This window comes from Spermophilus citellus (genome assembly GCF_964194105.1).
Source record: "Spermophilus citellus genome assembly, chromosome: 14".
NCBI classification, from domain to species: domain Eukaryota; kingdom Metazoa; phylum Chordata; class Mammalia; order Rodentia; family Sciuridae; genus Spermophilus; species Spermophilus citellus.
Genome location: NC_138194.1, coordinates 6,438,411 through 6,567,439, shown reverse-complemented (window position 1 = coordinate 6,567,439; position 129,029 = coordinate 6,438,411). Strand labels below are relative to the sequence as shown.

Here is a 129,029-nt window from a genome sequence, read left to right as displayed (position 1 = left end):
ATTTGTTGACCTGGGTTAGTGTTCAGTGGATATGTTTACTTTGTGATAATTCATTGTGCTATACGTGATTTTCTTTTGTCTGTTATATTTAATAAAAGAGAAGCTCTATTAACAGTAAAAAAAATCAATCTCTACATTCATGTAATAGTTAGTAATCAAATGCCTACTATATGGTTAATATGAGTATAAGGGTTCTGAGGCATTACATTTCAACTTATGTTGGATATCCTTTCATGTGCACATTCACCATATTTGTATCTACTTTGGTGAAGAAAAAAAATCTTCTGCCCATCTTTTCAAATTGGGTGATTTTTCTTATTAATAAGTTGTAAGAATCATTTGTATATCCTAGATATCATTCTCTTGAGAGATATATGTTTTGCCAATACTTTGTCCTAGTCTGTCAGCTTACCTTTCCACTTCCGTAACAATGAATATAGAATAGACAAAGTTTGTTGTTGTTGTTTTTGGTACTGGGGATTGAACTCAGGGTCATACCACCACTGAGCCACATCCCCAGACCTATTTAGTATTTTATTTAGAGACAGGGTCTCACTGAGTTGCTTAGTGCCTCACTTTTGCTGAGGCTGGCTTTGAACTTGCTATCCCCCTGCCTCAGCCTCTTGAGCCACTGGTATTACAGGTATGCACCACCACGCCCAGCATGAGACAAAGTTTTTAAGTCTGATTTATTTCTGAGATGAGAGAGAGAAAAAAGAGAGCATGAGGCAGAGAGAGCTAGTTAGTTTTAAAAGTCTCTGCCAAGCAGCTTTTTATATTTTCTTCCAGAAGTTGTATAGGTTTAGCTGCTACATTTAGGTCTGTAGTCTATTCCTACCAGTAGTGTGTGAGGGCTCCCATTGATCCACATCCTTGCCAACTGATTATTATCTTTTTTATTATAACCATCTTAATAGATGTGAAGTAGTATCTCACTGAGGTTGTACATTTCCCCAATGGTGCTGGGTATCCTTTCATTTGCTTATTTGCTTTTGCATATTTTTTTTTGAAGAAATGTCTATTCTAATTTCTTGCCATTTGTCTTTTCATATTGAACAATAAGAATTGCTTGTATATTCTAGGTAGTTATATTCTAACTACATGAATTGTAAATATTTTCTTCTATGATTGTGTTTTCACTTTCTTCGATGGTAGCCTTTAAAAGTTTTAAATTTTATGAAGTTCATTACTTTATTATTTTTTTTCTTTTGGTGCTTGGGCCTTTGGTGTCTTAACTACAAAGTCATTGTCTACTCCAAGATTTACCTTTCTTACATTTAGTTTTGGTTCTTACATATATATGTGTTGTCCATTTTGAGTTCTTACATTTATGTCTGTGGTCCATTTTGAGGTGATTTTTATGTGGGGTAGGGTTTAACTTAATTCTTTTGCGTTAAAGAGTACATCATTTTGAAATATATTTTCATTTGGAATGCAATTCTAGGATGTCAGTGTTTTTTTCTTTCAGAACTTGAAAATGTTGATGTACTGTTTTCTGGTTTGCATGGTTCTTGAATGAATTTTGACATTTTACTTTCACTCCTTTGTACATAATGGTATCTCTTTTCTGTAGATGCTTTTCAATGTTTTTCTTAGCACTGATTTTAAGCATTCAGTGTATATTTGTGTCATCTTTATCATTTTTCTTATTCATTGAGATTTTTGAATCTGAGTGTTCATCAGATATAGAACATTTTTATTTATTATTTCTTCAAATGTGTTTTTCCCACCTCTTTTAGGAACTACCATAACATATATTGGACTGGTTGAAGCTGTGCATACTGATGCTTTGTTCAGTTAAGTCTCTTTCTCCGTGTTTGATTTTGGAGTCTTTATCACTGCATATTCAGTTTGCTGATATTGACTTCTTCAATGTCGAATCTGCTGTTAATCTCATTCAGTGTAATTTTCACCTTAGCCATTGTTTTATCTGATTTTATCTAATTTTATCTGTTTTATCTAATTCAGACATTTTTATATCTTCTTTTTTCTCCTTTACATGCTTGTGCTTTTCCATAGCATCTTGAACATATGGTATACAACTGTATTAATGTCCTTGTATAATAACTCTATCACAGTGCAATTAATGATCATTTCTATTAATTTTCTTTTCAACATGGGTTATATTTTCCTACCTCTTTGCATGCCTCATACATTTTTATTGGATTCCAAACATTGTGAATTTACCTTGTTGAATACTGGATATTTTGTATTCTTTTAAATATTCTTGAGCTGTGTACAGCTTTTTTGCTGAACTATCTTGGAAACATATTTTGTATTCTTTTAAATATTCTTGAGCTGTGTACAGCTTTTTCTCTGAACTATCTTGGAAACATTTTTATCTTTTTAAGATTCTGCTAGACAGGGGTTACCTTCAATCTTGGGCTAATTTTTCCCTTTTACTGACTATGTTTCTTGATGCCCTTTTATTATAGATTTTCCATTCTAACTGGTGATTACAAAAATTGATCTCCATGCCAACAATCACCACCACCTTCCATTCTGTTCCTTTCTGAAAGTTCTTTCTCTGGCCTTACATGTGTGCCCATTGTTACATAGCCACAGACTTCAGGGGAACCCTCCATAGATGTCTAGAGAGCTAGTGCATGTACACACTCTCCCTCCCTCTGCAGTTCTCTACTCTCTCCTTTATTCTGCTCTGGGACTTCTAGCTGTGTCGGTCTCTTTAGATTTTAAAATCCATCTCTTCAACTCAGGAGATTTTCTATTTGAGTTTCCCTTCTCTGGATGTGGCCTGAAAAATTCTTTCCAGGGAGTAAATTGGGATAATCCTAGCACTCATCTCTCATGCTTAACTTTATCTTAGAGGTCACTCTTATGCTGCTTATTATCTAATATCTGAGAACTGTTGTTTGTATTTTGTCCACTTTTTTTCCAATGTTTCATATGCGAGGGTAAATCTGTTGCCCCTCTTGGAGAGATTTAGTCTTCCATAAATGTTTAACACTATTCTCTGGCACATCATTTACAATAGATGAGGTTCTTCCTGGTAACAGCAGCATTAGGCCTACTGAATGCTCCTAGGCAAGTGCCTTCACAAATTTCCGATGGTATATGTTGTTATGCTGCCAATTATTTGTTTCAGATATGTTTTTCTTGTCTCATTTAGATTGTACTCTGACATTAGGAACACTTCATATCTTAGAATTTTATGTCCCTGCCACCCAAACTGGTCACATTTACCTTTAACAATTACTCAACCCTTACCCCGTAAGAATTCCCTTTGAGGTATTAAAGAATAATGCACTTGAGATTATTTATCTCCAGGCCAACAATCACCACCACATTCTATCCTGTTCCTTTTCTGAAGGTTTTTAATATAACCTTATATTAAACATCATGTTAAACATCAATGCCACATATTTAAATGCTATGAGTAAAAGTGAATGCCGATTCATCCACTAATTGTATGTATCCTGGTAGAAAGAACTACCACTACCTTATTGTGGCCAGTTGAGAAATTTTCTTCTCATTATCCACCAGACTAGTTAATATGTCTTTAAGGCAATAAGTTTAAAAACTAATACTGATAAATCAAAATATTGAAAACTCTACAAACTAAGCAGCTAGTTCTTCAGTAACTGGAAGCACTGACTATGCATATAAAAGTATATCTGATTATGAGTCAAAGTAAATATCAAGAAGGTAATATGCAATTAGATCATTTTGCTATTCTGATTTTTCCACCAATGAATTATCATTAATTTATTCTACAATAAGAAAAATTCTACAACATACCACATTCTATAATAAGAAAAATAAGAAAAAAATAAAACTAGTTTTAAAAGATCTACTTAAATATTCCAGTATCATGTAACCAAACAACTACTCTCCACACAAGTATGTTTTTATTCAACAACAAACACATTCAGGGGTACATTCCTGGAGTTGAGGATGCATGCTGCTGAGAGGTGGACCTTAAATGCCTTGTTCTCATAGCTTATTTCCTCTCAGTACTATTTATATATGGGGGCTTAATAGTTAATATATGTGTTTAGGTTAATAGTGTAGTATATTTATAATATTATTGGAACCATGAGTTTATCCAACAAATCATTTGTTAACTCTCTCATACATTCTAGGCATTTCCCTAGTCACTGATGTAACAGTAGTGAACAAAACAACTAATTTCCTGCTCGTGTTGGAAATTGTGTTTGAGGTTGGGTCAGAGCAGTCAAGTAGATAAACAAATGTAAGGCAAGTGGTAAGAGAAGTCTGAAGTGGTAAGACAAGTCTGAAGAGAAAGAAAGGCAGGGTAATGGGCTTGATAGTCATGGCAAGAGGCTCTATTTTATGTAGGATGGCCAGGGAAGGCCTTTATCACATGAAATGCCACTGTTACAGAGACATGATAAAGTGAGGGGGCAGTTAGCGAGTCAGATGATTTGGGGAGTTAAGGTTGAGGCAAAGTTTCAAGTGTAAATGCTCTGAAGCAGGGGTGGGCTTGGTGTATTTAAATGGAACTAACAGACAAGAGAAGAATGTTAGGAAATGGGGAGAAAAGGATGAGGGGAGTCACATTGAATGAGAACAGTCCATAATAAGGCAGGGCAGTCCATAATAAAGTCATGGCTTTTTTTCCTGATACCAGAGATTGAACCCCCAGGGGCACTTAAACACTTAGCAACACCCACAGTCCTTTTTAAAATATTTTATTTAGAGATAGGGTCTCACTGAGTTGCTTAGGGACTCACTACATTTCTGAGGCTGGCTTTGAACTCAGGATCCTCCTGACAGCCTCCTGAGCTGCTGGGATTACAGATGAGTACCACCAGGCCTGGCTAAAGTCATTGCCTTTTATTTGGAAATGGGAAGTTATAGGAAGATTTTGAGCAGAGAGACACAATCAAATTTATATTTAAGAATATCACTCTAGTTGCCATCAGGACAATAGATATTGGGGAAAATGAGGGCAGAAGCAAGGACAGAAGAAGGCTATGGGAATCATTCAGGTGACTTATGATGTGGGTTTGGCCTGTATATTGGCTTAGCAGATGCAGAGGAGTGGTCAGATTCTGGGCATGTTTCAAATGCTTATTTGGAAAGAAGGAAGTCAGAAAAATAAATAAATAAAATGCTGTATAATTTATATCAAATTCTAGAAAATGCAAAACAATCTATAATGACAGGAGATGTTTGGAGACAGCCCAGAAAAGGAGAGGGGAGGGATTACAAAGAAGGATGAAATACTCTTGATTTTGGTGATAGTCTCATGGGTATATTCATGTCAAAACTTATCAAATCGTACACCTTAAACGTGCAATTTATTGTAGGTCAACTATATCTCAATAAAATTATAAAAATAAAGACATAATATTGTCTAATGGACTGGAGTTGGAATGTGAGAGAAAAGAGATCAAAGATGGTTTGTAAGTTTTGGGCTTTGAGCACCTGGATAATGGGAATTAAATTGTCATTCTTATTTCTGAGATAGGGAAGACTGAAAGGAGCAGATTTTGAGAGAAAAATGAGTTCAGTTTTCAACATGTTGTTAGAGATGCCTACTAGATACATTTTATAACATAATAAATACATGGTAGAAAAGAAATGAAGAATGACTCAGATAGACAGTTTCTCTGTATGATCCACTGGTTCTCCAGAAAGCGCAGAAGTACACTGGTCCAATGGGGACCTCTCATGACCCCTGTAGACAAATGTTTGTGCACACCTTTTTTCCATCGTTTTCTTTATTTAACATTATGAACATGGTGGATTACATTCTTTTCTCTAAGTTTTAAAGATTCAGTTAATTTGGGGAAACAACTGATGGGTTCATTGTTGGAGGTTGATGAATAACCTTAGCAGAGACTATAGTAACAAGCCCTTGGTCACAGACAAATGAGAATGGCTCCACCCAGGATGGGAGCATTGCAGACACTCTTCCTTGGGTTGGCTAGCTTGTGCCTTCCCCCCCACCCTTAACTGTACATATCAGTAATTCAGCTATATTATGATTTAAATCATATTTTGTTCCTCTTGTCAGAAAGTACAATTGCTTGTTAGTTGATAGGTTGTGATAAAAAGGAGTCTACTCCTTGGGCTTGAAACTTAGCTCCATTACTCACTGGACGTGTGACTGCCTCAATTTACTCTAAAATAAGGATTGGAATAGGACCTACTACTACTGTAAGGTACTATTGTTCTGAAGATTAAATGAATTGATATGTATAAAACCTTCAGAATAACAACTGGACTTAAAGAAAGCGTTCAAGAAATGTTAGCTACTAGCTTTCTTCTCTGACAATAGGTTTTGTCAGTTGGTTCCCACTAAGTTGTGGACTTTTTCGGACCAGAACCAGATATCTTGTCTTTTGATTTTCATCCACTCCCACACCATGCTAGGGCTTTGTCCAGCGTCTGGCATGAATGGTAGCACAAAATGAAAGTTAAAAATATGCTGTTGAATTAAATGATTTCTTCCCTTATGGATAAAGATAAGAATCTCAAGATCTTAGCCCAAAGACTAATGTCCATCTCTCTGCCCCTACCTGTCCCCGCCTTAAAAAATAAAGCAGGCCACTGTCTCCAGTTTACACCCTCACTCACAGTTCCATTCACCTTCCCCTTTCCTATCAGAGGGATCTTGGGGTGGGGCTTCAAGGAACCTTTAGGAGTTTGAAGGGGAGGGAGCCTGGAACCATAGACTAGCTATGACAAGTCAGGGGTGGGATTTGGTAGTTCAGAAAAGGAGGTACCAGATCAGGAATGGGGGATGGGAGTGATGGTGGAGTGGGCTAGTTCAGGATGGACCAGAAATGAGATGTTGAGGAAAGCCAGAAAGGACCGGTTGGCAGAGTGGGGGGGGGGATGGGTGGGTGACATCACGCGGAGGGTCACTTGTGAGGGCACAGAAGCAAAGGCAGTTGATTGGTCGAGAAGGAGAGTCCTAGTTGCCAAGGCAGCGACTAGAGGAGAAGGTCTTCAGTTGAGGAGAAGTCTCCACTAGAGAAGGATGGAGCTCTGACTCCTTGCGTTCTCCAGTAGAGTCTGTGGATCGACCCCCAAATATCCCTGCTGACGTGTCACCCGGGAAAGGCTTAAGCCTTCCTGGGTGCCACCCCTCCGCGCTTCGCTACCCACCCGCCCCCTGAGCCCCGCCTCCGGCGCCGCCTGCCAGCGCCTGCCGCAGCCTACTCCACCGCTTCACTGGCTCCCAAGGTGACCACAACATGGCTGCAGCGCGGGGGCTGCTCTTCTGGCTGTTCGTGCTCTGTCCTACCTGCCGAGTGCTGGGCCAACCGGACCCGAAGCACAAACTCTGTGCAGACGACGAATGCAGCAGTGAGTGCACAGGCGGGCGGGCAGCCCGGGGTCTCTGCGGTGGCTCTTTGGGGCCGCGTGGGGCTCCGATCCCCTTGTCCCCAGCCCCTCGGGCTGGGCTAGGGGGTCGCAGGATGGCGGGTGGGGCACAGGAGTGACAGAGCCTCGGGACCCTGCGTGTGTCCCCTCTGGCTCTGCCGGAGCCCCGGCCAGCCCACTCGGGTTGCGGGGGGGGGGGGGGCTTCGACTCCCACTTGTTGCCAGCATTTTATGTTTCTCTACTGTCTGAGGCGGGGTTGGGAAACACGTTTCCCCAGGGACAGCTCTCAGTTTCTTCCCTTCCAGGATTCGCCTAGGATCTCAGTGGGTGATGGGGTTGTGCACCGGGGCTCCCCACGCTGTAGCAGAGCGCTTTTCTGCCCCCTCCACAGGGACCTGGGCCGGTGTGGTATCAGGGCAGATGCTCTCCAGGGCTCAGTTGCCTTAATCCCAGGGGCAGGTTGATGGTGGGGCTCCTTGGGAAAGGCTCACTGGCCCCTTTATCCTTTTGCTGCACTGGGGATTGGGCTGGTTTTGCCTTTTAACAGGGACTAGAGTTTAGGTTTGGGAAGAGCACCGAGTAAAGGTTTTGGTTTTTTTTTCCCCTTTTGAATATTCTAATGAAAACATAGAATTTGGGCCTGAACAATATATAGAAGATAATTTCGTACTTTATCTTAGTGAATGTTTTCTGTAAAATCTGTTCTAGAATAGAAAACATTTTTTTTTTTTCCTGGAGGTCCCTGTATTGTTTTTTTTTTTTTTTTTTCTTTTAAATTTTACACTGTGAAGTGTAAACCTTTATCTTTAAATTAAATCTCTATGGTGTTCCTTTCCCAAATATTATAAAAGTAGTCTTAAACTTTATGTAGCATACATATTTCCAACATGAAATACTGAGTCTTATTTCCAATTCTAAACAGGACTGTAGTCTTGGTAAGATTGGAAGTCAGGTTATACAGACTAAAGAAAAGCCAGCCTATACATACTTCAAGTCTATAGCTTAAAGTTTAGGACCAGTACTTATTAATCTGCTGTTCTATCAACCCAAGGCAGTTCTTTATTTTACTTAAGTCTCTTCATAAATTGTGATTTACGTATTGGGCAACCCATTTTTTAAAAAAAATATTTTTAATTGTAGATGGACATGATATCTTTATGTTTTAAATGTGGTGCTGAGAATCAAACCCAGTGCCTCACACATGCTAGGCAAACACTCTACAACTGAGCTACAACCCCAACCCCTGGGCAACCCATTTTTAATGTTGCTTTCTAGTTATTGTTGAACCCTGACCTGTCCACCAGTGGTTTATTTCTTCTGAAAAATACATACAAGGGCTCTGATCTTTCTTTCCCAAGGGTCAATGGATGGACCTTTACCTCGTACTGGTCTTCTGAGGCATCTGGGAAACCCGTTGCCTCTGGTAAAGGGACCAAGTAATTTCAAAGAATCTGTAATTGTGGATGGAGGATTTTTATTCTTTTCATGTTAGAATAAGTCTGAATCCATTCTTTGATCTCTAACAGACCCAGGATGTGGTCCAGCTCACATGAACAGCAGTTCCAGTTCTTCTCCAGCTAAGGTGATGAATGAAGGCAAGGTAAGTTCTGTAGTTACTGTGAATCATGTGGTCATGCAGGAACATGTAACTTTCCTACAGTACTTACTCTTTGCTTTATCCTTCTTTGTGTTCTATTTGTACTATCCCATTTGTTTTTTTAAAAAGCAAACTGTTCCCCAAGAACCTGAGACCCCCTCAGTTTAGAACCTGAGACCCCCTCAGTTTCCACCATTACTTCTTTGACTGAGCATCCAGTTGGAGTAAGTACTTAGAGGTTGAGAACTGAATTGGGTTTTATTCTGTGCATTTCTGGGAAGGATGTTCAGAGCACTTGCCTAGCATATGCAAGGTCCTGTGTTCAATCCCTAGTACCATACGAAGAGGAAAAAAAGAAAAAAAAATATTCTAAAGCCACAGTAATCAGGATTGCAGACAAAACATTGGAACAGAGCCAAGAATTCAGAGATAGATACACAATATATATGGCAACAGTCATTGACAAAGATGGAAAGACAAGTAGAGAATGGAAAGTTTTTTCAGCAAATGGTACTGAAATTACTGCATATTTATATGCAAAATATTGATCCATGCCTTGCATTAGACACCTGAATTAACTCACAGACTTAAATATTAAACTCAAAACTACAAAACCTCTAGGAACAAAATAAGAGAAAAATTTTTGTTGAACTTAGATTCGGCAAAGATTTCTTAAATTTGACAACAAAAGCATTAAAAAGGATTTGACAATGTGGGATTCATCAAACTAAAACCTCTGTAATTCAAAATACACTTTGAAGTGAATTAAATAGACAAAACACAAGCTGGGAGGAAATTACTGTAAAGCATTTATCAAGACTTGCATCAAGAATATATGAAGAACTCTTAGAACTCATTAGAAAAAATATAGTCCTGTAAAATAACACTTCATCAAAGAAGATAAACAGATAGTAAATACATTTAAAATGCTTGACATAATTATCAGGGAAATGCAATTTTGAAGCATAAGAGTTACCACTACACACTTATTAAATATCTAATATTAAAGACAATTGTGCTGAGTGGTTGGAGAAGAGATGGAGGAACTGGATGGGTACACAGCTGGTGGGGATATAAAGTGGTAGAATCACCTTCTTAAAAAGGTAAACATACACCAGTCATATCCAACCATTCTTTTCCAAAGAAAAGATAAGTTATATAGCAATAGGAGGAATTTTATATCAGTGTTCTTGGCTATTTTATTTGTAAAAGCCCCAAACTGGAAAAAAATCCAAATGTCTATCAATAGATGATAGACAAATTGTGGTACGTACATATAATGAAATGCTACTCAGCAATAAAAATAGATGATAGATAAACTGATGTAGATGAATCTCAAATTATGCTGAATAAGAGAAGCCATAGAAAATACAATATATTATCCCATACACATAAAACTTGAGGAATACAAAGCAATCTATTAAGATAGACATTTTGCTGGAGGAATGGGAAAGTGGGGGGCAAGAAGGAAGGGTGACAAAGGGCAGAATTACCTAGAGAATGAGAATATTTTTGGACGTAAAGGATGTGTATATTGATTATAATGGTGATTTCATAATTTCATGTTAAAATTTATCAAATTGCACACTTTAAATACATGTAATTTATTGCATGTCAATTTTACCTCAAAGCTATAAGAAATAATATATTCATCTTTTTTCACTTTCTAAGATACAAATAGTATTCTATAAATATTTTTCTCTACTTCATTTTAAAAAAATGTATTCTGGAAACCAGCTTTTAGCAGTATTTAAAATTATTTTCTTTCTTCTTTGGTTTATTCAACAACTTTCATTGATGACGGTTGTTTCAGCCTTTTGTGACCATCTTGTATTATTATAATTAATGGTTGAATAACATAGTTTTGTAAATACAAGTTTTAAACATTTGTTGTTGTATTCCCAGTATCTTTAGAAGTTAGGGCTGGGGGACTATAGCTCAGCAGTAGAGCACTTGCCCTAGATACCCTTCCCCAGCACTGAAAAAGTTAAAAAAAAAAAAAAGTGGGGCTGGGGATGTGGCTCGCCTGGCATGCTTGCGGCCTGGGTTCGATCCTCAGCACCACATACCAACAAAGATGTTGTGTCCGCCGAGAACTAAAAAATAAATATTAAAAATTCTCTCTCTCTCTCCCCTCACTAAAAAAAAAAAAAAAAAAAAAAAAAAAAAAAAAAAAAAAAAGTGGGATTGTTAATAGGTAAATATATAAGCAGTTTTGGGAGATGTTGCCAAATCTCATTCATAAGGGTTGTATCATTTTGTATACTTATCAGCAGTGTCTGAGAATTTGTATTCCCCCACATTCTCTCACCTACTGAGTATGTTGTCAAACGTTTGGATCTTGCTAATGCAAGTGAGAAATGGTATCTTGGTGTGGTTTAATTTGTATTTTGTTCATTATGAGCTAAGCAGAGCATGTTTCCATATGCTATAGCTATTTGCATTTCTTTTCCTGAGATCTGTTTATTTCTTCAGCCCATTTTTGTATAGGTTTGCTGGCCATTTTATTTATAATGTTCTTTATATTTCAGGAACATGATTCTTTGGACAATAATATGTTGCAAATATTTTTTCTCAGGTTGTCATTGTCAAACTGCGTGTGTGTGTGTGTGTGTGTGTGTAGCAGGTTTAGATACATCCAGGAAAGATTTTTTCAATGAGGCAGGTTTTGCCCACTCATAATACATAGAAAATTTCACCCAATATTTTCTAGTACTTGTTTAATTTCTATTTTTACATTCATGTTTCTTATCCATTTGTAGTTTATCTTTTGAATAAGTAGAGAAAAATCCAATTTTATAATTTTTCATGTGGTAACGCTACTTATTAGAAAGTCTATTTTCCCCAAACTAACTTTTATTGTACCCCAAATGTCCAGTTGGTTCTGTTTCTGGATTCTCTAATTCTGTCCCACAATCTCTATGTATTCCTGGGCTTGGACGAGGGTACATGAATTAATTATATAGTCTGCCCTCCCTGTACCCTTCATTGCTCTTCTTTTTCAGTGCTTTCCTGCTTATTCTTGTTCTTTTGAATTGACTATATTCAACTTGACGACAGATTTTTAAAGATCCACAGATGTTCATTCCCTCCCCAAGTTAAACGTCCCCAGTTTCTTCAATTTTTAGCACGTGCTTTTCGGGGGCTATTCATGATTCTGTTCTTTTCCACAAGTCATGCAACCTTAAAATGTGGCATCCAGAAATGAAGCCACCGGCGTGGGGTGATAATGACATGATTCCTTAGGGTAAGGCTTTTTAAAAAGAGTGTCATCCACAATTGGAGAAAGTAACAGGACTGGAGTGAGCAGGGAAGGAAAGCCCAGTCCGAGCAGTAGTCCTTTAGAAGGGAGCAGGAGAAGCTTCTCCTCTTCTGTCTGCACTTTGGGGGCAGGTACCTGGTGTCTCAACACGTTGACAAAAGGGTTTTGCTCTGGGAAGGGCTGGGAGGCCTGACTTTCTCCTTTTTCCTAGTCTCTGCCTATAATCCCCTTCTGCTAGTTCCCTGGCTTCCTCCAGGGCCTTCTAAATCGCTGGTCCTCTCCCAGTTCAGGGGACAGGTGAGCCTCTTTCCTTCTGGAGTCCTTTCATTTGGACTCTTCCGCTCCTCCCGGTGTCCCCCGCCGGGCTCCGCAGTTGGTTCTTTCTGCTCCCGGCCCCGCCCCTCGGCATCCTTCCTCTGCTCACTGCAGTCCGCCCAGGGGCTTCTTCTGATGACCCGTTTTACGTGCGTTGGGCGGAAAGCACTGTGGTGGAGGAAGGCAAAGTTCACTCCCAGTACCCGCCCCCTGCGCTGGGTCCTACCGAAGTAGGAAACGGCGAAAGAGAGGGTCCTGTGCTGTTCTGCAGGGAAGCGTCGATTCCGCTCAGCTGTCACTACACCATGGACTCAGTACCTGCCACTGTGCCTTCTGTCACTGCTTCCCCGGGGGACCCGGAGCTCCTGGGACCCCTGTCGGTGCTCTAGGCAGCCCTCATAGCCAAGCTACTGGAGGTGACGGTCCTATTTCCAGGGAGGGACCCCAGCTCTGGCAGGCGGGTGGCTGAGTTCTGGCAGAGTGGGTGCACTGACTGTCGCGGCGACGGAGAAATGGAGTGTGTCAGGCCCAAGGCAGGCAGGACGTGACTGTATTGTTAAGTGAGGCCGGTGAGAGTGTACTTGAGCTTCCCCCACTTGCACTTTTTTTTTTTTTTTTTGACGGAATAGAGGTGACAACCTCATGGTATGTTCCGAAATGCAGCCAACAATCCAAACAGCTAACGTTACTACAGGTCTTTTCCCTACGGAGACTGCTGGGGAATTGGGCCCAAATGACAGTTATCTCCTATTATGTGTAGAGGGCAGTGAAAACAGGGAAGAGTAGGCAGGTGTTTACTGCACTGCCTTTGAGCAACCATTTAAAATTAGGCTTTGAATTTTATAGAAGGATGTTAAATTCAGAGAAGTTTATCTAAGCCAGTTTTCAAGAGTTGTCTGAAATTACATGTCACTTATCTGTTTATATAAGAGTGGAATGGAAGTAAGATTTAAAATCTTGTACATACATCATCATTGTTTTTATTTGTTGCCATAAAATTAATTAGTTCTTTCATATATTTAAGTATTTGTCTTAAATGAATTTTTTAAATTATAAAAACCAGGTTATCTAAGAGAAAAGAATGATCCAGAGGGATTCTAGCCAGGTGTTAGACAATGTGATGATATAGGGCCTGTTACAAACTGGAAATGTATGCTCAATTTAAAGTATTTAGATTCGGGCTGGGGTTGTGGTTCAGTGGTAGAGCGCTTGCCTAGCATACATGAGGCACTGGGTTCGATCCTCAGCACCATATAAAAACAAAACAATGTGTCCACCCTAAACCTAAAGATACATAAATAAATATTTTTTAAAAAGTATTTAGATTCATTATACTTGAAAACACTGCAAGCAAACAAAAAATATGAGACTGCCAGTATCCTCTCTCTTGAAGAAGCTATTGGAAAATATTGAGGAGGTGGATTTCTGATGAGGAGGTTGGTTTAGAATTGCCATGATTCTTTGTGACTGTTTTGTTATAAATTTAAGGTTTCCCATTTCTTCTAATTTGTCTGTTTCAGCTGTTTACTACATTGCCTGATGATACTCAACCTGGAACTGATTTTTATGGACTACCATGGAAGCCTGTAGTTTTCACTGTTTTCTTTGGGATTGTATCCTTCGTCATTTTCTTTTGGAGAACTGCTCTTGTTGTGAGTAAATTAACTTACTTATACCTTAGCATATAAGCACAAGGATTATTTTATATAGTCACTGCCCCCCCTTTTTTTCTTTTTCAGTTGCTAAAACACAAATTAGTGGTTTAAGTCAAACTAACCTTATAAAATAATTTAGTGTGGGTCCATTTGGTAGAACTGGTAATTCTTACAGCCATCCTGACCAGTAGTTTCATATGTATCAGAAGTCTTAAAAGTGGGATAAAAGGTGGGATAGGTTAGATAAATATCCTTTTATGTAGCATATATGTCTAGTAATCTATCTTAAAGAAATAACTATGCTTTGAAGATTTTGGTAATGTTTTTCAATGGAACAGTGTATTAGATTGAAGACTTAGCACAACATAATTCATTTAGGGGTTATTGTATGTTCGATTAATGGAATAGTAGGCAGATTTATTTATTTCAAAGCTTTGAGGTACAGAAAATGCTCACAATTAAATGTGAAGTGGGAAAAAAAAGCAGAAACTAAGATTTAATTGTTGATGAACTGTATGTTAATATAAACACATATAAACGGGGAAATGCTGCAAAGAAATACAGTAAAATGAGAAAAAGGAGATGAGATAATTTTTCCAGTCTTTTATATAAATTTTTCCCAGATTTTATGATTTGATCATATGTTCAGAAAATACCTTTTTATTTGGAAGTATAGATTATGTGTTGTCCAAAAATCCATTAAATGTTTTGTTCATTAAGTTTTTTTTTTTTCCTGAGCAGAATTAGTCTATCTCTGTGTATGTGTGTACATATATGTATAAGTGTGTGTGTGTGTGTGTGTGTGTGTGTGTGTATGCGCTTATACATACTTATGTTTGTACTGTAGGTCATTCTGTTTCATAGTTATTTAACATAATTGGAAGAAAATTATTTTAGGTAAATGGACTTTGCATATGAAAAGCCTAACAGTTAAAGAGGCCAAAAGCATTGGATACAAATCTTTTCAAATCTGAGTGTTCTTTTTCTGATTTCTTAATTATTTCAGACATATCATTGTTAAGATAAGTTTCCTCTCCTTGTACAATTGAGTGTAAAATCTCTTAAAAAGTATTCCCTTCTTAAATAGAAGAATCGTTTGCCTGGATTCCTGTGAGGAATTTTCTAATCTCATTGAACTTTTTCTCAGCTAAAAGGAAAAAGGAAATAGAAGGATAAAGAGAAGGGAAAAACAGGAAAACGTTTTATATTTCTCTCTCTTGTTTCTTTCATTTCAAGAACCCCAGTATCTGTTTCTCTTTTCACTAGGTTATGTGGGATCTGGTTCCTAGCTTGTTGCTCCTCAGTTTCAGCATTTGACTTTGGAACTTTAGTTCCTACCTTAGATGACTGCTTTTATGCTACTTCCCATTTTCCTCTGTCATTTTGAGTAAAAGGTTAGCAAGGCTATGACATTAAAGAAATGTTCATTTCTTTCTGTGTTGGAGTTTTCTGAATGCAATTTCCTATTACGAAGATCCCATGGATGATCCATGGACACATCTGAGTATCCCATCACCATTTATAACATTTGAAAGTAATATGCTAAGTTACAAAGAAATTTAGTGATGTTTTAAAAAAATTTCTGCTTAGGTTTTATTATCAGGCAGTTTATTGCTGTCTTTTGGAAATGATTGTTTTTGTCCTTTCCAGAATATGTTAATTGTCATTTCTCTTGTTGCTTGTACATTTTCTTCTAGCAGTCTTCCCTTTCAGATTTCTTGCTATATATTTAGTGGTTTGCAGAAATAAGATGATGTAGCCTCTTAGTTTCTAAATTCAGCCAATAGCCAAATTTAAATTGGAGTTCTAAGATGTTTTCCTGGTGAGTGAAAGTGGCATATCTTAGTACAAAGATTATGCCTTTAATATTGTTTCCTCAGATTCCTTTTGAATAGTCATTGTTTCTAGACTTTATCCTGGTTATTTAGAATTGTCAAGTAAATGATTTTGAGTACACACACACACACACACACACATCTTTACTGTGAAATAAGGTACATATCTTAGTGTTTTTATGTCAGAGGCTATTTATGAAATATCACTACCAATTAAATTTAAAAGGCTTGTTAACCTTTACTTATTTTTAATCCTATAAATTATTATCCTGAACCAGAATGTTATTAAATTCTCACTTGGTTATGATTCTGACTGTTGTTTTAGGAATGCTGTTTCTATTGAGCAGATGTTTGACATCAAATTTAATCTTTTTTCTCTCTTCTAGGTAAAAGATAGAGTATATCAAGGTAAATTTTTAGGTTTCTTAAACTTGTAATAACCCTTTGTATTGGTGTTTGATGTGTGTTAGAAGTAGATACAGTGACTTTTAATGTCTATTATCTTTTTTACCTCCTGAAAATTTTACTATTCCTAGGTTGCTAGCATGGATAATAGAGTGGATGATGATGGTTCCAGCTCTGAGATAGGAGATAAAGAGGAGGAACAAATTGTGGATAGGGAGATGATGATACGTTTTAATTTGGGGCAGATTAACTTTTGAATATTGATGTAATGCAGATGTATTACATTTGAAGAGTATTTCTATGCTAATGATTTAATCATGCATTAAGTAATTGAGTAGATAATTTAAAGAACGGTAATGTGAATCAGTATGTTTTCATTTCTGTTTTTCTTTGCAAAGAATTAAATGATTCCATTTTCTGAAAAGAAAGTATTTTGAGAAGGGAGGAATATCAAGCTACAACACTTTACTGTATTTCCCATCTGTGAAATAAGCTTAAATTGAAATATCATTTTGGATGGGAGGGGTACCTGGGATTGAACTCTGGGGCACTCTACTGAGCCACATCCCCAACCCCCTATATTTAGAGACCAAGTCTCACTTAGTTGCTTAGTGTCTCGCTCTTGCTGAGGCTGGCTTTGAACTTGGGATCCTTCTAGCTCAGCCTCCTGAGCCACTGGGATTACAGGTGTGCACCACTGCGCCCAATAGAATATCATTGTTCTTATATTTTTCTTAAATTTTAATAATTTTTATACTCTTATTGCTAATAAGCATAGATTGCTTTTTAAAAGCATAATAGTTATGCTAAGAAGTATTTCCTCATAGTACCATATAACATGTCTTTGCTTTTAGTAGATTGAGTAATTGAATTTCATTTAGTGATTGTAATAATCTTGTGTATTTTCCCCTTTTAGTCAATGAACAGCAAATTTCCAAAAAGGTGAACAATTTCATGAAAGAAAATGAAGAACTAATGCAGAAATTGTCAAATTATGAACAGAAGGTATAATTATTTTTTTGTTTCTTTCTCCCTTGGTTCTAGCTTGAATCATTTCTACCTGTTTTAATTTAAAAATCGTATTTTAAAATTTTTGTTTCATTATTTCCTACAAATCATCCAAATTCTAAGCAGTCATATGTATTAAGTACTGCTTTCTTCTAGAAAGGGTCACTTGTCTGGAAGTAACTTGTATAGTAGCACTATAATTTGTGTATCTTAATTCTGAATGCTTTATTTACATAGATAAAGGAATCAAAGAAACAGGTCCAAGAGATCATGAAACAAAATATGATTCTTTCTGATGAAGCAAATAAATATAAGGTAAAAATCTCTTCTTTGGGGGGAATTACATTCTAAACTCAAAAGTAAATGTAATGAGTGAGTAATCTTGACACCTTTTTTTCCAGGATAAAATGAAGCCTCTTGAAAAAGCTAAAGAACTTCTGGATGAGAGAGCTAAAAATCTTCATGTTATGTTAGAATCTGAGAGAGAACAGAAAGCTAAGAATCAGGACTTGGTAAGAGTTTTGCTGCTAAGTGTTACTGCAATTTGGCTTTTGAAATATTTTGTAAAATTGGTTAAGTTGAAATTAGTCCAGCTGTTAACTAAAGTAAGATTAGGAGTCAAGGAAGTTGAACCCACTTCTGCCCATTTTGTGGAACTTTTAAGTATTGATACAACAAATTATTTTTATGGGCCTAGGAAATATTTTTATTCTCAACCTTGGATAATTTTCTTTTTTTTTTTTTTTTAATTTTTTATTGATTATTTAAAGCATTACATAGCTCATGATATATCATCTTTCATACATTAGACTCAAATTGTGTTTTGAACTCCCATTTTCACCCCAAATATAGATTGCAGAATCACATCTGTTACATATTCACATTTTTACATAATGCCATATTAGTGTCTGTTGTATTCTGCTACCTTTCCTAACCCCTACTATCACCCCTCCCCTCCCCTCCCCTCCCATCTTCCCTCTCTATCTCCCCTGCTGTTGTTCAATTCTCTCCCTTTTTTTCCCTCCCCATTGCCCCTCATAGCCTCTTGTAATTTTATGTATCCTTGAAGGTCTCCTACCATTTCCATATGCTTTCCCTTCTCTCTCCGTTTCTCTCCCCCCATTCGTCTTTGTTATCTGTAGTCTTTTCCACATGCTCTTCCTTCCTGTTCTGTTCTTAGTTGTTCTCTTTATATCAAAGCAGACATTTGGCATTTGTTTTTTAGGGCTTGGCTAGCTTCACTTAGCATAATCTGCTCTAATGCCATCCATTTCCCTGCAAATTCTATGATTTTGTCATTTCTTAGTGCTGCATAATATTCCATTGTGTATAGATGCCACATTTTCTTTATCCATTCATCTATTGAAGGGCATCTAGGTTGGTTCCACAGTCTAGCTATTGTGAATTGTGCCGCTATAATCATTGATGCAGCCGTATCCCTATCCTTGGATAATTTTCATATTGCTTTGCTCTGCCCTTGGAAACATGCAGAACAACTAAAAAACTATTGTCCAGTTGAACAGTATTTGTTTACTTTTTACTTGAAAGAGTAATAAATTAATCAATTTTCTGTACTTAAAAATTTTACTTACATATTTAATTTTCAATTTCTATAAGTTTCTGTAATTACATAAAAGTTGCAAAAGATAGTAGAGAGTGTGTTCTGAAATATCCTACCCCCAAGTAAGTTTGATCACCTAGCTGAGGTAGTATTTATAAGATTTCTCCACTGTAAAAATTCTTTCCAATCCTTTTCATATTGTATTCTTTGGAAGTTACCATGCACAGCCCACAGTTAAAGTATGAAGAGTTACAAGCTCAGGATGCAGCTCATGGTAGAGCACTTGCATAGCATGCATGAGGCCCAGGATTCAATCCCAGGCATTGCAAACAAAGATTGCAGAGTTATGTCCACTTCCTTAAGGAGCAAGTATCTTTATAAATTTTTTGGAATTCTTCTGTATGTGAGATTAGTCTATTCTTCCTTAAATTTTATCATTTTTTACTTCAGATAAGAAAATTTAAAAAATGATCTTGGGAAATTTTTTTCTCTATCAGTAGAAAAAAAATTACTAATTTGAACTGGTTTACTTGAAACAGTAATTAATTAGTTAATTTTCTATGCTTTAAAACATTTTATTTACTTATTGCATTATGATTTTCTATACTTTGACCTTTTTTTCTGGTTATCTCATAAACAGTAAGGTTGTGGATGCCATGAAATATTTATGACTTCATTTCCCTCATCTCTTTCAGTTCTTGATTTTTTGCTTAGTCCAAAGCTGGATCCCCTGCATTTACCTGAAATGTAATGGGATGGCTTGACAAAAATTTTGTTGTGTTTATCTTTTTTAGTATATATATGTGTGTGTGTGTGTACACACACACACACATATATATATATATATATATATATATACATATATATCAGTATTTCTACTGAAATCATAATGCATATTTTGTGTTCTGTTTTCACCTGGCAGATAATGGAAAATAAGAAATCTATAGAGAAGCTTAAAGATGTCATTTCAGTGAATACTTCTGAACTTTCAGAGGTAAAGCTGCCAACTCTTGCTAACGGATATTAATACTACATCTTATTTTTGTTGCAGACCAAAAATTTGAGGTGTGCTAAAATGTGCAAAAAATGAGAACTATATGATGTCTGGTTTGGGAAAGTATAACTTTGTTTTTTCTTTGGAATTAATTCACTAACTGTAGTGTTTTGCATTAGCTTCAAATTGTCCTTAATGAAGCTAAGCTTCGTGAAGAGAAGGTGAAGTTGGAATGCTGTCAGCTTCAGAAAGAAAATACTATGCTTAAGAAGAAGAATGAACAGGTAAAGAAAATTTGATGTCATACATAATGTAAACTAGAGAAGTGAATATCATTATCTTGTATCTTTCTTGGATCTGTTTCTGAGGTAAGGAATATTCATGTAGGACCTTTTCTAGATATGCAATGCTCCCCAAATTGAGTGCATATATATGGTCTCCATCTGTTTTGGATTTTTGGATTATTGCTTTTCTTATCAAATGTCAATCAGTTATTAACTTGCATAGCCTCAAAGAAACTTTTTAAACCAGAAAATTAAGTATTTTATGATCCTCTTTTGAGTAGTTACTGATTCACCGGCCAAGGGAAGATTACATGATAAGGAATCTAAATTTAGGAGACAGTCATATGTGCCCAGCCATTCCTGCTGGAGGTAAATTATTTGAATTGGCAGCAATTTTCTGGGGAATGCAATAAACAGGGTCAACTTCCTGATAGCTCTGATGTTCTTACTGCAGCTGTGAGAGTTGGGGCCACTCTGCCCTCTTCCTTAACCAAGGTCTCAACCCCCTCGATTGAGGCAGGCCACTGAGGAGTATGGCTCTCTATTTCTTTGTCTAAGTCTTGTAGTCCTGATATATCCAGTGCAGAAACCCCTCCCTAACCCATAGGAATTCATGTGTTTTGACTTTTCAGTTGCAGCAGGAAGTCAAAGACTGGAGTACATCACACGCTGAGCTCAGTGAACAAATGAAATCATTTGAGAAGTCCCAGAAAGATTTACAAGTAGCTCTTAGTCACAAAGATGATACTATTAATGTAAGTTTATACTCCAAATACATGTTTCATCTCATGAATTCTCCTGAAATCTTCTGAATTAAAATCGAGAGTCTTCCAACCTTTTGCTTCTTTTCTAGGCTTTGACTAATTGCATCACACAGTTGAATCGGTTACAATGTGAATCTGAATCTGAGGATCAAAGTAGAGATGAGTCAGATGAATTAACCAATGGAGAGGTAGCAGGTAAGATCAGTCTCAGGGAGGTTGAATCCTTTTTTGCTTTCCTGTCTTTAATTAAGTATACAGATGCTACTTTTCAGCTGGCTGAATTTCTTCTTAAGCTTCAGGGTTGTAGACACATATCACTGGATCTATAGATATGTCTGTTGCATTGGCAGAGGTGGGTTGCTGGGGTATAATGTAGCAATAGGCATGTGAAGAACACTGACTTTTTCTATCCCATTGAAAACTAGTAAGTACACTGCAGCTACAATAGTCACATCCTATACCTCTAAGTATTGAACATTGTACAGTAAGAGAAATTTATTTCTTAACTTATGCAGATGATACTTGATTTTGATACTCATCATCTCTATGGCTCTGTGGTTTTAAGGTCCACAGTCAGTCTTAAGAGTCCGGAGGTAGTTGGAACCATAAACTAATGCTGTGAGAACAGAGGCTAGAGACTATCAGAAAGCTAGAGAGGGAGTGTAACAGTGTTTACTGATGAGGAAAATATTTCCAGATGTTTTCTCCCAAGTTGGATATTGCTTACATAGCAAGTATTTCAAACCACACCTGGTAGTAGATTCAGGGAGAAAATAGAGGATTCAATCTTTCTAAACAAGACACTTACTTGCCCAGGTGAAGATAGATCTGAGAGAGAAGAAAAGCTTTTATCTTACAAGAATAGCATAGATAACATTTTAGTTGTGCAAACTAGAAATTCACCTTTTTTTTTTTTTAAGACAGACACAGTACTTTTATTTATTTTTATGCTGAGGATCAAACTCAGTGCCTCACACATGCTAGGTGAGCACTCTACCACTGAGCCACAACCCCAGTCTGAAATTCACCTCTCTCTTTTTTTCTGTTTTAAATCTAAGCTTGCAATTCTCTTAAAAGTCATTAGTCTAATCAGTTTAATTATTTAATTGATTTTTTTTCTTCTGGTGTTTGAACACAATCATTCTTTAGTTTGGGGAAGTTAGGAGAATATAGAGTTAAAAGTAAGGAAAGAAAAAGCTAAAGTCTTTTGTTTTTTAGGTGATCGGAACGAGAAGATCAAAGATCAAATTAAGCAGATGATGGATGTCTCTCAGGTATAGTTCTTTGTAAGAGTCCCATAGTGCCTGTGAATTCTTCCTGTGCCTCACTTTTAAGAATACCTCTCTTTTCTGCAATTTTTAGACACAAACTACAATATCAGTAGTTGAAGAGGATCTAAAACTTGTACAACTTAAGCTAACAGCCTCGATGTCCACAAAATATAATCTAGAAGGTGGGTTCTTCTTGAGAAGAAATTGCCATGTTGGAAAGACTTAAAATTTTATTGGAAAGATAAAGAATGGCTTCTTGCTTTCATGCTTCTTACTTTTCTTGGCACTACTCCCTCAAACAAGTTCTTAAGTCCTTGTACACATATAGAGATAAGCTGTTTTATCCTTTACAGACCAAGAAAAGAAATTAGAAAGTGACTGCAATTCACTACGGTCTTCTAAAGTTGGACTGGAAGAGGAATGCAAAACTCTTAGGCAGTAAGTGGAGATTTTAAATTAACTCTACCAGCAAAATGAGATGGCATTACAAAAGTAAGATTTTCATTGTTATTGTTATCACTGTGTGAACTAACACATAATTTTATCTTTTCTTAAGATTATTTACAATTTCTTCTAGTTGTAATAAGTAGAGATTTGTCTTTTTTCCTTTGTGTTTTGTTTCCTATAAGTTGCATTTTTCTTTCCATCGTCAGTCTTAAGAGTCCTGAGGTAGTTGGAACCATAAACTAAGGCTGTGAGGACATCGTAATCAATTGTCAAATTCATATGAAGGCAGGAAGTGGTAAACTGGTATTAACAGTCACTGATGTGGAGATACCTCTCAAAGATCTAGACCCTTTCTATGATCCCACTATTTATTTTAATTACCTTTCATTGTGATCAGTTATGTAATTCTAATGTTTTGAACTTGTATCTCTAACTCTGGACCTTTAAAAATACTGAGTGATTTGGAATGACATGTTTTAGTAGAATAAAAACTTCAAAAAGGAATAATATTTACTTATTGATGGTACAAGTTTTGGACTTGAATATCTCAGATGTTCACACTAAAAATTGAACTGTGGCAAGGACCTTAGGAGTTATGATTACAGAAGTACTTGTTTGTAGTATATATTTATATATTAATCTTCTCAGTGTGGAGCTAGTTATTTTTTGAAAGTTCATTTGAAGTTTTTAATCCACAAAAATACTTGAATTCTCTAAAAATAGGTTTTTTTGTATCATATTTTATTTGTTTGCACCTGATTTTACTCTTCGGCATATATATATATATAATCTTGTTAAAGCAAAGACAGACCTTCTTACAGACCTAACTATTTTTAGGTATTTTGACTTCTGTTGCCTAATTAATGCATTAAATATTGAAACCTTTCCATTAACTTTTCTAAAATTCTTTGATCTCCAAGCGACCTTTTTAGAATCTCGAATTTTTGTTCAGGCCAGTTCTAAATGCCTGGCCTGTTTCAAAGAAACATTTCTCATTTTATCACTTTTTTTTTTTAAAGAACACTTGTTTTCTCTGTCCCTACTAGTAATATGAATGACCTAAATGGCAATTAATTTTCTTTGTAATGCAGTTAAATTGTAGCACTATTTTCCTCAACTCCTCCAAAATTCATTCAGTCATCATCTGTGGTTTGTACTCTTTTTACTCATCCCCAGGTACTATGTTAGTTCATGCCTGTGTCATCTTTTCTGTTTCTAACCTAGGTGATCTGTCTTCATTCTCCGTTATTTATATTTTTATATAATTTATTTCAAATTCTTAGTAATTTTCTCTATAGCCGCTTGAGTGGACTTTCTAAAATATAAGTCTGTCCATGTCAATATGTGCCTGTGGTTTATGAAGAATTTGCTTTCTATTTGATGACCGTTCTTTTTTTCTTCCTTGTATCTTTTTAATAGTTTAAATATTTTTAATCATTTTCCTCATCCCCTGTATAAGCTTGATGTAATCATAAATTATAATGGAATTATAATTATATAATTATAATTTTATTCATCTTCTCATAATTTAAAGGCCATGGTATATATTCTGGATTTAATAAAAACCTGACATAGATTAATAGGTTTATTATTTTTTTTTATGGGCTTTAAGTAGCTCCTGAATCAGATACCTGTTGTGTCATTGTATGTCAGTACTTCATATACTGTGAACTCCACAAGACATTCATTCAATTTATACACATATTTAAAGTTTCTGTAGTTCTGCATTCTACACTGTTGGTTTCTTATTTGAAATTATTTTCATTCTATTTGAACATTGTCCTTTAATGATAGATTTGATTAGTGTATCAAAGGTAGTACAAGGATAAACAGAGAATAGTATTTTATCCACTAAATATTGCTACCTTTATAATCTGTATTAGGTTGACATGAACTTCATGATTAGAGTTAAAACCAGTTTCCATTTTTGAAGGATCTTTCTTTTGGCTACTGAATTTTGACTGTTACTTAGTTTTAGCAATTTAAAAATATCCAATTAATTACCATCTGTTTTAAATTTTTTCTTTAAGGAGTCCATTATCATTGTTGTTTGGTCTTATCCCTCCCCTAGTTCCTGTAGTCATTTCTCTGTTTTTTTAACAGTTGTATTGGGAAGTGCCTAGGTGTAGTTTTCCCCACCCCACCCACATTTTCCTCTTGCAGTTATGTTGCTTGGGACCATTAAACATTTCTTGAATTTTCGAGTCTTTTTCTAAATGTTGATTTTACCTCATTCTCTCTTCTGATTATAATAATGCATATTAGAATTTGATTTCCCCTGCCTCCTACATTCTGGATTTATTTCTTCTGGATATTTTCTTCTGACCTGTCTTAAAAGTGCTAGGATTTATTTTACTTCCCAAATCTGCTGCTAAAATCATTCATTGAGTTTAGGATTTTAAAAAGTTCAGGGTTTAAAATATTATTTTAGTTGTAGATGGACATAATATTTTATTTTATTTTTTATAGGATTTTTTTAAGAGAGAGAGAAAGAGAGAATCTTAATATTTATTTTTTAGTTTTTGGCGGACACATCTTTGTATGTGGTGCTGAGGATTGAACCCGGGCTGCACACATGCCAGGCGAGCGCGCTACCGCTTGAGCCACATCCCCAGCCCGACACAATATTTTATGTATTTTATGTGGTGTTGAGGACTGATCCCAGTGCCCCGCACGTGCTTCACCACTGAGCCACAACCCCAGTCCTATTTCAGTACTACAGCTCAAACCCAGGACCTTGAGCCATGTGCTCTACTATTGAGCCACCTCCCCAGACTCCTTGCTCTTTCTCATAAGGGACTAGTGTCTTACTGCTTTCCAAGCTATCTTTAAGCTCATCATTATGCCTCTGCCTCCTGAGTATCTTCGACTGTAGGTAGGTCACCACACCCAACTATTTCTTGGTTTTATAGTTTCTAATCCTTTGACAAAATTCATAATCTTTTTTTTTCCTCTTTTGTGTTGCTGGGGTTTGAACTCAGAGCCTTGTGCATGCAAGGCAGCACTCTACCAACTATATAAAGCACAGTGATTTTAAAACATGTGCGGATAACCCCATTAGGTGGTTTCCTTTTCTGTGGGATTTTTTCTCACAGAATTTTGTCTTATGGAGTGCCTGGTCAGTTTTGATTGGCTAACATTGTTGTGATAATTATAGATGAAATTTGAGGACTAAGATGAAGTTATCTTCTTATAGAAAAGTGTTGAGGTTACTTGAGTAAGATTGTCACTTTAAACTTAGCAATTAAGATAATTCAAAAATGACTTGTCTTTTCAATGTTTCAGTATTGTTCCTTTTGGATTTTTTGCCTGTTCATCACTTAAGTGTGCAGTACTTTCTAATCTAAACTCAAAGGCTAGGGCTTTTATTAAGGGTCCCTTTATTTGTAGCCCCAAACACTTCTTTTTTCCTCTAAGCCCAGGAATTTGATGAAGGCTTAGTTCAGACTCATTATATCTTTGTGTTATCTTCAATATGTGGGTAAACCTAGGAGAAAAGTACCTTAAAGTGCCAGCCTTACTTGTAATTCTGAGATTCCTTTTTCTAATGGATCTTGGCCACATACATATATCTTCACTGCCTTTTTAGCTTGGATCCTTTCAAACACAATTTTATATTCTTATAAAGATGTTTTAATTGTTCTTAGTGCTCTCAGACTAACTCTTTGATAATTGGAAACAAAATTCTCTCTGTCCTTCAAGATTCAGTTTTCTCCATATTCCTTCTTAAGCCAGTGGGGAAAAGTATTATATTTCTTTAGGCGTCATTTATACCTGAAACAGTGAGCTCTTTTATTCTTTAGCATCTTACAAGGTAACTAGTATATTATAGCCACTCATAAAATACTTGCTGAAGAATTAAATGAGAAGCTATATAAGAATATATAATCCCCTTTTTCTATTTGGTATCAATAATCCTTTTTACTATAATTCTTCTGATTTATGGAAAATTAAGTTTCAAGTTAATTATCTTTTGAATTGGAACTATGGCTAAAGTAGTACAAGGATAGCAGAAAATAGTATTTTTTAAATCATTAAATGTGGCTACCTTTGTCTCAGTAGATGAACATCTTGAGTTTCATGATCAGAGTTAAAACTTGTCAGTAGATAATACTCTGATCGTGGGTCAGTTTGGCTTCTTTTTCTGGTTGACAGACATTATCAAAACTCAGATTTGTCTTTTTGCTTAATTGCAATTCTTTTGAAATAGATATCTAAAGTGTGAAAAATGTTCTGTGGTTAATTTCATAGCTAAAAGACATATTCTAGAAGATTTTTTCTTTGACTGAGTATATCTTTATTATGGTACCAGTCTTGGATTGAGAAAAGAGTTCCTCCATGACAAAGATATACTTAGTGTCCTACCCATGGCAGAAACGAGAAAAGAATTATCCCCTGCTTTATCCTAATATGTTTAATGATGTTAGGTTGATCAGTCCTCATCTTCCACATTGAAGTAAAGTGAGTTTTTATTATCTTACACACAGGATACTTGCCCTTGGGGCACATGTTGTTTTCACATTTATTTTATTTACTGGTAAGTAGAGAATTAAGAGGAGAAGTTAGAAAATGTAAGTGATTTGCCAGAGTTTGATTTACAAAATTGCAGGTTTGAATTCCTATTTTATGTGCTTAAGCATTTTATAGAATTGTGGGAAGTGATATTCACAGAGAGAAACTTTTGATTTGATAACTGGCTTTATTTTAGGAAACTAAGCCAAGAAGAATATGAGAGACTAGAAAAAGAGCAGTGGCTGTCAGCTGCAGATGAAAAGGTGGTTTCCGCTGTACAGGAAGTTAAAAATTACAAGTGAGTTCAGTTTCTAAAGGAGGGTGTCAATGTCTAATGAACTAGTGTTAGCTTTCTTTTTTAATCTTTTTTTACATTATGTAGATAGAAGAAAATAGCATGGAAGTATAAATAACGAGAGGATATGAATACATTCAATTCACACAGGAGAAAAAATAAATTTCAACTTTACAAATGAAAAATGTTAACAAAAATTTACTTATACCCAATGGGCAAGACCATAGGGAACTTGGTCAATGCAAACAGTTCTGAGGGTTTTGTATGTTGTAGTAATTCTTTAAGAAATCAGTTTGCTGTGTGATGTATCAAGACCCACAAAAGTGTGGCATTTGATAGACCTTGGAAATCTTCTATGGATATAATTTGAAAAAAAGAAAAAAAGTTTTAAGGAGGAAGATATTTCTAGCAGAATTACTTGAGAACACACTGATAAACAGTTGAGGAAATTATAATTTATCATTCAGAATCTCTAGCAATTAAATGATAAAGAAGTTATTAGTATTAGTTTTTTATTTTATTTATTTATTTATTTTTGGTGCTTTACTACTAAGCTACATCCTTAGACCTTTTTTTTACTTTGAGACAGGGTCTCAGTTGCATAGGTTCCCACTTAATTGCTGAGACTGACCTCGAACTTGTGATCCTCCTGCCTCAGCTTCCCAATCATTGGGATTACTGGCATGTGGCATTGCACCTGGCCTGTAGTATTAGTTTTGATCACACTGGATTCATATAACTGTAGAAATGTTTTTCTTATGTATGATAAAGTCTTTAAAAGTATAGCTGATGGAATAAAGGGAAAATGGTCAGAATGTTTCAAATGTTATTCAATTGTTGTAATTCTTAGGCGGAGAATTGAAGAGATGGAAGAAGAATTACAGAAAACCGAGCGCTCATTTAAAAACCAGGTAGTAATTAATACTGTCCTGTAGTTGCAGAATTCTTTGATATCTAATACAGACAATTATAGGCTATTATAATGAGTCCCTAAAAACATATTTTTTTAATGTGTTGTCCTTTTCAGATTGCTATGAATGAGAAGAAAGCTCATGATAACTGGGTAAGATTTTTTTTCCCCCTTTTCTTTATTTTGTGCATAGCCTACCGCAACTGAATTTGAATATTTTCTCTTTAATAGCTCAAAGCTCGGTCTGCAGAAAGAGCTCTAGCTGCAGAGAAAAGGGAAACTGCTAATTTGAGACAGAAGTATGTGATTTTGGTATCTTACTATATGTTTTATAGTGTTTTAAGGTTATGCTAGATATTATCTATGAAGGAATAGATTGCTGTTTCATAATTCAGCCCATTCTTTCTCAATATTCAAGACTATTGGAAATGGCCCAAAAGATGGCACTGCGGCAATATGAACCCGTGAATGTAAAACCTATGCCGGGAAGACCAAATTTACAAAATCCTCCTCGGAGAGGTAGGGGACACTTTGTAAAAGGAGCTATTTTATTTCTTGGTGCAGAATGTATGTAAATTACTTTTTATTTCTGTGTGTAATGGTTATGAAATAATCTGAATGATTTGCTAAAGCGGGAGGTGAGGGTTGGTGTCAGGGAGAAGGCTGCCTTAAAGTAGTAACATGGCATTGTTGTCTTTAGGTCCACTGAGCCATAATGGCTCTTTTGGTCCATCCCCCGTGAGTGGTGGAGAATGTTCCCCTCCACTGACAACAGAGCCAGCTGGGAGACCTCCTTCTGCTACTCTTAATCGAAAGGATACGCCTAGAAACGGATTTGGTGAGCATTCACATGTTGCTTTATAGTAAACTGCTTCAAGGTTTTGTTTTTTTTTTTCCCCTTTTGAATATTCTAATGAAAACATAGAATTTGGGCCTGAACAATATATAGAAGATAATTTCGTACTTTATCTTAGTGAATGTTTTCTGTAAAATCTGTTCTAGAATAGAAAACATTTTTTTTTTCCTGGAGGTCCCTGTATTGTTTTTTTTTTTTTTTTTTTCTTTTAAATTTTACACTGTGAAGTGTAAACCTTTATCTTTAAATTAAATCTCTATGGTGTTCCTTTCCCAAATATTATAAAAGTAGTCTTAAACTTTATGTAGCATACATATTTCCAACATGAAATACTGAGTCTTATTTCCAATTCTAAACAGGACTGTAGTCTTGGTAAGATTGGAAGTCAGGTTATACAGACTAAAGAAAAGCCAGCCTATACATACTTCAAGTCTATAGCTTAAAGTTTAGGACCAGTACTTATTAATCTGCTGTTCTATCAACCCAAGGCAGTTCTTTATTTTACTTAAGTCTCTTCATAAATTGTGATTTACGTATTGGGCAACCCATTTTTTAAAAAAAATATTTTTAATTGTAGATGGACATGATATCTTTATTTTTTAAATGTGGTGCTGAGAATCAAACCCAGTGCCTCACACATGCTAGGCAAACACTCTACAACTGAGCTACAACCCCAACCCCTGGGCAACCCATTTTTAATGTTGCTTTCTAGTTATTGTTGAACCCTGACCTGTCCACCAGTGGTTTATTTCTTCTGAAAAATACATACAAGGGCTCTGATCTTTCTTTCCCAAGGGTCAATGGATGGACCTTTACCTCGTACTGGTCTTCTGAGGCATCTGGGAAACCCGTTGCCTCTGGTAAAGGGACCAAGTAATTTCAAAGAATCTGTAATTGTGGATGGAGGATTTTTATTCTTTTCATGTTAGAATAAGTCTGAATCCATTCTTTGATCTCTAACAGACCCAGGATGTGGTCCAGCTCACATGAACAGCAGTTCCAGTTCTTCTCCAGCTAAGGTGACGAATGAAGGCAAGGTAAGTTCTGTAGTTACTGTGAATCATGTGGTCATGCAGGAACATGTAACTTTCCTACAGTACTTACTCTTTGCTTTATCCTTCTTTGTGTTCTATTTGTACTATCCCATTTGTTTTTTTAAAAAGCAAACTGTTCCCCAAGAACCTGAGACCCCCTCAGTTTAGAACCTGAGACCCCCTCAGTTTCCACCATTACTTCTTTGACTGAGCATCCAGTTGGAGTAAGTACTTAGAGGTTGAGAACTGAATTGGGTTTTATTCTGTGCATTTCTGGGAAGGATGTTCAGAGCATGACACTGATCTTGTTTGCTTTAAACTGCATGCAATATTGAGCTTACTGTTCTCCTTAACTTGGGAATGTTGCTTAAGTGTGTACAACTATAATGAACTACAGAATGTGAAAAGTTATCACTCTAACTTTATATGGTGTTTCGTGTTGAATGCTCTAAGGCAAAGTAAATTCATTATAAGTTATATAATTCATCATTTTTATTTTTGTTTGGAAGAATGCTATTTAAGAATTCCTCCATTTGTGCAAACCCTATTTTGAGTGATTAGAATTAGATTGGTATCAGATTTTCTGAAAGTGAAATACTGTTTCAGTGAAACAATGATCATCTGAAATGACCTCTTGAGCCAGTCCCAAGCAATGGTCTCATTTGTTCATATAAGTGTATTCTCTTGTAACTGTGTTGCTATTATATCTGGTAGGTCTTCTGTAGCTCTATAATAAAATAAATTTTTAATATGCAGTGTGGCCTTCAACAAATTATGATATTCCATTTGCTTTTGTTCCCTCTTATTTAAAACAAGACAGTTTACTTAAAGATCTCAGAGGTTGAATAATATATGAAAGACTTATTGAAGATCCGCTGAATAGTAGCTATTATTACATGGGTAGAGAATGGATTTTTCATTTTATTCTGTTCATTCTTAATATGGAAGGTAATGAGCTATTGTGATGAAAGGGAAGTGATGGGGAGGGGGGGGGCTCCCTTTGAAATAGATTGTAGTGAATAATACAGCATGACATACTGGTCAGAAATCACCTCTGTTAATAACCTCTGCCAGTCCTCTTGCCTTTCCCTTTCCTGTGCAGATTAAATCAGTAACAAACTGCTCCCTCTTGTGGCATCCTTCTAACTTCTGTAAGCTGTCAGTGGGAATACACAGGAGGGGTGGGTAGAGTTTTGTTGCACTGATGGTGTTCTCTGGACAGGTGCCTGTTTTGGGTTTTAGCTTTTATCGGTGTTGGTACTTTGTCTTCATACGTAGGAATTTTAAAACTTTCAACTGCTTTCAAATCTTAAATCGCAGGCTAATATGGCTATGAAAGGGCCCCCTCCTTTCTCAGGGGTACCCTTCATGGGCCTCCCTATGGGACCCCCGATGGGACGACCTCCACCACCTCCCATTCGGTATGGACCGCCACTTCAGCTCGGTGGGCCTTTTGGGCCTCGGCCAATTCCTCCACCATTTGGTATGATGATCTGAACAGTAGTGATTGACTTATAAATCACATTCATCTTTCATTTCTGTTGCTTGCTAAAACAGTTGGTTGCTATCTCAGGTCTTAACAATGAAAGGATAAAGCTGAGTACATTTTAACTTTTCCTCCAGTTTTCTGGGATATATGGGACACTACATAATCTTATACTGAGATAGGCAATAGCTATCTCTCATAGACAAGGATAAGGGGCTATATACAGAAAATCCAGAAATATTACTTCTGCAGATGTTTGTTGAAAATCTGTTGATGTGCACTGCAATAGATGGAAAGGTGGATGAAACACATGCCATAACTTAAAATTTTGTCACAAATATGAAAATCCAATAACATAAAGTTTGTAATCACCCATAATGGAAGCATAAGCAGTAGGTTATAGAATATAGAAAAGGAAAAGTCAAACCCTCCTTACCTTGAGAAACGTCAGAGGGAAGTGTTAAAGAGGAGGATTTAACAGTGACCTAATAAATGTTGCTGATTTAATTAGGTGGCTGTGGAAGGCCTTTTCCATCCAGGAGGGCATGCACCTTGATTCTGATGGCATGTGTAGAGTCCATGCTGAAATACTTCATGAATTTTTAATGGATACAGTAATAAATAGTGGGATTTCCTTTTATCAAAATTTCTTTGATGTAGTAGAGTTCTTATTTCATAATCTATCATCTTGTCATGGTAATATAGTACTTCCAAATATAAATGGAGCTCTTGTGAGATAGAAATAATTCTGCAGTTACACAGTAGGGAAAGAAAAAAGACAAGCCTGGAGCTAGGTAGAGCCATGTTTAAATCCTTAATATGTTGCTTCATGGCTGGTTGGCCAAAGGCTATAACCTAAACTTGTTCCATCTCAGTTTGCCTCATCTGGCAAGTCAGGATGTTCACCAGTTGATGTTCTAGGCTTGGGAGAAATTAAAGATTATATTAACATACTTGAAATCACCCTAGCTCAGAAATTTATGGGTGTTTACATAACTTCCTTTTTATTTTCCAGGTCCTGGTATGCGTCCAGTAGGCTTCAGAGAATATGCACCTGGTGTTCCACGGGATTTGCCTTTTGACCCACGTGATTTTTTTCCAGGACCCGCACCATTTAGACCTTTAGGCTCATTTGGCCCAAGAGAGTACTTCATTCCTGGTGCCACATTACCACCTCCAACTCATGGTCCCCAAGACTATGGGCCACCACCTGCTGCAAAAGACTTAATGCCTTCAGGCTTTAAAGATGAACCTCCACCTACACCTGACTCTCAGAGTAATGAGGGCTGTTCAGAGGCCTTAAAACAGGGCCCAACCTAGTCATTCTGGTTAAAGATTATTGGCTTCAAAATAAAAAAGTTTATTTTAAATGGTTTATGTTTCTAGAATGAAGCTGCCTTGGTGCAGTATACATTTTGAGCCAAAAATATTTTCCCCCTAAATATCCCCCACTTAAGCTAGAAGAATCCTTCCAACTTTAAAATGTGCAATAAGGAATACCTTTGTTTTAGTTAATTTAGCACATACAATTGCTAAATGATTTAGAATGTCATAATTATGGACATTTCCTGTGGAAATGCTTTAAGAACATGTATTTCCATTATCCTATTTTTAGTGTATTCCAGTTGATACAGAGAAATGATGTTTTATAAGCTTGATTTTTCTCTTCCAATATCTGGTCACAGAGACTGTTATGCTAAAAATGTTTACTCAAAGATCATAAACTTCATTTTCCTTCTTGCTGAAGTTCTTTGTTGTAATAGTTCATAAAAAATTGTTTATTAATATTTCCCAAGTGTCTGTTGATTCATTGGATCGTCATGAGACTTTGTGCCATTGGGGAAGCATGTCAACTCACTCTCAGAACTGAAGATGGTGACTTGACAGCATATTCCCTGTTGCTCACTGTTAAGGAGGCTGGACCTTGGTCAACTGTGGACTTCTACAGAGGATTTCTTTTACTTGTGAGAAGTCTTGTGGCTCTGTTTCTGTAGCACATTCATGTACTTTTTTCTAACCACTGTCCATGTGAGAATGGTTTTCTGAGAATGAGTTTACATTAGTAGCAAGAGTTGTTTGACCTGAAGTTCTACTGCTTTTGCCATTATTGCATTATAACAGTAAAATATAAGGTGGTATGTTGTGTCTATAAAAAATAAGGAAATTTCTTTTTAAAAATGTACACACACACTCTTCTCTTTCCCATACCTTGCCATTGATTTTCAAGGAATATGATAAAAAATTAGAAAAGTATAATCCTCTGAGAAAGAATGAATGAAACTCTAAGGCTTATAATGTCTTTAATCAGCAACTATGGGCTGAATTAAATTATTTTTTTGATAGATACTCAAATATATTTTATTTAAAAATCAATTAAAGCAAGTCCTGAATCTGTAACTACTGTCTTTAAAACAATGTTTCTAAGAACTAGCTCTCCAGAGCTGTAATTTTAATTACCGCAATTTTAACAGTACATTTTAAGAGGTTTAAGACTTAAATAAAATTATAAAAGCCTGGTACTTTTGTTTACTGCTACACCATATTCTTCCATTCTTTTAAGTTCTAGAAAGTAATAGGATTGTTGAAACCTAGAACATACATATCATTGTTCTTTTTATGTCCCCTAAGTATTCTGAAAATAGGGGCAAAGTGTGAAACAAAATCTCTGTGAAACAAAATCTCTAAACTACTGAAGATAACTCAGAATCAAAAAGAATTTGAGTCCTTTAGGAAGAATTAAATCTACATAACCTCCATTTAATATCAGAAGCAGCAGCTGTGTGTAAGAGGAAAACCATATAATAGCTTATGCCATTTTTAACCATGTAAAATAAAATTTAAGTCACAAATACCAATTTTGAATGTATCTTTCAACCTCTACAGGACATAAGGCAATGCTGAAGTTACTATAACCTCTAATTTTAAAATAGCATTTAAATAAAGGTGATGTTAGCTAGGAAGATAGATTTTCAAGGAAAGGAAGATTTATTTTTTTATTCAAAGCAACAGTAGTTTTCCCTCTAAAGCCTTTTTTGTATCTATTCTATTAGTAAGCTATAATGCGTTCTATGTAGTTTATCTGAGCAGTTCTGAACCCACCCATAGTTGCCTCTCCTTACATCCATCTGATTGTACCACTTCTGTAGCAAAGCCCAAGGTAGCTGCCCATATACAGGTTGTGTAGAGAATACTGTCCCTTGATTCAATTATACTTTTGTATCTCAAAAGTTTTAGAAGTCCTCTCCAGCAAATTGTGTTTGAGTTTAGTTACTAAAATCATTTCATTTGTGAAGCAGTAGTGTTTCAACCTGAAAGTATTACTGCTATAGTTGTAATTATTGTCCAGTGACTCATCCCCTCCCACACTAGAAAGTAAATTTAAACAACTAATTTGTGAGATACAGATTGTTTTGTGTTAATTGCTTCAAGATAAAAATCACCTTTTTTTGGGGTGGGGGTTTGGTCATTCAGGTCTGAATTAAAGCTAAGCTGATGACAATGTTCAATTTAAGTTTGTTTAATGCTGATGAAAGACATTCATACAAAGCATCCTCTTTTTTTTCATATAACCCCATTATTTGGTGGCAGCTAGGGTTGTGGCTCAGTGGTAGAGTACTTGCCTAGCACAGGCAAGGCCCTGGGTTTAATCCTCAGCACCACATAAATAGAGGTTAAAAAAAGCATTCTTATGTGAAGGATGCTAAATGTTTCTTTATATAAATTATCACTTTGAGGGGCTGGGGTTGCCTGTGAGGCACTGGGTTTGATCCTCAGCACCACATATAAATATAAAGGTACTGTGTCCATCTACAACCAAAAAAAAAAAAGGTTTTTTTTTTTTTTAATTATCACTTTGATATACATGTTTTATAGTCTATGAGAAAACAGAAAGAACAATGTATCGGTTTTCTACATTTTAATATTAGATTTTAAGGGAGCAACATCAAACATCAGTAACATCAAACAAAAAGGTACTGAGTACTCCACAGGGTACAGAGTGCTGCCAAGCACCTTGGAAAGTTTACATGACATGGAGAAGATGAGGCCCTTCTCTTGAGAAGTTTACAGTCTGGAAATTTTGACTACTCAGAGTTTCAGTTGAGTGAACATTTTATTAAGGCAAATTCTTCATTTCCTAGAACTACTGTAGACTGAACTATTTTTGCACTTGTGAAATTAACCCAATCCAGATGAAAGAAAAGACTAAATTTGGTTGAGAATTCTTTCAGGCTCATATAGTTTTATTAACATTCATCTAGTAAACAAAATTGACCTAACAGACAACTGAAAAATTAAAGACTAGATCTCTTGAAGTGCAAGGGCTAAAACAACTGTTATTTGTTTTAAAAAGCAAACAGATGGTATGATTAGGGTTTACACTAGTTTAAAAATAGGCCAAGTATTGCATTCCCTTCATGCATTGTTCTTTTAAAATAGTGAACATTAAAATACGTGGGTTCTACATGTAACCCACAAAAAAGCTCCTCACAAATCTTTATGTTCTGTGTATCAAATATCCACCTATGAAAGTTTTACTTATGTCTCATCATTAAGTTAAAAGTAATGTAAATAGTGAAATTATAATAGGCTAATGACCTGCATATTTTCATATGAATGTCAATATATCTAAATAGGAAATAAATGGCAATTGTATCTACCTATATTAAAAAAAATAGAATATCTTTCCAGATTTTGCATACTCATCACTTTATAAAGACAAGGTATGCAGGTTTTAAGGTTTCACAATCAGTTGTCAGAAAAACAGCAGTTGTTCCTGCAGTATCTCATTAGCATCTGACTCAATTATTTTTAGATGACATGATTTAGAAGACGTAAATCCACCCAAAAATTTGTAATTATTCTGAGATGGTTTTAATATTAACCCTAGAATCATTAATGTTAACCCTAGAAACAATAGCAATGTGATGTAGAACAACTAATCAACATGACTAAAAATATGCTCACTTTCAGAAAAACAATCTGGTCATCTGGAAAAAAATCACAGCTACAACCTGGGGAACACTCCCATATAAGATATTGATCTGGTCAAGGCACACTATTTCTAAGTAGAACTATCAGATGAGGGTGAATTTAGGCCAGCTCTAAGGAACAGCCTATAAGACAGACCATAACTGATCCAATTTCCTTTCAAAGCAATCTGGTACTATCCTACCCACTTCAATTCAAAAGTTTAAAGTTAATTCAAATCAAAAGACCATATTGGAGCAAATGTGTAAACTCTAGCACATTCTTATTGCTGTATTAAGTTTGAAGATGAGCATACCTACCACAGCAGTATTGTTCCAGGAAGCAGGGTAGGAACAGTGGTAAATTAGGAAACACACTATTAATTGCACAATTAATAGAAAAGTAAAAAAAATCTTTCAAAATCTACAATAAACCTGTATCCAAAGGAGTCATAACAATGAGGTGCTGGACTTTAGTTCTGTGGTACAGCTTTGCAATGGACTCACTGGCCTATAGGTACGGCTCACTTCCTGCCTCCTGAAGGATGAATATGCTACACAGAGCTATGATGGTTTCTACTGAGTGGTAAAATTCACAGAAATTCCATATTACTCATGTCAGAATCATTCCTTGTGCAAAGTTTTATGTAGATGAAGATAAAGTGGTTTCTTGGTCAATAACTGCAATTTCTTTTAAAGTCAGTGGGTTTCTTGTACCTGTACCCACAATAGAAAGATCATTGTTTAAAATACTTTGATGATTGATCTACTCCAATGTTATATTCTAGATGAGAGGGACTAAGAAGAAACATGAACTAGTAACCATTAGACCAGTATGAATCCTATTATGTATATCACTTACAGTTCTATTACAATTGGCCCAGGTTTAATCTCATCCATCTCCATGAAAGCAAAACACTTGGTGCTGGTAAACCTTTTTTTAGGCTTGCAGTGTTTGAATTCAAAGAAGATAGCTGCACCTAAGGAATTAAAACAAACCACATAAGCCAGAGACCACACATTTCTTATGTGTCACCAGAAGCCTGTGATTTTACAAAGTAACATGTGTCAAACAGTCTGATGAGACAACTGTTGATAACTCACTGTGGCTGTCACTCCAAGCTCTTCTACCATGCCTGAGTGACATTTCTCCATATCATTTAATTCTACAAAGTACAACAAAATTGTATAGCAAGAATGTAAGTTATGTACACAGGTAGAATCATATACTACCAAAGAATATAAAATATTAAATACCACAAGAAAAACAGAAGTTACTTAAGTATCAGCAGTACCTATAGAAATGGTTTCAATAAGCACCTATATTAGATAGAATAGAAATTTAAGAGTTCCTTTTAAAAAAAATTCTAGCTTATATCATTTCTCTCCCTCCTGAAACCACCATGCCCAGATTGTCCTTTCCATATTCTTACAAACTAACTGCCAGTTATAGTATCTTTTTACCCAATGCATCTTATTGAAAGAAAAAATAATAATTCTTTAACTGTTAGTAATCATTAGGTTCCTAAAAAGACTTAAGGTAATTATTAGGGAACCTGCTTCCTTAAGTCTGTATTATGAGAAAAACTTCCCTATCAAATAATATTTAACCACATTATTACACAACTAGATAATGCAACTGCTAATTCTCGTATTTTAAAAAAAATGATTTGACTTTCTTTAAGTCAATATTCATAACTATGTGACGTAAGATCTTGTGTTAAGTACACTATGAACACAAACCCAGGTAAGTACTGTGTCCTTAAGAAGTCAGTAACTGATAATTACAAACCTTTGGTTAATTTTTCAATATGCTTCTGGAGATCAATGTCCACATTAAAATTAACATATGTATCTTCTTTTCTTGAAGCCACAGGAGTATCTTGCACAGGAGTTAAATCTATGCCATTCAGATCTGGAGAAACAAATAAGTTTCTGCTTATGAGCATTCACATATACAGATGGAAAATCTAGAAACTGCAAAGGTTACACTTCCTAAAGAGGCATAGAAAGAGCTGAGAGGAGATTCTCAGGCTAAGAGATTCCTATTTGGTGTGAGCAAGTATGTGAGAGTTATTGAAGTTCATGGGGTATGTGGAGAGAAATGAATATAGACTGAATAGGAGACCTCATGAAGGGGACAAGGAAGCCTTTACATGGCCAAGTGGACAAAACTTGATCTTCATAGTGAAGTGGTAAAAAGAACAAACATGCTTTCCTTAGGGAATAGCCCACTATATTTTTCTATGCAAAAAAAAAATATGGAGTATATAATTTGCCACAATGGAGCTCTGCCACCAATTTCTAACTTTGATCAAGTATATGACTTAATTTAGAAAAGCCTTTAAACCTAACCTTATCATAATTTCCCTGTTAAGAACCAAAAATGGATGAGAACAGCCAACAAAAACCCTTTTGTTAATGAATAATTTTTCATATATATTATCTAAATTCTGGTTATACTGTTTACAACATACCCTGAATTTACAACAACCAGATGGTACATTATATATAGTTTTAATTTTCCGGGTTTTAAAATCTCAGTTTAATCAAATTCAACAAGGACTTTTTTTTAATAACTCCTCAGTGTTTATGTGTTATTCATTTATGTGTCTCAAAAAGCTCAAAAACAATTTAGTACATTTAATAATTAAAAACTATTTACATAAAAATATTTCAGTTTAACATGCAAAGGTAATTTAACATTTACAACATCATTGAATATTTTTGTGTTTTAAGTATACTTTCTGAATGAGTATGCAGTTTTACAAATGGCCTATCAAACAATGTAAATATTTTCCAGTACACTATATATTTGATAACTGGTAACATCGGAATTTAAAAGTGTACCAGTATTAGTGCTGTGGATTATGTTCTTTAAATAAATGTTTTTCTTTGTGGTCATATTTTTCTTTTAATTAGCACTAATGAACCCATGGATCTGACTTTATTTCTGCAATTGATAAAAGTTCCTCCATTTAACTTCAGCACCGATCTGTTCCTTTGGTGCAAAACTACAGGTTAAAATAAGCCCTTTGTACTAACTATAGTTATTTCTGTAAAATGGTATAATTTATTCCTTAATCACATCATCATCCCACGGGATTGCATTCAGGGCATGGATGTTATGGACGCACCCTACTTCCCTGTCCCCTGATTTTCATCTGCCTCTGTAGGACTCACCTCTGTAGATACCTCAGTAGCACAGGAAGAAGAGGGGCTGAAGCAGGAGAGATGGGAAAACAGGACATGGGGCTTTGTGTAGAAAACTACACACCCATGGAAGGTGAGGGGTGCTATTGTTAATCTACATCCTGAAGGCTGTAGCTGCTGTTAAAGACAATGTGTATGTTTAGTCCGCACGTTAGATGGAATCTGAAGAGCAAAAAATCTCAAAAGCAAAAACTCAAAAGCAAAAGTGAGTGTATAAGTAGGAAATATTTTTTGTAAGTCTTTCAGAACTAGGGGCTGGGGATGTGGCTCAAGCAGTAGCGCACTCGCCTGGCATGCGTGTGGCCCGGGTTCGATCCTCAGCACCACATACAAACAAAGATGTTGTGTCCACCGAAAAGTAAAAAATAAATATTAAAAAAAATAATAAAAAATTTCAGTCTCTGGTATTTGGAATTTAGGCTGCAGTCCTTATTTAAAAAAAAATCTGCAATCTGTATTTGGGGTAAAAATGGGAGTTCATAACCCACTTGAATCTAATGTATTAAATATATGTCAAGAGCTTTGTAATGTTTTGAACAACCAATAAAAAAAGTCTTTCAGATCTATGGTCTGTTATGATCTCTTCTAGGATTCTGCCTCATTATAGAATGCATTAAAGTAAGTTGTCACATATACAAGACCATCCCCTGTCAAAAAACTTTGTCCCATTTGAGAAAAAAACATAATGCAATTTGCCAGTTATTTGCCCTTTACACTAACTGTAATATAGGGATCGATGCACTGTCCAGCGTCTTTCAGACCAATTTTCTCAATCCTGATAATGAGTAATGTCATTCCCGGTTCTGATGGCAACCTTGGTAATAAAGTACCTGGCAACAGAGAAACCTCAATAAAAGTTAGCTCCACCAATAATTCAGAGTAAATACTTTGACAAACAGAAGATATAGCCTACCTCTTAGGAACTAGCTAGGCATTATGTATTTTTATTTCCAAAATTCATGAACATCTGATGTTATACTTTTTTAGAAAAATATTTAATTTTACACATAATATATCTGCATTTCCCAACCATACAATCACCTTTAAGCAGAAATAATAATTTCTATAATAATAGTGTATAGTATGTATAATAAAAGTTTGTTAAAAACATCACTTGAGGAAGCCCAATTATACATAATAGTATAATATGCTCATATATTTATATTCCATATGTACTTCTATATTATACTCAGCATCTTAATATGAAGTGGTAGAACAAAGACAAGAAAAGCTTTTAAAATACTTGTTATACTGTTCTAAATTCTGAGACACTTAATATCAGAGTTGATCAATACATTCTTTCCTTTAGTTATTCCTAATAAAGAAAATAATTTACAATTTGATATTTATGTTTTAATTTAACTATATAGTCTAACTTCTATGCTTCATTCTATTTTGTATGATTTATTCTCTCAGAAATTAGTACTATACAGGCTGCCATATAAAAGGGCCTTTGTATAACTGAAAAATTTCCCCAAAACCAACTAAAATTTTTAAAACTAAAAACCCACCCAGAACAACATGACAACATTCACCCACCAAGAACATATTAAGGAAGAAATCAACCATTCAGTATGTTCCCTTTTTTGAAACTACCAATAGAGAACAGATGCAAATAAGCTGATTTTAATCAAGTATGTATACAGAACCTCAAAATACACTTAACAAAATATTTTGGTTGATGTTTTTCAAGTTTCTATTCAACAATGTGTTATTCTACTTTTAATGATGAGTTATTTGAAATACATGAAGCAATCAACACACTACATTTGAAAATACACATTTGATTGATGGCAAATGTGGCTTGAGTAAATTTTGGGAGGTGATGGGAATGTTCTGAACTTGTATAGTGATGACAGATGCAAAACTCTATAGAAGTGTCAAAAATCAATGAATTTTATACTTACAGAAGGGAAATGTTATGATATGCAAATCATACCTCAACAGTGCTGTTAAAAATGTATTACTTTCTAATTTAAACAAATATGAAGGCAATACAGACAAATGAAAGAATGGGAAGGCTTGGAGGCTGCATTTCACTGTTGCATTAACAAACCTAAATGGGCTCAGGCTGATATCATTAAATATATACATAATACCTTTTATGCATCTTCTTTGATTGACAAATGAGGGTACTTTTAGAAGAGGGGCTTGTACCTGGATATCTGGGATGAACTTCAGAGAGTTAAGAAACACCTCTGAAATTTTATGAAAAATGTGAATATGTATACATTTATATACATATATATTCACATGTATGTATATCATATATGAATTTTTCTGCAGAAAAGTTCATTCTATTATGTAGTACATGGCTGTATAAATATGCTACAGTTTATGTACACATTCTTGTATTGATAGATATTTGAATTACTTCAAGTGTTTGGATATAATTAACAAGGCTATTATAAATACTCTTCTGAACATCTTCTGGTGCCCATAAGCACCCATTTCTGAAACAGAGGAATCACTAAGTCACCTGGCATGTTACCTCCATACCTACTATGTAACGACAATCCATTTCCCAAGGTGGTTGTGCCATTTTTTTTTATTCCTAGCCCAAGGGCAGTAGTGTTCCCATTGCTCCACATTCTCACTAGGTACTGTTTTCTCAGATTCTTCATGTTAGCCAATTTTGGTATAAAGAGATCAATCATTTTAATTTGCATTCCTCTGAAGATTAATAAGGCTGAGCACCTTTTAGAATAAATCAAATATATGATTTTCTCTTTTCTGAAGTGTGTTCAATTATTTTGCTCAATTTTTTATTGAGATGTCTATCTTATTGAGCTGTAGGAGGTCTCTATTATTTTGCTGGACAAATGTTTTACAAATAGCTTCTTAGTAGTTTTCCTTTATAAAGACTTTTTTGTTGAAGTAGAGCATATACATTTTAAAATGTACAAATTGTTAGTACAGTTTGCTGAACTTTCAAAAAGTGAATACACCTGTATAACTAGTATCAGATCTAGGAAAGATATGATCAGCCTCCTGGGAGTGTCCTTCCCCCAACCCTATCCAATTCACTCTTCCAAAAGATAGCAACCATTGCTAACTTCTAACACCAAGTATTAGTTTTGAATATTAAGAATGACTTTTCTCTGCCATGGTGTCTTCTGATTATGATAAATACTTACTGCTAGTAATATCAAATTTCTTAATATCTTCCTTTACAATCAGTGCTTTTTATGTCATATTTAAGAAAACTTACCCCACTCCAAAATCATAAAGGTATTATCTTGAAAGCATTTTATTGACATTAATTCTATATGTCACACAGAATTATTGTCTACGGTGTATAGTAGGAGCTTTAATTTCATTCAATTTCACATAAATACTCAATTGTCTCAGCACTACTCATTAAAAAGACTGACATTTTCCACCACTGATCTGCAGTCCCACCTCAATCATAAATCATGTGGCAATCACTTTCTGAGTTTTCTATTCTGTCTTACCGGACTGTTTATCCTCTTACCACTAATACAGTATCTTAATTCTATAGCTGTGTAAAAGGCCCAGGAACTGTAATAAAAATTCAGATGAGTTTCAGAAAGAGTCTATCTTTATAAACTGCTTTGTCTAATTTATGAACTAGTATATATCTTTACATTTTAAAAATCATAACATTTATTTAATAGAACTTTATTTGACCTAAAAGCCTTAAGAAATAAAGACCTACAGATCCAGGGAAAACTCATGTTTTTATGTTTATGTTCCATGAAGAATGGATGGCCATGCAGAAATGACTGGAAAAGGGGGTGTGAGCTAATGGTAAAAGGCTGCCAGGGTCCTAGCAAGCCCTGTCTGGTCAGATTCTTCTTGGCCTCTCTGTATAGCCTTCTTTCCTTCTGGACCTAAGGCAGGTCCTGTCTGGAATTAGGGTTTTTAAGGGAGAGGTGAAGGGAGGGTAGGGGGACAGGGAGGAAAGGAAAGAGAGAGGGAAAGAGGGGAGAGAGAGAGAGAGAGAGAGAGAGAGAGAGAGAGAGAGAGAAGAGAGAGAGAGAGAGAGAGAGAGAGAGAGAGAGAGAGAGAGAGCACTTTCTAGGTTTTATGACTGGCTTTGGGAGAGAAGGGTGAAGGACAGGAGGGCAGGAGGAGGGCAGAGGCTTTGCTGCTGAGGTTGCTTTTGGGATTCCAATCTCCTTCAGTTAGAAGTTCTCAGCAGGCCAAACCCCCACTCTTTGGGCTATCATATTCTGATCTGACCCTGCCCACCTTCCCCCTCTCCCTCCCTCCTCCTCCCTTTCTACTTTAAGAAGGGAATGTGTAGATCTTTCCATCTTATAATATCTTCTTTGATTTCTCTTTAGGGTTCTGTAGTTTTCATTGTATAGAACTTTGACTTCTTTTGTTGATTCTCAAGTATCTTTTTTTTGAGTTTATTGTGAATGGAGTAGTTTTCCTCATTTCCTTCTCAGAGGCTTTGTCACTGATATACAGAAATGCCTTTGATTTATCGGTGTTGATTTATATCCTGCTCCTTTGCTGAATTCATTTACTATTTCTGGAAAGATCTAACTTGCTCTTGGATAGGCAGAATTAATATTATCAAAATGACCATACTACCAAAAGAACTCTATAGATTTAATGCAATTCCAATCAAAATCTCAATGGCATTCCTCATAGAAATAGAAAAAGCAATCCTGAAATTCATCTGGAAAAATAAGAGGCCAAGAATAGCTAAAGAAATCCTTAGCAGGAAGAGTGAAGTAGGTGGTATCACTATATGAGACCTTAAACTATACTACAGAGCAATAGTAACAAAAAACAGCATGGTATTGGCACTAAAACAGACTGGTAGACCAATGGTACAGAATAGAGGACACAGAGACTAACCCACAAAATTCCAATTATCTTATTTTAGACAAAGGTGCCAAAAACATGCACTGGAGAAAAGATAGCATTTTCAACAAATGGTGCTGGGAAAACTGGAAATTTATATGCAAGAAAATGAAATTAAACTCATAACTCTCACCATGCACAAAACTTAACTCAAAATGGATCAAGGACCTAGGAATTAAGCCAGAGACTCTGCGTCTAACAGAAGAAAAAAGTAGGCCCTAATCTTCATCATGTGGGTTAGGCCCCAACTTCCTTAATAAGACTCCTTTGGCACAAGAATTAAAACCAGAAATCAATAAATGGGATGGATTCAAACTAAAAAGTTTTTTCTCAGCAAAGGAACAATCTGTGAGGTGAACAGGGAGCCTACATCCTGGGAGAAAATCTTTACCCCTCACACATCAGATAGATCACTACTCTCTAGGGTTTATAAAGAACTCAAAAAGCTAAGCACTGAAAAAACAAGTAACCCAATCAAAAAATGGGCCAAGGACTTGAGCAAACACTTCTCAGAAGAGGATATACAATCAATCAACAAATATATGAAAAAATTTTCAACATCTCTAGCAATCAGAGAAATGTAAATCAAAACTAAGATACAACTCCAGTCAGAATAGCAGCTATTATGAAGACAAACGACAATAAGTGTTGGCAAGGGTGTGCGGAAAAAGGCACACTCATACATTGCTGGTGGGACTGCAAATTGGTGCAGCCAATCTGGAAAGCAGTATGGAGATTCTTTGGTAATCTGGGAATGGAACCACCATTTGACTGAGCTATTCCTCTCCTTGGACTATACCCAAAGGACTTAAAAACAACATACTACAGGGACACAGCCACATCAATGTTTATAGCAGCACAATTCACAATAGCTAAACTGTGGAGCCAACCTACATGCCCTTCAGTGGATGGATGGATTTTTAAAAATGTGAGTATATATATATATATATATATATATATATATATATATATATATTCAATGAACTTTTTTTAAAGAGAATAAAATCACGGCATTTGCAGGTAAATGGATGGAGTTGGAGAAGATAATGCTAAGTGAAGTTAGCCAATCCCCAAAAAACAAATGCCAAATGTTTTCTCTGATATAAGGAGGCTGAATCATAATAGGGTAGGGAGGAGGAACATGGGATGAATAGATGGATTCTAGATAGGGAAGAGGGGAGTGAGGGAAAGGGAGGAGGCAGGGGATTAGCCTCCTAATGAATGTGGAATGAATGTGATGGACATCATTATCCAAAGTACATGTCTGAAGACACAAATTGGGTGTCAACCTACTTTATATACAAACAGAGATATGAAAAATTGTGGTTTATATGTGTAATAAGAATTGTAATGCAAAAAAACAAGTACATGTATAACATGAATTGGCGTGAACATACTTTATACAAAGATATAAAAAATTGTGCTCTATATGTGTAATAAGAATTGTAATAGACTCCATTGTTGTGTATTTAAAAAAAATAAAATCAATAAAAGAAAAAGAAGGGAATGGGGAGTGGGTAGGGAAAAACTGTGGAATAAACCCAAACTAACTTTCCAATGCACATATGTGAATATACTATAATGAAACTCATCATTTTGAATATCTATAAGATACTAATTTTAAAAAATGTAAATAGATCAGTAAAGTGGATGAAAGGGAACAGTGGGAGGGAGGATGGGGAAGGTGAAGGTACTGAATTGGAGCAAATTATATTCCATGCATTTATAATTAGTCCAAATAAATCTAATGTCAAGAATAACTATCATGAACAAATGAAAAAAAAGAATAATGACTTCACTGTTTTTATAAAATGCATTCTCATAAACAATTCAATCGAGAGAAATTAAAAAAGTAAAAGAGAATGTACAATTCAACATCTCACCAACCATAACAATTATTAAGTCACTCTTCCATCTTTTTCCCTAATTTCAAGATTGTTCCAGTTTCCTTTTCCTTTTGATATTCTTTTTTTTTATTATTGGTTGTTCAAAACATTACAAAGCTCATGACATATCATCTTCCATACATTTGATTCGAGTGGGTTATGAACTCCCATTTTTCACCCCAAATACAGAATCACATTGGTTACACATCCACATTTTTACATAATACCATATTAATGATTGTTGTATTCTGCTACCTTTCCTGTCCCCTACTATCCCCCCCTCCCCTTCACTCTCATCTTCCCTCTCTACCTCATCTGCTGTTGTTTAATTCTGTCCCTTGTTTTTTTCCCCTTTCCCCTCACAAATTCTTATATGCAATTTTGTGTAACAATGAGGGTCTCCTTCCATTTCCATACAGTTTCCCTTCTCTCTCCCTTTCTCTCCCCCCACTCGCCTCTGTTTAATGTTAATCATTTCCTCAAGCTCTTCTTCCCTGTTCTGATCTTAGTTGCTCTCTTTATATCAAAGAAGATATTTGGCATTTGTTTTTTTAAGGATTGGCTAGCTTCACTTAGCATAATCTGCTCTAATGCCATCCATTTCCCTGCAAAATCCATGATTTTGTCGGTTTTTAGTGCTGCATAATACTCCATTGTGTATAAATGCCACAGTTTTTTAATCCATTTATCTATTGAAGGGCATCTAGGTTGATTCCAAAGTCTAGTTATTGTGAATTGTGCTGCTATGATCATTGATGTGGCAGTATCCCTATAGTATGCTCTTTTAAGGTCCTCAGGTAATAGACCGAGAAGAGTGATAGCTGGGTCAAATGGTGGTTCCATTCCCAGCTTTCCTAGGAATCTCCATACTGCTTTCCATATTGGCCGCACCAATTTGCAGTCCCACCAGCAATGTACAAGTGTACCCTTTTCTCCACATCCTCGCCAGCACTTATTGTTGCTTGACTTCATAATGGCTGCCAATCTTACTGGAGTGATATGGTATCTTAGGGTGGTTTTGATTTGCATTTCTCTGACTGCTAGAGATGGTGAGCATTTTTTCATGTACTTATTGATTGATTGTATGTCCCCCTCTGAGAAGTGTCTGTCCAGGTCCTTGGCCCATTTGTTGATAGGGTTGTTTGTTATCTTATTGTTTAATTGTTTGAGTTCTTTGTATATTCTGGATATTAGGGCTCTATCTGAAGTGTGAGGAGTAAAAATTTGTTCCCAGGAGGTAGGTTCCCTATTTACCTCTCTTATTGTTTCTCTTGCTGAGAAAAAACTTTTTAGTTTAAGTAAGTCCCATTTGTTTATTCTTGTATTTAACTCTTGGGCTATGGGCGTCCTATTAAGGAATTTGGAGCCCGACCCCACAATATGTAGATCGGAGCCAACTTTTTCTTCTATCAGGTGCAGAGTCTCTGATTTGATATCTAGCTCCTTGATCCATTTTGAATTAACTTTTGTGCATGGCAAGAGAAAGGGGTTCAGCTTCATTTTGTTGCATATGGATTTCCAGTTTTCCCAGCACCATTTGTTGAAGATGCTATCCTTTCTCCATTGCATGCTTTTAGCGCCTTTATCAAATATAAGAAAGTTGTAATTTTGTGGATTGGTCTCTGTGTCCTCTATTCTGTACCATTGGTCCACGTGCCTGTTTTGGTGCCAGTACCATGCTGTTTTTGTTACTATTGCTCTGTAATATAGTTTGAAATCTGGTATCGCTATACCTCCCGATTCACACTTCTTACTTAGAATTGCTTTTGCTATTCTGGGTCTTTTGTTTTTCCATATTAATTTCATGATAGCTTTATCTATTTCTGCAAGAAATGCCGTTGGGATTTTGATTGGCACTGCATTGAACCTGTAGAGAACTTTGGGTAATATCGCAATTTTGATGATGTTGGTTCTGCCTATCTATGAACCTGGTACATTTTTCCGTCTTCTAAGATCTTCTTCTATCTCTCTCTTTAGGGTTCTGTAGTTTTCATTGTATAAATCTTTCACCTCTTTTGTTAGGTTGATTCCCAAGTATTTTATTTTATTTTTTTTGAGGATATTGTGAATGGGGTGGTTTTCCTCATTTCCATTTCAGAAGTTTTGTTGCTGATATGCAGGAATGCCTTTGATTTATGCGTGTTGATTTTATATCCTGCCACTTTGCTGAATTCATTTATTAGTTCTAGTAGTTTCTTTGTAGACCCTTTTGGGTCTTCTAGGTATAGGATCATATCGTCCGCAAATAGTGATAATTTAAGTTCTTCTTTTCCTATTTTTATGCCTTTAATTTCTTTTGTCTGTCTAATTGCTCTGGCTAGTATTTCAAGGACTAAATTAAATAGAAGTGGTGAGAGAGGGCATCCCTGTCTTGTTCCAGATTTTAGCGGGAATGCCTTCAGTTTTTCTCCATTTAGAATGATGCTAGCCTGAGGATTAGCATAGATTGCTTTTACAATGTTGAGGTAAGTTCCCGTTATCCCCAGTTTTTCTAGTGTTTTGAACATAAAAGGATGCTGTACTTTGTCGAATTCTTTTTCTGCATCTATCGAGACGATCATATGGTTCTTATCTTTAAGTCTATTGATGTGGTGAATAATATTTATTGATTTCCGTATATTGAACCAACCTTGCATCCCAGGGATGAATCCTACTTGATCATGGTGCACAATTTTTTTGATATGCTTTTGTATTCAATTCGCCAGGATTTTATTGAGAATTTTTGCATCTATGTTCATTAGAGATATTGGTCTGTAGTTTTCTTTCTTTGAAGTGTCTTTGTCTGGATTCGGGATCAGGGTGATGTTGGCCTCATAGAATGAATTTGGAAGAGCTCCTTCTTTTTCTATTTCTTGAAATAGCTTGAAAAGTATTGGTATTAATTCTTCTTTAAAGGTTTTGTAAAACTCCGCTGTATACCCATCTGGTCCAGGGCTTTTCTTGGTTGGTAGTCTTTTGATGGCTTCTTCTATTTCTTCCTTTGTTATTGGTCTGTTTAAATTGTGTGTGTCTTCCTTGACTCAATCTGGGCAGCTCATATGACTTAAGAAATTTATCGATGTCTTCACTGTCTTCTATTTTATTAGAATATAGGGTTTCAAAATACTTTCTAATTATCTTCTGTATTTCTGTAGTATCTGTTGTGATATTGCCTTTTTCATCCCATATGTTAGTAATTTGAGTTTTCTCTCTTCTTCTCTTCATTAGCATGGCTAAGGGTCTGTCGATCTTATTTATTTTTTCAAAGAACCAACTTTTAGTTTTATCAATTTTTTTCAATGTTTTTTTTTGTTTCAATTTCGTTGATTTCTGCTCTGATTTTAGTTATTTCTTGTCTTCTGCTATATTTGCTGTTGTTTTGCTCTTCCTTTTCTAGGGTTTTGAGATGTAGTGTGAGTTCGTTTATTTGTTGGTTTTTTCTTTTTTTGAGGAATGAACTCCAGGAAATGAATTTTCCTCTTAAAACTGCTTTCATTGTGTCCCATAGATTCCGGTATGTTGTGTCTGAATTGTCGTTTATCTCTAAGAATTTTTTGATTTCCTCCTTTATGTCTTCTGTAACCCATTGATCATTCAGTAACATATTGTTTATTTTCCATGTGATGCAGGATTTTTCCTTCCTTCTTTTATCATTGATTTCCAGTTTCATTCCATTATGATCAGATATGGTGCATGGTATTATCTCCACACCTTTATATTTACTAAGAGTTTCCCTATGGCATAATATATGATCTATCTTTGAGTAAGATCCATGTGCTGGCTGAGAAGAACGTGTATCCACTTGATGATGGTTGATATATTCTATATATGTCGGTTAAGTCTAGGTTATTGATTGTGTCATTGAGTTCTATAGTTTCTTTATTCAGCTTTTGTCTGGAAGATCTGTCTAATGGCGAGAGCGGTGTGTTGAAGTCATCCATAATTATTGTGTTGTGGTCAATTTGATTCTTGAACTTGAGGAGAGTTTGTTTTATGAACGTTGCTGCACCATTATTTGGTGCATATAAATTGATAATTGTTATGTCTTGTTGGTGGATAGTTCCTTTTAACAGGATATAGTGTCCTTCTTTATCCCTTTTGATTAACTTAGGTTTAAAGTTGATTTTATTCTATATGAGTATGGCCACTCCTGCTTGCTTCCGAGGGCCATGTGAGTGGTATGTTTTTTTCCCAACCTTTCACCTTCAGCCTGTGTATGTCTTTTCCTATCATATGAGTCTCCTGAAGGCAGCATATTGTTGGATTTGTTTTTTTGATCTAGGTTACTAGCCTGTGTCTCTTGATTGGTGAGTTTAGTCCATTAACATTTAAGGTTACAATTGAAATATGATTTGTACTTCCAGCCATGTTTATTTATTTATTTAGTTTATTTTGGCTAGTTTTTACTTTTTGATTGTTTTCCTCCCCCTTTACTGAGATACATCCTGCTGTTGGTTTTGGGCACTATTTTTCCATTCCTCTTCTTGTAGGACTTTGCCCAAAATGCTTTGCAGTGCTGGTTTTCTGGCTGCGAATTCTTTTAGCTTTTGTTTATCATGAAAGATTTTAATTTCATTGTCAAATCTGAAGCTTAATTTTGCTAGATACAGTATTCTTGGTTGGAATCCATTATTTTTCAGCGTTTGAAATACATTGTTCCAGGATCTTCTCGCTTTCAAAGTCTGTGATGAAAAATCAGCCGTTAACCAAATTGGTTTACCCCTGAGTGTAATCTGCCTCCTTTCCCTCGTAGCTTTTAATATTCTCTCCTTGTTCTGTATGTTAGATATCTTCATATTTATATGTCTTGGAGTTGGTCTATTACAGTTTTGGATGTTTGGGGTCCTGTAGGCTTCCAGGATTTGGCAATCCATTCCATCTTTCATCTCTGGGAAGTTTTCTAGGATTATTTCATTTAATAGGTTGTCCATTCCTTTGGTTTGAACCTTTCTTCTATCCCAATGACTCTCAAATTTGATTTTTTGATGAGATCCCATATCTCTTGGATAGATTGCTCATGAGATTTAAGCATCTTTTCAGTGCTGACTATATTCTTTTCAAGTTGATAAACTTTGTCTTCATTATCTGATGTTCTGACTTCTACTTGATCTAGTCTATTTGTAATATTCTCGTTAGAGTTTTTAATCCAGTTTATGGTTTCTTGCATTTCTAAAATTACTGTTTGGTTTTTTTTTAAGATCTCTATCTCCTGGTAAATCTCGTTCTTTGCAGTTTGAATTTGTTTGTTTAGTTCTTTTTCAAAATATACTTTCAATTCTTAGACTTGCTGTCTCATGTCTTCTCTAAAATTCCGTTCCATCTCAGTTAGGTATGCCTTGATTTCTTTCCTTGTCCATGTTTCTGATGCTTCTAGGTCCTCCTGTAGATTTAAGTTGTCCTGCATTATCTGTAATCATTTTTTCCCTTGTTTTTTCATGTTGTTCATGTTACTTTCCAGCTCTGTTTGACTGCTTTGTAACTGCTTTCTCCTATACATTTGTTTTGGCTTTGTTTATCTCTGTTGTCTCTCCTTTGTGGTGGGAGATTATGCCTATAGATGTTGGGCTTTATTGTACTTTAGAGCTGATTCATTCAATTTATAAAGGGCTTCCGGATTTTGTATGCATATAGTGATTTGTTTTTTGTTCTTAGGACTTTAGGTTAGGTGCTATGAATGTATAAGGGTTAGTATGTCTTGGCTACTTTAGAAGATTGCTCTACTGAAGGGGGATACTAACCATCGATTGGATCAGGGTGTTGGTAGTAGCTAGGTATTTAGGAGCACTATAGACGGCCTCGAAACATTCACCTATTTTCATTCAGACAGTTACACGAAATGGAGGACGAAATGCTTGGGATGAAAGTTGGGGGGAAGGGGAAGGAAGGTGCTCTTGAAAAGAAAGAAGGAGAGGGAGATAGATAGCATAGAGGAGAATGGAAAGAACAATAAAACTTGGAAGGGGAGAGAAAGAGGGAAAAAGGGAGAGAAAAAATAAAATAAAATAAGAAATAAAATTAGGTCTTAGAGATCCATTTTCTTCTCTTCCCATAGGCAAAGCTGTGCCCTCCACGCTGAGTTTTGCCCTCAATGTGTCAACAGCAATCCCTGTAAGGCAGCTCCTGGGAGTCTCTCAATCCTGTTGTTCCAGAGCCATTTCACTTCTATGGCCCCTCCTCCCCTTCCTCCTGCCAGCCAGCCAGGTCCTGCTCACCGGAGGCAGTTCCCCAAGGATTTGGTTACACTTTCAGCCCCAGCGAGTGCTCTATTTCCCTAATGACTGAGCACTCTCTCTGTCATTCATCTAAGCCCCAGTGCTATGGAGCTGTGGTCTGAGAGTCAATAGTTTAATTTTTCCAGACCCCTTTGGTGGGCACACCTTTGGAATCTGGTGGCTAAGACCATTGGTGTCACTGCTGGTGGTAATGGGAGTTGGGGGTCGAGGATCCCCTCTGCTTCCCTCAGCCCCTACAATCACGACCACTCCGCTGGCGGTAGGAGGAGTTGGAGGTGGGGAGTCTTCTCTGCTTCCCTCCACCCCTACAGTCATGCCCACATCACTGGCAGTAGGGGGAGTTGGGGGTCAAGAGTCCTTTGGCCCTTACGGTCATGCACACAGAGAGATTTTGAAGTTTCCCGGTTGTTTGTATCTGATGTGGGTGGGAGTCACACACCTGCTAAAGTAGATTCCGCTGGGAAGGAATCTCTTTGGCCGAACTTTGGTGACTTCCCCTCTCTGCTATGGTGGGCCCCTGGCTCCTTGCTGGAGTGTCCAAAGGGAGGGGTGGAACTGGCTTGTCTCTGGTCTGACACAATCTCTGGTTTTAGTTCCCAATTCGCTATTTCATAAAGGCTTGGTTAGATTCCCTTCATGTCATCTGGGGGGGGAGCCATTCACCGTGTGGGTGGGGCCATTAGCAGAGCCGGGAGGGCGCGGGCCATCTGCCGGGCCTGGCGGGGACCCTTATCGCTACGCCGGGCCGCCGGGGGCCTCCTGCAGAGCTGGGCAGGTGGCAGCCTCGTGGCTAAGAGCCGGGTGGGCGGGGGGCCATTTGCCAGGTGGGCGGGGCCGTTCACAGAGCCGGGAGGGCTTGGGCCGTCTGCCGGGCCAGGCGGGGACCCTTCTCACTGTGCCAAGCCGCTGGGGGCCACTTGTAGTACCGGGCAGGCGGCGGCCGCGTGGCTAAGAGCTGAGCAGGCGGGGTGGCCATTCGCAGAGTGAGCGGGGCCGCCAGGAGAGCCGGGATGGCGGGGGCCATCTGCCGGGCTGGGCGGGGACCCTTCTCGCCGCGCAGCGCCGGGTCGCCGGGGGCCGCTTGCAGAGCCGGGCGGGTGGAGGCTGCGGGATTGGACATCTGCGCCTGCGTGGCCGGCCAAGATTCACTTGTCTGGGACAAATTGTCATCTCTAATAGACTTACTAATTCCCGGCAGGTCTCCTTTCAGTGGAATTTTGCTAGAAGTTCCTCAGTAGGTAGAATGTAGCTGTTTCAATGGGTCTTTCTGATTCTGTTAATGTGGAGATACTGAAAGTGCTGCTTCCTCACTGGCCGCCATGTTGGATCTATCCTTTTGATATTCTTTTATTTCTTTCAACAAAGGTTTATTTTCTACATAAAATTCTTATATTTCTTTTGTTGAATTTATAATAAGGTCCTTGATATTATTTAATACTACTATAAATATTATAATAGTTCATTTTCTAAGCAACTATTACTTGTTTGAGATAGAATTGATTTGTCTGTACAGATTTTATATCCAGGAACCGCTTTATCTTATTAATGAGTTATGAATAGGTTTTTTTTGCATATTCTCTCTATATTCATAAATATGCAAATAAAGAACATCCCCCCTTTTATATTTCATTTTTCTTGTCCTAGTGCAGTAGCTAGGGCTTCCAAAACAATGCTGATGAAAAGAAGTAATAGAGACTCTTGTTTTGTTCAAATTCATCATTAAACGATTTTGGGCTGTAAATGTCATGTAGCCATGTTTTATTAAGTTAAGGATGTTTTTCTGTTCTTTGCCAAGAATTGTTTAAAATCAAGGCTGTATTTCAAACTTAACTGAAAACTTTTTCTGCATTGTTGACAACATTATGAAATCTTTCACCTTAATCTGCTAATGTGAACTATCTTGATAAATTCTGCTAATAATATATTTTGAAAAATCACTCATTAGTTCATGGAGATTTTCTGAATTATTTTCACAGCATCCTATGTATCATAGTTTATTCAGTCAATCTTCCTATGGCAATTACATTATTTATAACTTTTTATCATTATAAAAAACACCTCAACAGAGAATCTGGTGTATATGCAAGTGTTTCCCCCTCTTTTTCCTGTATTTTACGGGTGCATCTTCAGAGTAAATTCTCAGGAATGGGATTGCTAAGGAAAAAATATGTACTTATATGTTGTTAGAGAATGCTCAATTCCCCTCCAAAGGAACTGTACCATTTTTCTATTCCCACCAGTGATTAATAAGTACCTATTTCCCCTAAGACTCACCAACAGTAGCTTTAATCTATGTTTTTTATTAAAAATAAAGTTGAGTATCTTTTTATATGTTTAACAGGCATTTTTAAATGTGTGTGTGTGTATGTGTGTGTGTGTGTGTGTGCGCGCGCACGCGTGCGCACTCGCTCATGTTGTCTGTTCCTCTCATGTATTTTGCTTTGGTTATTAGAATTAAAATTTTTCTTTATATATTAAGAATGTTGGGTTGGGATGTAGCTCAGTGGCAAAGTGTCTGCCTTGCATTTGCAAAATCCTGGATTTGACCTCCAGTTCCAAAAAAGAAAAAAAAGAACCCATCCCACCCCACCCCAAAAACCCCCCAAGAATATTACCTCTTTTATGTCTTACCTCTTTACTACTTTTTTTGACAGTCAAAAGATGATTGCTTTACAACTTTCAAAGTCTTTTTGATGTTAACATTATTTTTTTACAAGTTGATATTAAACTTGTTGTTACTTTGGGATGAGTCAATTTTATAACCTGTCATTATCTAGATCTTTCAGTTGAAATGGTAGGGCTGATGCTACATTCCTTACCAACAATCTTTTTGCCTGAGACTACACAGTAAGGTTTAATGTAATCATTATGCTTCGAATAATTTAATATGGAGGCAGTGATTTCAAGTCTGAATTTCTTTTTTAATTCAAGGTAGAATGTCAAACCTTGTGCTCCATGATAAAGGAAGCTGACTGTAATTAAGATCATAGATTACATAGAAAGGTGCCTATTTAAGGTGTTTCAGAATGGTCTATGATGTACTCTCTCTCTGCATGGTCAACTCCTACATACTCAGTGAGTCCTAAATCTGTCTAGATTTATTAAACTCCCTCAGCCCTTCTTTTTGCCAACCTATGACATTGGTGCACATCTCTAATCATAATCATGTGCTTTTGGCTCTGTCTTGCTGACTACACAATAAGCATCCTGAAAGGTGTGGAAAATGTTCCTTTTGTAGTATGCACAAGGAATAAACATATCTTTGTTGAAGAAATATTTTTATTGAATGAATGACTGAATTTCCAGTTCTAGAGGTTATCATTCTCTAGTAAACAAATGGCTAGAAAATCTATATCAATGAGTGAAGAAATAATAAACAGAAAAGAAGATCAAATACTAAAATAATACCATACCATCTATAGCTCCCAGGATAGATGAAAAAGGGTGCATGTTTCTGCATCAAAGATAAAACCATGATAGTTGTAAATTGAGCCAATGCATTAAAAGGAAGATTTCTAAGTGAAGAATTAACATATCCAATTACATAGTGTAATATGAGAACAAGTCAACTACATTCATAAAATTCAAAGACTAACAAGGATAAGAAAGAAATCACTACACACAATCCAGTGTAAACTGTGCTATTCCAGCTAGATCATCTGCTCTCAGATCTAGAGCAAAGATCAGAAGAAATGTTCTTCCACATGGAATTGCTATGTAAATAAGAAATAGCTAACACTTGTGAGTATTTGTGATGTGCCACATGCTATCCTAATCCTCTCATCTAATCCTCACAACAATAGTTTAGTTCTATTTTTCAGAGGTGAAAAGTGAGGCATAGAAAAACAAATTATCCATAATCACACAGCAGTTTGGCTACAGAGTCCATGCTTTTAACCATCATGTCCCATTTTAACATCTTTATTTTATTTGTCCCTAAAGCCTTAAAAGGAACTGCAGGAGAACCTCCCCATCTCAAGCTTCTGCAAAGTTCCTTTTGCCATGTAACATAACAGTCACAGGTTCCCAGGATTAGAATATAGACATTTTTGTGAGGCCACTATTTATGCCTCATACTTTTAAATATGGAAAACTCTAAATGGCTACTGCTGTCCAAACCAAGTTTTCAATAACATCCCAGGGATGTTATTGAGTTGTCACTAAGAACTCCAAGTAAGGGAGTGATTAAAAAAGAGTAACATTTGAACTTTGTACACTGGGCAATTCACATTCACAGGAATGGACAGAGACTGAGTAGCCCAGATAGCAATATGATAGGTCTTTAACACTCATATAGCAGTGAGCAGCAGGACTGTGTTCATTTGGTTAATTCCACTTTCAGTTTTTACTGCAAGACAAAGGAAGCCATTGGTAGCTGGTGAGCCCCAAGTTGTACTGAACACAGAAAGCATGTTTTTTTCTGACTTATCTGCCCCAACCACCTCTTATGCACCAACCAGAGCAAGCATGCTCTCACTGGTGTCAAAAAGAGTTGGAAGGAATTACTCAATTCAGTGTGATTTTTCTGCGAGAGTAAGATTCTAAGCCTAAACCTAAAGACAACTCTGATAAAGTAATGACAATGAATTAGAAGGTTTGGAACCATTTCACCACACTACTGTAATAGGGGACACCAAAAAGTCCATCTTGTTGATGGAAACTGTTTATTAACAGGTGGTACTTGGGTAAAAACTCAAGTTGCTCTATTTCATTGTGCTTCATCTGTGGAAAACAATTTATGAAGGTAGCTATGGATCCCCCAAATGGCTGTTTGTTAAACACAGACAAGTTTGCTCAAGAATGTTTTAAAAGCTGTGTAAAAGTGTCTGACCTAGCCAAGAATGTTACAGCCACTGCCACTGTGGAGAGGAAAGGGAATTGTGCAAGTAAGGCCTCTACTTCTGCTGGGCACCCCACAGCACTGACACAGAACAAGCAATGAAGCACCACTCTACCTGCAACAGGTACAGAAAAACAATGGGAGAGCATCTGAAGCCCCCCACCCCCCGGCCATAACTTCTTTGTTCCAAGAGGATGCTGAGAAAAATGAAGGTCTGAGTATCAAGTAGGATGGCCTCACATTCAATAGTCTCTGTGTAGCCATAGAGATCATGGAGAATCAGACAATGAAAGGACCACCAGCCTGAGGATGAGTCTGGAGTGACATGGATATGAAGGTCAGTGGGATCCTTAAGACCCTGTCGTCACATGCAGAAGAGGAAGTCATTTTTTTCTTTCAACTTTTTATTTTTGCTTTTTAAAAATTGCTATTGTTTATATCTCATATCATACCATAAGGACAATTTCTAGTCCAAAATTGGAAATGGCATGACAGTCTTTGTTCCAAAATAGTACATTATTGTCTAGGTCAGAACATAAAAGAGGAAAATTACCAAAGATTATATTTTTTTAAAACATTGATTTGAGTTTGCTTATTGAATAATTTCATTTGCTTGGCTTTTTACAATTTTTTTGTACAAATTTTTGTCACAGGCATTTACTTCAATAAGAGGTGAGTCAGTCTTCATTTTGCCTTGGTGCTTGGTGAATTAAATGTCATGAATAAGGAGTACAAAATTTTTTGTCCATACTTTTAGAACAGAGATGAACCTGATATCTAAAATGTAAACTAAGCATTATTATATGTATGTGATTATATATATATATATATATATATATATATATATATATATATATATCTTCTTTGTTTTAGATTTATCATACTTGTAATTAGATTCAGATGTCTGATACTACCAATTCAAAGTCACACACTTTTTTTAAGTGCACATTTCTTTGTAATTTTAAAATGCAATAAAAATGATATATATAAAATAATATTTTCTATTATTTTGGATAATTTTAACATAATTTAAAATAATGGTATTGACAAATCATTATTTGGCCATAACATTTTGTAGATGGCACAAAACATGAAATGGGTCTTAAAAATCTAGCAAGAGAAAAATTTTGCAATTTGTACTGCACATCTGCAATTTGTACACACATACAAATTGTGTGAAAATATGAAAACACATGCACAATTTCTTTTGGTTGGTAACTGATTAGTAGTTGAGGAACTGCTCCAACCTTTCAAGATAAAGAGTAAAATCATAAGAAGTTTGTTCACTTTGAAGTTATATTAAAATTTTGATAAAAATCTTAGGGGTCATTAGCATTCAAATAATAATATTTCTAGGTCTGTCAAAAATTATACCTGATTAAAGTTGTTTGTATATAGGTTATATGAGTATATTCTTGTTTTTATTTTCTTTATTGACTAGTACTAGAAATATTTTTCTGTGTTCAGAAATATGTGATTTGGATAATGGCTGAATTCTTAAGTGTCACCATCATATCTGGAAAAAAATAATAAATACTCTCACAAAACCTAAGATAAATCAGTGGGTATATGCTTCATACACAGATGCCATTTAGCATGCAAGGAAGAGTTACTACAGGTGTTGGGTTAAAAATTTGAGTGGCCAGAGCACTTTCAAGAAAAAGCAGGCCAGATGTTGCTTAGAGCCTTGAAGAAGAGCCTACTCAATAGACATTTCCTATGAACCAATTTCTGCAAAGCTCTGGAGAAAACCTTTTGACTTCAAGTGACAAGATTCATGGATTAAAAAAAAAAACTGAGCCAGACATAGTGGTGCATGCCTGTAATCCCAGGAACTTGGCAAGTTAAGGCAGGAGAGGCCAGCCTGGGCAACTTAGCAAAACCTTGTTTCAAAATAAAAAAAAAATCAAAGAGCTGGGGATGTAGCTAGGTGGTAGAGCACCCCTGACTTCAATCCCCAGTACTACAAACAAACAAGAAACAAATTATAAAAAAAGAAATCTTAAAATGTTTCCAAAACTGCTTGAGAGTAATAGAATATTAACAAGCCTTAAAACTATTGAAAAACAGCTAGGAGAACTACCAGATAACATTGAATGTTATTTTCCTTTCCTTTCAATATAAGTACATGACTGGATGAGGGACTCTGGCTCTGAATGTTCGACTCAGTCTAAGAATTTGAGACTTTGAGAGAAAGGAAGTGCTCGGAGAGCCAGAGTCTAACTGCACACTTTGGTGGTATTTACTGCTTTAACCCTAGATATATTCTGAAATTCTGTGAAATAAGGATGCCCTAATATTCACGGAACAGCAATGAATATTTTGTTGCAGTTTTCAACTTCCTATATGCATGGGTAAGAAAAAAACTGCACTTTAGCTGAAAATGAAATCCATATTTGCTTAACTCTCAAGTTCAACTCAGAATTGAATATTTATGCAGGAAAGAAACAAGTACAGGTTTGATATTAAAGAAATAAGATTCACTCTTCATTTTGAGTTTCAAAAAAACATTTTTTGTACATATCTAAGACTATATAAAAGATGAATAACCAATACAAATCTAGATTAATGTTGAGATTGCTAGGCTTATGTTTAGGTCACTCAGAAATGTTTTTTTAAAATTGTGTCTAAAATTGTGTCATGGCTATTTGTGCATGTGGTACTAGGAAATAAATGTAGGGCTTCACACAGGTGAGGCAAGCACCCTGCCACTGAGCTACATCCCTAGTTCTTTCTATTTTGAGACAAAGTCTCTCTAAGTTGCCCCCACTGGCCTCAAACTTGCAATCCTCCTGCCTCAATTTCTCAAGTAGCTAGGATTATAAGCATATAATCCTGGCCAGCTATTTTTTTTTAATTTGTATTACTTGGGTTTGTCATTTAGAAGCTTTAATATTCAACATGATAAATAAGTTTTCAGGTAATAAATAATAGGTTTCACAATCATATATGATTATTTAAAGAACAGCTAGATATATAAAGAAAAGAATTAACATAGCAAACAGTTACTCTAGAAAGCCTACTTACAATGTTGGTCCATGGCTAGCATCTGGGAACCTGGATTTCAGCAGAATTCCCATCATGCCCTGTTAAGAAGATCACTGTGCCTAAACCGTCCATGCAAACAATATGGTTTGTGCTGAACACTTGCTTTCTTCCTGGAGTCTGTAGTTTTGGTTCATGCTAACCCCAATAAGTGTCTTGTGCACTGAATCCCTACAGTGCTTCCCCAATAGACAATATTTTTCATTTCACAGGTGTGAAAGAATGTTGAGAGAATCAAGTACATATTTGACTCTGCTGGGAGAGGACTCTTAGAAGTTTGGTTTCCTCTGGAATTTGCCTGTGTGCCTTTACCCTTTGCTGATTTTGTTCTTGTGTTTTCTTGTTGTAATGACTCAGAATACAACTGTGAGTACAGCTATATGCTGAGTCCTGTGGGTATTCCTAGCCAATCACTAAACACGGGATGTTTTGAGGATCCCTGACACAAATAGTAAGATACTTTCACAATAAACCGATAGCTACCGCTAACAGAATGGCCATGATAATTTGCTTAAGATTGGCAAACCTGGAGATGTTTTACCCGCCACTAACAAGTACAAAAGTAAGTTCCAAACACCTGACCTTGAATTTAATGTACATTTTTTGTACCCACCAGGCACTCTAGCAGGAAAAGAATCAGGAGACCCTGCTCCAGCACCACCTTCTTCTTCATCTTCTTCAAATTCCAAATGCTCTTCCTCACCAGGGGCTAAAATTCTCCTATGTAAAAAAAAGACAGAAAAATTAGTGAGCTACTCCACTTAATACACCAGCTAACCCTCATAGCCACTAACTTCCCAGATAAGATGCTGATTATTAGGTTAATGTTGATATAAATATCAATGTCAATCATCTCATTGCTACCAATAATATCAGCCATATCACCAATACCAAATTTGATAGGGAAAAAAATCCAGAAATATTTGAAAAACAGGCATAAAATAGATAATAAAATCAGAAGACAAAATATGGATGCTTATTTATTTACCTTAATGGAACAGGCTGAACATCAAATGGAAATTCTTTATTATATGTGAGAATATTCTTTAGGACTAGAATAAAGACATAGACAAACATTAGTCTTATATCTTAGTCTTACATGTTATGTAAGTCTTATATATTAGTTAGTCTTATATGTTATATCTTAAATTGATACTTTTAATCATATTTTATAGTGTATTAACCACACATTAATATATGTATTTTAAATTCCGAGCTTCACTATCATTTCAAGACTACAATTGACTACTGAGTGTCATAGCAAAATAAAAATGTCCATAGTGGACTGCAGGTACCAGTATTTCCAGAGTACTGTAAGATCTCCAAGGAAAGTCTCAGAGCCCTCATAGAAAATGAACCATAAAATAGTTCTCCAATGTACAAGGTTCTAGGTGATATGGGGTACCAGTGAAAGATAATACCTCTTCTCCTGAAGTATTTTAATTAAAAGATTGATACTGAAGATGACTAATTAAAGAGAAATAGATAATCACATCTTATTCTTTATCCTAAGTAGATTTCCCTCAATACTTATCACACTGGTAAGGTTTGCAGCAGCAAGGTTATAATTCTAATATTCCTTTTATGATGAAATTTATTGTATATGTGTACACACATATATACATGCATATATATGTGTGTGTATATATATATATATATATATATATATATATATATATATATATTTACACGTGTGTACACACACATACACATACACATACACACACACACACACACACAGAAGACTTTCTCCTCAGGAAAGTCATCAAACAACATGATGCTATCACCTCTTGTGTCCTGGTTGATTACTTTCTGGCATGTAAGCCTACAGACAGATGTTCTACAATTCTATCTGTATCTGGAAAAGTATTTTATGAAATTTATTGTTTCATTCCCCAATTTATGGGTTCCTAGTGACTACCTGCAATTATTTCAAGGTGAATATTTAGCATTATTAATTGGGCAACCCATGGTTTTTACTCTAATTACTCAGACTTTAATTTTGGAGTCTTGCAGATTTGAGTTAAAAGGAGTATGGCATATTGGATTCCTAAATAAGGAAATTCAAAAAGAACAGGTTGTAATTACATAACTTATTCCAATAGGAGTCAATCATCCAGTGAGAAAGAAGCTGGAAACTTGTATCTAGATTCTCATTACTCACTCTTATTCTCTCTCCCTTTAGCTCTTCCTCATCCGTTATCTCTTTCTTCTTCTCAATAAATGCGTACCGAGTACTCACAATGTTCCAATCACTGTTTTAGGTGCTAAAGATACACAGTAATCAAGAACTCATATTTGGACCTTAGACCTTACTAAGGAAAAGTAGACAATAAATATGCCAACCAATAAACAAGATAATGTAAGATGTTATTAGTGGTATGAAGGATACAAACAGGATGCTGTGTAAAAGCAGAGAGAACTTGGTAGAGTAGCTAAGGTAGACAGGGTGCCTTTCAAAACTAAACTGTAAGAAGACATTTGAGCCAAGACCTGAGATGAGAGGAATCATCCACAAGTGGCTCTAGCATAAGGGCTTCCCAAGTATTTGAGAACAGGCTGGAGCAACAACAAAGGTTCCAAGTAGGAAACAGTTTGCCTTATTCAAGGCACAGAAAGGACTGTGGGAACTTAAGTCTGACAAGCAAAGGGGAAACAGCAGGAGATCAAAGTAGAAGGTTTAAATCAAAACCTAGCCCTACAATTACAACAATAACTTGAACATTTACATAAATACTCTAATCTCCCCAGTTCTAAAATGAGAATGCTACCTCCTTTACAGGCTATTGGGAGAATTACAGCCTAAATAAATGTATACAAAATGGCAAGGAAAAATCTAAAATGGACATTCACTCTCTCCATGACCTTCTTGATCTAATTGACTAGAATCCTAATATTTCTTATCTCACTAAGAAGTACTGTTTATTTTTTAATACAAGAACATCTTTTCTATACTTCTGCATGATCATTGTTACTAAACTATTAAATCAACTCAATATTAATAAGTAATATTAATAAATATTGATCACTTACACAACAATGGGATAGATACCAAGAATGGGGAGCAGGTAACAAAAAGATCATGTCTCACTCATACCAGAAACAAAAACACAGAAATGATCATATTGTCATAAGAGTTTAATGAAATGGGCAAAAAATTAACCATTAAAAATATATATAACAATAATTTTTAAAAGTTGATCCTGTTATGGTGGCATGTGTTTGTAATCCCAGGTACCAAAAGCCTGAGTCAGGAGGACTAGAAGTTCATCTGCCTAAGCAATGTAGGGAGACCCTGTCTCAAAATAAAAATAAAACAATAAAAGGGCTGGGGTTGTAGTTCAGTGGTAGAATGCTTGCCTTGCACATGTAGCACTACATGAAATGTATAAATAAAATAAAGGTATTGTGTCCATCTACAACTAAAAAAGTTTTAAAAAATAAAAATAAAAAGGACTGGAAATATAGCTCAGTGGTAGAGCACCCCTGGGTTCAATCCCCAGTACGTCAAAAACAAACAAACAAAAAAGTTGAAAAATATCTTGGTTATTAAGAATATCTTGGCTGAGTTTGGTAGTGCACACCTGTAATCCCAGGGGCTTAGGAGGATTAAGAATTCAAAGCCAGCCTCAGCAAAAGTGAGGCAAAAGCAACTCAGTGAGACCCTGTCTCTAAATAAAATACAAAATAGGGCTGGGGATGTGGCTCAGTGGTTATCTTGCATTTGTATTGTAACAGAATAATTAAATAGTATTTTCTTTTCTTTGGTATCAAAGCTCTGAAGAGGAAGTATTTGCTTTAGAATAATAGCTTTGTTATATTATTTTTACAAGTTAAAGTATTATCAAACATTTAATTTATGTGAATAGCTTTAGAACAAATTTAAATAGCTTTAAAACAAATTCTGTTTTACTTTCTGTAACTGTAGTATGGGTTTACATTTTCAACAACTATGGAATAACAGATTCTATTGTTCTTTTAAAATAGCTTAAACTTTACATAGAGTTTTCTTTCTACCAATACTAGCAATGATGTTTTAGGAGGATCTGAAGAGGAGCTTGAATTTTACAAAAGATATCATCATAAGTATGAAGCATGTCATGGGTTGGAGATTCATTGGCTGATTTGGTAGGACTTACACACTTTGGGTCACTACATGGCAGACATCTGATGCTACTCCACCATGGAAAATTCAGCACTCCCAGCCTTTCTCTTGGAGCATGGACCTACCAACCTCCTGAAGCTAACCCTCAAAAGATGGCACACAGGCAAATATCAAAATGCATTTTGTTTTTGTGACTGACGTGCTTCATATTTGTGGTAGGAAAAATGGGCATCTGCCTTAATTTTGAAAGATTATTTTTTAAATTATAGGAAAAGATTCCTTCAAAACATTCAAATCTATTTAACTCAACACAATCTTGCCAAGTTAATACTACACTTAAAGCATGCAATAGGCTCTGGGGTGGGGGGAGAGTCCATTCATAATCTCTTTGAGGGCTGAAACAAATACAAGTGAAAATAACACATGTGAGAGTCTGACAATGGATAGTTAAAATGATCCTATACAGGAGAGGAGGCAGAGTTTAATTATGCCTCTATAGAGACAGCAGAGAAAGCTTTCAGGGAGAGGTGGGATTTCTGTGAAGCCTTGAAGGGTGGCTTAATAGAAGGGAATTTTGCAGGGTGGGTGGTGGGGAGATATGCTTGAGTAAGCAGCAGTACATTACTGCAATTAACATAAGAAAAAATGGCTCAGACTTTCACAATCATAGTTTTAGTATTTTCAGACAGAATTTAAAAGATTTCAAAATGTTGAAGTAAAGAATACATCAGCCTAATAAACCAGCCAAGAGCTAGGGATGTAGCTCAGTGGCAGAGCATTTGCCTTATATGGGCAATGCCCTGGGTTCGATCCCCAGCACCACACACAGGCACAAAATTAAATAAAAAAAAAACAAAACTTTTTTTTTTAAAAGAAAGGAAACCAGTTAAGTTCAACATATTAAAAGTTAGAATTCATTATTTTTTTTCTTAGAAGAGGCTTAACTTTTTAAAAGCAAGCTTGAATAAGTATACTTAATCTGAAATATTACTAAATACCAATTTGTAGAAAATATTTAATTCCAACTCAATAATTAACTCACAACAAGTGCCCTGCTTGGATAAATTCCAAATTACAGAGTCTACCCTACTGAAATACAGAATGCTCATTTATGTTTCTTTGAGAAGCAACAGCAAATTAAAATCATCTAAAAAGATAACTATCAAGAAGGGAAAAGTACAAATGAAAAATATTATATAAAGTATAATAAAGTGAATCTCCAAAATACTCTTTCCATTTCTACTCCAAATCTTTTCTAAAAAGCCAAAAAAGTAATAGATTTTAACCTGATCTTCGACTAATACATGGGTCAATAATTTCTTAGGAATTTGAACTGGAGAGCTGTACTTAGGAATGATGTAGTACAGCACCACTACAGGTATTAATAATAGCATAGTGAAAGAACCGGTCCAGGTGACCCTAAAACTCATTCCTGGGATTTACAAGCTAGTGTCGGTGTTGTCCTTAGCAAAATGTTACTGAGAGGATTCGAGTGCTTAGCATATAGATGCTATTCTTAAAAAAAAGGCAATTAATGAAAGATCTTGTGAGTCAATAGAAGTACTTGAGCATGCTCAGAGGAAGAGAAGAGATAATAAATATATGAAATAAACATCCACAGTCTTTACAGCCACTCTGTGTATCTATAAGATTCTTAAATTTTGTTTGGAAACAAACAACTAATAGGAAATAGTGGCTGAATAAGAAGCCAAAATCCTAATTATTTTTATCATAAAAAACTGAGGGCTGGTGATGTAGTTTACTGGTAAATCACTTGTCTAACATGCCCAAAGCCCTTGGTTCAATCCCCAGCATCATATCTCTCTCTCTCTCTCTCTCTCTCTCTCTCTATGTCTCTCTCTCTCTGTCTCTCTCTCTCTCTCTCTCACACACACACACACACACACACACACACTCACACACAAACATAATTTTCAGTAGAACCACCGTATACACAACTGTTGCAATCTTTTATTTAAAGCCATCAATGTGTTTTTCTCAAAATAATCTTATATGTAGCCAGTCATAAAAGATCATATATCATATGAGTCCATTTAAATAAATTGTCTATAATAGGACAATTTATAGACAGAAATCAAACTAATGGTTTCCTAGGGCTGGGAATTGGAAGGGATTTTAGGGGGATGGCAAGAAGTGAATGACTGCTCATGGGAATAGGGTTTCTTCTTGTGGTGATGAAAATGTCCTAAAATTGATTGTGGTGATGTCTGCATAACTCTTCCAATTTACTAAAAAAAATTGAATATGATACATTAAATTGGTGAATTGTGCTTTATATAAATTATATCTCAATCTTATACAAAGTATTTATTAATGCTTTTGAAAAATAAAGTTTTAGGTACAAAAAAACCCCAAAATTTGTGAGAAATATTACATTGATTAGTGTCCTTATATACATTGGATATAGGCGTAAGAACTATTTCTGAATATAAGTTGTGTCTCTTATAACATCTCCAACTCTTATGATCTAGGGCTGGAGATGTAGCTCAGTGGTAAAACGCTTGCCTAGCATGTGTGAGGTCATGGGTTTGATCCCCAGAACCACAAAGAAAAAAAACCTTTATGATCTGGATTACATAAAGTAACCAAAACTATTAAAATGACAGAGTTCATCAGAATTCTTGCCATATTCAGAAGGATGGTGTTCTGAAGAAATGAAATATGATCATCTAAAACTGTGGAAAAGCCACCAGAATCGCAACAAATCTGCTATGCATTCCTTTGTTGTTGTCTGTTGTTGTTGTTAACTTCTCTTTTCCAACCCAAACAACAGAAAATCAGATCCCCTTCAGTATACTCTGAGAATCCTTTTTCTACCCTGGATCTGCAATACAATCACACTTCAGCTATCTCAATAATATATGTCTTTGTTAGAATTGCTATAAATGAATTAGATATTGGCAGTTTGTGGAATTTATAGGAACATTCTCTTTAGTTCTTTTTTGGCAGGGGGTACTGGGATTGAACTCAGGGGCACTTGACCACTGAGCCACATCCCCAGCCCTATTTCATATTTTATTTAGAGACAGGGTCTCACTAAGTTGCTTAGTGCCTTGCTTTGCTAGGGTTGGCTTTGAATTTGATATCCTTCTGCCTCAGCCTCCGGAGCGGCTGTGATTACAGGCATGCACCACTTTGCAAGGCTCTCTTTAGTTCTTAAATTAATTTTTTTTACCTCTTACTCAAAGGGTTGGCTTTGAATTTTATATCCTTCTGCCTCAGCCTCCGGAGCGGCTGTGATTACAGGCATGCACCACTGTGCAAGGCTCTCTTTAGTTCTTAAATTAATTTTTTTACCTCTTACTCAAAGCATGTTTACATTAAAAGGATTGCACTAGTGTGAACTGAGATAGACTGACAAATGTTCTGAGATTTAGGCCCTGCTCAGCTACTGGGGATTGAAGTGAAACAGGACAAACAAATCATTTCACTTCTTTCCTCAATAGAGAATGTGACCACAAGTCGGAGACTCCTTTTTGTTTGAAAATGCTTTGATTTTATGATTCCCTACTTAAAAATCTTACTTATTTGGATAAATAAAATCTACTATTCCCTAGTCACATAAATGCACTGAGATGTGCAATCTTATCTCAATAAAAAAAGAGTACAGGAGCTGGGTTATAGTTCAGTTGGTAGAGCATTTGCCTTGCATGTGTGAGGCACTGGATTCGATCCTCAACACCACATAAAAACAAATAAATAAAATAAAGGTATTGTATCTTTCTACAACTAAAAAAAATTTTAAAAGGCTACATTAACTTACATTCATTCAGTTATTCACACTGTGCCTTTGCCCATACTTCAGACAGTTCAATGAGAGCAATCATTTAAAACAGCAGAAAGGCTTTATTTGGGAATATCCTAACCAACAAGATAACTGAAGGATTTTTTTTTACTTTTTAAAAGTTTTGAAGAAGGGAAAAATGGAGACAACAACAACAACAACAACAACAACAAAAACACTTTGTAATGCATTCCCAACATTCAGACTGTAGTTTTCAATAACATGTAATGTGAATGGGCATTAATGACTATAACCTTATATTCTCTACTGGACTCTACTGAAAATGTTTTTTCAAAATAATTATAATCTTATTAAAGCCATTAAGACAAATTAAAGGTTAATTTGGATATTTAGATGAAGTACAACCTATATATGCTTAATAAAGATTAAATCCAAATGGTAATTAAAAATGCAAATATTATAGGAATTTTAAAAGCACCAAAAAAATAAGAGAAATAAATCCAATCACTTTCTGTGCTAAATAATCTTAATATTCACAACAGATAAAACTCTCTTCCTAAAGGAATATCACTAAAAAATATAAAACAAAACTTACTTGGTTCTAGCTTCTTCAGGTCCTCCAGTTTAAATTCTTCCTGGGAATAGACCGAGGAGGGGAATAGCTGGGTCAAATGGTGGTTCCATTCCCAACTTTCCAAGAAATCTCCATACTGCTTTCCAAATTGGCTGCACCATTTTGCAGTCCCACCAACAATGAACAAGTGTACCCATTTCCCCGCATCCTCGCCAGCACTTGTTGTTGTTGGATTTCTTAATGGCTGCCAATCTTACTGGAGTGAGATGGTATCTTAGGGTGGTTTTGATTTGCATTTCTCTGCCTAACAAGAGCATGCTACAGGGACACGGCTATATCGATGTTCATAGCAGCACAATTCACGATAGCAAGATTGTGGAACCAACCTAGAAGCCCTTCAATAGATGAATGGATTAAAAAAATGTGGCATTTATACACAATGGAGTATTAGTCTGCAATAAGAAATGACAAAATCATAGAATTTGGAGGGAAATGGATGGCATTAGAGCAGATTATGCTAAGTGAAGCTAGCCAATCCTTAAAAAACAAATGTCAAATGTCTTCTTTGATATAAGGGGAGTAACCAAGGACAGGGTAGAGACGAAGAGCTGGAGAAGAAGAATAACATTAAACAGGGATGATAGGCGGGAGGGAAAGTGAGAGTTAAGGGAAATTGCATGGAACTGGAAGGTGAGCCTCAGGGTTATACACAATTACATATAAGAGGAAAGGAGGAGTAGGAGAAAAATTATATAAGTGGAAGAAACAATTTATAGTAGAGGGGATGGAGAGAGAGTAGGGGAGGGGAGGGGAGGGGAGGGGTGAGGGGACAGTGGAGAATGGGATAGACAGCAGAATACATCAGTCACTAGAAAGGCAATTTGTAAATCAATGGAAATGTAACTGATGTGACACAGCAATCTGTATACGGGGTAAAAATGGGAGTTCATAACCCACTTGAATCAATCTGTGAAATATGGTATAATAAGAACTATGTAATGTTTTGAACAACCAACAATAAAATAATTAAAAAAAATAAATAAATAAAAAAAATAAAGATCCATCAACAACTAAAATAAATAAAAATAAAATTTAAAAAAGAGAAAAAAAATAAAAAAATAAATTCTTCCTGGGACTGTGTGGACTAAATTTAAAATATGCATATTATATCTTTTCATTGCAAAGATTTCACTGCACCCTATGTCTTTTAAGTGGCAAGAATCAAATATTTAAAATAAATATATTTCTTGCTTTAAAGGTAGAAAATGAAAAGTTCCAAACTGATTTTTGGAATATTCAAGCTAATAGAAACAGAAAAAATTAAAATCATATCTTTTATTTCTACAGTGTACAAAGTATGAACTAGATCATTTAAGTGTGAGTTCAACTGATCAATTCCAATTGTTATAAAACCCTTCTGAGATAATATTGCTTTGGGCATGAATGTCTAATATCTTATCAGAACAATTTAGAATAATTCATTTAAAAAATCCATTTACCTGTAAATCTGTGCTTTGCAATTCCAAGCATGTTGCAATTTTGCCTATGGTTTTCTGTAGGGAAAAAAATGCTATAAATCCCAAGATAATTTTAACTGTCAGTTACTAAAATCAAGAATTTTTATTTATAAAAGATCTATAGGGACTGGGATTTTAGCTCAGTGGTTGAACACTTGCCTCACATGTGTGAGGCACTGGGCTCGATCATCAGTACCACATGAAAAAATAAAACAAAGATATAGTGTCCATCTACAATTTAAAAAATTTACAAAAGAGATCTATACTTCTTTAAATAAAATATTATTCTTTTTCTAGAACCTTGCAGATTTTAGAGAAGAGAATCAGAAGACAAAGGGCTGAGAAGTGGGAGAGAGATGAGTATATATTCTCTTCTAAACTAATATGCCACAACCAATTCTAAATCAAGTTTGGTTTGGTGATAGGTCTAGATATGATTTAAAGGGCAACAAAGATAGCCATTATGGAAAGCAGTGTGGAGGTTCCTCAAAAGATTAAAAATTGAACTACGATATGATCCAACAATTCCACTCCAGGATATATGGCCAAAGGAAAGGAAATCAGTAAGCTGCTGAGACACCTGCACTCCCATATTCATAGCAGCACTATTCCTATTAGCCAAGAAATGGAAACCTAAGAGTCCATCAACTGATAAGTGGATAAAAAAAGTGTTATATATACATAATGGAATACTATTCAGTCATAAAAATAAAGAAATTCTATCCTTTGCAACAACATGATAGAACAAGATCATTATATTAATGAAGTAAGCCAGGCACAGAGACAAGACCCATAAAATCTTATTCATGTGGAATACAAAAAAGTTGATTTCATAGAAGTTGAAAGTAGAATGGTAGTTACCAGGGGTTGGGGCCAGTAGGGGCGGGTGGGGCGATAAATAAATGCATCCTACATTTCTAAAGAAAAAAGAAAAAAATTTCTCAGTTTTTAAACATAAGAAATGATACATGAGTAGAAAATGTTAACTGGATTTAAATATAACACAACATATACATGTATCAAAACATGTTACCCCATTTATATGTACTATCTTTGTTATCTGTAAGTTAAAATATTGACTTTATTTATTTTAAAAAATAGCATTTTTTTAGTTGTAGATGGACATAATACCTTTATTTTATTAATTTGTTTTTATGAGGTGCTGAGGATTCAACCCAGTGCCTCACACATGCTGGGCAAGCAAGCACTCTACCACTGAGCTACAACTCTAGCTAACTTTAAAAAAGAAAACAGATAATTAAAAAGGGGGAGGGCAATGAAAAGGGATTTTTGACATCTTCCCTTCCAACCATCTTCTCATAAAGCCTGAAATTTACTAAAAGATATCTGAAAGATAGCACAATGGTCTAATTTAATTCTGATTTAAGCTCAATTCTGACTTGTTTAAAAACATAGGCAACATTAACAAAATCAGTATTTGTGATGAATGGTGCAATACAGTCAATCTGTTTTATAAAATAAGCTACAAAACAGATGTGATAGGGCACAGTTCTTGCTTTTAATATGCTCATGTTCTATTATGTGTGATAAAACATATACAAAATCACTATATTAAAAAGAGAGACACTCAATCTATAAGCTTCAGCAAAATTATTCCTTCCTCTGTGTGTACAGATAAATTGGCATTTAAATTACAGGCAATTTAGAGTTAAATAATATATTTCAAACCCAATCAATTTTCCTTGATTTATATTAACATTGGATTTGGGCATTTTGTTCCAGTAATTTTGCATATTGCTCAAATTCTACTTATCTCTTGGTAGAAATTTTTTTTAAGTTTTCCAATGTGTGTACCTCTAATTCATTTACAGTTTTAAGAAGGACTCAAAACAGGAGTATATATTTATTTGGTGTATCCATAAATGGAGGGAGGCTTATATTCTGCTTTTATTTATTTTTATTTTATTTTTTAAAAATTATCTCTTTATATCTTCTGTTTGGTCGATGTTTGTGTATAATTCCAGTGTGACACACATTCTACACACAAATCCCTTCTTGTGATCTATTCCTTTAATTCTGACTTCTACCTTGAGGTTGGATTGTAGCATTCACTCACATTAAATATTTTATTGATATGTTTTGATATATACATATAATAATTAACAATAAAAAGATATTTGCATACATATGAATTGCCCTATGTAGTTTTCTGTATTGTGATTTCTTTATCTTAAAATTACTACACTCTTGTAATATGTTATAACATGCATTAGTTTCAGGCAATGATCACTAGTACATTTCCTCTTATATATGAGAGAGTTTTTGCCTAATTTTATATACATTTAACTTTCCAGGAAAATTTTAGCAGTTTTGCTTTGATTTCTTCTTTAACAAAAAGTAAAGAAAGGTAAAATTTTGACCAGTTATTATTAAAGGGTACCTTGGGGAAAAATGATCATTTTTATAATAGTTTTATCCTTTGTAAATATGTTGAATGTTTGAGTTTTTTTATGTTCTTTTCTGTATTTTTATATGCAACATTCATGTGACATCAGCATAAAACATACATGGTATTTTATAGTATTTGTCAAACTGGATATAATACATCAACAAAAATTCTAGCTCCTAGAATTTACATTTTACAAAACTTAATTATTATTTCTTCTTCTTTAGCCATGCCCTTTGGTTTCAACTCTGGAAGAATATGGCTGTACTCTCATGTACAGTTGCTGTAATTTTAGTTTCTGTTTCCTCTGTGGGTGTATCATATACATTTGATTACAAAAAATTTCTACAAATGGATAATAAAAGTTTAAATTATTATTTTCCTCTTTTGTGAATGCATTTATTCCATATATTCATCAATACTATTTAATTCATTTATATGATGTGATTTTATTCAATGTTACCTAATTTCTAAAGATTTTGAGTTTTTAAGATTATTGAACACTTAGATATATCCTTTTTAAAGTGACTCTTCAAGAATTTCTTCTGTTTTTCTTTTGCAATCTGTTTTATATCTTCTTCTTATAAGCATTTAATTATATGTGAGGAAATTAGGGTTTTTTTTTTACCTTGTCAGTTTTGCACCTTTTAATATAATCATTTGATGAATAGATTTTTTGTATTAATGTTTTGTAATTGATAAGTTTAAGCCTATTATATTGTATAATTTTGAAAACATAAAAAATATTTTTTTTCTTTTGTGATATTAGGGATTCAACCAAAGTGTCTTAATGCTGAGCATATTCTCAGCTCTGTCTTAAATTTTATTTCCAGATGGGGTTTGCTCAATTTCTTCAGTTGGCCTTAAATTTTGAACTTCATACCTTAGACTGCAGAATAATAGATATTTCAAGTGTGCATCACCATATGAACCCTATCTTTTGTATGTAAACTTTTGAGCTTTGTCCTTTCTTATATATTTCAGTATCATTTATTAATAACTTATATTCAGCATTTAATGTGTCAAATATGTTCTTGTGTTTTATGAATGAAGGGATAAAATAGCATTTTATTATCACACTGTTTTCCCAATATCCTAGCATGTTTTAAGAGTTTTGGTGTTGGTGTTTTCTGTAGTTCCACCATTTATTTTATTATGAGGTTTACCCTGATTGATTTTATTTCATAGCATCAATCATGAAGCATCATAGTATTTTGGTCAACAGTAAACTTTATGTACAACCATGGATCTAGCTAATATCTTAGCCATGCACTAGTCTATACCATCTAGATTCTGTCATTGCACTCAGAGAATTGGAAAATTGCGGAAGATTGTTAGGATAAATTTTCCAGAGTGTATTTCCATAAAGTGAGAAATCATTATATATGCTTATATTTGCAATTATATACTGTATAATTGACATAATTTTATTTGTTGAATTTTCAAAATTGCTAGCACTTTTTAAATTGTATCTGCTTTTTTCAAAATTTCTACTGAAGATTGAACCCAGGGGTTCTTAACAATAAACCCATATCCTCAGTCCTTTTTTAATATTTTATTTAGAGACAGAGTATTGCTGAGTTGCTAAGTGCCTCACCAAGTTGCTCAATACAATATATATATATATATATATATATATATATATATATATATATATATTATATAATATTGTCTTAGAATTTATGATCCTTTTTTCTTATCCCCCTCAGTCACTGGAACTACAGTTGTCCATCACTAGACTGGGATCATTTGCTTTATAAAAACACCAACATTGACATTGGTAACTCTGTGTTGTTTATCTTTAATAGCTTCTAATTTTGCTCTTTTGCTTAAGACTTTCTTTACTTTTAGTTTTTAAATTTTACTTTTTATTGGGATGGATGACTTGATAATAAATGCTAGTCATTTTATGGTTTACTAATTGTTTTTGTATGTTTTATTTTCACCTCAGGTATAGATGAATTCCAATTTTTGCAGCTGTATTGAGGCCTAAGTGAAACATAATAATCTGTATGGATATTGTTAAAGAAATAGAACCACAATTTTACCCAGTTTTTTGACTGCACTGTATATGCCCAAACGACATAAAATCAGCATACTACATTGACCCAGCCACATTAATTTTTATAGCAGCACAATTCACAATAGCTAAGCTATAAAACCAACCATTCAATGATGAATGCGTCCATTCAATGATGACAGGATAAAAAACGTTTGCTTATGTACACAATAAACTATGAATCGGCCATCAAGAAGAATGACTATGATATTTTCCAGGAAATAAATGAATCTGGAAATTTTATGCTAAGTAAAACAAACCATTTCTTTAAATCCAAAGGTTGAAAGTTATTGCTGATATGTAAAACCTAAAGCTCATAAAGTGGGGAAGGGTAAGAAAAGAAGATCAGTAGACTGCACAATGGTAAACAAAAAATAAATAAATAATTAATTAATTAAATAAAAGGGACAGGGATAGAAATATAAAAGATATATATATCTCTAAGTGAATCCTGCCATCGTAGCCACCAACAAGAACAGGATTTTAATTAGGATAAGATATATCCCATGCTTGCATAATACCATAAAAATCGATTTTACTGTCAGGTAGAACTAGAAAGAACCAACAAAATAAAAATATATATATATATATATTTGTTTGAAGAACTATATGTATATTCTATTATAAATATCATACAATATAAACATCAATCAAAGTTTATATATATATATATATATATATATATATATATATATATATAGTATGTTAAAATTGTAAAAAAGAAAATTCAAGCAGGATTGCTGTTGTTATATTTATATTAACAGCATACATAAATACCATAAAATGTTTGAACTTAAATAAACTATTAAGTATATCCCTTAAGTGGTCTGTCTACCTTGTTACATTTCAAAATTTCTCTAATACCATTGGTATTGGAATTACTAGAGATTTCACTACACATTCAGAACAGCAAGCTCTATCAGAGAAATAACAAATAAGATTCTACACATTAGTAAATCTCTGATTAGTGGTTGTACAATTAAAATTTAAGTATTCCCTTTCTTAATTACCATATTTTTCTCATCTGAAAAAAATATATAATTTATATCATGATATAAAAAATTACTAAATATATATTTTTGTGGTAATGCCTGAGTTTTATAATGTGTTTCATAAAGGTGGAGTATGTATCCTTTTTTGAATTTAAATCACTTTTTCTGCAGAAGTAGATAATAGTATCATTGTGATCCAAAACTCCACCTACATAATAGTCTACTAACTCTCATTTCAACTTTAGTTACATTACAGTCTGTGCAAATGTTCATGTGGTCAATGTGTTACTTATTCTTATTTAAGGAAATGTTAACATTTAGGGATATAGCCATTGATTTTACTGAAGAGGAGTGGGAATGCCTTCAGCCTGCTCAGAAAAATTTATATAGAGATGTGATGGTAGAGAACTATAGAAATTTGGCCTTCCTGGGTAAGTTTAATTTCCCTTTAAAATTATTAATTACTAATTATTATTTAATTTACTTCTGTTTCAGAGTATCTTCTGGGAAATTCTTTATAAGAGTGAGTTTCAGATTTTTGTTTCAAAGAAAAAGGGCATTTTTAGTACAGATATTTTACTCTCTCTCTCTCTCTCTCTCTCTCTCTCTATATATATATATATATATATATATATATATATATATATATATTTACTCTTTAATCTGTCTCTTTCTTTGTGTGTTACACATCCTTCACTTTAGATAAGTAGTACCTAGTATAATTTAGTGATATAAACTATTGTAGACTACACATAACAGGGGACACAGTTGAGTCATTCAAATGTCAAGGAGAAGAGCAAACTAAAAATGTTGAAAGGGTAGTTATCCAGCAGAAGAAATTTTCAGAAGCTTAGGTTTATTTATTTTGATTGTAATCATTGAACACATACTGCTCTATATGTTTCACTTTTTCAAATTCCTTGTTGTTCTCTGTTTTCTTCTTTATTGATGTCCCAGTTTATTCAGATTAACCATCAAAACTTACTTTTATTGTGAGGGCCAGCATGATCTGTTTCAAATCTTCTTTTGAGGAAACCTTTAAAGAAGCAAACATAAGAGAGAGACACACACACAGTGAAAAGTAAAAAAGAAAAAAAAAAACCTGGCCACCCCTCTTAACAGCTGCACATATAATACCCCAAAATTACATTGCTTCTGATACCATGACTACATTCTAACCCAATGTTTCTTTAACCCCAAGTGCTAGCTAACCAAGATTAGGAACAGTTAATACAAATATAGAGCCCCTTCTCCCTAAGGACATTACCACAGAAACTAGATAGTGCACCTGTAGAGGTGTCTTAATAGCTTCAGGGAGAAATTGCTGGGCATTACAATTGTGAGATTCAGGGTGACAGTTTTCATCACTCCCACACTTTCCTGTCTATTTCCAACGTCAGAATACCTAATACCTCCCCTCTTTTTAAGGCCTTTTAAATAAATAATATTACTTATCTCCTTAATGCTGGTGGGGGCAAAAAATAGGGCAGGCATAGACAACAGCAAGTTCCAACATCAGTAAACATCCACCTATGAATATTTTTGACCCAGATGAAGCTAAGTAAACATGAAGTTAACAAATCCAACAAGTCCAAAATCCATCATCTTGTTGAACCTTATTAATAATATCTTTAAGGTAATCTAAGTCTTTTGAAATAAAATTACTATTATAACTTAAATTGATGGAACACATGTTAATAAACTTCTAATATTTTTTATGATGTAATGATAACAGACAACCAATAGCAGCATGATTGTCAAGTATGGCTTGACAATGTTGTTTGGTTCTTCATTAAGCATATTTATATACATGGAGGCATGACTAATACTGTTTATGATAGCATAGGCGAGTTTCATAATAGTTTTATAAGCCCATAGATCTAGTCCAGGGAAACCCACTAAGGAGAATATCAAAACATTAAATTCTGCCTTAGAAAGAAGCTTCACTGAATCAGCACAGTTTTTATCAAGAGGAATAGACCTTTTATGAATAAATTGCACAGGATGGTGACCTATTAAATACTATGTGGATGGTAAGGACACATTATTCTGCTAAGACGACAATAAATACCATGAGACATTTTTGCAGGTATATAACAATTTCATGCAAGTGAGTCAAGATATTGTAATGGGTTCTAGAAGTCCAGGATTTGACAGTACTGAATTTCCCAGAGCTGGTTGCAACATTGTTATTAAGACCAAAGCATTTACAGAGTTTTGTGCGAGTTTAGCAATCAAAGCAGTAACAATGTTATCTAGAGTACATTCTAACCCCATTTTAGCCAACACCTGTTGAGCTGAGGTTGTTAATGGTTTTATATCCCCCCAAGTAACTAGAATTCAAGTATCTTGGGGTCCTCTTTTAATATTTCTCCTCTTTTGAGGAGAATGATTATTGTCTTGTTTAGATAGACTCTTCTCTTTCAGGGTTAAATGAAACTTAGAAATCAGCTTGTGAAGTCCCTGATGTACATTTATAATTACTATTTCTCATACATGAAGCTAGAGTCCAAACAGGACATGTTGGCATTAGTGTAGCAGTCTATGCTTTTCCCCACGTGATCAAAGGCATAGGATCTTGTCATGCTGGTCAGGTGGAACCTCATATATTACATAATTTTTTTTGGTAATGGCTGTTTGAGAATAAAATGTCTATTCAATGCAGATGACTAATTTTGAGTATTAACTTTATGTTGTATATTGAGCACATTAACTGTAAATAAAACAATATTTAATGCATACTATATAAGAGAGGCTATATTTTGTTTGTTTCTTTTTTAAAAGGCCAGTATTTGGATACTGTTTATTCACTCAACATAAGCTCATCCAAAAGAATTATGAGAAATTTCATGATTTAAAACTATATCTCATTAATTAAAAATTGTGTAAAATAATGAGATGTAAATGCAGGGGCATTATCCATATTTAAACAAATAGGGCCTCTAGGAGCTTATCATGCTTGGTTTCTTTCCATACTCTCTGCTGGAACTGACTTGACATTTTCTTTTTGTAGATTCAATTCTGTTAGTAAATTTTTTTTCTCTTGTTTTGTGTTTTGCAATAATACAATAGTAATCATAAATATTTTGAAGTGAATAAATCATTATATTTCTACTTTGTAATTTTTTATATTTTTATTTTTTTCTATTTTGATTAGTGATTTAATTTCTGGATCATTTTTTTATTGTGGCATGCTTGGATTCTTTTCACACACACACACACACACACACTATATGGAGTCTTTTACTATAATATCAACCCTACACAAAACACAGTATATATATATTCCACTTCTCTTTATATATCCTATAGATTTTTAATTTTTACAGTATTTTACAAGTTGCTTAGATTTGTCTTAAACTTGGTACTGCTTGATAAGCCTCTCCCATATTGGTAGAATTTTAGATTTGTGCACGAGGAATGCCCCTCTCATTTTTTCTTAAAGAATTATTCACATAAACATTGTGCTTATTGATGTTAATATTTTTCAATTTCACTCTCAAAACTTTTTTTAAATAGTTACTTAGTGTTCTTTCAGTAGTTCATAACTGTCAGTATCCTAATGTTAAATTCTTAATTTTTTTTGTCACTTGGATTTAGCCATGCTTCCCTTTGTTTATATTTACAGTACTATTTTTTTATTTGTTCATTAAAGGAGCCATCAGTAGATTATATAGTCCATTTTTTGGGAAAAAGTATAAAAACTTTTAAATAAATTAAATACGAAAGAATAGTGCTACATCCTTGTAATTTTTGCTAATTGGGAAGCCATGCAAAAGTACTTCATGTTTGAGAGAAGTCACAGAAATTTAGAAACAGCATGGCTCAAAAATTTTTAAAATACTTGTGTTGCAGTTCATGATATAGAATTTCTGGGGTAATATCAAGCATTACACATGAAACATTAAAAGTTGGATGACCTAAAGATCCAGAATTGCCCGTACTAAATATATATCCATGAATAATTAAATCAGAAAATTGAAGAGATATCTCTGCTTTTGTGTTCAGTGCAAACATTTTTCTCAGTATTAAAGCTCGGGACTCAATGTGTGTGCCCATCAATGTCAAATGTGTAAAAATATGTACTTATATGCTATTATTATTTAGTTATAAAATATTTTGTCTCTTAAAGTGTTATAAGAAACATATGCAGGACTTTGAATTAAGTGAAAGGTGGCAGGCAGATATTAAATTGTAGGAGCATTTGATTCACATGTGGAAGTCAGAAATTTAGTGAGCAAAATTTTGCTCACCAGATACTGTGTTTTTTGTGGGGTTGATATTATAGTCAAAGTCTCCATATTTTTATTTTATTGAGCATAATAGGGTCAAAAGTTTTATTTTACCACATAGTGAGTATATTATGTTCTTCATAAATACTAGTAGAAGGAATACAATACCTTGTAAGAAAAAAAAACTGATAAATATATAAAATAATGATTGTGTTAATTCATTCTATTTAGTCATTTTACCTTGTATATATAGTATAATATACCATGATATATTTATAAATAAACAAAGTTGTACTTGTCAATAATGAAATTGTCTGCATGTCTACAACTTCATATGGAAAATAGTTGCCAACAGCTAGATGTTAAGATTTGCATATTTCAAAATTCACTTTATAATTAGTTTTGGGTAATACTGTAAGAACTGCTAGTGTGAGTAACTTTTGATGGATCTTAGAACTCCAGGGAACAGAATCAAGGGTTTGAAAAGTTGTCCTTTGTTCAAAGACGCACAGTCAGTAAGTGGCACCATAATGTATACAACCTAATGGGGTCATTTATATTATGTACAATCATTCAACTAGCATAGAGATATAACTACTATATATCAAATTATAACACAGTATTCTGTTCATAGGATAAGATATTCATTTGTTTTTTGTTGTGTAGTGAACTCTTATACAAGTAGGAACTGTGTTTTAAACCTGAGGGTAACGGGTTGCTTGTAACTCAGTTTCTAGTGATGAGATTTTTGCCTACAATGGCCAGTATTATGTTGAGTAGGGTCATTGTCACCTACAATCTGAGCCTAATATGAGTTTTGTATGCTTTTATTTTGAAGAGAATGTGTCGATAACACTTTTAGGAAAGAAGCAAATAAAATAGTGTCATGGATTTCAAATTAGATTATTTATACTTTGCTTTATTTCTTCATTTATTTATTTTGGAACTAGGGATTGAACTGAGGGCCCCTTACCACTGAGCCACATCCCCAGAGGGGATTTTAAATTTTTATTCTGAGACAGGGTCTTGCTAAGTTGCTTAGGGCCTTTCTAAGTTGCTGAGGCTGACCTTGAACTTGTTATCCTCCTGCCTGAGCTTCCTGAGTTGGTGGGGTTATAGGCATGTGCCACTGTGCCTGGTGGGTTGTTTATACTTTTTGTGGGCTTTGAAATAAATCTTCTTATGCGTTTAGGTGTTGCATCCAAGTGCAGAGTGTCTGTATATCTTGGTATGTTATAGCTATTCTCCTGATTCTACAGCTATTTCTTGATTTCCTATTAAGTACAAGTATGGGCTTTGAGGATAGTAAAGAAGGAAGAAAAATGGTTTAGAGTTGGTAAAGGAGTGGGAAGAGAACCCTTCCAACAAGGAAGCAAATAATTAAAACTAGTGTTTCACCTGCTAGTAGGGAAATAAAGAAAATTTTGATGTGAGAAGATGAGGTGGGGAGATGAAGAGTGGGGAGGTAAAGCTTGACCATGGAGCCCTGAGAGTGACATCCAGAAAGGAGCCTGAGTGACAGGGAGAAGCTTGGCATTTTGAATATAACAGTAAGAAGATGGTGTGGGTGGGCAAAGGGGAGGAACAGGAGTCAGAAGAAGGCAATAAGATCTGAGGGAGGTGGGCTGTGCTGCATGGTGGCCGTCTTGCAGGCTGTGATAAGCAGTCTGGAGGTCTTTGAACAGGGGACATGTATGGGGATTATGCAAGGTATTTGCCACATCCTTTGGTCATAGTGGGATTTAAATTCTGGAAGGGAATGAGGAAATATCACTGACCCCTGTCTGCTGTGGGCCATACCTTGTGCTGGCCAGTTTCCTCACCTGTAAAACAAGAGGAATGATAGATTCCATTTATGTCACTTGAAGGACTATAATGGGGATTAATTACCATCCTGTCTGTAATATACTTGAAGCTCTTTAGAGAAAGGCACTAAAGTCCATGAAAGCAAGGCCTTATTCTAATTGTGTATTTATTGATTAAGTGACAATCAAAGACAATGCTTATGGGAAAAATTGCTATATCTCTGCTCTCCACAAACGTATCCCACGTGTATAGATACAGAACATATTTAAACTTACATATAAGAGCATTGAAGTGGTCATTAACAAGTCTTTTTTAGCATCTAATCAGACATTATTAATGAGATTAAAAGCTATGTTAATTAGCATTCAATAGACCAGAATTTAGTTTCCATGGCACAGATAGTTAAATTAAGGGTTGTGGGGGTGCCCTTTCCCATTCATAATGGAATAGAGGGTTGACTCTCAGAACAATTTTATCTATGGAGAATTCCTAGGGAAGCCACATTTCAAGTCAGTCAGTGTCTTCATGGGCAGAAACCACATCCTCAGCGATTCTCCCAGACTTTTTAGAAATGTGTATTGAAAATTTAGATATACTTGATTATTGAACAAAAAGTGTTTTTGCCAAAGCTAGTTTCAGTAGCGTTCCAAACATTCTTATGAGAAGGGATGAATTTCATTTTCTTATTGAATCCTGTTGTACTTCTTTATCCACTCTACCTTGTGAGGAACATAACTGGGTTTGTTGTTAGCATGCAAAATATGCTGATCTTTGACCTTGCATTGGTCTATGTGCAGAACCCTAGCATGTGTCAACATTGAGACATGGAAACCAACTTGGGATAAATTTTGTTTGTGCTTTGCTGAAGAGCTAAAATGAAAAGTGGTTTAAACAAAATACACCCACTTTGATTTTGCTATTTGCATACGGCAATATGGTATCTTAGAGGGAGAATGTCAACTTAGTGCTGGGGACCTCAGCAGATTGTTGGTCAAAATGCTTCCTCAGAATTCCATGGTTCAATGAAAGGGTTTAACCAGGATATGATACACTTGTAGATGGTTTTTTAAAAAAAACAACTCTTGTCCTTATTTTAATGCTATAAAATGTAGTGAAGATCACACTAAACTTTCTGTTTGCAACAAATAAACTTGTTAAAGGATCAACTCAGTATCAAGGTTCTGCAAGTATCCTAAGTAGCTATTTATACACTTCACTAATCTTTGTAATTGGCTTGTCTTTTACTGCCATTAATTAGATGATGTAGTATTCCATTAATAAGAGCGACACACCTCAGCATTTTTACCTTTAATTATAGACTTCACTAGACACACTTAGGTTATTGACAGAATGGCCTAAATATTGCCTGATGTACACATATCCTTTTTGTTCCCTTTCAGCATCCTTACCCTTCTGAAGAACAGAAAAAGCAACTGGCCCAAGACACAGGACTCACCATCCTGCAAGTGAACAATTGGTAAGCAATCTGGCCTTGTGTTTACACACAATCTGTTTCCCCCTTTGGCAACCTGCAGCTAATGTTTTGCATTGAGAAGCCACACCCAGTCTCTGCAGATTGTTGAGCCAAAGGTGAAAACAAACTGTTGACTGATATGTGAGAACACTTTCTAGTATGGAAAATAAAACAGTGTTTTGCCTTCCACCTCTTTTATACCTTGACAGGTTTTATGCGTGGGATGACTCTGTGTTTAACTCACATTCAAGATGGCTCTGATAACGTTTGGCTCTCTTTGACTCTTTTCCCTTAAGGATAATCGATAGAGTGGTATCATCTTGTTTTCTACGAAACACGAAAACCCACCATCACCTATCGGTCAGTTTTAAATTCATGGAATAACCAAATTCGTTTAGAATTTGTTACACGGTCAAGGGTGGTCTCCCTATTCTCTTATCTCCCAAATATTAAAAGGGAGAAATTGTGTTGCTACTCTGAAGCTATTCAAAACATGATGTGTCTCAGGACTATGCAATACTATTTCTAAATTAGGTGTAAATTCCTGATTTGGGGCAAAGCTGGGATTGTGCACCAAGTACCAGACAACAATATTGTGACTTAATATATGGTGATGTGGCAACGAGGCTTTGAGAAAGTATGATTTATTACCCTTTGTGAATATGCTGAAAGCCAGGTTTCATATAATCACCCAGGGCTAGTGTCATATTTGAAGGGTATTGAAATCCAATATCCCCTACAACTAAGTGTATCTAATTAATTGTCCTAATATTTTTAGATTAGTGTTTATGGTGGCGAAACCTTATCCTCTTTGATGTAAAATCCAGAAAAGGCCCAAAGCCCAGTTGGGGAAAGGGGAGAACTGGGAATGCCAGTCGCAGACAGAGTATTTCTTTCTGTTCCATAAGTGTCAAAGATTAATATTACAGAATCTCTGATTACATGGCCTAATCCATTTTGGTGAATAAATTCGTTCTTGATGTCCATTGCACCTAAATTAACAGACCCTACCCTGTTAGAGAGCCTGGGTGCCTTTGGGAGAGATTTCAGATATATTAAACCCCATTACAGAAAATGTAATTTCTGTCAATATAATCCCATGTATTCTTCAATTTAGTATTTTAGAGATAACAAGCTACTTACAATATATTTGCCTTTGGAGGATTAATTTACAAAGTGCACTATCTGCAAGACACAGACAGACTCACACAAGCATTGCTTGTAAGGGTTATCAATTTCTATGACCTTACCGCAGCCTTGAGAGATCAATTTTTGCAGCCCTTTTAGTCAGTGGAGAGGGAACCCACCAAAGGCACACTGTGTCCATAAGCTTCACTGGGGGTTGTGTTGTTGCTGAGGTTTTTGGTTTGCCTATTTTCACCTGCTATTTCAAGACTGTTCAGTGTGCATTTTTGGACTCGTCTTTCAAAGGTATCTGGCTGGTATTAAATGGGAGACCATCAATTTTATGGACCCACTTCAACCCACCTCTTTTTCAATTCACACTGATGGTGAGGTGGTCTTCACACAATGGAGGCTCTACAAACATTACATTTCCCTGGGAAATGTTCTTGTTTAAGGGTAAAGGAGTGGCAGGGTGAGCTCTCTAATTAAAGAACGCTGGAGAGCTGCCTTCCAGGTGATCTATCACTACATGCCATCTCTCTTCCTCTTCATGGTTGCTAGCAAACTCCATCCATAACATAGTTACCAGAGCCTAGATTCCATTACAAGTTGCTTTCTCTGGGCAGACCATCTTAGAGGATATTTCCTGTGAACTCAGGGGCAAGAAGTCATTCGTGTGATTTCAGGTAATGTGTATGGACTGTCGTTTTCCTAGATTCGGTGCACAATCTCGGATAGGTGGAGTGCAACACATCACAACCAGTCTGTGATCGTAACTGGACTTCCTGTTTCATAATTAAAAGAGAGAGGGGGAAAAAACTTTAAAAAAAGATATAACACCTACTACAAAATATTTTTTCAAAGTATATGCATACTTTACTTATTTTTGTCATGCTGGGGACTGAACCCAGCGCCTTAAATACAACAGGGAGGTGCTCTACTACTGTGCTACCTCCCAGCCTTGTTTGCAGGCTTTAAACATACTCAATTTGGTGCAGACATAACTTTAAAAAATTGCTTTTACTTAGTTATTTGGGACATAATGCAATTCTGTGCTTACCTGGCACTTTGTACACTGTGTTCTCCCTCCTTGTCCTTTCTGGAGTTGGAAGTGACCCTTGTTTCCACCTCACCGCCTTCACATTTGGCCATTGTTTTAACCCTTAATAACTTGGTCTGCTGTAGAGAAATGTCATTCAAATAACCAAAAGATGTCGGAGAGATTGCCTTTCTAAAGTGTGGTGAATAATGGCATCCCTATGTTTCATTTTTTAATGTTTTGTTAATTTTCATCTAAATCTTATTCTAAGGAGCTGGTAATAGATTTATTTTTCTTTAAACATAAAGTAGGAAATGTGATGCAAAAATGGGGAAACCCAGATGGCACCATTTTGAAACCAAAGATCTCAGAGAATCTTAAACTGCCCTATCTGGAGACTGAAGATCAGAGAAACTGAGGGGTGGTTATCTTTTTTACTTTATTGTATTGCCAAAAATTCATATGGTTTTTATAGGCAGTAGTGCATGTCTGTAATCCCGGTGGCTTGGGAGGCTGAGGCAGGAAGACCACGAGTTCAAAGCCAGCCTCAGCAAAAGTGAGACACTAAGCAACTCATTGAGACCTGTCTCTAAATAAGGCTGGGGATATGGCTCAGTGGTTGAGTGCCCCTGAGTTCAATCCCTAGTATCCTTCCCTCCCCCACCTGGACCCAAAAAATAAAATCATACAAAGCTATTTTGAGAGCTTGTAAACATTTTATTCCTGTACAGAGCATCACTCCATGATGTTATTTTCCTCTAGAATTAATGTATTTCACCAGTGTTTTAGTGTTTTCCCTTCATTTCATATAGACACAACTTTTAAAACATTTGTGTCTTCCTTCTTGGATTCCCTAAAACTTGTTAACACACATGTACATTTTTGTATGAACTCTGAGTCACTGTTGATGAGATTTCATAAAATGCTGAAGGGCAGGTTGGGTGTAGATCAGTCGTAATTATTGGCAGCAACATAATGTATTGAAATACACAATATGTAAGTAAAAAATATAAACTCATGTCGACTTGTTAGCTTGTCCTAGAACCTCTGGATGATGTGGTTTTTAAGTTAATCTGTGACTGAAAATGAGACAAGAAGTTTGATGTGTTGTAATGGTTCTTTACTCCATCACTGAACTTATTTTACCTTCTTTAACTGGCATAAGTGACATGTGCTACGTCCTGCTGTAGAGGACTAAGGATAAAGTAGATGGGATTGGCCAGGTAAAGGGCAAAAGAGAATTTCAGTGTAAAATCACAAGACAGATTGATTAATTAAAATAATTTTTTGGAGTAAAAGAGAATCGTGAGCCAGGCCCAGTGGTGCATGCCTATATTCCCAGTTGCTCAGGAAGCTGAGGCAGGAGGATCGAGTTCAAAGCCAGCCTCAACAACTTAGCGGGGGCCGTAAGCAACTCAGGAGCTGTCTCTAAATAATAAAAAAGAAAGTTAAAAGGACTGGGGGTGCTGTTCAGTGATTAAACACCCCTGGGTTCAATACTTGATGCCAAAAAATATATAAATAAAATGAAAATAAGGAAATAATTGTGACAAATCATATTTGGTCCCATCAGAATAAAAACAGAAGGAATCTTAAAACAGTTGGCATGAGTACCAAAGACATTTGGGTCTTAAGATGGAATGTGAAATTTATTAGATGAGACATTGTAGGACCAGTTATGCCATTACATTTTTTTTGAGAATTGAGGCAATTATGAAAATAATTTGGGTAAATTATTTTTACCAAAATTATCTCATTTATCTGCGGTCCAGGCATGCTTTTCCAAAAACATCAGCTTCCCTAACTAATTGCCTAAATATTTCAACCTTAAATATGTGGTAATCTGAGATTTAAAGCATAATCATTTTTTCAATGTAACATGCATCAGACATTTATGTATTTTCCTTTTTTTATCTAAAAAATGGTAAATGGTAGTATTCAGGGCTTTTGTTTTTTTATTGTCATAGTTGTGATAAATACTTCTGTTATATAGCAGTGAACACAATATTCTGACATTTTTGTCATTTATGTAGAAACATCTTGAATTGGGGGATTAGATACTTATTTAGGTCTTTAGATATTTTGGTAAACTTTAAAGAAAATATAAACACACACACAGATTCAATACTTCATTCTTTTTTACCTCCTGAATTGACCAAATTTATTTTTTATTTTGAAAATATGAGTATAGCATGGTCCAATAAAACCTGCCTTATATTTTTTGAGTCCAGTGTTGCAAACCTGGGGATTTGCTATGATGATAACCTAGGCTGTGTGGTTGCACTGGTACTTGCTGTATACCACAGACACATGGTACCTGCAGAGCTCTAGCTTAGGGTGCACTGAATAAATTTTATAGTTTCTTTGTTTACATCTGAACACTCTTCCAATGAGGCCTGATATTAAATGATTATCCTTTTATGATCTGATATGGGTTTTAGGTGCAAAATATATAGTATAGGTGAAATACAGTATGTATGTCAAGAGAAAAATCACTCTCCACAACAAGGCATATAAAACTCCAGGTAGCATCCTAACATCTGATATGACACTGCAGAACTATTGCTCTCCACAGTTCTTAGATTTAGGGTACACACCAGATTTTCCTAGTTACTTCATTTATTGCCTCTGAAACTACAAAGCATTCAGCCATCACTTCCCATTTATTACTACTGGAGGGAAAAGTATGTTATCCTTAGAGATTTATGCCTCTGGCAGGTAAAAATGTAAACTTATTTTTAAAAAATTGGATCTCCTTCATTATAATAAACAGATTCGATGGGTAAAGGTCAGGTTTCTTTCTGAGTTATGGTAATAATGTAGCAAATAGTTTTATAAGTAATCAAAGATTCTATAAATACAGGTACCTGTTTAGATGTAAATGTTAAAACATTCACAAATTATCCTTTCAACTTCTGTGATCTAAAAATCAATAGGGGTCAGAGGGTTTCATAGAATTGTTCTGCTTTTTCTTCCAGCATAATTTAATAATACATTTTACAGATGTTGTTTAAACATTAGGCACAGATCGTTTTGTCAATAAAGCTAAACAGAGGCATGACACAAAAGCAAGGAGAGCAGATGTAAAACAAAACAAAAAACAAACAAACAAACAAAAAAACCAAGACCACACCAGTGCGAACACAAGAAGCAGAAGCCCTGGGTCACTTGTTTCTATTCAACAAAATGAAAGTGTGGGCTGTAGAGTGATTTCCTTGCCTTGAAATCACCTAGGGATGCAACAACCTTGCCCACACACACAAAAAAAATAAATTTTATTAAGCAGGTGATTTCACTTTTTCCCTTGAGAATTTCAGTGTAACCCATATTTGAAGTAGACTTCTTAATTGATCAATGGAGTAACAGGTGCAGTATTTTTAAAAGAAGGAGAAGCATAAATAGAAGAACTCCCCAGAACATTTCAGAATGTGGTGTTGTTCTTCCAGCCTCGGTTAATTGCTCTGCTTTTCACCTTGAGTGTCAATTCTAATAATATTACCTTTACAGGCGCTTACTCTGGGTTTAGATTATAGCAATCAGTAATACTCACTAGATAAAATACTGTCTAGTTGCTCATAAGAAAATATTGAAATCAGTCAAAAAATGTTTAGCTTGCATATTGCCTGAGACAGGGCTGGTGAGCCGCCAGACAGGCAGGGTATTATTAGGATAGCTGAACAAATAGCTTGCAGGGAAAAGAGCTGTGAATTTAGAAACCTTCAGGTATTGTCATGTCAGAGAGTTTTAGGAGTTCAACAGAGACATTGCTTTTGTCTGCAGATTTTCAAAATTTCCAGCAAACAATCCTCTTTGAAAATGACTCTGCAGACTATTCAATATACTTTATTGTCAGTTTTACACCGTAAGTTTACTTAGAGCTTTTCCCCACTGTGTAAAGTCAAGTCCTTAATACTGTTAAAGATGAAAACCCCCTGAGGAAGTGGTAGGTGTTGGCCCACTGTGCTGAATGGAAAACCCTGCCCCTTCCCCTTGGGGACCCTGAGTCTAGGTGAAAGATAAACAGGAAGTTCTGGGATATGGGAAGGAGGATTTAGGAAAGTTCAAGTATAATTCATGTAACCAAGGCCTCTCCTCCAGCCAGCATTGGAGGGCAGTTTCAAGCTTTTCAGGAGAACAAAAAAATAGCTCCATGCCTGAAGTATAGAGCCAATGCAGCCTGAGGAGGTGTTGCAGGACAGCTGAGAATTGGGCTCCCAGTGAGTTGGGAGACTGATTCACCATAGGCTTGGTGTTTCTGAATACCTGTGATTCCTTTCAAGGCAATTAAAGCATGGCTTGGAGACTGACTCTGAACGTGATACCTGGATCAGCAAGACTCTTGCATCCGAATTAAATTAGATTTGCTGTTTGCAGTGTCTTAGCACAAGTGTTTGGTCAAAGAAATGAAGAGAACTCCCTGAGTGTCATGCCACCTAATGGAGCAAGACTTGATCCCTTGTACCTGGAGAGAGCGTGTGAAGTGAAGGGCTGAGGGACATCACGGTCAAAGTGGAGCTTAACTCTGCCCCACCCTCAGGTGGCTAAGGAGCAATTCTGGAAGCCTCCTGACAGTGTGAAATTTACACAGGGGGACAGAGGGAGTAAGGGGAGGGAATAAGCAAGGAAACGGACGCTGGAGTCAAAACATTTCCTCTGCTGTCCCCATTCCTCACCAGATAGATACGTGTCCTTGCTCAAGTCACTTTATCTCCGGGGACAGCAGTTTCCTCTGTCTTAAAGTGGACATGGAGGACAGTTGAGTGTAGACTCTCAGCTAATATTCTAGACTGTGTGACAATGGGCACCCAGCAGGATGTGAATATTCTAAAGCTGATCTCATTCCTGGTCTACCCTAGGAATGAAATACACACACATTCACACACACACACACACACTTTGATAAAGATGCAAACAGGAAAATTAGTTAAAAAGTTGTTACTTTTCCTCATCTTAAATAAACAAATCACATACTGTAAAATAAAAACTAGATGAAATTAAACATTATCGCAAGACATGAAAAACATGTGTGCTGTCATTTTCGGATGCATAATAAAGATAAATCAGTTGTTTTTAGCAGTGTGCTGTGAGTCTGTGAAGGGCATGACAGATAATAGGCTTGAAATTTCTGAAGTTATTGTACAGCAAAATTTGTTTTTTCCTCAGGCATTCAATCTTTTTCTCTAGTAATTTTGTACATGACAAACTTTTTAGTGGGTGCATTAATAATCTATAAGTAATGGGTTGTCAGGTGTCAGTTAGATAAGATTAAAAGACTGTTTAAGCATTATCCATTTGCTTCTTTGCCTGCATTTTATAGGTCAGGAGAAATAACTTTTTGAATTGTGGTCATGTGTGCATGTTTCTTTCTTTTCTTCTTCTTTTTTTTTTTCCTCGTCTCTCTTTCATTTGGCTCCACTCCAGGTACACGTGGAAGAACTGTATTACATTACATAAATCCTGCATGTAGGAGCAGATTTGAAACTCACACTATGTGAATCAAGGGGACAAATGTCTCCACTGCCTCCCATAAATGTATCTTCGTTTTAAAATGTTACTCTTTGTCTTCTCAAAGGAACTTTGTAAGGGGAAACAGACCCAGCTGGGGGCGTCCAAGCTGTCGATGGTAGTGAGTTCCCTGCAAGTCAGGTTTAGGTCTATTCTTGTCAAATCTGTGTTAAGTGTGTTTACATATAATTTGCCTTTATGGTATTTTCTGCTTGCACAGACCTGATCTCCACCTATTTTGTGTCAACAGTTGCTGAGGCTAATGTTGGGTGATTAACCGTCGAGCACTGAAGCTCTTGGTTGTGCCCAGAGAGACCGTCTAGAGCTCTCACTTACATCACCATCTTGCTGCAGGCTGCGCCTACAGAAAACAGCATATTTGAGTGGTTAAAGAGTCAGTCTGAAATATTTTAAAAAATGGGGCAAATGTTGCCTCCTTGTTGAATAAAACAGTTTTCTCTAAAATGGAGTAGAACCAGAGACTCAGGGGAAGGAAGTGTTTCTGAGGGTGAACGTTGTCTCAGATCTGGTCTGCATTGCTCCAGTGCGTGAATGACAGGTTCTCTGCAGATGCTCAGATTATCTTCTACTCCATTTTTAATTTTTAAGGGGAAAGAATATATTCAAAAGAGATGGAAAGAGAGAGAAGCATAAAACAAACACCCAACATCATGAATACTTGTGTCTTTGGCAAAGACAGGGTTCTCCTGTTCAATGCCTTCATAATCATTGAAAATTTTCCTATTTTATTTTCATCCTTACAAAGCTTTTAGTTTGATCTATTAGTATGAAAAATAGCTAACTCTATCATGCTCTTGCCACTTGAACACAAACAAGGAAACAAATAAACAAAAAATCTTAATCTTCTCTGACATCCTTGAGAGTTCTTTTCCTTTTTGCCCTCTTAACTAACCAAGTCTACAAGATTAGATCCTGTCCCTGAAGAAAGGAAAAAGTATTTCCTTTCTCAAACTTGTTAACTTTTTCAGGTCCATGGGGATTATTGGTCTTGGACTCTTGAGTAATTTAGCTCAAAAATGAATTTTTTTGGTCATCAGTGAGATCTGGCCCTATACTGACAAAGTGACTTTCCTTTTGTCCAAGAACAGTATACTGCCAGGGAGGAAAGTTAAATGCAGCATGTGATTAAGTAATAAGTTTTCAGTGTATTTACTCTAAAATGTGGAATCAGATATAAAGCAGCAGATTTAAAGACTGGCCTAATGAAGGGTTTTGTTGGACTGTATCACTGGAACATCTGCTGTGGTTGACTTTATTTGATTCCTAGTTTGGGTCAGAGTTCATATGTACTTGGAAAGGGCAGGGGTTTGCGATATTGAAAAAAAAAAAAAACTAATGGAAAGAATTGTGCATGTCCAAAAGATGCAAGATCTCAGCCCTCATGGCTGGTCACCTGGCAGTATTGTTTACAGAAAGGAAAGTACAATAGGTTATGGCAGGGATTCCCACCCTCAGGGCCAAGGAGAGGCTAGAGGGGAGCAGAGGACCAAAAGACACCTATCAGAATCATTCTGAGTGAAGGCAGTATATAAAAAGCACATTGGAAATTATATTTTAAGTCATGCTATTTTTTTTTTAAATCACAAGTAACAGAAGAGTTTGTGATTTTGAAGTATATCAAAGGGAGCATGGATTAAAATTTTCAGCCACTCTGTGCCACAGAACCATAGAGTACAAATCCTAGGTGGGAGTTTATGCAGCATTTGACAGATGAGTCTCAGCATGGGGACAGGACTGACTCTCAGTTCAGTGCTTCATCCTTTTTGCCTGTATATATTTATTTTTAACAGCTTTAATGAGATATAATTCACAAACCATACAACTCACTTTAAATGCACAATTCAGTGGCTGGTAGTAGGTTCACAGAGTTATACAACCATTCCCAAGTGATTTTTTTTTACCACCTTAAAAAGAAATCCTGAGTCCTTCAGTTGTTACCTTTCCCCATATTTCCATCCCCATCCACACCAGCTCCTGGCAACCACTAGTCTACTTTTTTCTCTCTAAATTTGCTTATTGTGGATATTTCACAAAACTGTGGTCATATAATATGCAATCTATTGCATTGACTTCTTAATGTTTCCAGGTTTTGTCCACATTCTAGCATGTGTTATTGGCACTTTATTCCTCTGCATGGTTGAGCAATGTTCCGCTGTATGGATATAACACATTTTGTTTATCTATTCATCAGTTGGTGAGCATTTGGGTTGTCTTTTGCTGCTCTAAGCATTTGTGTACAAATTTTTGGCCCATTACCCATTTTTTGAGAATCATAATGGTTGTATCCCAACAAACTCCTGTCTTAGGCTTTACCATGTGCAAAGCACTTTTTGTAAACATTAAGTCACTTGCTTACCACAATTTGGCCCCTGAGTACTGCTGTGATCCCGGGGTCAGCAAGTGGCAGTCTTCCTACTCAGCTCTGGACACTGGACACTACTTGCACTGTCCCTGCCAAGGCTCAGTGTTTCAACTGAGATAATGAGTGATGCTTGTTCCAAGTAAAGGGAAGTCACACTGACATTCAGCAACTCAGCAGTGAAATGCAGTTTCCCCCAAAGTGACTTAGATGCCATAAGCACTTGGCAGAGATGTGACAGGTTCCAAGAGGAAGTTATTTGTGTTCGTGCTATTGTCCTCATTTGAGACATTTTGTCATATATCTTAGTCAGGAGGTGTAAAGGGTCTATAGATTGTGTATCAGTGTGTATCACATAGAGCTTTGGTCTCAAAGTTTTACAAATTGAAAACATTCGTACAGTGAACATTCCAAAGAACAGACACAAACCTCTGTTCAAGTCAAGTCATCTTCATTATGCCATTCCATGGCTTAATTTTGTGACCAGGTAAAATTAGGTAACAAGCTAAATTTTGAGATATCTTCCTTTGGCCTGTGTGGAGATTCCAGGCCCAGGTATGTGGGTGAAGCCTTGGGGAGCTGAGAAATGAAAGGAAGTGATCCTCGAGAAAGGAAAGAGCTCAGAGGAATCCCAAGATGGTTTTAGGACTCATAGCACCTTATACAGGAGCTGGTCACCAATCTCACACAACAAGGGTTTCAAGTCCAATCATTCAGGGCAAACTTTCTTTAAAAAAATAATGAGTATGTAATCATTAGAATGATCATACATCCCAAGGGACATTCATGCTTTATGCCTACTGCTCGGCATTATCATTAATAGTGTCCCTTCACCTTCAAAAGTGTTTAGTTTAGATGATAAATTACCTGCTCATTCTACTTGTAGTGGAAAGTGGCAAAAAACTAGGATTTGCTTTAAATAAATATATTTATTCAGTGAGGGATGTCTAGTTAGATGCAATTTTATTGACTTTTTGTGAGTATGAGAAAATTAGAATTTCAGTGAAAAGATGGTTCAGCTATTTAACAAGAGAGAGACACACATCTAATCTTTGTGGATATTATTTTAGCTGAGAAAGATTTGCTATATTAACCTATTGCTTATATATTATGCTAATAATCATTTTAAATCTGTATAACTTAAACAAACTACTATTTTTCTTATGTTAATAAGATTATATAAGCTTAAATTTGGCAGATTATCATAGATAAGTAAATTTTTATTAAGTGCCATTTTGATGCTTGTCAATAGACACCTGTTGGGTATTTCTTATGCTCCATGTGCCACTCATTCCATTAAATTTGGAGCCCAGAGCTTTAATAATCTAGGTGGTGGCAAGAAGTAACAAAAGAAATAGAGGCCTACTAAGGGAGCCATCTCTCCTTTGAATTTAGGTCAGATTAAATCTTTTAGTAAGCCCAGTTTTTAAAAAAATCATAATATTTGTTTTCAAGAAAATTTGTGTAGCGTATAACCAGTGATGAATTATTTTAAAGTTATTTTAATGTCTTTAAGTCCAAAATAATACATAGATTTTTGTTAGCATTTTACATCATCTCTGTCAACTAATTGGTGATATTTTTTCACTAACTACTTTGAAGAAATTTTTTAGATAGAATTGACTTCCTCAACTGTGCTAGAAGACTTGAGTTCTGAGATACCTTCATCACTTCTAGAGAAGGGAAGCCTTCTCATACTGCTAACTGGTGGGCTTCCTGTGACATGAGCAAGTTCTAATACTACATTTCTAGAGGGGATGGAGAGGAGAACTGAGTGCCTTCACCCGCCTGTCCTGTCTACTGGCCTCCCAGAGCCATTCTCCTCCCTGACCTCCAGACACACAGATGATGGATTGCAGTCTTGGAACTGTGGGATCCTGGAGGAGGTTAAGAAACTAGAAGAAGGTGCCAAAAACATGATTTCATAAGGTTTGACTTGAGATCGAGTCAACCTTCTTGAGTGTCTTAAAATCATGTTTTATGAAGTTTTATTTCACAGAAAAAGGGAGTGTAGAAGACTTGGACCCTGAAACCAGCCAGTTATGGATCATTAAGTCTAATAAGTCAATGTAAATCTACAATGAAGATTTCCAAAATAGGATTTTGCAGTTAATTTTTTTTGTTTTGTTTTGTTTTTGTTTAAAAGAACTGATAGTTACAGATATAGTTGGGAGATAGCTAGAACTCTTTCCCCAAGGGTTGTTTATAAAACATGCCTTCAAGTTATTAGGAAATGTTGACTTAAAAAATATAGATAGATAGATAAGGTTTTATTTAAATGATACTGTTGAAAGAAAGGCTATGTCCAGGAAAATCAGGGAAGAGAAAACGAACAGAATTCTAGAATTTGATAATTACCTTCCCATATGAAATTTTGTATTTGAAGATTTTTCATGAGGCTTAATTCTAAAATTAAGAAGTATTTTAGACACTGGGGCTGTGGCTCAGCGGCAGAGCTTTTGCCTAGCATGGGTGAGGCACTGGGTTCAATTTTCAGCACTGCATATAAATAAATAAAATAAAGGTCCATTGATAACTAAACATGTTTTTTTAAAAGAAGTATTTTAGAGATTACCTAAATGTATTAGTTATTATATGCGCATGTTTTTAAATTTTTATTTATTTATTTTTTTATTTATTTGGGGTTGAACTAGGGGTTGAACTCAGGGGCATTTAACCATTGAGCTACATCCCCAGCCTGCCCACACCCCCTCACCACCTTTTTTTTGGGTATTTTATTTAGAGACAGGGTTTCACTGAGTGACCTAGTGCCTAGCTAAGTTGCTGAGGGTGGCTTTGAACTTATGATCCTCCTGCCTGAGCCTCTGGAGCCACAGGAATTACAGGCATGCCCCAATACACCCAGCTATGTCTTTTATTTTTAACTGAATAAAGAATAATGCTTCCAGAAATTAACACTATTTAAATTATACTTAAAAATCTATGGTGTTACTTATTATTATTATTATTTAAATATATATGTAGTTATTCCTAACTATACCTACATATCAACCAAAGACAACTATAATTAATTGTCTTTTATGGATAGCATATGTGTAGAAGGCATTTCCACTAATGTATCTGTCTAGTTAAAGAAAACCTTTTCTTAATAGTTTATCATTTTAGCTTCTTGGGCATATAAGGATGTTTTAAAATCATATGTATCCATACTTAGATGGATAACTCCACATCGACCACTGTCCTACTGACCCATTCACATAGCTAGTTAGTACAAAGCTCAATAGGGGTGACAAAGAATCACATCATTGTCTAGAAACAAAACCATTTTGATTTTATGTGATTTACTGAGTTGGCTGTGGCATGCCAAAATAACTAAATATGGACTCCCTTTAATCATCAGTGCATAAATAGGGTGGTACACAGGAGTAGAACTGAGTAAAGTTAGGAGCACCAAGTGAGCAGGTCATTTCTCTTTACTTTTTTCAGTATTACAGGAATTATACAAGGGAGTTAAAGAGCAAAAAAGCATATGAAAAATGTTGCCTGTGGAACTGTGGAACTGTACTTTGTATTTTGGCTCCTGGCAGGTACCTTCTATGGTCTCCTTGCTCCTTCTGTTTCCTAAGAAGAGAAAACTGATTTTTTTTTTAAAAATATCTTTTAGTTGTAGGTGGACACAATACTTTTATTTTATTTTTATGTGGTGCTGAAGATTGAACCCAGTTTCCCACACGTGCGAAGCGAGCATTCTACCACTGAGCTACAGCCCCAACCCCAAGAAAACTGAATTTAGTAATCCAGTTTCAGGGAAGGGGACCAGGGAAGGAAGTAGAGGCTACACTGAAGGAAAAGATCAATTTCAGAAAGCTGTTCTATCAGATCTTGCTCAGAAAGCAATTCAAGTATCCAAAGACTGACAAAGAAAGGAGATAATGGAATTGGCAGAATGGAAAAACACTTAAAAAGAAAGACTAATGATAAACAATTTGTGAGTAAAGAAAAGAAAGAATAAAACAAAACTTCCTGTGTTTTCTTTCTTTCTTTTTTTTGGTGCGGGGGAGGGGGGCTTGAACCCAGTGGTGCTTAACCACTGAGCCATAACCCCAGCCTTTTTTCATATACAGCTATGAAATATATATATATATATATATATATATATATATATATATATATGAATATAAATAATTTACATTAGAGACAGGGTTTTTCTGAGTTGCTTAGAGCTTTGCTCAATTGCTGAGGCTGGCTTTGAACTCATGATCCTCCAGCCTCAGCCTCCCAAGCTGCTGGGATACAGGAATATGACACCATGCCCTGTACTTCCTGTGTTGTCTTTCTTTTTTAAATTTTTTTCTTTTAATATTTTTTTTATTGTCAATGGACCTTTATTTTATTTATTTATATGCAGTACTGGTAATTGAACCCAGGGCCTCACATGTGCTACACAAGCGCTGTACCACTGAGCCACAACTCCAGCCCCTATGTTTTCTTAAAACATAAATCAGATTCACTTCCTATATTCCTTGTCAAATTCCTATAAAAATGCAAAGAATAAAATTTAATTTTTAGTTGATCTCAGGTCTCAGATTTGGGGAGATTTTTTCCCCCACTTTCAACCTTATTAGAACTTGAGACAAACAACTAAGTCAAAAAGAAACACATCTCTGTTTATTTGGACATGGAATAAAGCTATAAAGTCAACCCATCCTTTCTTTTCTAAACTTCTTGTTTGGAGACAGAAGATAGTTTGGTGGTGAGAAGACTATTGATCTAATTCATGATTGTATAAAAGAAGAAATACAAGGATTCTTTCTCAATCAGTTGCCTTTCACTGGAGGGAGTCCAGTTCTTAAAAGTATGTCAAAAATGAAGATTGTGTTTTCAAGGCATAGTATGATTCAAAAAAAAAAATACCTTCATGTCCAAATGTGATATGGAAAGCCAAATGAGACATTTTCTAATTTTAAGGCAACCTTAACTAAAATATTTACTTTTTAAAAAGCCCAGTTTATGGCAAATTTGAATTACACTCTATTAAACAAAAGTATACAACTATTTATTTTAATGAGAAGCAAAACTGTGACATTGTCATGTATCCCTGACATTCTACATCTGAGTTTTAAGGGCTGTTATACTATATATGAATATTGATCATAAAATAGTAAGTTTTCTCTCACATCTTCAGACTAATAAACTCCTTAGAGAACACTTATCAATATGGAAAACTCTAAGATTGTATTTTACACATATATATCTTATTTCAAACTATTCTGTGGCTCTTAAAAAAGGATATTTTTATTGTGTATCCAAATTTGAATTTTTTCCCTCTCTCACTTCTCTTCACAAACAGTATTTCTTCTATTTTCAAGCTTGAATATGTTAAACGCTGCATTTATTTGCACACACACACACACACGCACACACACATACACATGTAAGAAAACTAATTTACTGGTGCTTCTAAAAATGATAGTGTTTTAAGAAGAAAAAACATTCATCTAAGCTCACATCAAATGTGAAGTCTTTTTTTGGTTCAGTGTTTAGAATATTCTTGACAATTTAGACTCTTTCACAATGAAAAGTAAAGCACTCTGTCACAAAAGCAGGGAGGATGAGACTCAAGGTCAAAGGGCATTTTAGAAACAAACAGCTGGACCAGTTTATTTAAACAGATAGAGGGAAGGGGGAACTGATCTCAGTTTGACTTATAGTGGGAGGAGCAAGAATGCCACTTTATTACTTTGCCCAGAAGGAAAATGTTTTTGTATCTGAATTCACCCCCAAAGCCATTTAAACACATAGCTCTGCTATATGTAGCTTGATTCCAATGAGAACATCCATGTGAGATAGACTGGGACAAGAGGAATATCTCCTAAGGAGAATCAAATGTTGACATGGAGTTAAGATCAAAAAGTGATGTTGTTTTAAAAAATAAATTATTTGCTGCCTACGTGGTTATTTTCATAGAAAGACATCCATCATGACCTCATATAAACAATGAGTTGTTTATTAATGTATGGAAATTATAATTCAGTAATGTTCTGAGAGCTTCCTGAGTTGTATGTGTACTGATAATATTTTATTATGTTGATTTTTTAAATGAAAGTTTTCTTTTTTTTTAAGTTTGCATATGACAGCAAATGCATTACAATTTGTGTTACACAGATAGAGCACAATTATTTATATCTCTGGCTGTATACAAAGTATATTCAAACCAATTTGTGTCTTCATACATGTACTTTGGATAATGATGTCCATCTAATTCCACCATCATTTCTAACCCCATGCCCTCTCCCTTCCCCTCCCATCCCTCTGCCCTATCTAGAGTTCATCTATTCCTCCCTTGTTCCCCCTCCCTACCGAACTATGAATCAGCCTCTTTATATCGGAAAGAACATTCGGCATTTGATTTTTTGGGATTGGCTAACTTCACTTAGCATTATCTTCTCCAACTCCATCCATTAACCTGCAAATGCCATGATTTTATTCTCTTTTATTGCTGAGTAATATTCCATTGTGTATATATGCCACATTTTTTAATCCATTCATCTACTGAAGAGCATCTAGGTTGGTTCCACAGTTTAGCTATTGTGAATTGTGCTGCTATAAACACTGATGTGGCTGTGTTCCTGTAGTATGCTGTTTTTAAGTCCTATAAGAAGTTCTAGGTAGACTTCCTAATGTAGTTTTTAATGAAAGGATTCCCACATTGACACCTATATAAACTATAAGTAGCTTGTATCAGTTATTGACACCAAACAAAGAAGCAGATAGCACCAAGTACCTGTGGGTTTTTAGCTATGGGACTGTGGTAGGTATTTGCTCTCCACATAGAGTCCAGGGTAGGCCTGGAATAAGTACGGTTAGTATTGTACCCTGAAAACCTTCAGAGGGAAGCAGACAAACCTCAGCAAACTGAGCATAGAGTGGCCCAGGTGGTGAGTGGATTCAAAATACTAGAAGGACTCACATTCTAGGAGGAACTTTCTAAGAACTGTGGATGTGTAATCTAGGGAAACGAGGAGGAAAGGCCTATGGGTCATGCTGGCTGTGTTTAAATATTTGAAAGGCTATCCTAAGGAAGTAAGATTAGAATTGTTTAAATTACCCCAAGGAGTTGTACTGCAAAAGGATTTTAGATCAAGTGAGACAGGACCTTCTAATGACCTGCCTTGCCCAGAGATGGACTGGACTCTCAGGTAAGATAGTGAATGTTCTTTAGAAACAGAATCAAGCCGGGTATGGTAGTGCACACCTGTGATCCCAGTGGCTAGGGAAGCTGAGGCAGGAGGATCACAAACTCAAACCCTACCTGGAAAAGTGAGTGAGGCCCTGAGCAATTTAGCAAGACCCTGCCTCAAAAACAAAACAAACAAAAATACAGGAGATGTGACTCGTGGTGAAGTGCCCCTGAATTCAATCCCCAGTATCACATTTTAAAAAAGGAAAGATAGAAAAGAAACAGTCCAACAGTCTAGAATCTACTTGGCAAGCATATCATAGCAGAGAATCATAGTGACCAAACTTGATAACTATCAAAGCTTTTCCAAACCTGACTTGTAATTTTTATATGATTCATGGCTTGAATAGTCATGGGCTCAGCTCAAACTGAGTTGGTCATTAGGAATTGGTCTGCAGGAAATCTAAAAGCATGAGTGTAAGGCAAATTTTAGAATTTTGATAAATTGAGTCCCTTCATCATTTTTTGAATAGCCTTGTCTTGGTCTTTATACACAAGCAGGGAAGCCACCAAAGTTCCAATCTACAAGACTTTCAGAGTCATGCTTATTCCTGGACTCAACATTAAGGTTGCTCAAAACCAACTAATTTCTAGATATTTAATCTGGATTATATTTAATCCAGATATAATCTGGTTTGTATTTAATCTGTATTTAATCCAGAATAGTCTAGATGGGTGACACAGCAGTGACCGTGTTCAGGTCATAGCCTTAGGAGGGCTTTCACTACCACCTGACAGCTGTGTGTCTTTCAACAAATTATTAACTTCTCTTGGGTAACACGTGACCTCAAATCAGTCATTTAATTTTTCTGAGCCATGGCTCCTCATCTGTTAAAAGTATGTCTTCCAATTTTTAGGAAAGTAGTATAAATCCTATCCATCAGATATAATGTTTTAAAAGGGACTTGAAAAAAGATAGTTCAAAGACTGAATTCCTGCAAATTATGAACACAGTACCATAAATAAAGAGCGGCTTTTTGCTCTCTTACCTATGTTAGTTACTATGAAAATTACTTTTGGTATATGCAGAATATTAATATTAAATAATTTTCTAATTGGTCATGCAGTGAAGGCAGCTAATGAAAAAGCAGACTTTTTTTCATTTTAATTGGTTATTTCACATGGTGTTTGTGCTACACCTGTGCTTATAATGAGAATGGAGAATTAATCTAACCTTCTGCTCACATGATTCCAATTTTCATGGTTTATACAAGATAATGATAACCTGATTTGCAACATAATTTGTTGTAGATCTGTGTTTTAAATATTTTTATTAGTAGTTCAGGGACTTCATATACAGGAACTGATATATATTGCCAGTAAGAGTTAGCACCAACAGTGTACATTTTAGTTAGATTCCAGTTTCATTATTTATTTTAATTACTTCTCAGATAATGAAAGAACATAAGAAGATACAGGATATTGAGAATCTTAAAAATGTTATAAAGTATGCATTTCTGTTTTAAAAACCTGTCCCTGTCTAAATAAAAGCCCTGGTTTTTAGGAACTATTTTCCTTCGCTGAAGTGGGCAGGCATACAAACTAGAATTCACACTGGACGGTAGAAACTTTAATTATTAATAGTGCATTATTAAACTTTTCATTGTATTTTTTTATGTCCTGTTCAGATTTGATATATTCAAATCTGAGTTGGGAACTAAAAGCAATTTAGTATTTCAGAATCTAATATGTTCTCTTCATTTTTTTGTATTTGATATGTAATTCTTATTATGCAGTACAAATGGATCTTAAGAGTTAGAATCTTTTGTGTGTGACTTTGGAGAGCTTATGTCAGCCACTTTTTAATATTTAAATGACTAGCCATTTTTGGAGAGGTTATGAAAACAATAGTACCCCCCAAAAAAATCAATTATTAAGAGGGTTAAGGTAATTTAACCGTCTTAATAAATGTTTATAAGTTTTCAATAGGAGTTGGAGAAAGCAAATTATAAATTCAACAACTGTATAGATGTGACCTTGCCTTGACCTCAGACTTTGCATAAAGAGAAAAAGCCACCCCAAGAAATCTCTACAAGGAATGCATTTCTCTGAAGTCCCCAGCAGTGTGAGTTAGTGGTGATAAACTCCACACATTCTCTCATTTGATGGTGTGCTGCCATCCCAGTTCATTATCTTAATAGTGGGCATTAAAATAGAATTGGGTTTGCCAAAGGTAGGGGAGGTTTGGATAAAAATGGCAAAAAAAATAACTCAGAGAGCACAAGATTGAAGTGTCGCTAATTCAGAGAGGTAACAGATGCCCTCATGAGCATCTCACTCTACACAAAATTCCCCCTCTTGCAATTGAAAAGATGGTGGCTAGCATTGTTTCCAGAAAACTCTGCAAATTCCCCCATGAAAAGATGAAATGGAAGTGTCCAACTGTGGTAAAACAGGCAAACATAAATCAACTCAGAAACCCCAAGCCTTGTACTCAAAGGTCACCAAGGGTTATAGGTTTTGCAGCCTGTGAAGCTGTACATAGAGCGAGGGAGAGATTGGATGCAGTCCCATTTTGCCAAGATCTAGCTTTGCCTGACTGTGATTCAGCTCTTCCTCTTCCTCTGCCTCTTTTTTTTTAAGGAATAATAATTTGCTTCACTTTCTTGGTTGCAGGTTTATTAATGCCCGGAGAAGAATAGTGCAGCCCATGATAGACCAGTCCAACCGAGCAGGCAAGTCCCCTATAGTCACTGTATTCAAGTCACGCAAGTGAAAACCATCCTCAAGCCATTCACCGGGAGGTCTGCTACTTGGTAAATAAACTGGGAGTGAGTACTAGGAGTGCTTGGCAATTAAAATTAAACCAGTTTCATTTCATAACAACACTAATCAATTTAACATCGTTATAAAATGTTTGGAGAAAGTAAAAAAAAAAAAAGCCAACAGAGAAAAGTAACCCCTAAATCATATGCTCAGTTACAATATTCTTTGTACACATTCAATATATTAATGTTATTTTTTTTCCCTGAGTTTGCCTTCTTAGCTCTTTCTGCTACTATGACCACTCCCTGGTGCATGGCTTGGTGTGGAATTGCTGTAAACTTTATTACCTGTCAAAAGGGCAAAGGGGTCAGGATCACTTGTGGGACTCAGTAAAGTTCAAAGACATTCAATGAGGTAGAGCTTTTGTGTGCTTTAATAACCCAAGGCAGCTCACTTCTGAAGCAGCTTTTCATGTACAGTTAAAACATGGGATTCAGGTAGTCATATAAATACACAGTTCTTATTTCTCAGGCCTTCTCTTGTTAATATCCATCCTCTGGTGTTCAACAGAAAAAAAAGAGCTTTTTTGTTTTGTTTTGTTTTTTAACCATGGGCTTAAAATTGCAATATTTCTATGGGATTCTGGCTTGCAGATCTAAAAATCCAAGAAACATTTTTCTAGCACTTGTTTTTGTATTATAATGTGCCAGTAAGATCAACAAGAACATTTATTAGGGGTGATTGGGTCTGCACATTCTTTATGAAATACTCTCTTATCTCCTAGAGAGCACTATTGAAACTTAATATCAGCATCACATTGAGTCAATACACACTTAGTCACATTGCTATAACTTTTTCTCTTTTCAACACCCATTATGCAATCACCAGTCAAAAACCCCAGCATATATTTCTGTATCTTAGCTGTTCTTTGAACATTACGTTTTACAACTCTGTCACAGAGGTGTGTAGAGCTGGTCTGGGAGAAATTAAATTTGAATGTTTAAAAAATGGTACTTGCTTGGTATGTTCTCTTCTTAGTCTCTCTCTAGCTATTTCTTTGTCTTTCGGAGACTGTCATTAAGAAGTTGTGTTCTGCACTTTTGTAGTCAGTCAAGGAACACCGTATAACCCTGATGGACAGCCAATGGGAGGTTTTGTAATGGATGGTCAGCAACACATGGGAATCAGAGCACCAGGTAAGACTGTGTTCATGGTGGTTTCTCATGTTTAACCCCAAGAGTGTGGCACCCCCATCAACACAGGTAAATCCACATCATCCTTTGCTGTTATCTCCAGCTGCCTGCCTTGCCTTGCCCGCCCTCTGTTCATCTCAGATATTGCAGAGGGAAGCCAGGATCTTTACGCGCTGAAGATCTCACTGTTTCTCATCCCTCTAGAACCTTATTTTTTAAGGGTCTTTTGGCACTATCTGTTGACTTTGCTCATTTTCTGGCCTCTTCTTGGATTTTTATCTCCCTTCTAGGACCTATGAGTGGAATGGGCATAAATATGGGCATGGAGGGGCAGTGGCACTGCATGTAACCTTCATCTAGTTAACCAATCGCAAAGCAAGGGGGAAGTAAGTACAAATGGGGTCTTTGTTTTCACTTTGTCCTAGGAATATTTTTCCCTCTTGCATTTTCTTAGGTTCTCCTTGCCCATAGCTTCATGCTTGTTCATTCCTTTCCATGAAACTCCTATTTCTTGCTTCCTTCATTTTCTCCTTGGTAGTGATCAAGCTTTTAAGCTTATAAATACTGTGTATGATGTACATTTATCCTGTGTGTTGCTATTGTACAGTACTGACCACATGACAAAACAAGAAACAGTCAGGAGGTGGGGGAGTGGGTTGTCATGGCAACAGACTGATTTGCAAAATGTAAGCAGTCTGCAGCAGTGCAAGGAGAGGAAAGAGCATGTCCCCAAAGTGTCATAAATCTGTCTAACCGCAGTTGATGCATGAGTTACATTTCTACACTAACCTGCAAGACACCAAAAAAGCCAAACAGAGACTTCTTTTAGGTAAAATAAACACAAGCTTTACTTAGGGTAAATAAAGGCATATTTTTAGCTCCACTCAACTAAACTTTGATTTTTTTTCTTAGTTTATTCCTTTGTCTGTCCATCATAATGGGATTACGTGTGGCAATGGGAAAAGGGAGAATACAAAATAGAGGTGTGCACAGCAGGCTGCAGGGCTTAGCCCAGGCTAATTGACTATATCCAAATTAAGTATGCCATCACTTGCAGTGTGACAAATGGATTTGACTTATTCAGTATACAAAAATAGAGATCATTAATGCAATCTTCAGTGGCAGGCCTAGTGAAGTGGGCCTAGGAAAACTGTCCCAGATTCTCACTCTGGCATTTTTTTTTCCTCCTAAAAAGACACTCGAGCAATTCGAGTTCAAACAAGTAAAACTGTTTTTGAACACCAGAGCTCTTGTTCACTTCCCAAATTACCCGTAATAGCATTGCTCTTGCTTTGTTTTTGAAATTAAAAGCAGTTATTTCAGAGTCTTGGTTGGGTCTCTGATTATATTAGCACACTATTTAGAATCACTGCTGAGGCCAAGGGTAATTCGTACTGGTTGTCTTCTCTGGGTGTGAGTCAAATATAAGTTTAACAAAATTAGCTCTGAAAACATTCCATTGAGCTTGGGAATGCAACAGGCTTATTACCTCATCATGGAATTCTCTAGCTTAGTTAATTTAAATATTGTTTCTTAGTTTCTGGGTCAATTAAATTTAAATGATGTATTTTATGCTTCGTGACCAATTAAATTAATAGGTTATTACAAAAAATATTATCATCTTTTTTGATTAAAGAGCTGTGGGTACAGTATATTTTATAAGCAATTTTCATTAGTTCAAAAATGTTCCTTTAGGCTAGATTAAGCAGCCATTCATTGCTAGAGCCTGGAGACCTTATTCGAAGGTGTTCATCGTATTCACAGTGCACTATTACTTAGAACTAAAGCCAACTGAACCTACTTAGCAATAGCGTTATGCCTTTCACCCTTGATGATTATGGAGCTCAAAGCTCTCAGAAACAATACACTTGTCAGTTTCCATCAACTATAGCAATCCATGCAGAAGACAAGAGGCCCCCTCAAAGCAGGAGGGGTATTGTTTTAGGTCCAATTTTTCTTATTGTTCTCAAGATCATTGTAAGGTGGACAGGGTTTTGTGAAGGTTTTCTTTCCCTCCAGCTCTAGGAAACCATGTGGAAAGAATTTATTGATAACTGTTTGGATTTTTTTTTTTGAAAGTACAGGATTTGCTAAGTAATCACCCTGGCTGAGCCTGTCCAGTTCAGCTTCATGTAAGATGTTTGGTGACCAGAGCAGTGTATTCTTGATAGAGAATGTACCAGGGACAAAAGTGCTTCTTTAGACCAGATCTCAAATAACAGTTTCATTTTTTTTCTTTTTAAATAAATAAGACCTCGGTAGGTGGACCTGGTAACAGTGACAATGCATGGAAAATGGTGGCAAAAATTGAGTTTCCAGCATGACGTTTCTCATTTTACTTTCTTCTGTGTGAATCGAAAGAATGCTTTAGGAAGCCATGTTCCCTCAATCACAACGTTCCCTGGCTTTTCATAGGATTGCCATAGCCAGAATCACAGTATTGCGTTTTCATAATATTTTCTTTTTTTGTTTCTTTCTTTTGAATTTCTACAGGGCTGCAAAGTATGCCAGGGGAGTATGTAGCCCGGGGTGGTCCAATGGGTGTGAGTATGGGACAGCCAAGTTATACCCAACCCCAGATGCCCCCCCCATCCTGCTCAGCTGCGTCATGGGCCCCCCATGCATACGTACATTCCTGGACACCCTCACCACCCAACAGTGATGATGCATGGAGGACCGCCCCACCCCGGAATGCCAATGTCAGCATCAAGCCCCACGGTTCTTAATACAGGAGACCCAACAATGAGTGGACAAGTCATGGACATTCATGCTCAGTAGCTTAAGGGAATATGCATTGTCTGCAATGGTGACTGATTTCAAAACATGTTTTTTCTGTAATGACTGTGGAGTTCCATTCTTGGCATCTACTTTGGACCAAGGAGCATCCCTAATTCTTCATAGGGACTCTTAAAAAGCAGGAAATACCAACTGAAGTCAATTGGGGGGACATGCTAAATAACTATATAAGACATTAAAAGAACAAAGAGTGAAATATTGTAAATGCTATTATACTGTTATCCATATTACGTTGTTTCTTATAGATTTTTTTAAAAAAATGTGAAATTTTTCCACACTATGTGTGTTGTTTCCATAGCTCTTCACTTCCTCCAGAACCCTCCTTACATTAAAAAGCCTTACAGTTATCCTGCAAGGGACAGGAAGGTCTGATTTGCAGGATTTTTAGAGCATTCAAATAACTATCAGGCAGAAGAATCTTTCTTCTCGCCTAGGATTTCAGCCATGCGCGCTCTTTCTTTCTTTCTCTCTTTTCCTCTCTCTCCCTCTCTCTAGCCTGGGGCTTGAATTTGCATGTCTAATTCATTTACTCACCATATTTGAATTGGCCTGAACAGATGTAAATCGGGAAGGATGGGAAAAACTGCAGTCATCAACAATGATTAATCAGCTGTTGCAGGCAGTGTCTTAAGGAGACTGGTAGGAGGAGGCATGGAAACCAAAAGGCCGTGTGTTTAGAAGCCTAATTGTCACATCAAGCATCATTGTCCCCATGCAACAACAACCACCACCTTATACATCACTTCCTGTTTTATGCAGCTCAAAAACATAGACTGAAGATTTATTTTTAATATGTTGACTTTATTTCTGAGCAAAGCATCGGTCATGTGTGTATTTTTCCATAGTCCCACCTTGGAGCATTTATGTAGACATTGTAAATAAATTTTGTGCAAAAAGGACTGGAAAAATGAACTGTATTATTGCAATTTTTTTTTTTGTAAAAGTAGCAGTTTGGTATGAGTTGGCATGCATACAAGATTTACTAAGTGGGATAAGCTAATTATACTTTTTTGTTGTGGATAAACAAATGCTTGTTGATAGCCTTTTTCTATCAAGAAACCAAGGAGCTAATTATTAATAACAATCATTGCACACTGAGTCTTAGCGTTTCTGACGGAAACAGTTTGGATTGTATAATAACGCCAAGCCCAGTTGTAGTCATTTGAGTGCAGTAATGAAATCTGAATCTAAAATAAAAACAAGATTATTTTTGTCATGCTGACTCCACTGCTTGAACAATTTGTGTACTGCCCCCCAAATTTTTAACCATTAATGCAGTAAATATAATAATTAATTTTAGCTCCCTAAGCTATATATGTATTTGGAGTTGTAACTGTAATGTGAATTATTTAATAATAACCACTGATTTCTGTAAGATGACTTAATGAACTCCTAATATCAGCAAATTTAAGGCCTCAAGACACTAAATTAACTGTAGACTCAGATTATATCCAACAGAATTATTCATCTAATATCAGTGAAATTATTCTTGTACATAATGACAACCTAAGTACAGAGTTTAGTGTTTTGCTAAGGACCTTAACCTAGGATGAGCAGTATATGTTTATTAGGAAATTAACTACGTGAATTGAAGAGATCAGACTTCAAAATCTAATTTTTATAAATATGCTCTGTGTTCTCATTGGATAAAACTGGTTATTAACCAATTTTCCAGAACAGCTGTACAGAATTTCTGCATGGCAGCCAGCTAAATGGTACAAAATAACATGTTTAAGCTGGAATAGCTTATAATTTTATTTAAATAAAATTGCTGCTATAAAGAGTGCTTCCCAAAGCTCAGGAAAATATACAAATATTTTAATTAAGGCAAATTCGTTTTAAAAAATAAGCCTTTTAGCAGTGATTGCTTTGTAAACAAAGGGATGGGTTGGAAGAGAGTGTCTTAAACTCAAGTCTGACATTCAGGCCCATGTCACCCTATAAACCCGCCCTCAGCAATTCTATTTTCTATTTGAAAAGAGAAACCAGCCATGGGTTGGCTTTACTAGGTGACTGTGACTGAGTGACTCACCTGCTGGAGTGACAGCGCGCACTCTCACCTTTTGTTTATGGGGCCTAGTTTCTAAACACGTGGGTGCGCAGAAAGAGTAGGGCTCAACCTACTGCACCCGTCGCGGGCTGCGTGGCCGCCCATCCCACCCCCCACCCCCACCCCACCCCACCCCACCCCCACCCCTTATATGGGATTGTTTAAATTTCTCATTTTGACCCAGTGGTAATTCTTCCACTACGTAAACAGTCCATATTAGTGAAATCATTCTCTTTTGATAGGTGGTTACTAGCAGTTAACAACCATTTATTTACTTTTAAAATGAATAATAAACTTCATAAACTAACCGTCCATTTGCCCCTCCTCCCCAGTACATGCCGGGTGAGTTGGTTATTTTCAGTCTTTATTCTCCAGGAGGCTCTTGCCCAGTGGGGGAGGAAAAGAAAAGGGAGGGGGAAGGGAGGCAGGGAGAGGGAAAGATGGGGAGGGGGAGGAGGAGAGAGGGAGGGAGGGAGAGAGAGAGGAAGAGAGAGAGAGAGAGAGAGAGAGCGCGAGCGAGCGAGAGCGAGCCTCCAGGAGAAGAAGGATGCTAGTGAAGTTAAGGAATATGGAGACGATGAAGAATAGTGATCATTAACGTCCAGAAATTAGAGAAAAAAATAACCCAAACCAAAACTGTTGTTTGCGTTCGCCCAACTAACGTGAGGATGATGTGGGAGAATTACTCTTCGCAGTTCCTCTCTTTCTTTGCCCGACACCCTCCTGACTTAATGCTATTTTAGCTTTTCCTCTTGTAAATTTCAGAGCCAGCTCTGAGGTTATTGAGGACACTTATCCGAAGGAGGGAAATAATAGAGGTGTTGAGAGTGTTTTTGATGTTTCTTAAAAGGCAAAAACAAAACGCCCTCCTTTAAATAAGGGCACACAATTATACCTGCTTTTAATTTTTATTCGGGAGGGGGAAGCCCCCCCCTGGCTGAATGAGACAACTTTTTGGTACGATTTAGATATTTTCTTCCAAAAAAATTTTTAAATATTTGATCCTATCATATTTAATCAGCTGTAATTATAACACATTCAAAGTGAATAATATGCCTTGACAGTATTTTTATTGTTATTGTTCATTGCATGATGTTCGACTGCTTTAGAAGCACAGGAAAGAGAAGTAAACGCGCTACAAATGGGGAATTACCCTCGTTTAGCATTAAAATTCATTTAGATAAAATTGCCACAAACATTTAAATGGGAAGATTAGTCCCCCCTCACGCCTTATTGCACTCGCTCAATGGTTCCGTTAAGAACATTTTACACGTTGGAAATTCCGTCTTCTCAGACGGCTTGCTGTTTCCTAGTTACCCACATTCAAAGCAAAGGCTGCAGCAAAGGCAGCCGCAAAAGCAGCAGCAGCAGCAGGAAAAAAAAAAAAAAAAAAAGTTTTGGCAACTGGTCTGCAATTCATCCGCTGCTCGCCCCAGTCTCCCCTCCGCCCAAAGCAGTCTGCCCCCCACCCATCACCCTTTGCCTACCGCTACCCCTTTTCCTCCATTATGTAATTTGCAGAGCCCTGTCCTCAAAGAAACAAGTTTCTTAGTTGAGTAACATATAGATAATGTTTAAAATACAAAGAAATATCAAACAGCCAGTCGGTTCCTCTCCGAGTCTCCCCCTTCTCCTTCCATTCAGCATTGAGGTTTAGTTTGAATGTGCTGAGTTTCTCACATCCTCTACCCCTGAGACCACAAGGCACGTTTTTTGGGGGGGTTTCTTTTCTGCCAGGACTTTTCCAGGAAATTCGCCACCGCTTCTTGCTTGTACTGTATTAGAAACGTGTTGAAGAATTAGTTTGAAAAGTCCACCCAACGTTTTAGTTTTTCCCTCCCCTTTTCTTGCCCCTCCCCCCTCTCCCGCCATCTCCCATCCCCCTCTCTCCCCCCCTCCCTTCGCAGAGCCACAGGAAAAGAGGAAAGTCGGCTTCGACTGCCACCTTTTGGGGATTTGGAAAAACGCCTCGGTAGGAAACGGTGGGAGGCGGAGGCGCGGGGGTGGGGGGGATACCCCCTTATTATCCTGTGTCGGAACTGGCTCCCTTAATCTGATGCTTAAATATTTGATGTGGAAAAATTACCCATAAAATTAGTTACTAACAATTTCAAATTGAAATCACTTATCGAATTATAAACGCATTAAAGCTGTATGGATGGTATTAGGAGTTCCTCCGGAGACAGCGGGTGTCTCCTTGCAGTGAGCCCGGCCGGCGAGTTTCGCCCCAGGGAGAGGCGCCCAGCGCGGTGCTCCGGGGGAGGGTGGGAGTGTGGCTCAGCGTGGTCCCAGCCTCCGGGACCCAGCGCGCCGCCAGGCCTGGCAGAGACTCCGGCTGGATCGGCTCCCCGGGGCTGCGAGGAAGGAGGGGAAGGAGCAATGGTGGGAGGCTCCGACCTTGGGGCAGAGGCGTCTATCAGGAAACTTCTTAACTAATCAGAAGACTCTGTAAAGAAAAGGCACAAGCCCTACCCATCACCTCCCTCGCGCGCGTCTCCCAAGCGGCGCGCCGACCACACGATCCTGGTTCCTTGCCGCACGTAGCGCCCCCACCCACCCAGGCTAGGGGCAGAAGATTTGCCGGTATCCTGGCATGGGATGAGCCCCGCGCCCCTAGAGAAAATCCCGGGGACCGCTACGTGGCCAGGACGCAGCCACCCCTGGCTCCCACGGTGCGTGGCGCCTGGGCCCAGTGTAAGGGAGGACCGGACCCTGCCCGGACCCAGGAGCACTTGGGGGCTGTTCGTTGTCTGTGGTGTAGCCTCCTACGTGCTGCTCACCCCCACCTTTAAGTCAAGTCTAAGGGATTATTGACTTTGTCTCTGGAGACCCCGCGACCAGGACTGTGCTCTGAAGGGCGTGGAGAGATGCCTCCTGCGCGGCTCTGTGTCCTGCCCTCGAAACTACTCCGAATGCTTTGTAGTGGGCTCCAGGCTTCTTAATGAACTCTGTCACATCAGAGCTCCGCTCCAGAGCCCCACCGCGGTTCTGGGAGCGTGACCCTGAGAGTTTGGGGACTAGAGGGCACCTGGGACTCTGGCAGATTGCCCTGGAGGGACTCTAGTGCCGGGGATAGGAGCCGTCGCGGGAGACTGTGGGCGGCACCCCGACGACTTAAGCAGGAACTTCTGGAGATCACTTTAAAAGCCCTGCAAACTTTCCCCTGCCTTTCGGATCCCGGCAGGCCTTCGGCCCCGTGTGCAGGCGGTAAAATCATGACTTGATGATGCAAAGCTTCGGGGTAGGCGTTGGAATACCTAGTGGAGCGGCATGGAATTGGGTAGTGGGGCGCCCTGCCTGGCTGGGCATTTTTCCTGTACTCTCCCCTCTCCCACGCTCCCACGCTCCCACTGGCTGTTTGGCAACCCGTAGCACTTGGGGTGGTCGCGGTGCAGAGTCTGCACCGAGCTAGGAATCTCAGGCACCGACAGAGAGCCCTGAACGAGAGTGGGAGGGGAGGGGAGGGGAGGGGAGAGGGCCTGATGAGGGTGACTGATGGCATGCAGGGGGAGGGTTCCCTTTTCCTCTCGATCTGCCCGCCAACGCGTCTGAAACATTCTCTCCCAAGGGGGATCTGAAAGGAAAAACAAACAACATATTGAGCAATCAGTTCGCCAACGTTTGCGCTTTAAAGAGTCTTTGCCCTAAAAATGGTACCCTGGAGGTCTCGGTGGGGAGATAAGGGGGCACTTTTAGGGCCTGGGTTCTGACTGGTCGCGCCCCGGGGTCGCCCTTACGCACGCTGCCTTCTGTCCTCCCCGCGCGCTTATGGGGAAACCTGGGCAGTGAAGCCCTGGAGAAAACGGATTTAGTTTTAAGCCAGTCTTCCATCGATCGGGTTGGTAATTCCTACCCCTGCCCACTCTCAGACACACTCACCTCTACCCTAAAGCATTAAGTTCATTACGCGAGCAATGATCTTAATCTCCAGGCGGAAAACGAGTCCCGGGACTTCGCCGAATGGGGGAGCAGTGAATAAAGTCACCTGCTTCATACACTAGCCCGGCTGGATTCTCCCTGCGGGGGCCTCGTGTGGCTGGGCGAGCTGCGTGGGTCCCTAGCTTCTCGTCTAGGCGTGCCCGCCAGGGGTCAGGAACCCTGTGTCTGCTTTCTTTGGGTTGGAGACCTCCTCGAGGGGTGGGATTGCGCGCTCTCGCTTTCCTCCTCCCCTCCCCTGTGCCTTTATTCCTAGGCCTCTCTAGTACTTCAGCACTTTCTTGCTTCCTCCTCCCACGAAGTGGCAAGATCCTCTTCTCCACCCAGGAGTCCCGAGCCTCTACCGCCTCCTAGACTTCGCTGGCGTGGATCCCGCACTGCAGCCGGGGCAATAACCCTTAGCCGTATCCCGTCCGCCTACCTCACCCACCTTTGTGGACAAGGGGTGGGTGAGATTGCTCAGCGAGGCCCCCTTGAAGAGCCTTTCTGTGGGTACTCTGGTATTTTAAAGAATCAGACTCCTCGATTTAGGGGAGATCCTGCACCCACTGATAACTCCGTCTCAAACCCAATAGCGTCAAATACCCCTAGCAGCCTCCTACTTCATCCCCTACCACCATCCTCGTACCCCCACCGGCAGCAAGCTGCATCTGACACCGCTGGGAGATGGAGGTTAACCAAGCACACCGGTCCCTTTATTGGGCCGACCGGCGAGGTGCCAGCTTCTTCTGGAGATTCAGTTTCCACTGGACAAAAGCTAGGAAAACACAAGGCAGTGGCTGTGCAAATCCACGTTCCCCCCACCCCTCCACCCCATCCAAATCTGATTTCAAGAACTGCATTTTCAGGTAGTCCTAAATCGTGAACAGCGAGCTTTGTGTGTTATCTAGTGGGGGTGGGGATGGAAGGGGAGGAGACTCCCACTGCCCGCTCCAGTCTTTAATGTCTGAAATAACGAAATGCCTGTGTGGCAGCTGCTGCTAGAGCCAAAACTAACTCTTTGGAAGACGGAAAAGAGTGAAAGGCAAAGAAAGACTGTTCATTTTTTTTTCCTTTGGTGCCGTTTGGGATGTCATCTGTTTCCTTGGCGACTGTGTTCAGCCCCCGGAGCCCCTGGGCTCCTGGATTGTTAGGGGGGAAAAAACATGCTATTTCTGCACCGTCATTTATCACTGTCACCGCATAATGATTCCCCTTGCAGCCCCTTATTGATGTTTGTAATTGCATTATCTCATAAAGGGGGATGATCAATGAAACCGAGCCGTGCATTCTGGGGTCAGAGGAAGCCAAAGTACTGTTTGCCCCCTTTAATACAACAAGTACTCATTATCTTTAGGTCTGCATTCAAAAAATGATCTGATCTGGGGCTGACCCTGTCGGACATCCCAACACTTTCTAAAACGCGGTTTGTGTAACCTTTTGCTTAAATGCTAAATCAAGTACCTGTCTTGCATTTCAACGAAACAAAATACGAAAACTGAATGCGAAAAGCATTTCTTCTTTTCATTTTTTTTCCTTTTATTTTCGGGAGGGGGAGATGCGGTCCTCTGAAGACACAAGAGGTTTTACACTGTACTTAGTGATGTAATATGGAAAAAGAAAACCCCATCAACAAGGGACCTAATGAATGAAAAAAAAAATGGGATGAGGGGGGAAAAGGTATTTGGGAGCTTTTAACACGGCCAGTACTAAAAAGAGCAGAATAAAACTACATCCGGTTTAATTAATAAGAGCTATAAACTATAAAAATTCCCTATGATTCTGCCCTTGCTTCTCCCTTTTACAGAGTCATATCTCTCTGGTTTAGATAAATGACTTTTGAGCCTGTTCGATTCTCACAACAACAATAACTAAATCAGTTGCACAGTGTGTTTCTAAAACCATCCACAAACTCCAGCAAATAAAAAGAAGTTCATTTGTCTATTAAGGCAAGTATTTAGTTGAGCAGAAATGTCCCAGTAACACTGAATAGAGTTCATGTAATCCCATGAAAATCAAGTCATCTTGTTGCACTGAAGTAAATGAAAAAATACAATGGAGAAAAGGTCCAAGTGTAATTTTAAACTAAATGCATTATTGAACTGTCACAGAGAAAACGTGATTGTTTGGCCGGGATAGGGAGGGTGTTCATCAACTTGGCTCACATTTAACTTAAAGGTTTTAGGAAAGGAACATGTATTCCAGATTTGGTTATCATTTTAGTTTGTGGCAAGAGGAGGAATTGAGACAATTCTAATTCATCATTTCAGTACATTAGGGTAAATAACTGCTTCAAAGACAGAATTAAGCAAAGAGCGTATTTCAAACATTGCAAGTCTGTGTTACCAAAAAGAGAAGTTTCCAATCTGCTAAAGTTGAGTTCCCCTATGTTAATAAGACCAGAGAGAGAGAGAGAGAGAGAGAGAGAGAGAGAGAGAGAGAGAGAAGGAAAGGAAGGAAGGAGGGAAGGAAGGAAAAAAGAAGAGGGCAGGAAGAAAAGACCAAGTCTAGGTGTATTGCTTTAAAAGTTCTAGAAATTTCTGAATTAACAAATCTAGGTTTTAATAAAAGGATGAAAAAGAAAAATCTTCACCATAGTTGAGAAAATGAGTATTTAGTTTGCTACAATAATCTGATACCTGGCATAAAACCTTAAATCCAATGATAATAAAAGACCAAAATAGTCCCAGTTGGAAAAATAACTTCAAAGATAAAGCTAAAAAAGTTTTAACTGTGTTGAACCATCACTTAATTTTTCACTAAAAGGCTGATTCTTCCAAAAAGTATCATTTTCCAGAAATTCTGTCAAGGCACATTGGAATAATATATGTTCTGTATTATTTAAATATCCTGGCACGTTCGACTTTGAAAATGCTCAAACTGAAATGGATATGCAGCCACGCATACATTTAACATAAATGGTATCTTTTTGTTAACATAAAATATTAAAGGGAAAATAAAACTTTGTGCTTTGTCAGTTGAGAGAATTTTTTAGCATAATACTTTGATTTTCAAAACAAATAAAACCCCTTGATTTTTTAACCAATCAACATAAGACTTTCTCTTATATGGTTGGGGATCTGGCGACATCATGTACGCTTTCTATTTTTAATATTTAGTGTTATAGCCCACGGTTAAAATAATGAAAAATTAGTCTCGTTTCAGAAATTATTTATTTATGGAACGAACATGATTAAAACATAAACACACACACACAAACTGCAGCTGCAATAGAAAAAAAAACTTGATTTACGGTTATTAAATCTTTGATCGCCATGTTAATGTTTCTTTTTCTACCTTTCATTTGCATTTTAATCTATTGAATCTTTACAATTTTGCTGCCTCCTATTTCAATGATTGATTACAGATCTGAAATAAGAAAACCAAGCCTAGCTTTTCTTTTCCTTTTTTTTTTTTTTTTTTTTTTTTTTGCTTTCCCCCCCTTCCCCCTGGGCAGATTTCTGAAACTTTCTCTCAATGCTAATGTAGACAGGATAAATTAATTCTGCTCTTTTAAATGTCAAAGATATAAATAAAAAATGTTTTCTGTCCCAAACGTGAATATTTTCCCAGCCGCTTGTTTTCGAGTCATAAAAGATCATCCCAGCAAAACGCAATTAAGAGGGAAACTCACGCGCCGGCGCGCGCGTACATATACTCGCACGCACGCACGCGGCAGAGTGGATTTTTTTTTTTTTAAGGGACGTGTTTTTACTGAGTTAAAGAAGGGTGAGAAGTTCATCCGTCCCTTCTCCATCAGTAGGGCTGCTTCAATCTCTCTCTCTCTCTCTCTCTCCACACACACACACATACACACACACACTCACTCACTCGGAGGTTTGGTCCTTTATCTGTGATCTATTTGGTTCTATTTGTGATCTAAGTCGCACAAACAAAATCGAGTCTGGTGGGGGCTTGCTGTGGTTAACTTGGGACCAGCAGGACAAAAGGGGAAAGCGACTCAGGTCTGTTTTCTTTCTCCGTTTTACTACTGCTCCTTTGCCCCTTTCTCCCCCGCGCATGCCAGTCCCACTTGCCGCTCCGCGGATAAAAGGGTCATTTGCTGACCGCTTTGCCAGTCCGCGTCACTTTTCGAGCTGGCTGAAAGCAAGTGTGGCGGTGGTTTTGGAAGGCGCCGGCCAGACGTCGGTTGGGCTACTTCTTCCTGCGGGGATGAGCGCCCCTGGGGCTCTGCAAGGCTCTGGCCTCCACCAGATTGCGCCTCCCGCCTGGCTGAGGGTAGGGGTTGAGGCAAGAGTAGGTGAATAACTGGGGCGCCCAGGAGGCGGATCCAGGTGTGAGAGCCGCGGGAACCGCAAGGAGCGCCCCCTCCCACCTCTTTGAACGCTCCCGGGGCTCAAGCCCACTTGGTGGGGTTTAATGCAGGCAGTGGGGAACCTGCAGTTGAACGAGGATGACTCCTCAGGCGGGTCCAGGCTGCTTGCGCTGGAGTCCGCGGGTGGCGCGCTATGCCCCGGGAGGAGGGCGAGCTAGCAGAAGTCCTAGGGATGGGACCCCCCCCCCCCCAGAAACGCCTACACGGGCACAGGCACAATCAAGAATCTGGGTGAGGGGCGTGAGAAGTAGAACAATCCTAGGCAGAGTCTCCAGCTCGGCCCTAGGACTCATGTGCACCCAAGGGCGTCACATCGGGGCACAGACCCTGTCTCCCTGGTCCGTTGCTTCCTTTTCCTAGAGACCCCCCTGGGTGACTGCCGGGAGGGGGGCGATCTTCATTAACTTGGACGCGCAAAGCGGTTAAAATACAGGGAGGGGAAAGAAAAAGACATTTGATCCTGGCCGACCCTTTGTCTTGAAGCAGATTAGGCAGCCTAGAAAATAGAAGGCAAAACACAAAGTCTAGACAGGAAAACTTATTGTGTTCACAAAATATAAAAATGATCAGAGCGGTCTTGTACCTCAAGGGTTGAAGATAGATCCTTGTAGGAGAGTGGAAAGACAAGACGGGGAAGATTTAAAGGGAAAGAAACGGCAGATTATTAAGAAAGTAATAGTAAGGTGTCCCATACACTACAGTTTTATTGTTGGGTAGTAACTACCCGATTTATTTATTGCCGGGGCTATATAATAGAGATAATGACCACAAACTCAAGATAAATTCTTAGGCGCCCCGCCGGTCAATTCTTTTTTATTTAAGAGAGTGAGCCTGAGAGGTGAGCCTCATCTCCTCCCCTCCTCGAAGATCCGTCTTGCTTTCTACCATGTTATAAGCATGACATGCAAATAAATAAGTGCCGATGGGTTTGCGTGGGTAGGCCTGCAGGATTTATTTCAGGTGAGGGAGGAACATATACGGAATATGGAATATGAATTTCCGCAGGAGCTGCGATGCGATTCCTTCCCACTCCTTTTCGGCTGCCCTCTCCTCCCGGGCTCCCTCCCTTCCTGTGGGAGCAGAGAGCGTCCCCTGATAAAAACATTAATATGTCATGTCTCAACTCCTTATTCCTTGATATATAGGTCTGGGGAGGAATAGGGCGCAATGCAAAATGCAAAATGCGTCCCCAAAGTAGGCTGACTTGCTAGGACGGCTTAAAGGGTTTCCAGCCGACAAAGGGAAGGGTGAATTGTAATTATGATATACAGTATGGGGTGGGTCAGTATAAGAAATATGCTAATATCATTATGAAATATGCAAAAGGGTCCAGAAGTTTGCTGTCCCGGATCTGGTATTGGCCCTCGCCAGCTGGATAGATCCAAGGGGTTTCTTGGGACCTGCCTTGGCCCTCATTTTCTTTCCTCAGTAGCTGGTAAACAGTTCTATAGACAGGTGGTGGAATTAGAGAAGAGCTTGGACCTTGGCCGCCAAGGTCAGAAGGGAGCGGGTGGCCTCAGGTATAGGCTCCACCTGAAGCAATGGCTTCTAAGGAGGCGGCCACCAAAAGCTGATATCCCCCCACCTGCGCTCTGGGATCACTCAAGTCAGGTCCGGAGCTTGCCTAGATGAAGTCAACATCCTCTTCCGATATTCTTTTTTTTTTCTTCCTCATTTTTTTTGGTTAATATTCAGATATATAGTGTTTCAATCTCACAATAACCACTTATATTCAGAACTTCCTTTGATCTATGTTAGACGAGAGAGAGAGAGAGAGAGAGAGAGAGAGAGAGAAAATAGGAGGGGCTGACGGTGGGGCGAGGGAGAAGGAGGTGTGTGTGTTGGGGGGATTTGGAAACCTAGAGGCTGCAAGGTGTAGAAGGTTGGGGGAGTGGGGAGGTAAGGAGAGAAATACAAGAGCAGTCGCAAGAGGGAAGACAGGAGGCTGTTCCTGTAATTTGGTGGTTTGCTGGAGGGATGATGTTACTAAGAGGCTGAAGGCAAGGACACTCATCGTCAATCTTTTACAATATTGTTGTCATTCAAGCACAACTTTATCTTTGAACCAGAATATCTGTTCCAGTGATTTCCATAAGCACATTAATTATAATCTTCAGAGCTTTCAATATTTCTTTCGGTACTTTATTAAGTGGTATTGCAGAGACCATTTATGAAGTGAAATGATTCAACTTTTAATCTTTTGAACATTAAAGTATATTCCACTGTTTCCTTTTCAAAATAATCTAAAATAACAACTAGAAACTAAGCTCATTACATGGAAAAGTGACAAGCATTTTGCTGTCAGCCTGGCAAGTTGCCTTCCTCACTTCAAAGGATGATAAACTAATTGTTTCCAGAGTTTATAAGTAATTAAGCTATTATTTGAGAAATTTGTGTAACAGTTTTATTCACATTAGCCTTTAGATTCAGAATAACCAGAGGAAAATCTTCAGAAATACCAAGATTTTAATAATGAAAGTCTTTCCATTACTGTTAATAATGAAAACCATTTTTATTTTTAAAAGCATTGGAAAATGTAAACAATATAGTTCTCTCCAGAGTATGTGATAAGTGGAGGTCATTATAGAAAATTAATAGTGAAAGGAAAAAGAACATATGATAGCTTCCAAAGATTAGAACATCTGTAACTATCATGTTAAGTTTTAAAAAGTTAATTCTTAATCAGTCAGCTGAATTCATCTAAATATGTCAGGTAAGAAAAAAAAAAAAAAAAAAAATATATATATATATATATATATATATATATATATATATTTACTCTCCTTTAGAATCCCATATAGAAAATTTAAAATCTTAAGTAATTTTAGCATTTTTAAACTAATTTTTGGTGTCTTGGCAATAAGTATTAATGCCAAAAAATGCTGGGTGCTCAAGTTTCTCTGATTTTATAACAAAAATGTATTTATTCATACATAGATTAAAATAAAGAGAATACTTTAAAATCTTTTGAAATATATTATTCAAACATTATTTCTACAATATTTCACCTAGCATATGTCATTTTAAAATAACTGGGTTTATACTAAATGAAACAATATTCATTAAGAGGGAAAAAAAACTTTGAAAAGAAATGATGAATCAGTTTTTAAAGTTTAGCAAAATATGACACTTTAGCTCAATAGATGTTCATCTATGTCACAATTTACTATTTTAATATAAAATTTCCATCAATATATAAGTTGTATTCTTTGTTTTTAGAAAAGATTGTTTCATTATCACATGAAAAATTTAAAAAAAATAATAGAATTTTATGATAGGAGGAAGTATCTTTGAAGAATAATAAGATACAAACATGAAAATGCAAGTAAATATCCATAAAATCGTTTTGAAGTAAAATAAAATTTCTGTAAATTTTTTTGGAAAAAATCAAAATTCATACTGGCTCAATATCCATTCTCCTCACCACAGAAATTGGGAGTCAGATATAAGAATCATTACAAGGAATGGAATCTCAGCATAGCAAAAAAAAAAAAAAATAGAAAAAAAAATAAAAATTGACATAGCCACTTGTTTCAAGTAAAATTTCTCTAAAGCAAAAGTCTAGAATTTGCTGGAGAATGTATGTGAAATGTGCTGTATGATTCAGGGTCAGTGTTTTATTTTGTGTGTGTGTGTGTATAATCTGTATTGTATAAACTGTCAAAATTCAGATCTGTCATTGTGTCACACTGTATGATTCAATGTTTGCTGTAATATGTTTTCTTTATTCTAATAGACTAGCATTGCTTTATTAAAAACAAAAACAAAAGCACCCTGGTTAGTAGTAATATAATCCCAATTGTCTAATACCCTGCAATAATTGACCTTTTGGACACCAGGCACACTGGGATTCACTTTTGGGTATTTAGCTATTTACACTGACTTCACTACAGAAAGACAATAGTGACTTTGTTGCAACTGGCACCTGCAGTATTTCACACCACACATGGACCATACCTTGCCAAGTCAGTCACTACTATGATTCACATCAGAGCAGGAAGTCAACTGTAGGCAAATTTTATAATATGGATAAGGAAAAATGAATTCATTTTGCACATCCTGCTAAAATCTTAAGGGAACAATTAGAAGTCTGTTTTCTGGTTTCCAAGTGGTAAAAAATATTGCCATATTAAAGGGTACTGTGATTACTTAATGCTAAATTTTAATGGCTAAGGATTTTGTGGTATGCTGAATTCAAGATGTCCATAATAATAAGGTCCAGATAGAAAACCTGTTGTACCACACCTATATAGTAGTTGAAAGGGTCCACTAGTGGAAAGATTTGGGAGTGTGGGAAGGGTGGCAGTGACCAGACTTGCAGGCACTTTGATTACTAATCCCTATTCTATCAATAGAATATATGCAATTTATCTTCCGTGGATATTTTCCCTAACCTCTAAATTATACCCATATATTTTTATTTTGTAAATTATGTTGCTTTGTAGAATGTGATAAATAATTGCTTTAAATTATATTGAACAAAATAATCAAGTCCCTATTTAAAAAGTTCCAGATTTTTTCCCCCTTAGATGAGTCTTAACTTGGAAGGGAATATTACTCTGACCTCAAATGTCTAAGGATCTCTTAGAATTTGGAGACACTTTCCTTTGTTTTTTCCTGGCTAACTACCACAAGGAAAATGACAATGGCTTATTTCTCGAAAGCATTTGCTGAGGGTAATTAATATTTTTATTGATTAAGTTGCTTCACTGAAATAGAAGGTAATTTTTCCAACAGTGACTGGACTGGGACCCAACAGACTGAAAAGCTATATGTCTTAAAGAGAGGTGTGCAGCCCACTTACTGGATTGTCACCTCCTTTCATCTCTTTAGTGCTTAAAAACATTGATAGACTTAGTTTCCATTTAAATTCTGTGTTTATTCTAGTCTGGATTATGCCTTAAGTCCTCATGCATTTCTAACATATTACATTAAGTCCTTTTTTCTAAAACTGAACAGATTCTCTGTGTGCTTATGTATGTTTTAAAGCCACCAGCACCTACTGTACCTTAAACGATGTGCAGGACATTGGCCACTCTGGAATCAACAGGACATTGTTCTAAAGAGCTCATGGTGGGGTGGAGATGATAAGAAGACCACAAAAACCAACCTATAGCAGCATGCACAGACTCAGTGGGTATACAAAAGTTAAACCAACAGCATAAAAGAAGGAAGCCCCCCCAGAGCCTTTTTTGGTGGGCTAAGGTGAGAAAGAGTATGGGTGGGGAAATGTTGTATACTGAAGTTTTACCAAGAAAACAGAAACCACTCTAATCATCCTCAAGGGAAAGAATTTAATGCAGGGAATTTGTTTGCAGGGCATCAGGAGGGGCTTTTAAGCCAATCAAGTGCCAGAGAGGCAACTCCCAGGTGAGCACTTGCAGAAACTCTTACCTCCCTTGGACTGGAGGGACAAAGAGGGCAGCAGAATTACCATACTCCAGGGGGGCAGAATCACCTGGTGGAAGATATATTGAGGGTAGGCATGAGTGGTGGGAGATGAAGCTCTGGAGGGAAGAGAGCAAGGAATGTTTGGGAGTCCTGCAATCTAGAGCAGAGATAGGAAGACCTTTGAAAGCAAACAGTTCCAGGAACAACAGCACAGCTTCCTGGTGAACCTGATCCTCCAGTGATCTTCTGATGTTATTTTTCCAAATGAAAAGCTTTCTTATTAATTTCTGAAAGTACTCTTTTGAGAATGTTGAGGAAGGAAGGGTGTTCCAAGCAGCAACATTGGATTGGGAGAGAAAGAGTCTTACAATGTCAAGTTTGTCAATGTGGCCAGAGCAAAGAGGTGGGTGTGAGATATGGTAGGACATACATTAAAAATTCTAAGAGCTAAGGGCATGAAATGACCAGTGGTTTCTGCAACAGCTTGACTGGTTAGCAACCATTAACCTTCAGGGCCAGAGTAACAGATTACAAGGGATAAGACTGCACAAATAGCGATGTGCAGGTGCAATGCTGCCCATCAGCAAATAGCATTTCTACAAAGAAACACAGTCAGCCTCCTACACTGCCTTCAATTAATTTATACTGGAATTTGATTCAGCCACAAAGCTAGTGGGACATTGATCCAGTCATTTTCATGAACAAATTAGAAATTGCTCACTAACCCCAAGGAGACATTCTTGTGGCCAGTTTGGTGTTCAGAAGGCAAGATCAAAGGTTTTGTCTACTCTCAGGTAATAGGAATAGCTCAGTCCTAATAGGAATAAGTCAATCCATGACCTCAGGGGCGTCAGCCTCATGAATGATAGTTTGAAGGAGGTGGGACTAAAACTAGGGAGCTTAGAAAACAGTGAAAATGCTGTTGTGTTGATGGTGGGGACAGGAGGAGGCACAAGAATAAGAGAAGATATTTAGGAGACAGGAGTGCAGATGTGGGGGTGCAGGATAAGCTGGAGAACTATGATATGGCTCCTAATTTGTTTATAAAAATGACTGGAATCCTGGGAAGATTGTGGTTCCATTTTCTGGAACAGTCAGTTTAGAAGAAGGGGCTGGAAAAGAAAGATGATAAACTTGTTTAGACATTTTGAGTTTCAGGTACTTTGGGTTATCAAGCTAGAGATGCTTATTACAAAGGTAAATATCTCAATCTGCATTTTAGTGGAGAATGGTGGGCTGGTGATAAAGAAAATTTGGGAGGAACCATTGGAGTAGATAAGATCATTTGGGATCTCTTACAAGGTGTTTTTGGTGGAAAAAAGATGAGGAGTAGGCTATTGGTCAAGAGTAAAGGAGAACAAGAATACACACACACACACACACACACACACACACACACACGGAACATTGAACATGGGAAAGACTTGAACATATTTGTATAATGACAGAAGAAAGGAGAATATGTTGAAATTTGCTTGAAAGAAGTGTTAAATAATGGAGACATTCATTAAGAAGGGCAATGGGGGAGGCTGGGGTTGTGGCTCAGTGGTAGAGTGCTTGCCTAGCATGTCTGAGACACTGGGTTCGATCCTCAGTACCACATAAAAATAAATAAAATAAAGGTGTTGTGTCCATCTACAACTAAAAAATATATTTTTAAAAAAGAAGGGCAATGGGGCTGTCAATCAACAGTGGGATACACTAGCCTTCAAGATTGAAGGCAAGTGACAGTTACAGGTGTGTGTCCAGGCAGGGATGGTGGAGATGGAATTTGGGGCAGTTCATACTTGATAGCTTTTATCTTCTTTTTTTGAGATGTGGATGGCGATGTCATTTGTTCATAAGGTAAGGGAGCAGGAGGGTAGCCAGGTTTTAGCATCCAAGTCCCACATCCCAGGAACCCTTTCAGCCCTGAGAAGTTTGGTTACTCCTAAGGGTAGAAGAAGGAAAAAGGGCTTTAGGTAAATGTTAAATGTTAACAGTCATGAAGGGAAATCTAAGAGGGACTTGGCCAGAAATGCAAGGCTTGCTGGCTAGCATGAGATTAGAGATGAGGGGACAGCAATTCGTGCATGGCTGTGACTTTCTTCAGTAATGCCTAACCATTTTGAATAGTTTTTTTTTTTTGAGAGGCTATATTAACTCATACAGATGTGAATTCATGGTACTTTTTATAACCCAAAGTATGCAGTATCAGAGTTCTCTTTCTGGGGGCAGAAAAACAGAGGTGAAATTCAGTGGCAAGATTGCCAGAGAAAGATGAGCCTGTTTAAGGTGAGAGATCTTGCTGTCAGTGGTATACAGTGACATTCTTCCTTGGTGTTGATACAGTCAACAAACAGCAGAGCTAGAACACTGCACAAAATCTTGAGGCACCCCTAAAACATAGGCACATATTTGTAATACCTTTTCTTTTTCTTCTTCTTTCTGGTAGGGTAACGTAGAGACTAATCTTTAAGTAGTGCAATGAAGTCTCAAGCAGGGAGCATCAGTGTACTCATGCCCCATGGTAGGCCTTGGGAATGTTTTGTGGATGACATTGACTAAATTACATACCTTTCTACCTGGTAGCATTTTTACCTGTTATTGGTTATGCAGACAAATCAAAAGATAAATAGTGGCTCTCTTGTGTATCAGAGGGCAAATGGGACAATGAGCTCCAATAAGTACATATGAGTAAATATCTGGAGTTTTTATCTTTTTTTCTTTGGAACAAATGCAACAGGGTAGCTCCCAAATAGGTTCAGGTGTTTTCTGTCACTTTTACCCTCTAATTAGGACAAATATTAAGTTGACAATATGAGACAATAAACGGGGCGCAAAGGGAATGAAAAATATAAGAGTTTGCTAAAAATCTGAAAATCAGCTTGGATTGGGCAAGGGAATCAAATCTCATCTGCAATTGATGTATCTTGGTTCAAAACTGGCAAAAATTGGCTGAGATTTCAGACAGTGGGAGGTTATGAGCTGCATTGAGTCCTTCCGAAATTTGTATGTTGAAGTCTTGCCCCTAGCACCCCTAGCATGTGACTACATTTGGAGAGAGGGTCTTCACAGAGGTAATTAAAATTGAAGGAAGTCACCTGGGTAGGTCCTCGTCCAATCTGACTGTCATATTTATAAGAGGAGGACATTTGGACACAGAAAAAGATACCAGGGCTGCATGCGTAAAGAGGAAGGGTCATGTGAGGGCACACAGAAGACTGTCACCTGCAAGCCAAGAAGAGAGGCCTCAGAAGAAACCAGACCCGCCAATGCCTTGATTTTAGATTTCCAGCCTCCAGAAGAGTGAGAACATACATTTCTGTTGTTTAAGGCACCCTGTCTGTGGCATTTTGTTATGGAAATCCCAGCAAATGAATACAGGGAGCTTCTGAGTTTGGATGCTTCCGCAATCTGAGAAATAGTGAATGCTTTCATTTCTTTAAAAATGTAAAAATGAACCCAGGAGATACCTACAGAGATGATCCTGCATTTACCTCGACTTTATTTACCAAGCACTTCTGTAGCTTGTACCTTCACTTTTCTGTTCTTGGATTTTTTTGACTCTCCTATACCTTGTTATGCATCCATATCTGCACAATCTCTGTTGGAGTTATTTTAAAATACATTTTGCTTCAAACAATAAGGCTGCAGTTTGTATGTACTTTGTTTATGGAGTCTATAGGCAGTGCTTTCATTATATTTAGTAGGAATTAAGACTGTATGTGAGCATAAAGCGTAATATTGTGGCTTTACCTCCTTTAAGTGTTGTGAAATTTGAGTCAGTCATCATGGATAATTCTCCTTAATACTGGGGGCATCTCAGGGTGATTCTAGTGTCTGGCACTTTTAATTAAAAATGCTCTTCTAGAATCATCGTAAGCATATGATGATGTTGACAGGAAGCTCTCCATGGTGTTAAGCTGTGTGTTTCTGTGAGAAATACATTGATAGATGCTACCAAAAATATTGTAGAGGACCCAAAACAGATGTGACAGTTTTGTGAGCCTATTTGTAGCTGTTGGCTTGGAATCATCTATGCTGATTTGCAAAATTTCCTTAGGAAAATGACAGGTAATGTACTGAACCTGCTGTGAGTAGAAAGATGTTTATTACATGCTTTTTGCCTCCTGTGAATTTTCCTGGTCATTATTCTTGGGGGAATAAAAATGGAGGGCTGGAAATGGGGAAATTTTATAAACTCACCCTACCATTTCCATTTACTTGTCATGTGACCTCGGCGAAGTCAGTCATAGGTAACATCCTGCTCTATCTCAATGAGTTCTCATTCTGCTCTATCTCAATGAGTGTTTATTGGAGATTGATAACTGGCTTTTGTTTTAATTCTTACATTAGACAGTATCTTTTTTTCCTATCTATTTTCCCCAAGGATTAACATTTTAATTACTAGTTGAAGGTGTAATAGTACCTTAAGTGGAAAATGTCCAGAACCTAATGTTAAATTACGTGCAATATATAAGAATGTATCACATCAAAGTGTGTTGAGAAAGAATGCCTTCTCCTGAAGTCTCTGATTCCATCTGTACGGTATTTTTATGAATAGAAAAATAAATGAATTTAAACACACATTGTATTTTATTAACAAAATGGTGAAGAAAACCCATCATATACCTCTTACTTTCTCTTTTGGGACATAGGAGAATTAAATATCAAACAGTTCCAGCCAAATGTTTTTTGCACCCAAATTATAATTTGGACAATGGTCTAAATGACCTTGATGATTTGCCTTGAATCTCAAAGGTTTGGGCAAACTGGAGTGGCTGGGTAAGACAAAGGGAGATGAGGTGAATTTTCATTTCTGGGGTTGGAGGATGGGCATTTCTGAGGTTAGATGCGGGTTTAGCGTTATAAAACCCCTCTATTACAGAAAGCTTTCAGACTTGCACAGAAGATAAGAGAGTGGTGTAACAAACCCCAGAGATCAAGAATTACAATGATCAACATTTTGGTACTTTCATTTCGTCTGTCCTACTACTCATTCATTCTTTTTCTCCCTCTCTCTCTCTTTCTCTCTTTTGCTTCAGTGTTTTAAATTGAATACCAGATACCAGTTTATCTCACTTTAAAATGTCAGTCTATATCTTTGTTTTAGTGTAGTTTTAAATTCTATATGATGCTAATAACTTTAAAAATAACTTTAATAGCTTTTCATTTTCATATAATTTAAAATTTATAGAGAAGTTGCAAGAATCTTTCAAGGTAGTCCTGTGATGCTTTAATCCTGTATCTAGATAGCACGAATTTTATACATTTTGATTTTTTTCTTTATCATTCTCTTTTTCGTATAATTCATATAATCTTTTCTTGAGCCTTATAAGAATACTCCTTTTGCTAAACATTTCAGTGTATATGTTCCAACAAGGACACTTTTTTACATGACTACAAAACAATTATCAAACATAGGAAATTTAGCATTGCTACAATACTGTTATTTAATTTGCAGTTCATGTTCAAATGTTGTCAATTACTGCAATTTTGTTTTTTTATAATGTTTTTTCCCCCTAATCCAGGATCATACATTACATCTTACTTGTCTATTTAGTTTCCTTCATTCTGGAATAGTTTTTAGTCTTTCATGACTTTGGCATTTTAAAGTGCACAGATCAGTTATTTTGTGGAATGCTCCTTGGTCGGCGTTTG

The 129,029-nt window shown here is 36.7% G+C and overlaps 2 pseudogenes across 2 annotated transcripts; one reads left to right on the top strand and one right to left on the bottom strand.

The window, feature by feature from the left end:
* The first annotated feature begins 12,785 nt into the window (after positions 1 to 12,785).
* LOC308633228 (transport and Golgi organization protein 1 homolog) lies at positions 12,786 to 34,331 on the top strand (annotated as a pseudogene). Its single transcript, XR_014024333.1, has 23 exons — positions 12,786 to 12,911; positions 14,016 to 14,147; positions 16,372 to 16,393; positions 17,307 to 17,395; positions 17,636 to 17,713; positions 17,800 to 17,910; positions 19,882 to 19,953; positions 20,133 to 20,237; positions 20,870 to 20,992; positions 21,091 to 21,196; positions 22,220 to 22,275; positions 22,364 to 22,454; positions 22,626 to 22,764; positions 27,428 to 27,529; positions 28,377 to 28,437; positions 28,554 to 28,589; positions 28,668 to 28,735; positions 28,855 to 28,955; positions 29,137 to 29,274; positions 30,256 to 30,329; positions 30,456 to 30,488; positions 31,620 to 31,809; positions 32,828 to 34,331. The product of XR_014024333.1 is annotated as a transport and Golgi organization protein 1 homolog (transcript).
* Positions 34,332 to 36,502: 2,171 nt separating this feature from the next.
* LOC308633227 (axin interactor, dorsalization-associated protein-like) lies at positions 36,503 to 86,026 on the bottom strand (annotated as a pseudogene). The gene is made up of 11 exons (XR_014024332.1): positions 85,935 to 86,026; positions 83,994 to 84,076; positions 82,270 to 82,292; positions 70,762 to 70,815; positions 69,284 to 69,338; positions 61,806 to 61,869; positions 61,431 to 61,537; positions 40,700 to 40,822; positions 38,572 to 38,694; positions 37,642 to 37,759; positions 36,503 to 37,496 (listed from the first exon to the last, which is right to left on the bottom strand). The product of XR_014024332.1 is annotated as an axin interactor, dorsalization-associated protein-like (transcript).
* Positions 86,027 to 129,029: the final 43,003 nt, after the last annotated feature.